Genomic DNA, 144,179 nt, shown 5'->3' on the forward strand with positions numbered 1-144,179 from the left:
GTATGTTAGCCTTACATACAATGTTGTCTAAGTCTTCGACAATTCTTTGTCAAAGTTCATGTATAGTTTTGCCTATGTACTCCAAAACGCAGTGCTATTTTTCAATCTTATTTGTTGACAAAATTAAAGAAACACAGCCAAAAATTCCCTGAAAATCAAGTTAAAAATACCCCTTTTTGATGTAGGTTCTGCTTGAGCATCAGGCCAAGCAGAAATGCCACTAGATGTTTTACTCACAATGTTGCAGACTTAGTTACTATTGTAGTGTCCTAGAGTTAGTGGGGCACCTCCATAATGTTATATGTTTGTCTTGTACCATTGTCCTGTCAATGTCTTAATTGTGGAATGCATCAGAGTTCTGTATTGCCCATCAGCAGCACTAAATGGGTTAATGTCTGGGTTATGTCTGGAAAATGTATGATGTTGTGTGTCATGTGACTATGTCTTATATATGTGTTTGCAAGTGAGTCAGGGGTAAGTAAGCAAGACAGTCAGAGGGTCAAAGAAGCTGTCTATAAGAGAGTTAGTGATTTAGTCTTGCAAGTGAGAGACGTCTTGACACACACACTTTAGTGATCGACCTGTGTGTGGAGAGAATGGTGGATTTGAGCAATTCCCTTCTGTGTGGCCTGGGACCAGTCTACACAAAATGTGCCAGTGCTACCACTAAGTACTGAATGAGAAGAAAGGGCTGCTGCTTGACAAGCGAAAGGCACCAGAAGCGTGAGTGTTGACCGGTAGAGAGTTGGAGAGAGAGAGAGTCGCCAGGACCATGATCAAACAGATAACTAAGACAGTGGATTGTCCGGAATACCCCGACTATCCTCCCTGTCACACCACCTTCTCTGGTTGTAACTGTGCCAAACTGCTGTTATAAAGAGGACTGTGTTGAAGTTACAGTAAATGGACATTACTGACCGTTCCCTGTGTGTGGACTACTTTATTCTACCGTCAAGGTTCACCACAGAGGACGGAACAGTGGCATCATGAGTGACAAGAAAGACTACAGGTAACCTACAGTTACTTTTCCCTGTGACCTCCCCAAGCAGTAACTTGGTCGGGTCCCCAGCTACCGACAGGGAAGGAGACGGTAGAGCCTCATAACAAGGCCTTTACCTACCCCGCTATCTCCTCGGCTGTGGGCCCGCTCCTTGGACGCTGCACTATATAGGAGTCACGCTTCCTAGAGGGAAACAAGCCTCAAATCTAAAGTGTTCAGTTTGATCACACATTTTACATTTCTAGCTCATCAGAAACTGAAAGTGTAATTATTTTTATTCATGGGAGACATTCTTCCTGAAAGGAAGCTGTGCAGACATTTGGAAGGCATTAAAATGATTTCATAGATAAGTCAGTCTCAAAGGCATTTAAGCTCCTCAAACCAATCAAGCAGCTTTACATCCAGATACAGGATAAGCTGGTCATGTCTGAAGGTAATGCCATACATTTTTGGGGACCTAAACAGTATAAGATACATAGATAGCTCAACAAATCTAAACACATATTAAGGATAAATGAGTGTATATAAATTCCGCGCAGCAGGTGATCAAAGAATTTAGTCAAATTTCTCAGTAGCAAATCAAAATATCTCTCACCGCTCTGATGAGGAAATTGAAGAACCAACCAATTCAAGGATTTCTCTTACTTGACAATCTTCAGAAAACACAGTGAACTCTCATCCACGTGGTTTATAGCATACACTCCAGACGATGATCTCAATCTTTCATAAGACGTAGATTTCCAACATGGCATTGAGTGATCCCGTGACTCACAGGTTGTGCTTAGACCTACCCTTGTGTATGCCAAGATGAATCATGGCTGGAAGAGATTGTTATGACAATCTGGGCTGGATGGAGAAGAAATGGGAAAGCAAATGACTTCAGTCAGAGAGGACGTCACCTGTGAGTCAACTATGCCATGTTGAAAATCTGTGTCTTGTGGAAGATTGAGATCATTAGCTTGGTGTGTATGCTAGAAACCGCGTGGACGTGATTTCACAGCGTTTACTGCAGATTGTCAAGTAGGAGGAATCCTTCAATCGATTGCTTCTTCATTTTTCTGGTGAGTGATACTATGGTTTGTTCTTGTAAATTTAAACACGTCTTGAAATGTCTTAGCAGATCACGTAATGGAATTTCTAATAGGAAAAACGGCTTACGGTCCATTTACACTGGATGGATGTCAGGCAAACGATGTCAGACACTCGTCCCCGCACATACTCGCACCCGTGCTGCTGCACAGAAGTGAGTATCGCTGGCTCACTCACAAAGCGACCAGCAAGGGGGCCAGGATGGCTGGAGGAGATTTGACTCCTCACTCTCCTCTGCCCCTCTTCATTCACTTAACACAGTGGCCATTCAGTACTGAGCGGCTGCTGTGTTAAGTGAATGGAGAGTGGTGGGGGAGAGCGGAGAGTGAAATCTCCTCCAGCCTCCCCCCTGCTGGCAATTCTGTGAGCTGATTTGAAAACAGTACATTTTGTTCTTTTGATCAATAACTTTTGCTGAGCCTCAGTTGTGTTACAGGTTAATGCTTGAACTGATGATAAGTAGGGGGTTCCCAAAAGTCTGTATGACTCACAGGGAACACTTGTAGGACAGCACTTTTTAGCCTATGTCCACCTTTATTTCACCATAGGGTATACCAACATTCTCAGCCTGTTTCTCAGTTGTAACAGGCTCTCTGGTCAGGGCCACAGTGCCAGTGGCTTCCTCCTTGCTGCTCCCAGCTGTCATCCCCATGCTCAACCTTCTCATACTTGCCAGACTTGGTCATCGGCTCAGCCTGTAGACACAAATTTGATTAGTGCACAGCTATCTTCAAACCCTATTACAAGCTACCAACCACATTTATTTATTTGTTTCTATTGGAGATGCAGTTGCACCCTGGCCCAGGTGCCTTAGGGGGCCCATAATGTCTCTCTTCTCCATATAGGGAGCCCAGTACTATGAATAAAGCATTATAGTTGGGGGCTCTGTTACAGGTTTTGCATTGGGGCCCAGAAGATTCAAGTTACGCCTCTGTGTTAAGGAGTTAAAATAAGTTGGGAGGCCCCAAGATAAACTTTTGCACACGGGCCCATGAGCCTTTAGCTATGCCCCTACCACTGGCGTAACTAGATGCAAGGGATACAGTTGCACCCGGGCCCAGGAGCCTTAGGGGGCCCATAAAGTCTCTCTTCTCCATATAGGGAACCCAGTACTATGAATAAAGCATTATAGTTGGGGGCCCTGTTACAGGTTTTGTATTGGGGCCCAGGAGCTTCAAGTTACGCCTCTGATTTGTTTACATATCAACTAGTAGACATATTAAAGCCTATGGACATCTTTGCTCTGCACTGAATTTGTTTTCATTGTTCATTTGCTTCCTAATTGCAAAAGTAAGCAACTTTCTAAATACTCGTTTTGCAGAATCTGAGCAAGTCTTCACAGATCTAGCTGTTCTCTTGCTTCAAACATAGATTCAACAGCACACTGCTTCTGGCTTTGTCGGCTCTTTGGACTGATGTGTAAAACACTGGTCATAAATATGCCCCAAACTGTGCATGAAGAGAGGGGGTACATAAGTTGTTTATGAGTGTTTGAGAAGACCTCATGTGGGAAGGGAAAATCACACATTCCTCAACATCAATGTCTGTCAGCACAATGGAGAAGAGATCTTGTATGAGCTGCAAAAAGAGATACTGGTAAAAGGATCTGCCAGTCATAATTACTCTGCCCCTAGTCCCTATAAAAGTTATACAGATCTCTCATGAATTGGAATTTACGTCCAAACTGTCAACTCGTGAGTTGAAATTTTGAGAATTCATCAGACACTTTGAAAATGTGCTAGACTTCTTTAGACCAAGAAATAAATAATGACTCTATGTGCTTTTTATAAGCCAATTTTCCTAATTTATGTGGATATGAAGGGCTTCCTCCATCTTTGTATCCCATCATTTCAGAAATATGTTGTCCCCTAGCATATATCAGCGTACGAAAAAGAGCAAAACCTGGTTATCTCAATACGTCTTCTTTAGATGTGCTGGAAGGAGAGGTAGTTACATGTGCAAACTTGTAACTAAGGCCTCATGCCCATGACCGGGTCGGATTCCGCCTGTCAAATATCACAGCGGAATCAGACCTGGTGCCCCCCAGGGACTCCTTACTCACCTGTCTGGATCCACCATGAGTGTCCTGTCTGGCGAGCCATCGTGCGTGTACAGTTTAGCGCATGACGCGCCGGCGCTGGTTGGTGACATGAATTCTCACGGGATGGATGGCTTCTATTGACTGCAATGGAAGCCATCCATGCGTTTATCCCCACGGAATAGAACATTCTGTGATTCCTCCCCCATGAGCGGAATATCACAGTTGACTTCCGCTCGTGGGCAGGGGAGAATCATTTAACACAGCATGTCTATGGACAGACATTGTTGCGGAATTCGCGGCGGGTGTCTGGCTGCGATTTCTGCAGTGATAATCCGTCCATGGGCATTGGGCCTTAGAAGGACTCTGTTGGTAAAACAGGACTATATATATAATGCAGTATATAATATTAATGCACTTATTAATTGTGACCCTGTCATTTATGCTACTGTATGTGAGCAGTGCAATTTCTTGTACATAGGCTATACCATTAGAAAGTAGAAGGTGCAGATAAATGAACATATTCCGGATGTACAAAATAAAATTAACATATAGCCTGATTCAGCTACACATTTATCACATTTTACAATGCCAATACAAATAGGTTTATTATTTTTACATAGAGTAATAGGTGCATAAACCTAAAAAGGTATAATATTGTCCTGAAGGCCAGCACATCCAACATAGGTATTCGATCTGGTTCACACTCTATATTAAGTGGTATAGGACTGGACTGTCGTCCATATTAACTACTTTGATCATTAATTTGGACAGGTATTAACTAGTAGATTTGGTTCCTGATGTTTCTCTGCCCTGAGAATGCCCTTGTCAAACAATGTATTTGATAGTGGTAAAAATCAATCTAAAAGAAGAGGCCATGCAACTAAATCGAGACACTGGAATGGTAATACAAGTTGAATGTGTTTAGCAGTGATGTGCATGCTACTTTTGGCATTTGGAAAATAAAAGTTATACTTCTTCAATAAAAATACAACCATATTAAATAATAGTACAAAAAACACAATCATAATGTAATTCACAAACCATGGTGGTAAGAAATGATGTGATGCATACTAATACAAGTCTAAGTCATGAAAACCCTTATTCGTGTCAAGTGTTCAAATATTTAGCAATGCAGTTTATGTCTAGCCTTACCATTCTGTATAATATGTAAGGTAGAGATAACAATGTTTCAATTTCTTCTGTAATAATAAAACCTTGTATTAGTTACTCTACGTTTTCTCTATGTTGACGAAGACCCTGGACTCCTGGGGAGGGTAGAGCTCTCTTCCCTATTAGTGTTTTCTGTCACAGATGGAATTTAGAAATTTGCCTTCTCACCTTTGTGACTCCACTTGAGTTTAGCATTTTAGGTCATACACCGGTAGTTTAAATTCACTTCCTCCAAGGCTCCCATTTTGTGTCACTATCCCTCCCATACCTTCCTACACTCAATCTGTTCTTCCCTCTCCATCACCCTATGCTCAATCTGTTCTTCCCTCTCCGTCACCCTCTTTTTCCTCACTCTTCACCCCGCATTATTTTACTTTTTCTTTTTTATTCTACCCCTCTCTTCTCTCTCTGACCAATGGCTCCAACAATGGCTTCTGTTCCATAAGTGTGAGAGGAATAAACTTCAGACAGAAAGCCTGTATCTGGCACTATAAATGGCATGTGATCGCCCACCACTTCATCTGGTTCCCATGCGATGGGCACCAGGGTTGCAGTGCTGGACAAAGAGCCACCAGGATAGGTGAGTATTCAATTTTTCTTCATCTTAAGCATTTTTAATTTTTTTTATGTCCCAGAAAACTCCTTTAAATACCTTGGCATACATATCCCTTCAGACCTATCCTCACTATATTCACTAAACTACCATCCCCAACTTAAGAACACTTTAACTGACTTGAAGAAATATGACAAGAAATGCTTCTCATGGTTTGGTTGTATAAATGTTCTGAAAATGGGTGTTCTACCTCATTTCCTGTACACTTTTCAGGCTCTACCTATTTATCTAGTTTCTTTAGGCGTTTGAAAGTTCCTTCAGTAAATTTGAGTGGGGAGACTATCAAAGTAGGATTAGCTTCCGTACTCTTTCCTGCCCCAAATTATGAGGTGGAACTGGCCTCCACAATTTTAAATTATATCATACTGCAGTGATTTTGCTTTATCTTTTTGACTGGTACTTCTCAGGTAAATGAAAATAGAGGTCGAAATGGGAATTGCATTTACTCTACCCTTCCCTACATTTCCTTCACTGAATGTCTCATTGGAATCACCCTAACAGGACTAGCCACTTGTTCTTCTCTTCTTGCTTCCTGGGCTCATAGGATAAAACAATCTCTAAGGACTTTCTAAACACAACAGGCCACTGACCCCCCTCTCTTTCACAATATTGCTTTCCCTCCCAATTCGGATGCTGAGGGTCTTCTCTGTTAGATGGTCTTGGATGACATTGGAATATATCAAATCTTACAGGGCCCATCCCTCTGATCATTTTCAGATCTTAGTCGAACAACATCAGATATTCTTGGACACAGTCACTCAAAGATATCCTTCTTTCATTAGTTCTTGGTAAATGGAATTTACCATTCCTTTACACAAACTGAATGGACTAAAGCTTTAACCCTGACCCACAAAATGTTTGTGGCCGGTGGCATTTAGGAAAAATACTACAAGATATTAACCAGATGTTAACAGCATCCAACTCTGCTTTATCAGCTGTATCCCTCAGTGTGCACCAAGTGAAGGTATGGTTTCAGAAAGGGGAAAATGCTGCATATGTGGTAGGGCTGCTCAAATCTTCAACCCTTCTTGAACAAGGTCTTCAACACTTGCACCAAAATTATTAGTTGCTCTGTCGAACTCAAGCCTCAAATTGACTTTCCATCTTACCTGGATTCCTTGCTGCTATTAATAAGGATATCTTTCCATCATTTCTTTCACAGTAGCTCCCTCTGTTACCTTAGATGCTGGAAGTTCCCTCAAGCCCCTTCATTTGTAAAATGGGTCCAAAAGGTGAATACCCTGATGCAGTGGTATAACTATAAGGCATGAAGTTGCTCCCGGGCCCAGTACCCTTGGGAGACCCATAAAGCCCATCTTCTCCATATAGTAAGCCTAGTAGTATAAATAAAGCATTATAGTTGGGGGCCCTGTTACAGATTTTGGATTGGCCCCCAGAAGCTTCAAGTTATGCCTCTGTCCTGATGAGAATGGGAGAATTGGTGGCTGAAGATTCAAGTGACCCTTGTGAACTTTTCTCAGTATAGCAGCCTTGGATTGTTTCAAGATTCCCTAGACTTCCAGCCCCTGCTTACCTAAGGGGTCTCTTCTAGAGATGAGCGAACGTACTCGGTAAGGCCGATTTCGCAATCGAGCACCGCGATTTTCGAGTACTTCACTACTCGTGTGAAAAGTACTCGGGTGCGCTGTGGGTGAGCGGGGGGTTGCAGAGGGGAGTGGGGGGAGAGGGAAAGAGAGAGGGCTCCCCCCTGTTCCCCGCTGCTACCCCCCGCTCCACCACGCCACGCCCCGCCCCACAGCGCACCCGAGTACTTTTCACCCGAGTAGTGAAGTACTCGAAAATCGCGGTGCTCGATTGTGAAATCGGCCTTACCGAGTACGTTCGCTCATCTCTAGTCTCTTCCCATTGCTCTCCTTCCAGACTTTTTTTTCTCTGCCAGTCTTTTCTTTCCCTCCCCTTCCTTACTCCTTTACTTTCCCCTTTCCCTTCCTCTTTTATTACTACTATTTGTATGCCTCTCATCATCTTTGTAATCTGTTTGATATTTCACTACTTACACATACCCACACCTGGGTTCATAGGACCAATATTATTTGAATATTGTACTTTTCTTGTAACTGTTTACAGTTTTTCAATTGGGCATTAAAATATTTCCCCTTTTCTTACTAATGTTAAGTTTTATAGTTTTAAAAATTTAATAAAAAATTGCTTAAACATAAAAATTCACGTAGTAGCAACAAAAAAAAACTTTGTCCAGCTGCAGATGTGCTTTAGATGTGGTGCAACCAGAAATGTTGCATCTAACCTACATATTTCAGGTCCTTTCATTTGCACTTTGTTTCTGGAATTAAATGGTGAATACCAGGAGCTTCTGACTGCATATGCACAGGAGAGGTGGACTTTTGTTGAATGGGATAAGGGCTTATTCAGAAAGGTGTCATTCATATTTATGCCCTGTTGGTGTTTCTAATAAACTTTAATAGAGAGATCAAACTGACTCATTATAGGCAATGAGGCTATTCAAACCTGTGATGGTTCATTTGAAAAAAAAATTACAGCATGGACTATTCTGATCTGCTATCTCGGAAGAGAAGAGCCCAATCAATGTTAAGAGATCCATGAAATTCAGACAGTACATAGATAGTGTCCATGTGGTGCCCAATGTTTTTGCATTCGATTTTGTGGAGCCAACATGGAATTGCCTGTTTGAAGAAGCCTTTACTGGTTTGATTATAAAGACTGAGGTTTAGAGGTGGGCCAAGAGGGTTTATTTAGGGCTGTGCAGGGGTGGGACCCAAGTGTAAAAAAGTTACCAACCCTTTCTATAAATCTTTGTGTATAAATTGTATTACTTTGTATTTAAAGTTATTCGAGAATGTATTGTCTTAACTCTGCTTTCCTTTCCCTAGATGTCACAGCTGGTGACTGGGAGAACTTTGCCCTCAAGAATGCCATCCATTGCTCATCTAAGACATGCTCACTGTTGGCGTAGAGAATGACATCCTTGTGGCATTTCTCTTTGTAATTTGATGTGATTTAATGATAATAATATTAGATGAATATTAGTAGGAGTGAAGTTCTCTCTTAGCAAAATAAAGCTGCAGCCAAATCCCTATTTGCCCACAAAACAGTCTGTGTCAATCTTCATTTACATAATTGTTACAAGACCGTAACTGAATTTAGTGCCCTGCAGTTATGTTCATTTTCTTTCTACAGCTGTATCGAGCGGATCTGTAGTGTGGAATGGAAGGCTGTGCTCTCTGATCAAACAGCTACTGCCCTCCTGCTGCTCTGTTCCCCCTGACAGCAGGAGTCCCACACCTAGGATGAAGCAGCGAGAGGCTGCAGCATCATCCCCCTCTTCCCATTGTCATTACTCTTCTGCTACTGCATTACATTTTCCGAACTGAAGGGGTTCCTAAACATTTACAGAGAACCTGCAGGCAGATGGCACTTTACCATGTTTTATAAAGTTTCAGAACCAGTTTCCTATATTCAAATGTAGAACTGATGTACGTAAAGAAAAATGAATGAAAAAAGTTTGGCACCATGTTAGCTAGTGGAGCAAAGTGTGATTGTTCTCAGTAAGAGAAACCAAGTCATCTTGTAGATATGATACCTTTTAATGGCTAACAAAAATACATGATGTTACAGCAAGCTTTTGAACTAAGGAAGGACCATGAAAGGTTCAAAAGCTCGCTATAACATCATGTATTTTTGTTAGCCATTAAAAGGTATTATATCTACAAGATTCCGTGGTTTCTCTAACTGGGAATAGAGATAAGCAAGCATAGTCGCTAAGGCAAACTACTCGAGCGAGTAGTGCCTTATTCGAGTACCCGCCCGCTCGTCTCTAAAGATTCGGCTGCTGGCAGGGGTCGGGTAGCGGCGGGGAGAGTGGGGAGGAACGAAGGGGTGATCTCGCTCTCCCCCCGCTCCCCCCTGCTCACCGCCGCAACTCACCACTCACCCGCGCCGGCAGCCGAATCTTTAGAGACAAGCGGGCAGGTACTCAAATAAGGCACTACTCGCTCGAGTAGTTTGCCTTAGCGACTATGCTCGCTCATCTCTAACTGGGAGCAATCACATAAAGAAAAATTGTAATAATGGACCAGTGTGCCATATTTGTCACAAAATATTGACATCTAAAGGTGCTTTCACATCTACATCGGGAGTTCCAGTTTCCTGCTTTGTTTGGGAGCAGGAAAGGAGAATCCCCATGCCAAACGGCTCCATCTTATGGTGGAACTGAACAGCACTGAATGGACCCCATTGACTGTAATGTGGTCTGTTCGGTTTCTGTTTTGTGTCCGAACAGCGACAAAACCTCCAAACGGAAGTTCAAGCGCAGATGTGAAACCACCCTAAAAGCTGATTTAGACACAACGATTCTCGCTTAAAAATCGCTCAAAGCCATCTTTTGAGCAAGAATCACACTACATTTGGAAGATCCAATATCCTATACTTATTTTTTTCATCAAAAGTGTGAACAGATATGGTCGAAATGGTTGGATGCATTTGGCTTGGCACAACTGAACTTGCACATTAGGTAAACTGACTGTACAGAGGAAATGATATGTAGGGTATATCCTAGTCACAAGAGAGAGCAAAGTAGTGACCTAATCACAGGGCATGTATCTAAATGTATCTGGCTGACTGTTTATAATGTTTGCTATTGTAGTTCTACATTACATTGTGATATAAAGTTGTTGTACCCGTATGGGGGATGGGTAAAGTACAGTATTCACTGAAGTGTGGATTGAGCTAATTGAAAGCGCAACTGACTATTCTCAAAGGGACACATTTAAAGAGATAATTTGAAAGGATGGAAAATGTAATGGACTAATTTTTCTGCTGTTTACTCAGGATGCTGGACGATCGATATATTGGACACACGAGAGAGTCTCAAGGGAGGAGGGGGGTTACAAGACTTTTGTTTTTCTTATTTCTGTTTGTGTTAAATGAGAAAAGTGATGAAAATCTGAATTAAAAAAATATTTAATAAAGAAAAGAAAAGTGTGAACAGATCTGACTTGTACATTAACTTATTTTACGAGGCGTTTGATAAATCTCCATGCAGTGTTTGAGAGGTACAATTTTTGAGACAAACCCAGAAATGGATCCAGTAGGAAGGGAGCATATCAGTCTTTCCTTTATATTTCCCACTACTTTTGAATCATCTCCTGTCCATGGCTCAGAATAACTGCCTGTGTGATTCCAGGCCTAGTGAACCCATGGAAATGATTCTAAAATGTTTGTAGGATGTTTTCTATACATTGGAAGCACAGAAGCAAACCCTTTGACTGTTAAACAATCATTTTTAGTAGTCGTAGAAACTTGAAAAGACGGCGGAAGTGGTATCAATTTTGTAGGATACAGAATTTAGGGGCTCTGCCGGGAACTTTAACCCTTTCCAATCCACTGTCTGACCTCTGAAGACATTATGATTTAAGGCTGTACAGCTCCGATGTTGGAAGACATCCGCCTGGGTTCTCTTACTGTATATTGCCAGCCTCTCTGCTGTTTGAGCCTATCCAACGTGTCACCTCATGCAGTACTGGCTTTAGCAAGCATACAGCGCTGTTGTATAATGGCAGAAAAAGAGTAAGCCCCCTAGGAAAACCAGGATACAAAGTGGATTGGAAAAATTAGATTGGAAAGGGTTAAAAATACCTAACAAATTCAACAAATTTAGAATTCTGGATATCCAACTGACCTGGAAGATCCAATAACACCAATTGCCACTAGCTGCCCACCTTCCGACTCAGAGACCTGCAAGCTGTTCCAGGACTAGCCCATCCTCCATCTCTGCAAAGACTCTGCCCTGTCAGACCTAAGAGGCAACAGAGCCACCATTATCGTTAGTCCCAACCCCCCCCCCCCCTTTTGCGACTGCCATGACAATGCAACACCTTCCCCTCTTTCTTTCTCTTATATGTCCCCCCCATATGCCTCCTCCCCCCTTTTCTCTTGCTAAGGGCAGGTTGGCCTTCCCGATTCTTCCTCCTGATTCTTCCACTGTTTTCTTCTCCAACTGACTTCTTTGTTCTGCTCCTCCTCTTCCTTTTCCTCTGCTTTCTTTGGTCCGTCCTCTCTTCCCTTGTTCACCCCTTTCTAGTCTCTCCCAGTTCACCCTGTCAGGGACAGCCTCCGCCTACGGCCCTGCTGTCCTCAGCTCTGGCCTTTCTTAAGCTAGAGCTACATAATAAGTTTGTTCACAGAATTCCAATGCAGTTTTGGCAGCCTGTTCATGTCACTTGCTTGCACATCTTGTTTCCCCATTTTTTTAGTGGTAAAGTATTGATAGATGGCACGTCTCCTATTGAAATGAATGATGTATGACTGTCAGCTGTATCTTTAGTGCAATGAGAAGTTGCAGAAGCATGAAGATGTACAAACTGTGTTTTTCACTGTTTCTCTATGTAAGCTCCAGTTGCACATCAGTAGCACAGTTATACTGTTGTGTAACAGTCATTCAACTAGTCAGAGTAGCCTTAGAAGTAAAGAGAACCTGTCACCAGGTTCATGCCGCTCGAACTATAGGCAGAATCAGCTTGGAGCAGATACATAAAGTATAACCATGTATGTTTTTTTCAGAAAAAAACATACTTTGAAAATCCACTAAGTCTTGAAGTCAGAGGGCAAAACCAAGCTGGCCTCTTCCCAAGCAGATGACCAAATCAATAGACAAGGCAACATCAGTGCTCAGGAGAATGTTCAGTAGGCCAAAATAAAAGAAATATAGAACACCAAGTCATCTACCACCTTTCCCAAGACCACTTACCAATATTCAAACAATGAGCCTCGAAGCTAGCAACCATACATAGAAGACTTTAAACTGCCCATTTATTGGTAGTCACACTGTCGGGGGGAGTTAATAACCTCCTTTCTCAAGCACATGTTTCAGGAAGAAACATGTATAGACAGTCACATATTTGTACCCACCTGCATTGATGACCGCGTGTAATACATGCTGCCAATTGGTGCACGTTCAAGTGATGGTAGGCTGGAAGGAACATGCAGTCCAAAGGCTGGAAGTAATCTGCTATTCACTGATGAACCGGAAAGGGCAATATGGTTTGACGACCAAATTTCACATATTACCATATTAACCCTTTGTAATCCAATTTTGGATTCAGGGTTTCCTAGGAGGCTTTTTCTTTCTGCCATTATACAATGGCGCCATCTACTGGCTAGAGCCAGTACTTTGGTATGTGACATGCTAGAGAGGCCCCTGACAACAGAGCGGCCAGTAATCTACAGTAAGAATACCTTGCCGGACGTCTTCCGATATCGGAGCTGTACAGCCTTCAGTCAGAATGTCTTTACACGTCGGACAGTGGATTGAAAAGGGTTAATGTGAAGAGCCACAAGTCAAAAGTATTACGCAGTCTAAAGGCAAAAAGTGGGATGGGTTGCATATTATTAATGTAAAGGATTGCCTAGACTCACAGGTCTCAGCTTTGTGTACAGGGAGGGACCTGTCCATTTAGGCGGGCGATCTGGGCCGAGAGAGGTCAGCCTGTCTCTGTTCCGTTTCTCCAAGCCATGTTTCCAGCAAATTTTCACATGTTTTTTCAGTTTAAGCACGGCAGTGTTTTGGAATAAAACATATCTGGCTACATCTGGTTTGGGTGCGTGAACTGGGTGACGGGTTCTCTTTAAGCTGATGAAAGACATAATCAATATTTTTAACAACAGAATTTTAAAATAATGAATGGTCACTGTTTGGTCTATGGTTGCTATAATTGTGTCTGACCTCTGCGAAACTGTTCCATTGCTTAGAACACTTATGGTTCATATCCTCTCTCAGTTTCTCACAATGAAGGTATTTACTAACACAATGTTTCCAACACTACAAACAATCTGATGGGAAAAAATGAGACATTTCTATCTGTTCCTTTATAGTTTCAATGACTAAAAATGAATGCTGGTTACATCAAGGTTAAATCATGAGAAATCCAATGTTCGTGGTCGGCTTAATAATGATGAAGTAACTGAGGAAATTAGGAGATAGATTGATGTAGCTAATGTTGGGAATAACAGCTTTTACACCCGATTCTCTTCTATACCCACGTAGCTATTGGAAGTAATTTGCTCATGCATGAAACCTTTAACCGATGAAGCATATTTTAAAGTATGACATTACTCAAATCACTGTGTCCAGCTTAACAGCTTTAGGGGATCTCCAGTCAGGATCTATTATTTATCTCTCTCCCGTTCTACTAGAAGAGTGGACTCATATTTTCTGCATGGGGAATCATTGCCAGTGTATGATGACATATGTAGTTAGAATGATTACATTTCCCAGTATCCATTTCTATGGGAGCCTCCTGTGGTCTTGTGTATACTTTTATCTGCATCATGTAGATTAATTATTGGGTAACTATATAAATAAAATGCCTACCCTCTTGTATATGTGGCCCGGCTGTCCTTAGGGGAGTAAATTTGTCTGTTTTCTCTCACACCTGTTATGACATTCATAAGCTTTTTATATTGTCGCTGTCTTTTTAATGTCGTGTTTGCCTTAGGGCTGTATGCAGCTTACTTAAATCTTGCACATTATCTGATGAATTCATTAACCTTAACTGGGCTTGGGCTGCTTATGAGTTCCTGAAACATGAAATTTAGTTTTTAGATTGAGTTCAGAACCTTGATTTACCAAATTGTCTTCTGTTCTTTGGGAATTTGTACCAAATCCAATCTTATTAGTTGGTAATCCAATGTTATCTGTTTGTAGCTAACAGTTTCTGGTCTGTAACAAAATGTTCTGTCAGCTCATTTTAACACTGTGCATTCTTGTAGAATACCAAGCTCTCCTGAAACGGTGTTACTTTTTCAAAATATAGTTGGAGGGTAAATAATCCTTTAGTAACTTTGCTACTTACCGTATCTGCATTAAGCGCTATAATAATAATAATAATCACAGGCCGGCGAGTTTTAATTTTTAAGAAATCAAAAAGATAAAGACCTGCACACTATCGGAAATAATTATGACGGAGGACCAAAATATGCAAATATATGCCAGGAGTCCTAAAAATTTAATTTTTTATTTATTTGGTGCTTTGGGTGTTAGATGTATTTTGGGTTTATTTGGGGCGCCTATTCCAAAAAAAACACAGTTTGGCCGTTTCAGCTCTAGTTTTGGAGATATGGTAATAAATGGCATAACTTTCTTAGATTTTTAGGCAATATTCGAGGCCGTGTGCCTGTTATGGTTAGGAGCAGGACAGCAGGGTCTGAGCAGCCAGCACTACTTATCAGACTGGTTTATTACTACAGTGCACAGAGAGGGTCATAACCAGAGGTTGTATGCAAATCCTGACATACAGTAGGAGTCCTCAGCTAATCAGAGAAAAGTGAGGAACATGTGTAACTGTCTGTTGCTTGTTTGTGATTTTTACTATAGTCATGCATTAGTTTGTGAATATGGAGAATGGTAGGTCCTAGAGAGCTGAAATCTGGTCTAAAACCTTCAGAAGTGTAGGATTTACTTATTTGGCAAATTTGGTGCATATTGTTCCAGTCATTTGGCCATGCATAAGGAACGTACAACAGAAATTCATTTACACACACACATATATATATATATATATATATATATATATATATATATATATATATATATATATATATTATACTAGCACAATAACCCAGCTTCGTTTCGGTCTATTTGCTTTTGTGTGTTGTTAAAAACTTTGCTCGCTCTGGATATGAAGGCAACATTTTTATAACTATATAAATTGATTTCTGTTGTCTGTTTTTGATATGCAGCCAAACAATTGAACCAATCTGCAGCAAAATTTGCCACACAGATAAATCGGGAGCTACGGTAAGTTTTAGAACTGGCTTAAGCTCTTAACTGTTGGACATATTCTCAAAGAAAATCGAAATACAAATGTAAATATTATTTAAAATCTCTTCGAAACTCCACTGGTGAGATGTCAAATTTCTGTGCATAAGATCCCAGCCATTTTTCTTCATTTACCATGAATGGACTGACCCCCTCACAGTACTGGTGTTTCTCAGTAATCCCCTCACAGTAGTAGTGCCCCCTCAGTGACCGCCTCACAGTACTAGTGTCTCTCAGTAATCCCCTCACAGTAGTAGTGCCCCCTCAGTGACCGCCTCACAGTACTAGTGTCTCTCAGTAATCCCCTCACAGTAGTAGTGCCCCCTCAGTGACCGCCTCACAGTACTAGTGCACCCCAATATTCCTCTCACAGTAATAGTGCTCCTCAGTCACCCCCTCACTGTAATATGTCCATTAGTGACCCTCTGACACAAATAGTGCCCCTTACAGTAGTAGTGCTTTTTAGTGACTGCATTCCAGTACTAGTTTACCTCTAAATAATAGTCTACCAGTTCTACACATTGATAGTAATTACAGTGCAGTTACCTGCAGCTATCATAGGTGAAGTCATCCTTGAGTGGTGACATCCATGGCCCCTTAGTTAGATTGATCCTTCTGTGGCCCCTTAATTACAATTGCCTCATTTAGACACCTTTGAAGTCCAACTACTAGCCCGTACATACTCTCCCCTGTCTCCTTTAAATGTGTACTCTGGAACTACCAGTCAGCATGCAATAAACTCCCCACCATCCAAGACTTTTTCACGGTTAAATCTTTAAATCTGCTAGCTCTCACAGAAACATGGATACAGCAGTCTCACATGGCCTCCCCTGCTTAATTCCCTTACAATTGCCTGCAGCTCTTCCATACCCCAAGACCGGAAAACAGGCTTGGCGGAGGAGTAGGTGCTCTTCTCTCTCCGCAATGCATCTTTCAGGTCATCCCCCCATACCCTTACTCACTTTCTCATCATTTGAGGTACATATGCTATGACTTTTCCATCCGCTGTCCATGCAAGTAGCAGTTATCTTCCGCCCTCCACTAATCGACCTCATCCTGGCATCTCCATCTCAGTATGTGGCACCACCATAGTTCCCAAACAGCACGCCTGGTGTCTTGGGGTTATTTTCAACCCCGATCTCTCCTTTAGCCCCTATATCCAATCCGAACATGTCAGCTGCACCTCAAGAACATTGCAAGAATCCACCCCTTTCTCACCATGGACACGCTAAAAACGCTCACTGTTGCTCTCATCCATTCTCGGCTTGATTATTACAACTTGTTGCTGATCGGCCTCCCCTGCACCAGACTCTACCCTCTCCAATCCATCCTGAATGTAGTAGCCAGGCTCATCTTCCTGTCCAGCCGCTACTCAGATGCCTCTGCCCTGTGCCAGTCACTGCACAAATATAGAATCCAATTCAAACTCACTACCCTCATCCACAAAGCTCTGCACAGCACCACACCACCCTACATTGCCTCCCTCATCTCAATCCACCACCCAGCCTGGGCCTCTTGCTCAGCTAATGAAATCAGATTGTGCCCCTTCAATTTGAACCTCTCATTCCCATCTCCAAGACTTCTCCAGAGCAGCACCAGTCCTCTGGAACGTTCTACCTAAAACTATCCAGGCAATCCATGACTCATAAAACTTCAGGTGTGCTCTAAAACAGCAACTCTTCAGGTAGACATACCAGATCTCCTAAACCAAACCCTTCTTTACGTCGCCTGATAACATGCTCCCTTCCTTCGCTGACTGCAATCCCTGCCAGCCGCAATCAAGCCCCCCCCCCCTTGCAGTCATACCGATTTAGCCACCACACGGTTTATGTCTGACCATTGTCTATGTGCATACCATCCCTCACTCTCCACCTCGCCATACCGCGCACATCTCTAGCCCTTTACCTTCTGTATCACCCCATTATTTGTAGTATTGAAGCTCGCTGGAGCAGGACCCTCACCCCTACTGTTTATATCAATTGATTACTACATGTAACAGTGGTTTTTGTATCTTTGTTTCTTGTATCTATTCTCCCCTGTTTTGTAAGCGCTGCGAAATGTTGATGCTATATAAATAAAGATTATTATTATTAAAGGCCTTTGACTCCTCCTTGTTATTGTGAACACTGAGTCTCCTCTGTGTTGGAGCACAGAGAGGGTCACTACCACTTTGTTATAATGAGCCCTGTGGCCACACTTACCATGCCTCCACTTCACCCATCTCTAATCTACAGTAAAGGCAGCCATCACTCACAGGTCCTGGCAGCACACAGCATAACATCACTCCTCCCCAGCCTCAGGATCATGACTGTGAGTCTAGAGCCAGTGGGAGAAGTGGAGTTATGCTATGTGCAGTGCATTACCAGGACCTATGAGTAATTACATCAGGCTGCCAGAACCTGTAAGTGATCTCAGCATTTACTGTAGATGAAAGAATAATTAGTGGAGGAGGGACTTGGCAGTGGGGCAGTGGCATGCCCTCCCAGGGTGTCAGGACAGCTGCTTAGTTTGGGACTGTCCTGCCAAATCCAGGATGGTTGGAACCACTGATTATATATATTGTGGCAAACTGAGTGATTAGTCAAACCTAGGATTGCCATCTTTTCCTCATAAGATGGGTGGCACATGCACATGGACTCAATCCACAACAACAGCTTCTGAAGATCTGGCATAGTAATGTTCACACTGTTTAACACCTTACGCAGTGCACAAAAATAATACCTGGCCATCTGGCCTCTATCTAAACATTAATAGTGACCCTCACTACAAATATGTCTAATGCCAAAACTTCACCATTCATAACATAGACCATAACCACCTATTAGTTGGTCCCATCAGCATCTCCGCACATCCCATATCACATCAGGTTTTGGAGCCATACTGGCAGCCCAGGAGCTGAAAGCTCCTTCTGAGAGGCACGCCTTTTTAATGAGCCCTCTTAGGTGTCTCCTAGTTAACTAGCAAAGAAGCCCTTTTCCTACTAAACAGACATTCAGGCAGCCATAATCAAGCCCCACAGTGGCCACTTCCAGGGTACATATATACATAATCAAGCCATATAGCCTATATCCTATGCAAAGATGAGTAGATTGGATCGTCAATAAGAGAGAGTTCTCTGTATAGCAAGTGCAGCCAACCCCAACTGACATCTCAACCTCCAGGGTGGACGTATAGATAATAAATACAAAAAGGGGTTAAAAACTGAGTGTAAGGCACAACCTGGGGACATATATGATCCCGCAATGGTGGTATTGCTTAACTTCTCTATTACATAATCAGCATATAATCATGTTTCAAGGCCATTATGCCTCTTCCACAGTATTTGCTGGGGGCACACATGAAGAGTGAAGAGCAGACTTCTGGCGATTTGCCCAGAGAGAAGATAAGCAATACCACCATTGTATACTTATACATGTCACCAATTTGTGCCTTATACCACGTTTTTCAACCGTTGTTGGTATCTATGATGGTACTGAGCTAAGCAAACATATAGAAGAGGAATATCTGTGGGTTACCTAATTTATAAGGTGTTCAAGATAAGCATCCAGACGTAAGCATAAAACGAATTGTCCAGTTGTAACTCCACAGAATAGGCCATCAATAATCTAATAATATAACTGGTAATTTGCTGCATATAGCTATCCATGATTTCGTCTAAGTTGACTTCAGGCCCTTTTAAAATGGAACGATTATCATTCAGATGCTCACTAGATTATAATATTCTATATTACAATACATCAGCAGGGGTCTGCCAACTGGGACCTCGCCAATCAGCTGTTTGCTGAATCGGTGTGTTCGTGCAATGATCTGATTTTTGCAGGAAGCAGACAGCTCCATTCTTACTGCATTGGCCAGGCTTGAAATTGCAGGCCATGTTCCCATTCACTTCGACGCAAATTGGGCCTGCAATATCCAGCCTGACCACTGCAGTGAGAACAGAGCTGTCTGCTTCCTGCAGAAATCAGCTCAGTGCACAAGCACACTGACCGAGTGAACAGCTGATTAGGTTATAGGGGGTCCATCCTCTATTACCTTTTCTACTGTTGATAGTCTAATCTACAGTTAGTCCATCAAATGTTTAAAACTTTGACAACCCTTTTATTATAATTTCCCGTGCTTACACAGTTTTTGAAAATTGAAAATGATAGGATTTTGTTTACTTATCGTAAATCGTCTTTTTTTGTAGTCCTGGCAGCAACACATTCAACAGGGCTTTAGCCCTACGCCCTGGAAAAATTAGGGCAGGTGTTAGTAAATGGCACATTTTTCTCCCTTCGTATACCCCTTTATATACCTCTCCCATTTCCTATGGTCTTTGTTTAATTAAAAAGATCACAACTCTGGTAGAATATTAATACTTTACTTAAAGGGAGGGATTCCCTGTGCTGCTGCCAGGACTACAAGGAAAGATGATTTACAGTAAGTAAACAAAATCATATCTTCCCTTTACACCAATTGGGATATAGCAAGATAACATTAAGGAGGAAGATTAAATAAAGAAAAGGCCAAGACTCTCCTTACTAAAGGCCTGAACCTCCAGCCTGTGATGGTGGACGAATATATAAGGAGAACTCAACATACTTGTTTAATGCGAACTTGGTTCCCTTTAGCCCACGAGGCAGCCATTGATAGCATAGAGTGGGCTTTTGTCAGAGAAGGTTGTACACCCTCAGCAATGTATGATACAGTGATGGCATTCATAATCCATCTTGACAGTGTGACCTTTGAAACTGTCCTTCAAACATCCTTCCCTGAAAGGTAATAACAAGATTCTCTTTCTTTCTAAACCCATTGGTTTTTGTCTCTTCTGCAGAAGTCTAATGTAATCTTTTCCTCAACCTGAAATGTGGGATTTGGAAAAAAAGAGGGGAGCAGGATTTCCCCACTGAGGCCACTCTGAGATTGTAGCTTTTTACTGCGATTAGCGCGGCTTCCCGAGCGCCGCACTAATTGCAGTACAGCGCCGCCATTGATTTCAATGGGGCCTTAAAAACGCTGTTGAATTTCCGCAGCATGCTCTGCTGCGGAAATACGAACCTGCAGAAGGTGGTGGCACGGTTTTATATGTAAATCTTTACTGAATTAATAGATGAAGTGCAGAACATACAATATCTAGATTATATTTACAAAACCCGCTAAGGGTGCGTTCTCAGGCGGTGGCTTGGATGCAGTAAAAACTGCAATAAAAATCATATCCGCAAAACCGCATGCATTTTTTCCACTGGTCTTGCTATGCTCAAGGGATTTTACTGCAGATGAAACCAAGCCATAGCAGAAGCTCATGTGGTTTTGCAGATGTGTTTTTTTTACTATATCCAAACTGCGCCTTGCGAATGCATCCTTAGGCCTCATTCTAACAAACGTTTTTGTGTGGCTAAGTTAGCCTTGCAATAAAATGGCGACCATCAGAACCAATGGTTTCCTATGGATTTCATTCAGACAAGTGATTTTTAGCAGCGCAAAAACATTGGACTGAAAAAAATAGCACATAGGTGACTGAATTCAGCGACCAAAATTTCCAGCTGCCGAAAAATATAGGTCTTGCCCTATCTTTGGACCGAAAAATGCTGGAGCCTCCATAGACTCCTATGGGGGCTGCAAAAAAAGGGAGGTGGATGGAGTTTAGCTGCATGCAACGCTGGGAAAAGTTGGCATGTGCCTCTATATAAGGGAATTCCGATCACTAGCGCATTTTTTCGGAAAAACCTCACACCCAGCTATGTGAATTGCCGAGAAAACACTCATTAGGCTCGGAACTTGATCGCGGCAAATCTTCGTTCATGTGTTTTTTGGCAGCCATGCCTGCAATTTCATTGCACGGCTAACTTATGCGTGATATTAAAGCTCATGTGAAAGAGGCCTTATGATGTAGATTGCAGAGTCTGAAATAATCATCTGCAGTAATTGCATTTCGATGCAAATGATCTCTGGTAACCAGTATAAAAGGTATCTAGATGTATCAATTTATTTCTTAAAGCGTTAGCATATCCTGAGGCTGTGGTCAATCCTATGGTCAATAACTATGTAATGAATATTGATTATTAAGTAAACCTTGAAACATTCACAATTAACGTTTTGTCTTTTTATCATATTTAATAATTAATTAAATGAAATGTATATTTTATGAATGCTGAAATGAATCATTCAAAACAGCTTTATTAAGGGTAGTGCTGGGATGTGATTTGTGAGAACACGGGGTCGAATTGGGCTATAGCATGGCTCTTCCCTTACTGACTGTAAGGCGCTTTTGCTGAAGATTGTCTCTCTATCATGCACAGCTGTAACATATTGGGGGGTTATCTATACAGAGCATTTACAACATCTCATTACATGATTTACAATTATTCACTAATCCTATAGGGCTCACTCATATGTATGGGGGCTGTTTATTAAGGATGGATTCAGATGAGCATGAATGGCCAACAGTTCCTGATTAGTGATCAGCGAGCATACTCGCTAAGGGCAATTGCTCGAGCGAGCATTGCCCTTAGCGAGTACCTGCCCGCTCGAGAGACAAGGTTCGGGTGCCGGCGGGGGAGAGCGGAGAGGAACAGAGGGGAGAGCTCTCTCCCCCCCGCTCTCCCTGCTGACTGCCGCAACTCACCACTCCCCCGCGCCGGCACCCGAACCTTGTCTCTCGAGCAGGCAGATACTCGCTAAGGGCAATGCTCGCTCGAGCAATTGCCCTTAGCGAGTATGCTCGCCCATCTCTATTCCTGATATCATAGTTTTGCTTTGCCGACAAAACTTTTCTGGAGAATAACACTGTTCTTGCCCCAATCTCCGAGGCATCCACCTTGACTATGAATAGCTTAGACATATCCAGATGATTTAAAATAGGTGCGGAAGCAAAAGCTTCTTTCAGTGAACTAAACACTTTCTTTGCATTGAGAGACCACTTGGACGATTAGCTCGCATTTTTCTCATTGTAGTAAGGAGCTTTGCTATTTCAGAAAAACTACGAATAAACTTTCTGTAGTAATTTGTGAACCCGAGAAACCATTGATGGGCTTTTAAATTCTCAGTTGGACCCAGTCAAGAAGCGCCTTTACCTTCACCAGATCCATTCTAAAACCTTGTGGGAAAATATTGTACACCAGAGAGGAAATTTCTTGAACAGCATAAAGACATTTTTCCTATTATCACACAAGTGTTGTCTCTGGATCTGTAAAACTTGTCGCAGATGTTACTGGTGAGAGGCCAGATCTAGGGAATAGATTACAATACAATATCTAATAAACTACAACAAAGTGACTGATGTACTCCTGGAAAATATCATTAATAAATGCTTGGAAAATTGCTGGAGCATTTGTTAACCCAAACGGCATGACCAAATCTTCATAATGCCCCTCAGGGTTATTGAAACGTGTCTTCCACTCATCTCTTTCTCGTATATGGATAAAGTTGTAAGCTCCTCTTAAATCTAACTTGGAAAACCATTGTGCCCCTACTAGTTGATTAAAGGGATCAGGGTGAGTGGAATTCTTAACTGTGATCTTGTTTAATTCCCTGAAAGCCACAGAGGATGTAAACCTCCATATTTTTTTCGGCAACCACTGGAGAATTTGAGGGACAAATATGCCTCCGTGTTAAGCTTTTTACAGTATATTATTTCAACACTTATATGGAATTATATGACAATTTTCATTGAGGTACAGCAGGATAGCATCTCTCAGAAACCCTTCAAATATTTTACCTACCATAGACTGTAGTTTCCGGGTTCACTTTTTGACCCCTAAAATACATTTTATATGCGCCAATCCCGTGGAAAGTGTGATTGTTCTCAGTAAGAGAAACCAAGTAGTCTTGTAGATATGATACCTTTTAATGGCTAACAAAAATACATGATATTACAGCAAGCTTTCGGGCTTCTATCGATCCTTCATCACGCTAAATCAAACTGGTTTGGATAGGGCACATATATAATATACAAATGCAGAGAGGACATCCGTCTTGATCTAAACAAATGTTCACACACAAAAATTGGAGACTGTTTTGCACTCAAAACCTAAAACACCAGACAAACTGAGCAGAGATATAAATACTTAACCAGTCCACTGAACTCAGGAATGTAACAGTTTTATGATGTGTTTTATCTCTCCTTCAACCTGCACATAGAAGGAGATGGAAGAATACCTTTGCAGCACCACCTATTGGATGGCAACAGTCTTACAAATCAATTTATGAATTTTTATGAAGTTTATAAAAAAACAATGATTGGGAAGAGGACATCCCACCTGACCTCCTTCAGACCTTTCATATTCTCCACTTATGCAAGAATCCCAGGCCGAGGTTCATTACATTCTTGAGAGTATCAAACATGGTCATAAATTTATACTCCAAAATTCTTCTGTGACGCTGTGACTTGAAATTGCCCTTCAGAATGATAACTCCCATCTGTTTTATGCCGTTTTCCTGACCACAAAAATGTTTTGCCACAGGTTATTCCTTCTTTCCCTCTTTAATTGAGTGGCGATGAGATCTCATCCTGGCTCTCAGTTTTTGTCCTGTTTCCCCGATATAAAGCCCCCAAAAGGACATTAACTGCACAGGATTAGGTACACAATTTTGGACATGGAACATGTGAATGTCCCAGGGATCTTATAGAACTGCTGTGTGTTGGGGATCCGTATCCTGTCCGCAGTCAGTACATGTAAGCAGGTCTTGCAGATCCTTACCTTACAGGGATAAGTTCCTTTTTGTGTACTCCTGATTATAAAGTTCCTCAAATTAGGAGGTTGCCTGTAACATAGGAGGAGAGGGTCCGGGAATATGGTTTTCAGATGGTCATCCTTGTGTAGGGTATGATGGAGTTTCTTTGCAGTCTTCCTTAGTACATCTAGCTGTGAATTGTAGGTCACTACTACGAGGGGGTGCTGATAAGTCTTTGGCTTTACCCAGAAAGAAACGAGATAGGAAGATAAAACTTTACATTTATTCCACATACTCTCCACTGATGCCAACACACTTCTTACATCGGTATTCCAAGTTCTGTAAGCCTTGGAAAAAGAAGGATTTTGGTTGTGCCTCAAACCAGTCATCCATAGCAGCCATGCCATCAGAAATGGTGTGAAATTTGGTCCCCTTGAGGTGTTTCTTCAGGTTTGGAAACAGATGATAGTCGGAGGGAGCGAGATCTGGTGAATAAGGTGGGTGGTCAACCAGCTGGAAGCCTAGCTCCACCAGTTTTGCCGTGGTCGCTTGTGCAGTGTGAGCGGAGGCGTTGTCTTGCAGGAACAAGATTCCTTTGGACAGCTTGCCGCACCTTTTGGCCTTCAGAGCTGCCTTCAATTGGTCCAAAAGTTCAATGTAATACCTTGCATTGATGGTGGAACCATTTTGAAGGTAGTCCACTAGCAGCACGCCCTCCTTATCCCAGAACACAGACGCCATCACCTCAGTGGCTGATTTTTGCACCCTGAACTTCTTTGGGCGAGGAGAACCACTGTGCCTCACTCTTTTGACTGCTTCTTGATTTCAGGGTCATACAAAAAAATCTAGGTCTCATCCATAGTGACCAGTCAATCCAAGAAGTTCTTATAAGTCCGGAAACGCTGACAAATGGACCGGGAAGTTTTCACTCGCATGCTTCTCTGATCTGTTGTCAAACATTTGGGGACCCACCTTGCAGATAGCTTCTTCATGTTCAAATGTTCATGGATAATGACACAAACACGTTCACGAGAAATCCCCATGATGTCTGCTATTCCTTTAGCTGAAATTCGCCAATTCTCTAGTATGAGGTTGTGCGTAGCGTCGACGATCTCCGGAACAACAACCTCTCTCGGTCGTCCAGGACGTTCCTCATCATTGGTGCTGAAGTGGCCCGTTTTAAATTTGGGAACCCAGTTCTTAACTGTAGAATATGAAGGGCATTAATCCCCAATGTCTGCGACATATCACCATGAATATCCTTTGCAGACTTTCCTTGCAGAAACAAGAATTTTATCACTCCTCTGCTCTCATTTGCTGTGAATATCGCCTTAGACTCCGCCATTTTGTTTTCTCACCTGCCTAGATCACTGTTGCCATAAGCTACAAACACAAAATTTTGAAAACATATATTAGACACATAGGGCTTTCATGTGGGTCGATCAATCAGTTTTCGGTATAGGGATGTGGGTATTGAGTTGTTTGAAATATTTATGGTGGTGTCCAAAAAGTTGATTTCTGTATACGAGTAGCTTAATGTCAGGTTTATGGTGGGGTGAAATGCATTGAATCTCTGATGGACTTTTATTAGTTCTTGTTCGGTGTTGGTCCAGATAATTATGATGTCATCAATGTAGCGGAAGTAGGCCAATGGTTTGTTGGGGCAGTAAGCCAAAAGGTCACTCTCCAGTTTTGCCATGAAAAGGTTGGCACATTGCCCCATCCAAACCAGTTTCATTTAGCCTGATGATGGGTCGATAGAAGACCTGAAAACTTGCTGTAACATCATGTATTTTTGTTAATCATTATAAGGTATCATATCTACAAGATTACTTGGTTTCTCTTATTGAGAACAATCACACTTTGCTCTGCTGGCTAATATGGTAGCAAACACCCTTTTTTTGTTAATCCTGTGATACAGACCCCCATAACTACAGAGCCCTTAAAATAAGAAACAATGGTCTGTCTATCACATTACTTAACTCTCTTATCTTTTTAAGGCAGCTCTACACTTCTTCCTAGGTTAAGGCCCTTTTACATGCAACGATTATCTCTCAAAATTCATCGAATCAGCCGAAAATGAGCAATAATTGTTACATGTAAACATGGGCATCGTGCGGTTTTTGTTTGAACAACGGATTTTAGTTCACTTAAAATCCATCGTTCACACCTCTGAAAGACTGAGCAAATACATTCCATTTGAATGCACTTCACTTATCTTTCAATAGACTGCAGGATGTTCTCCCTGCGGCATTTTTATACTAGCCTTGAGGAAAACCATGCAGCTGTTTGCACAGCTGGGCGCGTGTTCAAACACATGCTGGGCTCTGCAAAAACGTCCGAGAGGTCCTTTTACATGCAAATGAAGATGATAAAGTGTTAATGGACATTGACACTTTTTATGCAAAAAGATTGCTAAATCTTTCAGTCATTTGAAAGATTATTATTGCGTGTAAAAGGGCCTTTACACTGGTGGCATTTAATGGAGAGTTTACTTTATCACTCTGCATTTCAGCTGACATTTAGTTTTCCTCTGTGAATACAGGCACAAAATCTATTTAATAGATTTGCTTTCTCCTCAACACCCTCTACAAGCTATCCATCATTACATTTTAAGGGGTTGGCACTTAGGATTAGTTGTACTCTCTTTGGCAATTAGTCTCTCTGTGTCCATCTTAACTACTTTTATTTGTTTTTTACATACCGTATATACCGGCGTATAAGGCGACGGGGCGTATAAGACGACCCCCCAACTGTCACCTTATACGCCGGTATTCAGTGGAGAAAAAAAAAAAAAATTTATTACTCACCTCCCCCGGCGTCCTGTCGCGCTCCGGCAGGATGTCGCTCGCTCCGGCAGGCTGTCGCTCGCTCCTCGTCCCCGCCGCAGCATAGCTTTCTGAATGTGGGGCTTGAAATCCCCGCTTCCAGAAAGCTAATACACACGCCGGCAGCCATGACATCATTGAATGGCTGTGATTGGCTAAAGCACACGTGGCTTCAGCCAATCACACTATTCAATGACATCATTGAATGGGTGTGATTGCTAACACGTGCGCCTTCAGCCAATCACAGCCATTCAATGATGTCATTGAATAGTGTGATTGGCTGAAGCCACGTGTGCTTTAGCCAATCACAGCCATTCAATGCTGTCATGGCTGCCGGCGTGTGTATTAGCTTTCTGGAAGCGGGGATTTCAAGCCCCGCATTCAGAAAGCTATGCTGCGGCGGGGACGAGGAGCGAGCGACAGCCTGCCGGAGCGAGCGACATCCTGCCGGAGCGCGACAGGACGCCGTGGGAGGTGAGTAATAAAATTTTTTTTTTTTACACTTTTTTTTTTTTGTATTACCGGCGCATAAGACGACCCCCGACTGCAGAGCAGATTTTTCGGGGTTCAAAAGTCGTCTTATACGCCGGTATATACGGTAATTACATTTTTCCTTATAGCTTTTTATTGATTCTTCACTGCCCTACTGTTTTAGTAGCCCTATTGGTTTCTCCTATTTCTCACCCTTTAATTTCTTAAAGTATGAACCGTTCAAAGTAAGTATTTAAGATACTTTAACATTTTTCTAATTTATTGTCTGTACTCTTATTTCTGAGGACATTGTCCCAGTCAATAAGGTTAAGGGCATCTCTAAGCTGATCGAACTTTGCTTTACTGAAGTTTAGTATTTTTGCGTCTCCCCAACAAAACACCCTATTGGAAGAAAAGAGAACATTTATTACAGTATGGTCACTATTTCTTAGGTGATTCCAACCTGCACCTTTGTTATATTGTCAGGTCTGTTGGCTAATAAGTTCAAAATGGCCGTCTGTCTAGTCTCCTTCGCTGACAAGTACCCAGGCACAAAACCACCTGCTAAACATATTCAGAGCCTGGTTCAGAAATGGTGCCAAACCAAGTCTGTCACAAACATGAAGAAACCGAGGTCTCCATTAGTTCAGAAGTCCAAAGTCATCTGTGACATTCAGCAGTATATTGCAAATAGCCCTCAAAAATCAGTTCGGAAACTGTTGCAGCAAGTTGGTGTATCACGAACAATGTGCTGGTAAGTGCTGAAATCTCTGAACCAGAAACCATATTAAATAACATGTGCAGGAACTGAAAGTGCTTGACAAAGCTAAAGGCCTAAATTATTGTATGGGGTTGCTGACTATGATTTCTAGATGACTTTTGAACCCATTGCTGTATTTAGTGATGGATAAAGCGTGCTTTCATTTATCAGGTCACGTGAATTCACAGAATACAAGGTGCTGGTCTACTGAAAATCGCTACCGGACTCACAAAACACCACTGCAAGACCAGAAAATTGGCTTATGGTGTCCGAAACATGAACAGTGTCTCAATTTTCTTTGAACCAATTGTGAACACTACAGTTTATCTGGACATGTTTGATCAGTTTCATGACTTACTAACACAAGACGACAATATGTACTGCTTATTACAATAAGATGGGGCAACGTGTCACACCTTTTGCGATTCATTTTCACGGATTCATTGACTTTTTATAGAAGACCAAACTGTAAGCAAGGGGTTATGGCTACCACGTTCCCCAAACTTGTGCACATACAATGTTTATCTGTGGGGAAATTTAAAGCAGAAAGTGTACGCTAATAATTCGCATACCGTGGACGAACTCAAGGAAAACATCCCAAACACTATCCCCAGCATCACCTTAAGAAGCTGCAGGCAGTATCAGTCAACATGTTGTGACCCACAGGTGCACAGAAGAGAACAGAACAGCATTTGTTGTAACATTTAAACTAATAGTTAATAAAGCGCTGGAAAAAGCAACCGACTTGATCACTCTTCCTTTTGCAGTATTGTTGGAGGTGAGAGTAAAAATTTCCAGGTGTAGATCTTCCAAGTTGGATATGGTTTGATTTCTGTTCTTTTCTTTACTATCAATGCTAGGTACTGTTGTATCTTGTCTCCACTAAGAGAATGGGTGGAGATGTGGGATTGTCCTGGGGGAGGTATAGGTTACGCCCACAGCTGCTGATTGGCCCCCTTTCTGTATCCGCTGTCATCCTTACACCATGTGAGCTCCCTGTGTAAGCTCCTTTGGCCGCAGCTGCTTCCTTTGGTGGGGCAGTGGCCACAGCTCCATAAGGTGCCAGGGGCGCTCACCTGTCCCCTGCTGTGACTGTCCCTGCCAGCCTCACAGCAATGTCGCTCGCTGTGAGTGTAATGCCAGCCCCGCTCTGTATCAGCCCCTTAGCTCAGAACTTGCTCTTAAACTCTGCCCTCCCTTCCCCAGCTGTCACAGGTGCTGGCGCCAACAGCGCTCTCACCCTGCATGCCGTCGGTCCGATCAATCCCTGGATGCAGCAGTGGTTCTCGCCCACCTCCTCAAGCTACCACCGTCCCAGTCAGACACTACTCCTGTGTAAGCCTAACCCTACGTCTAACCCTCCAGACGCGGCAAAATTCCACCCTAACCCTAACTCTCCTCCCACTATAAACTGCCACCCTAGCCAATCAGGAGTTTGGGGGCATTAACAGGGCAGATACAGGCAATCACTAAGTCTTCACCCATTCTTGTGGTGGAGACAAGATACAACAGTACCTTTCATGGTTTAGTATGTGTCGTGGCTTGTCGGTCGCAACAGCGTCAGGGCATGGTGGCCTCGACGCATGCCAAGAACTGTTACCTTGTTATGCGGGAGAAAGGTTAATGCACCATGTGCAAAGACTGCTGGGTACTGTCTCTCTTTGCTGCATGGATGCATGTTGGATTAGTCATGCCTGGGAGAAGGTTGGAGGTGGGGTTCTCTAATTACTCTGCCAGTCGTCAGGTGTAGAGTAGCTTTATATTCTCACCCCCCCTTTGCTCAGTGCTGCTTATTCAGCTCCATAGAGGAGTATGGAATTCCTCTGTGCTGGGTGTACTGCTACATCCAGATAAGTTGCTCCAGTTTACTTTTCAGTTCGTATTTCTGTTTTTATTTCTGTTTTGCTTTGCTGTTCAGTTTGTCTCTCCAGGGGTTTCTCTAGGGACAATCAGGGCCCAGTAAGAAGACTGTGGGGCCGCCTCTATCGAGGTGATTACTCCGCTTCTAGGCTGGGACCCTTCACCCCCCTGGTAGGTTAGGGCCAGGCTTCCTTCTCCCTGGAGTGCTGCTACTGTTCAGCATAGTATGGTGCGCACTATTCTACAATGCATGGTATTGTCAACTGCAGTGGTTGTGAACGCCACCCTGCGTCCATGCTGAGCGTGGTGCTTGTATGCCGCATGGACGTGACAGTATGTCTCTTAGTGTCAAAGTCTCTTATAAGATAGGTAATATTGAGATGATAATGAGGAGTTATACACATATCACATATTTTCACTATAAGCTTACCTTGTCTTGTTTTTGATATTTTCTTGCTGTTATGTATTCAAAGAGAAGAAGAGAAGAAGCATCCCACAGAGTTGTTAGAAAATTCCCCTATGTGATAATACTGTGCCATCAGACTTGTGCTGCTCTCTAGGGACGAACTGCAAGTGCAAAATATTTCCCAGAATTTAGAGACTTCCGATTTTCCCTCCATTAAAGGACACTTCAGACGCCTTCATAAGGGAGCACAGCTGTTACATAGTACAATAGCGTACAGGCAGCTTCACGGTTAAATGTTAATACCTTGTATTTGCATTAATTTCACTTCATTCTCTTCTCTAGAGTGCAGCTTGTGTTCTCGGTCTAGTTGTGCTTGAGAGGTAAGTTCATACCACCATAGGAAAGAACACGGAGTTATGGAGATAACATATCTAAGGTGTCATATTCCAAACAGAACGTGCAGCTGTCACCTTTCTAAATCCTAACACTTTTTCCTGGAATACTTTTCTATTAACCTGATGATTCCCACAGAACCACAATAATGCGTCAGTTTGTATGTGTTTTGCACATGAAGGTGCCTGCAGCGCCCCTCCATGGAGGAAAAAAATCTGGAAAATATTTTATACATAATCATTTTATCTCAAATGTTGTCAGTTCTACAAGAAGGGTTTACAGCATTTGTCCCTGGAGAGCAGCACAAGTCTGATGACCCCGTATTATCACCAGGGGGGTTTCCAACATCTCTGTGGGATGCTTCATTTTAACCCCTTTCTGCTGCAGTTCTTTTTCATTCTCACTCTTTACTCCCTACTTTCAAAAAATCATAACTTTCTTATTTTTCCAGTGATAGAGCCACATAAGGGCTTGTTTTTTGCGGAATGAGTTGTATTTTTTGATGATACCCTCTTAGGCCTCATGTCCACCTGTACGCACGGATTCCACTGCTGAATCCCGCACCCAGCTGTCATCCGACAGCCAAACACCCTTTGCCCCGGCACAGGAGACCCGTGCTGGGCTTCTAATGCAGTGCCGTTAAAAAAATGGAGTTGTAGAATAAAGCCCCTTAACAGCCGCCATTAGAAGATGTAAAGGGTGGTCATTAAGAGGTTAAACACTTTTTTGTTTATTACTTCATTCCATATTTGTTCCTTTATAAATATTCTACAATGTAAAAAGAAAAGAAAAAGCATGTAATACATAGATGTGTCCAAACTTTTAACTGGTACTGTGTAATATCTAATAAAAAAAAGGCCTACAGGCTTTTTCTTGCACCGCACTTTGACCCCTTTGCGTGACCTTTGGTGGATGATTTCGGTGTCATTAGATGTGTGACATCCTCACCACCGCCATAAAATCATACTATTTGAGTTTGATACATTGAGTGACCTGTGAGGCCGGGTCAAAGTTCCTATGCTAAGTCTAGCGGTGCTGTTGTGCTTCAGCTTCGTACTTTCTTTTCTCAAAGCACCCTATGTATGCACACAATCCCAGCTAAACAGGAGAAAGAAATAACACTATTATGGCTGAAAACTATGGTAGCATAGTTCACCAGATGGACGCCAATCCTCACTTCTAATAGCAATAGTGGGAGGAAGGGATTCAGGTAGCTGAATTAATCTAGGATGGTGACCCCAGCTCATTCAGTTGGAGAAGGGAGCTGGAATGGAGCCAGGCCATGTGAGCCAGCCCTGAACCTAAGGCCTTATTCACACGAGCGTTTTATCGCGGTGATTTTGCCGTGATAAAACGCTGGCCGAAAATCGTGGCCATCTGAAGCATGGGGTTCCAATGAATTCGTTCAGATGGGCGATTTGGCAGCGCCTAAAGTTGGTTGTCCGGAAAAAATATCACATATGGTACCAATTCTGGTGGCCGCTTTTACACGCGGCCGGAAAAGATAAGACTTGCCTTATCATTTGCTTGCGATTAGCCAATGGGAGCTGCCGGCAGGCAGAGGGTGAGGGAAGGGGGAGGGAGTTTAGCAGAGCTGAACTCTCTCCCCTCAGCTGACAGTATTCCGGGCTGCGGCATATATATACATCTGAATGGGCGAGAAAACGGGAGATGCAGTTATGACTTGGTTGCGGCTTTCTCCCGTTCATGCAATTTTCAGCCGCAATGCGGGCCAATCAAAAAATACAACTCACTAATGATGCTGAGCAGCACATTACAAACGAAGAGGAAAAGGCATCCAGCGACACAACTTTATTTCAGTGCTTGTTGCTCCCATAACTATCCTCCATCTGAATTTTTTGGCGCTAGCACGGAGTGAACTTTATACAAGAAATCTTACATAGGAGCTTACAGAATACAGATGTAGCCTATGTCCATTTTTGCATAGACTTTTTATTTATTCTTCATTTGCTCCCTAAACGGAAAATTAAACAACTTTTCTAAATGGTTTTCATTAAAAATGTTTATGATTTTGCTTCTGTAGAGTCTGTGCAACTCCTTTACATTGCTGGCTTTGCAGCTGCTTCTGACATACACCGAATGGCCACTTTTACGTGGAACAATTATCGTTCGCCCGAGTGAACAAGCAAATGATGTCACAGTTTGCTAGTTCGCTTGGGCAGTCAGTTTACACACAAAGATTATTATTATTTTTTATTTAACAGGATCGTTCGTTCAGCAGTGATGTGTTAGAGTTGGCGGGGCAGCCTACTTAGTAAGTATGTCAGCTGACTCGATTGGCGGGTCAGCCGATATGTTAGGCTCTGGTGTTCTCGTTTAAGTCCACAAAATCACGCAGTTAACTGTGCGATTTTGAGCAGACATGGGGCCTTACATGCGCAATTGCGCCCAAAAATAGAGCATGTTGCGTTTTTTTCCCCACACTCAAAATGCATGAGAACAACATGTGTGAAGTTACCCATTGAAGTCACATGCAAATACACCAGTGTGAGGCCGCCCTAATGTGTATAAAAATACAACCTGAGGGCAAAAACACATAGGTGCTAATACACTCGCCGCTATGGAGCGTATTTGCGCATGAACTGTTGTTTTGGGGGGGTTTTGACGATTCAAACTCCGCGCTAGTTCATGCAAGTTTGAAAAAAAGTAGAAAGATAGGTCCTGCCCTATTTTTTCGCATGTAGTATTACCTACGCTCGAGAATCCTGATAGGGAAAACAAAGCCATTGAAATCAATGGTTTCATTTCATCCCATTATGCGCCAGTGATTTTCACGACTACATAACGGGACTAAAATACGCCCATCTGTTTAAGCCCTAAGGGCCTCTTACACGTCCTGAGAAAAAGGCACGAATGTTTGTCTGAATGTTCATTTCCCAAATCGTTGGGCTATATAAAAGTGCGAAGAATCAGCCAACAAACAAGTAAAAGCAAGTTCGCCAACTGATCAGCTTGTATGCTCACTAGTTGGCTGCACGGGGAGATGCGCAGCCATGTATGGGGTGAAACATAGTATTGATCATTCGACCCCATACAGCAGATATTATCCTGTTCACACAAGAGAAACGGATGTTGACCTACATGCACATTGTTGGTCAGCGCCCATTAGCACGGGCAGATTATTTGCCAATGTAAAAGGATCCTGTATAATTTATACACACAATCGCTTTCAGGCATCTTTGCATCAAACAGTGATTATAAGTAAAAATTGCATAAAAATTCAAATTTGCAATTAAACTGAGTACTCAGGCAGGAGCCTTACGTGTTAAAGAGACGTCAAAGCCACAGGAATGCACCAACCAATTTTTGTATGCAAATTCAATTGGGGATTATATAGGTATATAATTTTCCGTTCCCTTATACTAACTGTGATTCTGTATAAAAAGACGCACACTACACCACCCAGAAAGCGGAAAAACACTGATTTGTTTTCTTGGAACTAGTTGAAAACAATTTATGGCGACAACAGGTAAAAATGTCTTTTCTGATATATGGAAATCTTTTCCATCTGTCAGAAATGTCTTAAACATTCCTCTCGAGTTATAATGGTTATTGTTATGACTGTAGCATACAACGAGTATGGAAAGAGAAGCGGTCAGCAAATTTTACCCTAAAAATTTGATACGGAAAGGGGGGTAGGGTAAAATGCATACATTTTATTTGGGTTTGTTTGTGCTGTGTGAGTATTTGGGCGACCCATTTGACACCATAATCCGGAGGCTAGTAAACTTCTGTGTCTTGGAGTTGCTAAATAGGCACAAAGGAGTGATTAGAATTAGATGAGCATCTTCTCAAGACTTTCCTTAAGAGAAAAGGATATTACCCTCAGTATTTGACAAAAAGCAAGTAGGCTCTCTGATTTATAAGGGGGAGGGTAATCTGAACAGAGGTCTATGTTACTCCACCCCTTGGGTTCAGCTAAGATGTACAGTGAGAATGCCTTTCCACCCAGTAGACTCTCCTAAATATGCCCATAGTCCCCCTCTGCGCTTAGATCCGTCTGAAGAGGGGGGTCCAAAGACAACAAAATGGAGACTCAGTGGTGCTAACTCAGAAAATAGATATACTGTATATTAACAGTGGAATAAGATATATATGGGATCCATTGGGTGTATGGCACTGGATAGTGCCACACTAGATTCCAAGCAAGCTATTAAACAGATACACAGGAAGGTATTGTTTAGCAGATCTTTTGATGAACCATGTTCAGAACCACAGGGGTGAGCCACCTCCTCCGGCAACAGACCATCATGTGAGAATAACGCAGATAAGAGAAAATGGAAGATGGCACTCAATTGGATGGTGATGGAATCTTAAATATCAGAGTTTTTTTAAATAGACGTCGGATACTCACCAGCAGGGAAGGAGCTATGTGTGAGTATCTGACGTCTACTGAAAATACTCCTATATTTAAAGCAACCCTCCAGGCCTGGAGAAACAAAGATGGCCACATCAACTTCTCTGACTGCCTGATGCATACTGTGCATTAGTTTGCATCATTAGGCACCTACTTTGATTAACCAGTGCTGTCCACAGGAGCAGCACTGACCAGTGTGTCAGAGAAGTAATGCAACCATGTCTGTTTCTTCAGGTTCAAAGGGTTGCTTTCAGATTCCACTACTATCCAATTGAGCACCATCTCCCATTTTCTCCCATCTGAAGAAGGAAAGGGGCACTCATTTAAACTACCTCTATCTCTGCCTAAATTGGACTCAGAGCTTTGATGTTGGTCTTGTTTTAGAACAAGACTAATATTGCAGCTCTAGTTGTGATCTATCCAGAGGTAGAGCCTGTAAAAATGTAATTGGGAGTAGAAGCTGTAGTGAGAGCAGCTCCCACTACTTCAGCCTGTTCTATATCAGACTGACTGGAACTGTGATTCCCATCTTATTTTAATGCAAAGATTTGGGGCTTTAAAACAAGTCCAAGATTAAAGCTCTAGCTATAATTAAGCCTGCCATTTATAGCAAGGATGTATCTCAGGCATCCTTGGCTACTGAAGTGCCTCCCTGAAATAACTCATGAGATAGGGGCTCCATCACGCCCCCTCCAATTGCAAACAGCCGGAGGAGAGGAGAGAGGCAGAGAGCCGGTGAGGAGGAGGTGGTCGCGTATATCGGCCAGCTGTGAAAACGGCGGCTGATATACGCTCCTGTGAATAAGCCCTATGGCCAGGTTCCCACCTGACTATAAAGAAAAAAAGTGAAGAGTTTAGTTTCAAGTGGACTTGGATAGCCACAGCATCCCCCATTAGTATTTGTGCCTCCTCTCAGTGGCCCTATAGTAATTGTGCTCCACTTCAGTTCCTCCAGTAGTAATTTTGGCCCCAGTAGTAATAGTGGCCCCCAATGGTCTCAGTAGTAATAGCAGCCTCCAAACAGACCCAGTAGTAATAGCAGCACCCCAGTGGTAACAGTACCCCCAGTATCTCTGGTGGGGAAGCAACCACACTAAAAAGTACTTAACCTTCCCTATGCAGCTCCAATCTGGGCACTGCTGATGATCACAGGCTCTGACCTCTGACACTTCCCTCTAGCGTCGGCGTTACTGCACTTCTTGTACATGCAAGCACCAGGAGGAAGCGTCGGATGTCAGAGCATGTTATACTCAGTAGCGCCGGGACTGGAGCTTTGTGGGGAAGGTAAAGTATTTCCTGGTGGGGTTTCCAGTCCTAATCATCAGTTAGAGCACTTTTGCGCTGTAACTGATCATTACAGAAGTAGTCAGATGGGTCTAGCACTACCGGACCCTCCTGACATTGGAGCAAAAGATGCACATACTTTTTAGCAAGATTTTTAGTCTGAAAAATACAATATGTCCGGCCTGTGTTTACATGCTGGAGCTGGACACAATGGATGACATTTTGATGTACTTCTTGTGCCGGTCCAGCAACCCCAACGAAAGATGCTAACTGCAACCATTTTTTGTCTGGCGCATATGGAACTGACATACTTCTAGTTGCTTTCTGTATTCTAGGAGACAAGTCAATTAAAAAGCCCAAAAATAGACTATTTTGCCTATTTCTAGAATATTAATGTGTGCAAGAATTGTCCTACTTTACTGTTGGATGTCTGTAAAATGGAGACATAATGAATGGAAAAACAAAGTTAGGGCTTAGGGCTCAGTCACACGGGCGCTGATCCGCCCGTGTTTCTGGACGATAAAACGGCCGCACTGCAGATGCGGATGAATCTCCACACCAGCCGGAAAAAAGAACACATGGCTGGCAATGGAGCCGGTCATGCGGAGATTCATCCACACGCGGTGCGGCCGTTTAATCGTCCAGAAAAACGGGCATATCGGTGCCCGTGTGACTGAGCCCTTAAACAGATGAGTGTGTTTTTGGATCATTTAGCGAGTGTGAAAATCCCGCCCAGAAAACATGACGAAGCAAAGTTATTGATTTCAATGGTTTTGTTTTCACTAGCGTGATTCTCGCTCAAAATTCTTATGTGCGAGAAAAAAGAGATTCTAAACATGTGAGAAAAGATAAGGCAGGACCTATCTTTCTGCTTTTTTTTCTTTTATGTGCACCATAACATGAAGTTTGCTTGATAAAAAAAAATACTTTTGACTGGCTAATGTGCAAATATGCTCTATAGCAGCGAGCACATTTGTGCATGCCCTTAGACTCTTTTCACGACTTCCTTGTATACCAAAAACTGCATAGGGACGGGAGACGGGAGTGGTTTCAGACAGTGGTATGTGCAACTACGTTCACCGCTATGGAGTGTAATTTTTACCTCGCCGGCCGTTCAAACTCTGCACGAGAAAGATAGGGCAAGTCCAAACTTTTTTTGCCTGTACAATTAACAGGCAGGAATTCCGATAGTGAAAATGAAACCACTGAATTCAATTGAAATCAGTGGTTTTGTTTTGTTACGTTCACGTGTTTGAGCCCTTAATGTGTGAGACGGAGACCACTTTGATGAGTCTTTTTAGTGGGGGCAGAAAAGCGCCATCCTCAAGATATATCAGATTAAGAGCCAAATTAAAGTGTAACTGTACTTTCAAAAAAACATTCCACATTGCAGGAACATTTCAGAAGTTTTGATTGGTGAGGGTCTATGCGCTAAAAGCCCCACTGATCATTAGAGTGAAGCAGCAGAAGCGTTCAGCAGAGCTCTACCTCTTTCTAGCTGAAGACGGGCTGGAGACTAGAGACAGTGCTGAGCACTTCTGCTGCTTCAGTCTAGTAGGGGTTTCAGTCCCCAGATCCCACTGATCAAAACTTTTGACATGTTCCTACAACTTGTGAAAAGTTTTTTGAGAGTACTTATACTTTACTGAAGGATACATCTGCATATAAAAAACCTATCAAAAATATAAATATGAATGGGATAAAAAGACTAACTCCATTTCTGTTTAGATTCATCAGCTACCATTTAATAATATTTTTCCTCTCACAGTCAGGAAGGATGAGGTACGGGTGAATAATACGGTATGTGTTATGGCTCTATTGTAGTACTGCTTATGCAAAATTAAGAAAATGAAAATGTGACGCAGGTTCATCTATCAAATCAGATGCTGGCGGGTGGTTTATTCTAAGAGTGGCTGCACACATAGTGGTTACTGCCGCAGTTTTATGGCAATTTGCTGTGTTAAGGCTTAAACAGATGGGTGTTATTTAGCCCTGTTCTGCAGCCGCGAAAACCATGTCTGCATAACAGAATGAAACAAAACCATGGAAATCAATAGTTTTGTTTTCACTGTTGTTAATAGTGCGCGTGAGAAAAGACAGGGCAGGACCTATCTTCACGCTTTATTTTCAAACTCGCATGCACTAGTAAGAAAGTACTTTTTTGTCCACAGATTGTCGGTGACCAGGTATGCCAAATCCACCCAAATGTCTGACAGAGAGGTCGGATAATTGGTGTTTGAAATGGGTGCATCATATCGTGAAATCTGCTGAAAGACTAGCCATAGTGCAATGTTTGTACAGAGAATGGTTGCTCAGTGACACAGGAAGACTCCAGTACTCATAGACCGGGCACAGCCGCACGTGGAAGGCCAACGCCAAATTGGGTGGATAGCAGTTGCGGATAGACGGGTGACTGCAGCACAGATCCAAGCGGTGGTTGAAGTCAGAGTCACCCTATGAACAATTGTAAACCGATTGCTTGAAGGTGGGTTTTATTCTCGGACCCCCAGTGGTGCGATCTGTTAACCCGATTAACCCTCCCAGCAACAACCAACCTGCTGTACTGCTAGACACAACTGGATACGAGAATGGAGAACAGTTGTGTTTAGTGATAAGTCCTGGTTCTATCTGGGGCAAAGTGATAATCGCCAGCATATCTGTCTGCGCTTTGGAGAAAGACCCTGCTGTGATTTCAGAGGGCCACACCGGTGCTGGAGTCGTGGTTTGGGGCAATCAGTTACGACAGCAGGACTGAGTTGGTGGTTGTTGATGGCACAATGACTGCCCGCCGGTATGTGAACAGAGCGGTACAACGTGTTGTCATACCCTTCATGATCACCATCCAAAATGGCATCTTCCAACAGGATAATGCCCATCCACATACCGCAGCCATCACAAGACGCCTCGAAGGTGTCACGTCCGTGGATTGGCCCGCGCGGTACCCAGATTTATCCCCAATAGGGACACCACAGGTAAACGCATTACGTCACACGGCCGCCCACCACAAACTGTACAACAACTGACTGCACAAGTCATGCGGGCATCGAGAGACCCCAACAACATATCCAAACACTTATTGACCCAAGACTGTATAGGTGCAGCCGCTGGGCACTTCTTACCGAAACCTGCACCCAACTGGACGTAACTTTGATTCATTCCAATGACGCTATCCTTTATTCTGGGTATGACTCGGTCCATATCTACCCGCTCTCACTAATTCCTTCTACATGGAACACTTTTCCATACTTTTCTATTCCTTGTGCTTCGGATGGAGCTAAACAAAATTGCATGAGCTTTTCCCACTAATTTCAAGCATAATTCCATTTTCTTAAACCCCTTCTGCTAAGAATACTTCTAAGAATCCCATTACTTTTCGGAGTAGTTACAATGCCAACTGATCAGTAGAATCGGTGATGTGTCCAGCCTATTGAAGATAATGTGCCGGCGCTGTGTATTGTTCTCAGCTCCATACTCCATATCTAATACGGGAGAGGATCTGCAGCGACAAAGTAGAAGACACTTGTCTGTCCTATTATCCTCCTTTGCCCTCCACTCTCCTCAGCCTTGCTCCTCTACATCATGTTACTGGCATGCAATGCTAACATCATCTTTCATTCATTGGACCTTGCATTCCCCTCAATGCCCAACAGCCTATACATACATATATATATATTGGACATTTCATATATCTGTAGCTCCTGTATATTGGGAAAATTTGTGTATGTACCCCAGGGGCACAGAGTCACATTGCATCCAAAACCAGCCATGTCAGATGCCTATTCACTAAGCTCTGTAATCCATCAGTGGAATGCTGTGTGTGCAACAATGTATCCAATATCTATCTATGTATCTATCTATGTATCTATCATCTCATCCTCTCCATGTACACGTCCTGCTGCTGCTGTCTGCTTATCACACTCCTTGTCCCCTCTGCTTTGTGGCTGTCACTTTGTCTGTGTCTCTCTCTGTTCTTTGTGTCCTCTTGTATTAGAGGAAAGGAGAAAGAGGAAGAAAGAGGAGGAGAGATAGAAAGAGAGAGACTTAGAAGGAGGAGGGGGAGTGCAGGGGATTTTATTTCAGGGGGGGTGGGGGGGTATGTCAACTCGTATTCTCAGCATCACTCGCTCTAAAACCAGGGCAGCATCTGCAGGAACCTGTGTGCCCGTCTCTATCTCTGCCCTCGCACTGTCTGTGCCTCCTTATCACATGGTCTCTGCGGCGGCAGCAGCAGCCTCTCGTAGATGTGGAGCTGTCTCTGCAGCAGTCTTCCCGGGCGCTCTCCCAGCTGGAGTGGTCTCTGTGAGGGTCTCTGCAGAGGTCTCGGTCTGTGGCGCGGTCTGTGCCTCACACGTCTGGAGTTACACGGTGCGTGCAAACTTCTGCGAGGGTCATGTGTGTGCATGTATGTGCGGGGGGCATGGCACAGGTGTGTGGGGGGAGTCATGCATGTAGTGTCCTGCAGGGTCCCTCACACTGTGCAGCAGCAGGCAGTGCAGGAGGAGGTGACTGCCATGGGAGGTGCTATCGAAACTTCGATGGACTAGTGTGGGGGGCATACTAGTGGCTATGGAGGGGTTTTCACAGGATGATTGAGAATTACTTATGGTTATTGGTATTGCCAAAATTGTCAAATGGGATTTTTTTGAAAAAAATCATTTTAAGAGCATTTGTCCCCAAAATGAATTAATCTATAAAAACGAACAAGGTGGCAGTAAGGGGTATATATACAAAACTGCCCATTCTGAGGGTTCAATATACTTCCTAAGTCTAGGGGGCGGGATGATAACTCCACAAGAGCGTTCTGATTGGTTCAGGCAAGAGCGCTACTTCCGCCGCTCACCCAAGTGCCATTTTTGTTGGGCATCCTGTAGCAGCGCCTTTAAAGTCCTCATGTCAAAAATGACAGAAACCCATCATTTTTGAAATTTTAATCGCTCGTTAATGAAAATCATATAATTATCCATGCAATCTGATAAGTGGAGAGAAGCTGCAGTGAACGTGCAGGTTGTTTTCACTACGTGATCGGTTGTACGATTAATTGCAGATTGCGTCGTTATGCTACTTGTATATGATTGCAAATTATTTAGCGCTAATCTAAGTATGTCAGAGAGTGGTAAAGGGGGAGGAGCTCTAAGTGGCGGGCATCGGTGACAATATATAGCGTGACGCATTGATGGTGAGAGGTTCCATCGGTAATGAACGCAGGCGTACGTTTAATTATGGAGCAATTACAGAATTTATGTGGAGCAATAGGAGAGTTAAAGGGTGGATGGTGGAGCCGTATAATAAGTAATGGAAGAGTCACAGCAAAACGGTGCGAACCAATATAATGCATTGTAAAAAGAGAGATAAAAGGAGGTGCTGTGAGGAGAGAGGTAATTGAACAATGGGATCATATGCAGCAAATGGCTTAATGGCTCATTAAGGGGAGCACTTAGAAGAGTTATGGGGACCATAAATGGGGGTCCGTGAGGAGTTTTCGGGAGCAGTCAGACAGGTAAGGGGATTGGCTGCGGGATGATCAATGCCTCAATTAGACGATCACATAGCACATTCTGTACACACTTCTTGGCAGACAATCCACCTGACATGTATATTTAAGAGTTTAATTCGTCTGTTGCACAGATGCAGACGCAGAAAAAATCGTATTTTATATGTGGAAGTTAATACCCAGCATTCACCATCCTAGAATAATCCACTAAACCCTACAGGGAAAAGAGACATGAATTTTACAAGCAGTTGGAATAGAGATAGCGGGAGGGTGGCATTAAAAAAACAGTGGTGGGGGGAAGCAAGACTCCGACAGAAGGACAATGAAATATCTGAGTGTAGAGGAGAAGGATGACTGGATATTTCTAACGTGATATCCACATCCTAGTATGTGACTACATAAAAGTCCATATGATGAGCGCAGTGATGGCTACTGTGACTTGTTTAAATTCTGGTCACCTGCTCGAGTCCCAAATGAGGGACTGCAGGAGATGTGTTGCCATCACTGAGACGTGTCACCAGATGGTCATGTGTGTCCCTCAGAGCCACAGAACTTCTGCAGTGGCACAAATTGTGTCCAGGCAAGCTGCTGCCTTCCCGATCCCTAATATCCCCCCCTCATCATCAGCTCCACATTTAGGGCTTTGTTTTTTCTCTCCCTCTCGCCCATTTGTTTTGTGTTTTGTTCTTCTTTACTGGTATCTTTATCTATCCCTCTTTCTCCCCCCCCTCCTTTTCCTCTCTCAGTCTCTCCCTATGATTTCTTATCCTCTTCTTATTGCAGTAAAGCGTAAAGTGTTGAACATGACGGGCATACAAAGAGACAGAGGAAGAGAGGAGAAGTGAGGGGAGAAGGGGAAGGAGAAGTGGAGAGGAGAGACAGATGGTACAATTTGTACGCAGCAAAATCCAAACAGGGGAAATAAGTTCTACATAAGGGGGAGCGCAGTGGGGAGAAGATACAGAGGAACAGTGGGAATCATAGGAGGCAGGGAAATAGTGAGAGATAAAACCAAAAACAAAACCTCCTATGGTCTTTTGGAAAAAGCAGAGGTAGAAAAGAATAGTCTGAACCTCCTCACTTGAAATATCAGGCCTGCAGGGAGACAGGAGGTGGAAGAGTCGATGGTGAGAGGAAGAAGCAGGAGATGAGCGCAGAAACAATAGCGGCGGTGCAGCACTCAATGAATTTAGTCACAGGAGTCCTCTTTGTTTGTTTGTACATAACTACAAGTCTTATACTTTCCCTACTTACATTTCCTTCTCTGTCCTGTTGTTCAAATGAAAGGAATTGTCTTTTTTTCCTTTTTTCACTTCTATGACTTGCAAGTTAAAAAAGTCCTAAAGGTAGAGAAGTTGGAAGAGTAGAATGAGAGGAACTAAATTGTGCTCCTATTCACAGGGAATGGGAATGTCAAAAAACTTCAGGCAGTTTCTGATATTCCCATTCACTTATGAAGAGTGAGACCATTTTTCCAACAGAGAATTGGTACCTGAAGTCTCTTGGTGATGTTTGTGTTGCCAGAAGTTGGACCTTAACTTATCATATTCTAATGACCCATCAAATTGATGGATCACAAAAATATTCAAAAAGTTACCATACAGCCACTTTAAGTTCAGCCAAGTGAAAACCATTAAAGCTTTGTCCAAAACTAACAAATTGGTTCAGTTACATAATAATACATCCACCAAGCCAATAATTTTGCATAGCAAGGCATGCAGGACTTTAGGAAGTGAGATGACAATACAGGATACTGTAACAGTGGCCTTATTAGATGTTATCCTAGAAGCAGCTATAAATAAGAAACGGATAAATGTGATTTGTTAACAACTTGACATAAAAAAGGCCATTACAGTGTAAGTATGGGCATCAGCAACATGCCAGCGCAAGATGCCCACTTTACAGCTCACTGAACCTTAATTCCAAGACTGATTTGCAGAGAGTTCTGATAGACAGGGCTCCCCATCATGTCTCACCCGTATGTCAAACTCATCTGGACAATACACCTGTGTGATAAAGAAGTGTGTAAAGAAATGTATTACTGTCTACAGTATATGGTCAGCATTTCTAGCAGGGTCTGAAAGAACCCACAGCTATTGCCGTCATTGATCATCAGTTTATGGGTTAAATATAACAGTGTATCGACATTATATAAATAAGGAAATGTGTAAAATATCAGAGTAAACCCATTTATAGCATTTAAAGGTTGACTTTACATTGTAATCCACTTTATTTTTCTTTCCCTCTTCTTTGTTTTTGCCAGTTTCAAACTTCATGGTTTAAGTAACAACTCAAACTAAAAAGACTCTACTACATGGAAGACTCTGACATACAGCATACAAGTCGCAGTCTGTTGTGACCTTTGTCTCTTGGCCCCATTGTGTTATTGCGGGGTCTCCATCCTCCCAATGCCTGCCCTCCAATTGTGCCCTCTACTTTCCTTACTACTTTTGGGCTGTTCCTCCACTGTTCCTGTCATGGAGGAATATTCTCCAGGGCTAAGTGGAGATAGTGGATCTCCATCTTCACCTCCGCAGGGCCCTGGTCCTCCTCTCCGTTCCAAGCGCAGCTGGGTCTGGAACCAGTTCTTTGTGATAGAAGAATATGCAGGACCAGAACCTGTCCTGATCGGAAGGGTGAGTAGGTGTATTTCGTAAGACTATATGCTCCACTATGTTGCACAAATTGATATGTAACGGAAAACATTTTATGTTTGGGTAATAGCTGGTGCTGTAAATTTACAGACTCTGAAGTATCTCATAAAGGAGAAATAATGCTTCATCTGTCACAGACCATGCTTTCAGGGATGTAATTCATCAATTTTGTTTTGCCTTCCTCTGGATCAAACAGCCGGGCCTTAGGAATGTTGAATTTAATGGACATGTGCCTTTTTTTTAACCTCTGTATCTAGCTTTGGGACACAACAATAGCCACATTGTAGATAGGGATTACAACTGGGAAACACTGCTGATCACACAGTCTCATGCTGACATCTCATCCACGGGAGAACTTGTTAATCCACATATTTCATAGATAAGATTCTCATCCTCCTGTTAAAGGGGTTCTCCAGGTTGTATATTTTAATATTCATCCCTCTAATTCACTAAAGCATCTGTCCAGTTAGGAAATCAAAAATTACATGTACATCAGTACCTATTGAGGGTATCTGCTAGGTATTTCACTCAGATCTTGCTTCTTAGCTCATTTCTATTAGTGTAGAGCTGTGATCTGTTACTACAGTTTATTTACAGTGTCTACAGGGAGTCAGGGGTAATCTGTGACACCCCCAGTTTCATTACCAGTTCAAGGAGCCACACCCCATGCCTCATTATTGGTTCAAGAAGCCACACCCCATGCCTCATTATTGGTTCAAGAAGTCACACCCCATGTCTCAACATTGGTTCAGAGAAACACACCATGTATCCCATCATTGGTTAAGGGAAACACACTCCTTGTCTCATCGTTAGTTCAGGCTGCTGATCAGTCCCTCTTCTGCCTTCACTGATTAGCTCCTCTACATACTTGGCTGCTGCTTAGCTCATCTCTATTATGACAGGCTTGCTATCTGTCAATACAGTTTAGTTACAGTGTCTGCAGGGAGTTTGAGGTAGACTCAGACACACCCACTATTTAATGATTGGTTCAGGTAGACACAGCCCTGTCTCATGAATGGTCCAGGCTTTTGCTCTTCACCTCCTGCAGCTCTGCCTTATCTGATAGTCTGCTATGCATAAACAGAAGCTCACCAGAAAGTCAGGGAACCAAGAGCAGATTTATAGTACAAGGACAGAATACAAATAATCTGAAGTGCAGACGACTAAACCATCAGTGAGAAAAAGATGATTATCAGGTAACTATTGTATAGATTCTGAGGCAAATGACTCTTATTAACGGGGAGCCACTTTCACACAAGCACATTTTAGTCCGTATTTGGACCATAATGTAGGGCTAATGTAAATCTATGCATCTATTTACATTGACGTATTTTTCACGGCCATGTTTTATAAAAACAGGATGTGCTATTTTTGCCTCTATCGGGCCAAAAATACGCCGCTAATACTCTATAGAAAGTCATTAAAATATAGTTGCTTCCATATATCAGCAGCATTTCATTTGTATTTGCGTTCATTGGTAATATTTTCTATTGGGCAAATACAAAACCCTATTTGCTTAGTAGAAAATAAAACCAATGGCAGCAAACATGGTAGCATATACAGATCAAATACTGATGATGTACAGTTGCTATATCATCTGTATTACGGATCTTGTATTACGGACGTGTTACAATATGCTCATGTGAAACTGGCTTAAGAACAAGAGGGATTTCTTAATACTTATCTTTAAACAAAACCTCCCTCCCTGCAATGCCCACTGAGCTGAACGCTGCTACATGCGAACATTACAGCGGCGATCAGGTCCATATATAGCTTTCCTCTCTCTGCGCAAATCATAGGACACCCATAGATTGCACAGAGAAGGTGCCCGATCTGTGGCCGCGTCACAGACTGTTAGGCCTCATGCCAACTAGAAAAATACAATCCACGCAGAATCTGCTGCGGATTTCCGCAGCAGATTCCCGCAGCCGATTCCGCGCGGATTTGCTTTAAATGTTTTTTTTTTTTTCATGTGGATATCCGCACCTATTGCTAGCAATGTGGCCGATCCGCGCAGAATCCGCGGTAAAATGGAGCATGCCATGTGAAAAACGCAAATCTATTAAAATGCCATCCGCGGGAGCAAAATTCAATTAAATTGCCCGTGGATGGCTAATGATTCCCTATGGGCAAAATTGAATGTTGATTCTGCATCGGAAATCCACAGCGGAATCCGCAATTCAATTTTGCTAGTGGGCATGAGGCCTTAGGTCTCATGTCCACTTGAAAAATACAGTCCGCGCAGAATCTGCCGCAGATTTCCGCGCGGATTTGCTTTAAATGGTATTTTTTGTGCATGCAGATATCCGCACACATGTTGCCGATCCGCGCGGAATCCGCGGCAGAATGGAGCATGCCGCGTTTTTCTTCTCCTGCGCGTAAAAAACGCAATTCTTTTAAAATGCCATCCGCGGGTGCAAAAATCATGTTAATGGACCGCGGATGGCCAATGATTCCCTATGGGCAAAATCCGCTGCAGATACCATGGCGGAAATCCGCTGCGGACTCCGCAATTCCATTTAGCTAGTGGACATGAGGCCTTAGTATGTGACACGTCTGCAGAGTGTGAGAAAGGTACTTACTATTACCTTGTAGCCTCCACTAGAAGCACCCGCTATTTGACTGTTCACCATGGGCAAAAAGATCCTTATTTCTTTTGGGATATATATATATATATATATATATAAAATCACATCCCCTCCCCTTCTTTCATTATGATAAATACAGAAAAAACATTTCTGCGGAGAGCGATAATTTCGAAAATGACTAAGGGCACTCTTGACAGCCACCTGCGGTAAAGCACAGAAAGCTATCTGCAGCCACCAATGAGAAGTATTGCTATAGAAGTATGGCACAATAGGTGACTTAGTAACAGCACTGGAGTTGTATATAATAGAAGGAATTAAGTCAAATTACTGTCTAACAACATATGGTAGCGCCTGTAATTTCTTTGGGTTTACGCATGGAAATTCATCAGAAAGTGTATCTTTAACAATTTCATAATCTCCGTAAAAAATAAAGCTGCCCAAAAGCATATGATAGATAAATGGTGGTCAAAAGTTGTTTGCTGGCAAGTATCACCATTGACAGCCCCCCTCCTATTAATATGCATATTCAGCTAGGCAGAAAGTGCATATTAATTTGTATGGAGATGGGAGGGAGAATGACTGCTGGGCACGGATCTAGAGCTGCTTAAAACAAAAGAATCAGCTGAAAAGAATCAAACATGGCTGATTCGTTTCACTCTTCCTTCCTCCCACAACGGCCTCAATAGACGAAGATCACTGACAGATCCAGCTAAAAAAGACAGGATCTACATATATCATACTAATTTACATTAACAGCTTTAAGCAGTTTCTACTTTTTTTTAGTGGGAGACACCTACAATGTAATGTGTATGCAGTAGCGGATTAAGTAGAGCATAGGCCCTGAGCTGTTCCCCTAGTGCCCCCCTTTCTCTACCGCCACACCGTTCATAGTTAATAATAATCTTTATTTGTATAGCGCCAACTTATTCCACAGCGCTTTAATGTTTCCGTACTAGACAGTGTCAGTATTCACTGTGCCAGTGCCAACACGTGAAGAGGAGCCCAGGAGCTAGGAAGATAGGTGTTACCGACCGTTATCTATTAAACTACTCAATATACATAATGGCCAATTTAAAAAAATAGGAGGGGGCAGTGGATAGTGCTCCCTCTAATCATTTGTAACTAGAGTATGGGTCAGTTAGGGACTTCCACACTGTTTCCTTTAAATCAGTTGATCCAGTACTGCAGCAAATAAATACTCCTGTAAATCGCCAAATTAGCCATTACTACAGCTAGTTAACGGGTTTATTGTACTGGGGTCTAGGGCAGTTAAGGGGTTAGTGTCTACTACTCTGGTGATATAGGGCAGTGAGGAGGTTACAGACAGGATTCCTGGTGGTCTAGAGCAGAAAAGTGGTTAATGCTTGAATCCCTGGTGGTCTAGAGCATTGAAGAGGATAATGACACCATCCTTAGAGGTTTATAGCAATGAAACAGGTAATGTTTACATCACTGGTGGTATAGGTTAATGTCAAAATCTCTAGTGGCCTGTGTCAGAAAAGCGGTATTCCTGGTAATCTAGGATAGAGAAAGGGCTAATATCCAAATCCCTGGTGGTCTACAGCAATGGAGAGGTTAGTCTTTCATATCTGGGTTTCAGTGGATTTCTCACTTCTCCAGGCTCCAGTGTTGCGCTGGCTGAATTCAGCTTCCTGCTCTCAGTGCACTGATTACAGAGATCTATGAAGCGGGGTAATAGAGAAGACCCAGTCGTTGCATCAAAAAACAAGACAAAAAAATACATAATTGGTATCTCTCTAATCGTAAAAGTTCAACCTATTAAGATACTGCATTACTGATCCCACGCAGGTAACATTGTCAGAGAAAACATAATGCCAGAATTGCGCTTTTTGGTCACCTGATTTCAGGGAAAAATGGAATAAAAGGTGATCAAAATGTCATATGAAACCTAAAATGCTACCAATAGAAACCCCACAGCTTGCTCCACAAAAAAAAGCCTTCATACGGCCCAATTAAAAAGTTACGGGGGTCAGAGGAGAGTGACAGAAAGCAATTTAAATATAAAAAGTTTTTTTTTTTAAAGTACTACAGTACTACAATATAAACAAAAACCAATGATTGGTATTGCCAAAATCGTATTAACTGTGGCTGTCTACAGATTTTGTAGCCCATGGGTCGGAAGAAATAGCCAAATAGTCAGCTATCTAGTATATGGTAGACTTTATCTGAGATGGTCACATCTTGATTTACCAAACAAGTTTACCAAGTAAACTGTTAAGCCTATGTTTGTGGGAATTGTCAGTGTGGATCCAGAGGGAGTCGAATAAAAAACCTAATGGAAACGTGTGGCAGTTGATATTAGCAGTGCGCAATCCCTTCTAACCCCTTAAATGGTTATCTGATTAATTCCCTTGTCCGTCTACCCACACAACGCACAAACAAGTGACAGGAGAGGCTCTTGTGTGTGATTAGAGTGTTCTCCGCTCCGATTGTTCTAGAAAATCAGAACTTGATGTTGACTTGACAGTTATAAAGCACGGTGCTCTAAAGCCACCGCTGGATCTCATCTTGTCATCTAATGCTGCATTCGGAACAAATTGGCCATTGTGGCGTCAATATCTAAAAACTACGTCGGTCCTGAAAAATATCAATTTCATCAAAAAGCTGTGACATTCTTTCGGACTGTTTAAGGGGTGAATTCACACACGGCGGTATAACTAGAGTGTGCCAAAAATCAGGCAACCAAAAGCAACATCTATTTGTGGTAAAACACGTAGCGAGTGATTTATTAGACTGGTGTTTTATATGCAGCTGTAAGTATAGGCTGCGCTGGCATGAAGTGCGACAAATTTATTAAGTGATGCAAGAGTCTGAATACATTTAGCATATCTGAGCTTCAAATCTGAAATCTATGATAACAATAAGTGTAGAAATCAGCTATCATTTACACCGGATTCTGACAAAAATTATAGTAAATTTGGTGGATTGCAATAGGCCCCACCCCTCCTGCTAAGCCCTGCCCCCTTTTCTTGCCACTTTTCAAAAGTGGCCAGGAAAATAAAAGTCAGACATTTTGGTGCAAGAGATGGCATAAGACTTCGCTAACACTGTGATATGTGTCCGCGGAACTTCTTTTGTGGCTAAAGTCACCGTGTAGCCCTAGCCTAATGTTTGTGGATTGGAAAGAATGTGTTTCAGCACTATCCAGTGAAATACAAACTCAATTTTTCTGGAACATGTTTAAAAATATAAAGCATGCACCATGGGCAGAAAGACACTGCTTACGCATTTCGAACAAATAATTCTTAGGCATAGAATAGTGATGGTATGAGTAAGAGCAATTCTCTCGCTGGAAACGCGTAGGAGGTTTCTGTCTAGACATGGTGCATGGTGTGCAGTTTTAAACTTATTCTATAAAAATTGGACCATATTTCACTAGACAGCTCTTTCTTCCACTGCTGGGGTTGTCCTGTTGTTGACAAGGCTTCCCAACTTGGTGGACCCACCTAACACCCTGTACATGGAGACACACATGCTGTGAGAAGCTGTTTTTTGGTGAGCACTGCTTCACTTTCAATGTCTAAGGGTCTATTGAAATATTGTAGTCAACTTTTTTTGGCCCAAGATCGTTGTGCTGTGATGTATTTATTTGCACAAATGTTTTATCAGGAACTGGATATGACCATCACGAATTTGAGAGAGTATATAAACCGTCTCACCTACATAAGACAATGTTCACACCTAATGTATTCGGGGCACAGGACCCATTAGACATATGCGGCAGCCTCGATAATAGTGCACACACTTTATAGAGTCCAGCGCCAAGTATCTTCTTAAAAAGTACTATAAGTGTCAGACTGGTATGGAGGAAGGACCGCACCATATCTTTCCCAGTCTTGTTCCTGTATATATTTTTGATATCCAATAAACTTGTGTTTTTAAGAAGGTACTGGGGCGTAACTATAGAGGGTGCAGGGGATGCGGTTGCATCTGGGCTCAGGAGCCTTAGGGGGCCCATAAGGCCTCTCTTCTTCATATAGGGAGTCCAGTACTATGAATAAAGCATTATAGTTAGGGGCCCTGTTACAGGTTTTGCATTGGGGCCCAGAAGCTTCAAGTTATGCCTCAGTGCAGCATGGTTTAGGTATGCGTATGGGTACAGATAGAGGGGGGGGGGGCAGCTCACCTTTTGCATCAGGGCCCCTGAGTAGAGATGAGCGAGTATACTCGTTTCGAGTAATTACTCGATCGAGCACCGCGATTTTCGAGTACTTCCGTACTCGGGTGAAAAGATTCGGGGGACAGGGGGAGACGTGGCAGAGTGGGGGGTAGCAGCGGGGAACAGGGGGGAGCCCTCTCTCTCTCCCTCTCCCCCCCCACTCCCCGCTGCAACCCCCCACTCACCCACGGCGCCCCCCGAATCGAGTACGGAAGTACTCGAAAATCGCGGTGCTCGGGCGAAAAAGGGGCGTGGCCGAGTAGGTCCGCTCATCTCTACCCCTGAGCCTTTAGTTACGCCCCTGAGAAGGTACCTTATGCATGACACGTGAGGAGCCCCCCTACGGACCTGGTAGTTTTTTCCTGAATTTGTTCTTAGCTCGCAGCGGCCTGATTTTACATGTATGTGAGTGAGACCTTGTATTCTGAACTAGCAGATTTATGCTGGGGTCAGGGCGCCGAATTGTCAGATTTTTGCTGCAGATTCCATACCGAAAATATGTGACTATTTACAATGCGGTTCACATGGATGGGGGTTTTTGAAACCTCAACCTACGAAATAAATGAAAAATGCAGAATTCTCATTGTTTTGCTATATAAAGGGTGAAATCCACGGCACAATCAGCATGCAGATTCTACTGCAGATTCTCTGTGGATTTGTTATGAATTCACGGCAAAATTTCCAGTGCTAATTAACTACCATGTCCGATCTCAGCCTAAACTGAGGTAGTTTTTTGGACTGTTGTGTTTTTGGTTATTGAAATTATTAGAGAAAGAAAAACTGTAAAGAAATCGTATTTAGTTCATGCATCTGACCTCAGGCCAAAAACACATGGGCTTATGCACTACTACGCTCGCTGCTATGGAGCATAGTTGCGCATGGACAGGGTTTTTGGTTCTGCCCTCTCTTTCCCTCAGATAGCATGAACACTGCTTCTTGACCAGTTCTTTATTAAAAGCCGTATGTGGACACATGCTGCAGTAATACCGGAGTGAGCATATGTGGATCTGCATGAGCTTCACCTGACTCCCCTCCAGTCCGGCACTGCATTTAAAAAAAAATTGAAAAACCACTAAACTGATCAATATAAGTGACAGCTGGAATCAGCATGCCTGTCACTGGATCCTGCTGCCCGGGCAGCTTCAGACATGACAGGTTCCCTTTAATATACTCCCTCTCCTCCGGTATTGTGCATATTGTCCCGTTAGTGCTTGCTCTGGGGTTGCTCTACATTAACTATCATAAGAGTGCAGGTCACATAACAGGATATCCGTGAAAGTAGTCTGTTTATGCTGCCATGGCAACCATAGAGCAAGAAGTAATGTAAACAGTATTTGCTTTACTGCAGCAGTTACGAGAGCAGGAAAGAAAACAAACCACGTTACAAAGTGTCATTATCTACTGAGCTGAATATTTGTAAAAGTACAAGATTCTTAGAGAAAGGAGTTTAAGGGGTTTTCCAGAGAAATACTATTGATGACTATAGGTATCAATAATTGATCGGCTGGAGTACGCCGCTCGGGACCCCGGCTGATCAACTAACCGGGCGCATGCTGTCAGCACTGCAACACACAGGGGTCGGAGCTGCTGCTGTGACCCCTGTGTAGTGGCTGGCGCTTGTCAATCAATGACAGCTACACCTGCAGTTACAAGCGCCGGCCACTACACAGGGGTCAGAGCAGCAGCTCCCGCTCCTTACCACTGTGTGTTGTGACCAAACAGCTGATCAGCCGGGGTCCTTGAGCGGCATACCCCAGCCGATCAACTATTGATAACCTTTAGATATCAATAGTATTTCCCTGGAAACCCCCTTTAATGATTGATAAAAAGAGTATAGACAGGTGCGGATGGATAATGTTACATGGAAAATTATAGATATAGATAGTCCGGATCAAAGCATCACCGTGTAGTAAATCATAATCAAGTGAATATGCACATGCATATTAATTGGCGCGGCCAAAACAATTGTGCTTTCTGTTTGTAGTCAGTGGGGCAGGTTTATCAATACTGGTATGAAGATTAAGGCTCTTCACAAATCACTGCAAAGAAAAAATTATGGTAAAACCACCTGTTACCGCGTGCTGCTCTGCTGCAGTAATACCCGCACCCCACCTCCCTCCAGATGCTGATTGGCAGGTCCTTCTGTATTACCGGACATATGGACAGAGGGATCAGCATCTGGAGGGAGGAGGAAAGTGGGAGGAGTGTGCATATATGAATATGTATGAGCTTCATTGGACTCCTCTCCAGTCCGGCCCTGCAAAGTTTCACAAATAAGATTTGCAAAACCACTAAACTGATTGGTATAAGTGATGGCTGAAATGAACATGTCTGTCACTATACCGCTGCTGCCCGGGCAGTTAGCGGACAGTTCCCTGTAAGCTATATCCTATGACATACAATACCCTTCAAGTTGTACCATGCAGTTCCATTGTGACCCCACTTTTTATTCTACTTAACAGTATCCAAACCACAATTAGTAGCCAAGAATGTTATCTATCAGATGGGGCAAAGGGCCTGATTGTAAGTCTGACAGCAGCTTATCGAATCCGCAAAGACAGACAAGTAACAGAGAAGGGTCCAGCTATTTGGGATAACTGGGGCTTTATTAAAGAGATTTTTTCCTTCAGTGTAGGATCTTTGGAGAGAGAACTAATTCTCTGTACATTTCTGCCAGTTAACTTCCTGTGTCAGGAAAACTATCTTTTCTCCTTAGGGAGAGCACCAAGTAGGTGAGTGAGGAGACTTAGGCCATTCATGCTCCTCTGGGTAATATGCAAATAAGGGAGATGGAACAATAACTCTGCAGCACCACCTATTGGAAGACAGCATTCTTGCAAGTCAATGTTAGACTCTTTATACAAGCTTTGTAACAATGACAGGGAATTAAAAGCCAATCTAGAATCCATACACAGACAGCTGTTTCTGAATATTTGCTGCCCATCAGTCATTGTTACAAGGCTTGTATAAAGAGTCTAACAATGTATAAAGAGTCTAACATTGACTTGCAGTAATGCTGCTTTTCAATAGGTGGCGCTGCAGAGTTATTGTTGCACCCTCCTTTATTAATTTCCTGTCTTATGCAAAGTTGTGAATGATACCCTAGGTGCCCCAAAATGCTTTAAGTTCTTATCCAAATTGCGCATTGAGCAGTCCAAAGTGCAGTGGAGTCCCTAGTCAACATCTCGCTTGTCGAATGCTTGTTGTGGGGATACAGTGAATTCCCATTTCTACTTAATCATGCATTTGTTTTTTTAGCCAATCACAGGATTAGGAGAGCAAAGATTTAGGGTACTTCTAGACAGAACGATTATCAGTCAAAAAATCGTACAAACGAGTAAAAGTGAACGATAATTATTCAGCCTAAACATGAGCCAACGACCGAACGATAATCGTTCATTTTCCGTTCGTCGGTCAATTTATGCAGACCTAAAAATCATCATTGGCTCGTTCACTTATCGTTTGAACAGCATTCGTTCAGTTGTTCTCATTCACACAAGTGTTTTTACGTGGCTATTTCGTCGCGATAAAATGGATTCCAGTGCATTCATTCACATGGGAGATTTTCGGGCACATGAAAAAAAAATTGCATTGAAAAGGGTCGCGGATTTTTCATGCTGTGTCAAAAGATAGGTCTTGACTAGAGATGAGCGAACGTACTCGGTTCGGGTGTTTTTGGACTCGAGCACCGCTTTTTCCTGACTACTCGGACGAAAAGATTCGGGGGGGGCGGGGGGCGGCGTGGTGGAGCGCGGGGTAACAGTGGGGAACAGGGAGGAGCTCTCTCTCTCTCCCCCCCCACTCCCCTCTGCAACCCCCACGCATCCCCGGCGCCCCCCGAATCTTTTCGTCCGAGTAGTCAGTTACTCGGAAAAAGCGGTGCTCGAGTCCAAAAACACCGAACCGAGTACGCTCGCTCATCTCTAGTCTTGACCTATCTTTCGATAAAAAACACTGGAAGCTCCCATAGAGTCCTATGGGAGCTGGAAAAAAGGGGAGAGGAAGGACTTTACCTGCGTCTGGTGCTCGGAAAAGAAGACAGCTGGCTCTATTTAAGCATTAGACGTCATTTCGAGGATTTCTGCCAACCGACAGAATTCCGCGATGCAGCGTATTTTTTACGCGATACGCCCGTGTGAATGGATGAGAAAACGCTAATCTAGGGACTGGATCGGGCTATTCTTTATTGTTGCAATTACATAAGAATGTATGGCCCGTGTGAATGGATGAGAAAACGCTAATCTAGGGACTGGATCGGGGCTATTCTTTATTGTTGCAATTACATAAGAATGTATGGCCCGTGTGAATGGATGAGAAAACGCTAATCTAGGGACTGGATCGGGGCTATTCTTTATTGTTGCAATTACATAAGAATGTATGGCCCGTGTGAATGAGGCCTAATACAGTGAATATGAACGTCTGAGCAATTTTGTTTGAACAAGCCAACAATGTATCTGCCTGCCTAAACAGGCTGCCCGAGGGCGAACGAAATAGCGGCGACAACACTCTCTTGTTCAAACGAGAATCGGCTTGTCCAAAAGGACCCTTATGTGCCCAATGTAAATAGGAGGTGGCAGTGATTTCAGCTTGCGAATTACTCAGGAATAACTTCCAAAAGTTAAGGAGGTAACTACTGGAATCCTAAAGTGACCCTGTCTTTTATGTTACCTCGGTAGGGGAGGAGATGTGAATGATGAGCGTCTCCACTGAGGATATTTTCAATATCATTCCCCCTGAATACTGAAGGTTAGTTACATAGCTAAGAGATAGCAGTGACAGTTCTTCTAAAGCGGGTGCTGAACATAGTTATTAGTATCAGTTGGCGGCCATGCTTGTAGACGTTTGATATACAGCTCCAATGTGAAGGTTTTTCAAGTCATCTAGCTCCTCTTAATGGGATGCATAGAAGATGCCGAAGATATTGCACATCATCAGCATTTTTATAAGACCCCCAGGTGCAAAGAACAGCTAAACTGAATCGCTAAAGTCTAATCAGCCCACAGAGATTTGTCTTTTAACATGAGAATACCTCGCAGTACAATGTACAGTACTAACTAATCTCAGAGTATATACTCCCTTCTGACTAACTTGTCTGACCTATATATGAATGACTTTTCTTTTCTCTCAATTGCTGTCAGTTGTGATTGCTACTTGCAAAAAAAAATCAATATGCAGTCTGACTGAGGTAAATAAAGATGTTTTCTTCTTGGTTTTGTGCCTCCGGGGTGTTAAGCCCCAAAGGCATTTCTTACTATGACTATAGCTGTATCCTGGGGAATCTTCATAGCCTATAGTCAGTCTGCATACAGTATGTGCATTGGATATGCCCTGACCTTTTAGAGCTGGGAAAGCACATTCAAATCTACCAGGTGGTGTTGAGCCATAATGTTTTTCAAGAGTTGACTTGTAGGATAAGTCAGTCCAAAACGTGGGGCCTTCACTGATCTGGAGAAAATATGTCCTGATTCACAGATAGGGAGTACAGAGTATCAATGTAGTACAGTATATATGTTATAGCTGATGCCTTGATACTATGTAGCAGGAGTGCCTGGCTAACGGACTGACCATTCAGAAGAATGAATCCACCAACAGGTAACTTGCTCACCTTAGGCACGTCCAGGAATCATTGCTGTATTTAAAGTTCATGCTGCCCTAGGCACTTTTACTACTTGCGTCCCCTAGTTTTGAGTTACATTAAAGGGGTTTCCAGGGAGAGCAAATCCATTTTCTCAGGATAGGTCATCAGTAGTTGATCGGCTGAGGTCTATCATTTGGGGTCCTGACCGATCAGCTGATGGTCCGCCCACTGACAGCACCGCAGATGCACAGGAGTCGGAGCGGAAGCAGTGGAAGTCTCTGTGAAGTGCCTGGCACTTGTAACTGCAAGGGTAGCGCTCATTGAAATCAGAGAAATGAGCAAGGGTCCCCAGCCGATCAAATATTGATGACCTTTCTTGAGGATAGGTCATCAATAGTATTCTCCCTGGAAGAACCCTGGATAACTGTTAGCCAAGTGCTTGTTAGGCTGATAGCTATCCCCCCTACTTCCCTATACACATGCACACTTGGCTGACACCGCATGCATTTTTATATAGAAGAGGGAAAAAAGCTACTGCCAGACAACTTCCGGCATAGACTTATCGCCTGCGGGAACAAGGCATCCTTTATTCCAATGACATTAGCTACCGTGGGAGAGTCTGTTGACCCCATATACATTATACATACACAGCCGGAAGCAATTAACCTACACTTTGATCAAATCCATAACTTTTTCCCAACATTTGTTTGGTGATGAGGGCATGGTGTTTGCAGTATGAGTTGTATTTTTCATGATCACTATTTTGGGGTACATATACCAGAGTAGTATTTGCCACTAAGCACTGGAGGGCCAATGCCTAAGGTGTACAGCTGCTGCGGGGCGTCCCCAGGAGCAAAAAAGTTTTTTCTTTTTCAATTCCTTCAACCTAGCCGCCCCAAAGCCCTCCTTCTCACTGAATTGGGAAGAGGGGGAATTGCAGGCAGCACAGGGCTGTTTGCCAGATGAAAGTTGGAAGTTAGGGCCAGTCCTGGGGGAATGTAGGGGCTGAAGCCTGGAAGCAAATTTTTACATGGGGGAAGGGGTCCGCGACTACATGGCTGCCGGATCTCCTAGTCCACTTGTGCATTGGTCTCCAGCTGCCACAGCTCTAATAGCTGACCTGTTTTCCTGTTGGTAATGAAGTCTTAGGGCGCCCACCCACTGGCGTTTTTTTTACCTGCGTTTGCGTTTTGCGTTTTGCGTTTTTCCTGCACAGGCATAGAGATAACATGTGTTCCTGTCCACTGGCGTTTTTTTTTTGGTCCGTTGCGATTTTTAACATAGGAACTGTCAGTTGCATATGTGTCCTTATTTTTCTCTTAATGCACCCATGAATGTCAATGGAAATTAACGGAAAAGCCGCGAAAACGCCGCTAAAAACGCGCCGAAAACGCTGCGTTTTTCACGCACGTAAATTGCAAACGCCAGTGGGTGGGCGTGGGCGCCCACCCACTGGCGATTTTTTTCCCTGCGAAATTCGCAGCATTTTTTTCTCTGCAGGGGTCTATGGGACTTGTAATGTTAAAATCGCGATCGCGCAAAATCGCAATTTACCGCGAAATCGCGATTTTGCGCGATCGCGATTTTAACATTAGAAGTCCCATATACCCCTGCAGAGAAAAAAATGCTGCGAATTTCGCAGGGAAAAAAATCGCCAGCGGGTGGGCGCCCTTAGGTCTCATTTACACAGATATATGCGTATACAGCCCGTAAAATAAGCCGTGATTTTACTGTGTGTATTAGTGCATATTTGGTCCTTCTTGCGGTTTTTGTGCACATATTCACTGTTTTTCACGCACACAAAGAAAAACCAAGAAAGACCAACTGATTTTTCTTGCTTTCTTGCATGAATATGCTGTGAATACGCGTGTACCATACGGATTTACTGTGTCTTTTTAATGCTCCCATAAACTTGTATGGGTGATTTAGGTCTGTAGACGGAATGGGACATGCAGCTATTTGTTTCATGCATGTAAAATAAGTGTGTGAACAATGCTGTTTGAAGACCCCAATGCAATTCAATGGGTTTTATGCTGTCTGTATTACACACGTAAAACATTTGAGCGTAATACAGACCGAAAATACACTTCTGCGAATAAGCCCTTACTATACATCAACATGGGGCATATTGTTTTTAGTAGAATATCTTCTGCGGCTTTTGCAGTGATCCCACACCCTAGCTGTAAAAAAAAATTGCAGCAGAATCAGTATGACACCGGGACCTTGCACAAGGGCAGCGCTGCCCGGCAGAAAATGACACACCAAAATCCACATGGCTAACATGGGAATTGATGCTGAATTGAAAATGGCTTAATTCTGCCAGCAAAGCTGCATCAAAATCCACATTATGACATGTGGATCTTGGTGCAGATTTCCATGATGGCAAATTTTGTTGCTTCCTGCGCTACGATTTTTTTTACAATGATGATGAATTTTCTTTTGATTTTTTTCTGACAGAAGTAAACATAATCTTGGTTCTGCTACTGTGGCTATGTAGCAAGCTTGGCTGAGTTATCAAATCTTTGTAATAAGCTTGACTCTGGTACTGTATCTATGTCAAAAGCTTGGTTTTGTTATTGTATCTATTCAATAAGATTAGTTCTGGTACCATGTCTATTTAGTAAGCTGGGTACTGCTTCTGTGTAGCAATCTTGGTTCTGTTATTATAGTTATATAATAAGCTTGGTTTTGTTAACCTAATGTGGTAACCTGGGGGGTTACTTGGTCATAGAGATCGCCATCTTCTACTTTAAGATGGTTAGCACCACTCACATAGAGACTCAGGACCACCGGATTAACATCAAATATCTGGCTTTATTGCACACACAGCAAAGCATTACAGCATCAGCATACTGGAACATAACACAAACATGAGGGTTTCCAACCCTCAGTGTCTTTGTCATGCTACCCAGCAAGGGCGTCTAGGGGGCGTCCTCCCCTGTCAGACTCATGACGGACACAGTCTGGTTGGTGCCCCACCTTAGGCTTTGCAGTTCCTGAAGCTGCCTCCACAGTCACTTCTCCTGGCTTTCAGCAGGGAACTCAATGTGTTTGGAGATTTTAACTTCTGGAGACACACCCATACAGCTGTCCCTGCTGATTAGCACACATTGTGCCTGATTTTATGCCCTCTACAGACCATCCTGTGTACTACCTTGCCACAATAACTATGTAGTAAGTTTTGTTCTGCTACTGTATCAATTTTAAGCTAGCCATATTTATGTAGTAATCTCGAAGTGTGCATGTGTATGGGGGAACTAGGAGCAATAGCTCTTATCATAACGAGTGTTTTGCCAACAGCTATCTAAATTGTATGGGCAGCAGCTGTAACATGACTTAAAGGGGTTGGACTAGAATTAGAAGTTATCTCCTATCCACCAATCTTGATAACAGGGATCCTGTGGACCCTGTCATCCTTACTGTAGGCTTACTGCGCCCCCTGCAGTGCAGAGGAAACTGAATGGAGTGCTGGTACTTTAAGCATACGGATGCTCCATTCATTTACATTGGGACTGCTGGAGATAGCCAAGCTGCAAGTGCTTGGGTATTTCCATCACCCTATTGAAATGAATGGAGAGGCCATACATGCTCAGCCTGCACGCCCTTTATTCTGACATCACTGCAAGGGGTAAGGTGACCGCGTGATAACAGGCAGAGGGAACACAGGACCCCTATTCTTCAAATTGCTAGGTGTGAACCCCACTGATCAGCAAGCTATCCCCTGGCTTGTGGATTAGGGATAACTTGTGATTCTGGTACAAGCCCTTTTACAATAAGCATTATAAATGCCTAGGGCAGCACAAACTCTGGGGCCTCTTTCATAGATGCAAGCGGCCGAAAATCGCATGAATGAGAGAAAGCCTCAACCAAGTTGCCACTAAATCTCACGTTTTATCGCCCATTCACACGGCTGAGTGTGGTGCATATACGCCGCAGCCTGGAATTCCATTGGCCGGGGGAGAGAGTTTAGCGATACTAAACTCTCTCCCCCTCTGCAGAACTAAATTTATATACATTAAGAAAAAATGTTTTGGCATCACCATATTCACAGAACCACAACTTTATTATGTTTGTGTCCATGGATCTGGCTGGGGGTTTATTTTTGCGCAGGACAAACTGTTGTTTTTATTGGTACCGTTTTTTTCTGCGTTCGCCATGCAGGACAAATCAAGCCCTAATCTTATGGTACGAGTTGTGATAGTTGTTTTTTAAATATAATAAAGTGACGGGGAAAATGCAGAATTATTATTTTTTCATATTTATGAACATTTTATTAAGCTTTTCTAACCTTTCTTTCAGTCAGATTAGGGGACTTGACCGTTCTACTGCGTTCAGTTGTGCCACAAAATATCAGTTCAAAATGGAGCAAAATTTGCTCAGTGAATGGAGGCAAAGAGCACTGGGGATCTCTTCCAGCTGTCCGCCTCCATTCACAGTAAACAGGTAGTCAGTCGTAGATGAACAACTGCCTGTTTACATGGGTTGGTTGTCATGTGATTTTTACAGCTGCCTAAACTGAACAATGAATGATAAGTGAACAAATTATCGTTCGCCGTTCAGTCGATGGCAGTATTTACACTAACAATCCAGTAATGATCTGAGCGATACTAATAATATTATTTAGGGCTTAGGCTGCCTGTCCACGGGCATTTTTGCATTGCGTTCCTAGTGGCGATAATCCGGCTGCGGGGAACGCAATGAATGCTTTCCATAGCGTTGCTATGGAAAGTGTAGCCCCCCTGTCCACGAGCAAAGAATCATAGCGATTCTTCGCTCGCGGGCGGCAAATCGCACCATGCTGCAAATTGCCGCAAATCTCCGCGGTGAGCCTATCTGTCAGATAGGCTCACCATGGAGAACCCTCAGCTGGCTCCTGCTCCCCGGCGGTAGCTCACAACGCCCATGGACAGGCAGCCTTACTCACACAGCCATGTGCTGTCCACAAAGATACATAAGTACATCGTACAACACACGGACACTATTTGTCATGGAACCCCACACATTGCATGTCATATCCTTGCCCTTGAAAATGAAGGAGAAAAGGACAAACTATGTTTTGTTTTATTCACAGACCGGACGTGCTGTTTTTCATGCAGACCGTCAAATAGCCTAATTGGCTATTATGGGTCTATGCGCTGTCTGAATCCACTCCATTGTAGACTTGCACAACGCATGGACCAAATATATGACTATGAGTCTGCCATGATTATGTCACGGTAAAAAATCCAATGAAAGATGAATCATTTCTGATTTATTTCCACCTTCAGTCTGACCCGTTATCTGTACAATCCCATTTAAAAACAAACGTAAATCATTTAGGGCTAATGCCCACGGACGGATTTCTGCTGTGTTCCCCACGACGGAATAATGCAGCTATTAGGTTCTATTGAACCTAATAGCTGTTCTGCCTGTCCGTGCTCACATGCGTGATTCTGCTGCGGATTTCCGCTGCGGGAAAAAAATCGTGGCATGTTCTATTTCACCACGTTTTTCCGCAGTGGAGGTCTCGATTAATAGAGTATTAATGAAGACCACAGAAAAACGCACGTTTTTCCACGATCCCCAGCGGGGAATTTTTGTTTACCACTGCGGTACTCCCGCTCTGTCCGTGGGTAGAATAATTGAAATAACAAAACTAAGATAATGTGGTTGCATAAGTGTTCACACCCTCTTATACTTGGGGATGCGGTTGTGTTCAGAATTAGCCAATCACAGTTAAACTCATGATGAATAGTAGTCCGCACGCTGCTGCCATTATTTACAGGGATTCTGATTTCCCCCATATAAAGTTGAGCTCTTTTAGGAGGATTTTCCTGACATTTTCTTGGGTGCATTTTTCAGCAAAAGCCGTAAAGAGCTTATAACTAGAGATGAGCGAGCGCGCTTGGTTAAGGCAGATACTCGAGCGAGCATTGCTCTTCTCAAATAACTGCATACTCATCCGAGCAAATGCGGAGGGGTGGTGGGCGGCGGAAGGAAGAGTGAGAGAGAGCTCTCCCCCCCCCCCCCACCTCCCACTCCACCCCGCCACTCCCCCGGATTTGCTTTGACGAGTATGCAGTTACTCAAGGAGAGCGATGCTCGCACGAGTATCAGCCTTAACCAAGCGTGCTCGCTCATCTCTGGTTATAACACATCAAAGGGATCCGATTGTTGAAAGGTCTAAGTCAGGAGAAGGGGAGCAAACATTTCTAAGGCATTAAATATAACATGGAACACAGTCAAGAAGTGGGTTAAATCTGGGACAACAGTGACATTACCAAGAACTGGACGTCTCTTAAAAGAAGAAAACTGGTGCAGGAGGCGGCCAAGAGGCCTACAGCAACTTTAAAGGAGCTGCAGGAATTTCTGGCAGGCACTGGTTGTGTAGTGCATGGGACAACCATCTCCCGTATTCATCATATATCGGGGCTATGGAGAAGGGGGGCAAGACGGAAGCCTTTTCTAACAAAGAAAAACATCCAAGCCCGGCTATGTTTTACCAAAACCTACATCAAGTCTGCCAGAAGTCTGTGGGAGAACGTGTTATTGTCTCATGAGACCAAGGGGGAACTTTTTGGCCATAATTCCAGAAGGTATGTTTGGTAAGAAGTCAACACTGAGCATCACCAGAAGAACCCCATACCCGAAGTGAAGATGGTGGAGGTAGCATTATGCTTGGGGCTGTTTTTCTGCTGCTGGAAGTGGGGCTTTAGTCAAGGTGGAGGGAATTATAAACTGTTCCAAATATCAGTCCACTTTGGCACAAAAAGCTGAAGATGAAGAGGAATTTCATCTCTCATCATGACAACAACTGAAAGCATACTTCCAAATCAACAAAAGAATGGTTTTGCAAGAAGATGATAAAAGTTTTGTAAATGCTTAATCAGAGCCCAGACCTGAGTCCCATTGAAAATCTATGGGTAGACCTGAAGAGGGCGCTAGACATGAGATGCCTTCACAGTCTGACACACTTGGAGTGGTTTTGCAAGGAAGAGTGGGCAAAAATTGCAAGTCAAGATGTGCCATGCTGATAGACACCTACCCAAAAAGACTACTGTCATAAAGTCAAAGGGTACATCTGCAAAGCATTAGTTTTAGGGTGTGCATATTTATGCAGCTGTTGTGCTCTTGGGAGCTCTGGCTGGGCTTCCAGGAGCACACTGCCACAGGTGTGGGATGTTTGCGCTAGCTGGGTGTGGAGTTCTCCAGCCAGCCACTCACCGCTGGTCTGCTGCACATAAATACCAGCCCCTCTGGCTTGAGGGTGCTGATTTCCTCTAATCACTCCCAGTACCCTTGTGGTTCTTTTTAAAGTGAAGGTACTGTTATGTTCCAGCGTAGGGCTGTCCCTTTTGGGACGATTCCCCTGCTTGCAGGCAGGACTCATGAGGTAGTTGTCTTGACCCATGAGAGAACGAGGACCCTTGTCGTGAGCTTGTGGGCTTTAGTATATTGGCCAAAATACAAACCAATAACTTATACCATAGCAATTCCATCAGTTTATGTGTGCAGGTATGCTAGGTAAGTGTTTTGGTGTTTGTTAGTGTGAACAAACAGTGAATGCTTGTTCAGAGTTCAGGAAAAACCTGACACAATGCTTGCTGTCATGAATGCTCTACTAAAGCAATGGTTACTGATAGAGGAGGAGTCAGAGATACTCCACAGAGAAAGAGAGGATGCTCTCCAAATAGCCACTTAGGTGAAAATAGAAAGTGAACTGTGTAGGGACTCGAGAGCAGACATGACACAACGACTGACAAACACTGACATGTAATTATTGTACTCATTGTATTCCCCCGTGCCTCATCTCCACGGGTTTTATTGCAAACATTTATGCAGAATTCACCCCTTTATTGAGAAAAGGAGAATTCCATAGCGGAAACGGTGATAAAATTGCCATGCAACGGAACTAAATTCCACACCAAATGTCAATTTTCGCACAAGTTTTGTTTGGATTTTTTCGATAGCACTCTATGGGTGCGTGAGATCCGCAGTGCATCCACAAATACATTTAATACAATGCCCAGGTATTCCACAGCGGAAATCGGCTTGCAGAATCCGCGACTGCCGTGTGCGGGAGGCCTAATCCTGCAGGACTGCGTATATGTTATTTACACGTTGCTATCATGGGACTATACAGTAGCATTAGTGTCCACATACTATGTACATGTTCCTCTTCTGATAATAGGTAGTTTCAGTTTAGTAGCCTGTACACACTACGGTTTCACTAGCTATTTGCCTGTAAGGTCACAAGTTTCGAGACCTTCAATTTTCTTTAGAACCCTTCAGTGCATCAATGCATGCCGTTATATATGACATTTCTGGAAAAACCACATGTATGTAGTTCACAGAAGCTGCCTGTTATTGGTACAGTGTCTGTACATGCAAATACACACGGGAGACCTAAGACCTATATGTACCCCAAGCCACTAATTGGAGAATATTATTTTAGACAGCAACATGTTATGGATCAGAAGTCGGATGTATAATTGTAAAATCTCGCTATCTGTTGACTACACAAAGAAGAATTATGACTTTTTAAAAATAAAATATGTTGCCGGCTGCCCATTCTGATTCCGAAGGTAATCTCATTGCTGAGTAATGCGCCGTGGAGCATAGCGTAGCCTGGCAATGTCACTTATACTTTTCTTCAGTTCATACCAATAACATTAAGCCGCTGCCCGATTTATTATTATTATTGTCACATATGCTGAAGTCTACAGTCAGCAGAACTATGCATTTCCACTGAATTAAGTTACTTGTAGGTATAAACTAATAGATTTAGAGCACATATTACATGAGCCATTAAATATTTCAAGGGTATCCTAAAGAAGAAATTACGTTGGGAATGATTCATTTTTTTTTCTTTTCAAAGCCAATAAAAAACAATTAAAATCACTCATTCCACAAGCCGAACCTATCGCTAGTCATACAGATAGATATAAAGTATATGTTTGTTGTAACACTATCGTTTCAATGTCATGGGTCTGGTCAGTAAGTAAATGGTGCAGCCACAACTGGCGACCTACCTGGTAACTCTGCATCCCACCAAGAATTGATAATTGTTTGCACTTATATAAAGTAGCACATTTTATCACTGGCTATGTAAATATGGATTTAAAATTAAATATTTATGTAAGGTGGAGAGAGGATATGTATTAAAGGGGTTGTCCGAATAATGTTACAACACTGGTGGCAGTGGTGTGAAGGTTGTCCCTCTGTACTTACTTTCAGTCTGCTGTGTATACTTACTGCAGCGGTGACATGTTTGTATAGAGACAAGTAAGGAAGATGGAAAATATCTCTGCAGCGCCACCTATTGGAAGGCGGCATTCCTGCAAGCCAATGTTAGACTCTTCATACAAGACTTGTAACAATGATTGGGAATTGAAAGCCAAACCAGAATCCATAAACAGACAGCTGTTTCGAGGTTTTTGCCCCCTCATCAGTGTGCAGGAGGTTTCTGATTTGGCTAGTGGGAGGCCTATGATGTGGGTGGGAAGGGTATTGTTTCTCCTTAAAGAGAGCCCCTAGAAGGTGAGTGAGGAGACTTATAAGGCCATGCGTGCTACTCTGGGAAATATATGCGAATAAGGAAGATGGAACAATTCCTCTGCAGTGCCACCTATTGGAAGGCAGCATTCCTGCAAGCCAATGTTAGACTCGTTATACAAGCCTTGTAACAATGACTGGGAATTGAAAGCCAAGCCAGAATCCATACAAAGACAGCTGCTTTGGTATTTTTGCCCCTCATCGGTGTGCAGTAAGTACATGAATGCTGCAATCAATGTTCTCTTAGTAGCCATCCAAATGAAATATCACCTGTATCTGGTCCTAGACCATGTAATCTGTTTACGGGATGTCACTGGGTCAGGAGTCGGCAGTGATGTCACAAGTCACTTGATGCGCTGCCAGAATGAAGAAGAGGAGCATCGTCGGACAGGTGTGTATATAGGAAATGAGATGTGGGCAGCAGGGTATTTATCGGACTAAAAAAAATTACGTAAAACATCTTTTTGGTGCACCATGGTGCATTTAGGCAACACCCCTTTTCTTGGTAAGCCACACCCCTTTCAGCTAACTAACACCCATTTTCAGACGAGAAGAAAAAAGTTTCTAAAACACATTGGAAATGTGGTGCAAGGCATGTAAAACAGGTTATTAGTGCATTTGCAATGTTAAATCTGCCCCCTTCATATTGATAATGTTCTTTGAAGATATGATGGTGTACAGACACTTCTACTTATGCAGCATTCACATAACTTAAAATGTAGCATGTTCTATCTGATACCATATTTGGACTGTGTTTTCCTCTAAAAGCTCTATTTTCTATGCTTCTAGAGGAAACCTTGGTCCATGGAGCGGCACCCCACATGGAACTAAGTCGGCTGCTATATAGTTCTGTCTTGTATGCTGTTTTACAAGACAAAATCCACCCAGTAGTCTGATGATGCCTTCGCAGATGTGATGGCAGGACCCATTTTTACCTACAGGGTAACCTTTATAAATACTGTGGCTGCTGAGATGCTTTTAACACCTTCATACAGATTACAAAAGGGCATTCGTATGTGTTAAAAAACCCTTTGAAATGTACAATCTGACATATCACCCGTGTTTTTTATGATCACAGTACGCGAAAGAGTAAAAGTCCTTCTTGCAAGGACTTATGAGCTCATACGAAGCAAGGTTAAACCGCAGATGCAATCCTATTTAAATACAATATTTGTACTACAAGTAGACACAATGAACATATCCAACTAATATATAAATAGCGAGACATATTAGTTATGACTCACTTCTTAAGTCATGTGATGCACACCAACCAATGGCAGCCCTCCTCCAAGTCCCAGCTTGAATCTTTACTCTCCCCTGTTGATATTGATGTGGGTGCGCCTCAAAATCAACGTGAACCATGCACATTTTGACACAGACTATGGTGCAGATTTCTATGTGGATCTGCACCAAAATCCGCAGCGGAGTGAAAAGCAGAGAATCAAGCCAAGACTGCCATTGACTGGTCCCCAAAAAGTATGTGTGCCAGCTCCCTCCCCTCTCCCCCGAGCAAGATTATGTTTACCCCCTACCCCAACAAAAGTACAAGGCAAGGCATATTGGAGACACTTAACTTCTTGTGTTCGCATCAAATCTAGAGCAAAGCCACGTAAAAGAAGTGCGCCATTGACTTGAGTCGGATTTTTCTGCATGCGTATTTGATTCGTCACTTTTTGGCATGGATTCTATGTCAAACCTGCATGCGGTTTTGCCCGACTCAAAAGGGCTAAATCTGCATGCGGATTCATGGTAAACTTAAGTGTAATTCCACAGCTCAGCCATAGATTTCTGCCATGGAATTTAAGACCGAAGCCGCACAGAAAATATTTTTATAGAGAGCATGTTATATTTTCGCACTAAGGGCTTTCTGCTAGGGTTTATATGTATTTACATTATCATTTACATTCACAGTTAACACTTTCCAATCCACTGTCTGACGTCTTCCAACATTCTGATTGAAGCCTATACAGCTCCGATGTCAAAAGGCGTCCGGCAGGGTATTCTTACTGTATATTACTGGCCGCTCTGTTGGCGGGGGCCTCTCCGGCATGTCACGTACTGCAGTACTGGCTCTAGCCAGCAGATGGTGCCATTGTAAAATGGCAAAAAGAGAAAGCCCCCTAGGAAACCCTGAATCCAAAATTGAATTGCAAAGGGTTACAAGCTTAGAAGCTTGGCATAAAATGTTGAGTGAAACCATTTGCTGTATTCATGTTAGGCCCCATTCAGACCTCATTATGGGTCCCGTCAGGTGGTCCATTTAAAATCCTGAAAAAGGCACTGCTGGACGGGACCTAGACATAGCCTATCTTGACCATTCCTGAAAATGGCTGAAATGGAGACTGTACAGATCAGATTACATCTGTATCCCATAGAAGTCTATGGAGAATGAAGACAGAAGCAGAGAGACTCACAGAGATGCAGCAATGTGAAGGGGCCCTTGTATCTGGCTCAGGGTTTCCCCAGTGACCTGGGTCAGTGTCAGTAGCATGGAGGCTCTGGGGATAGCCAACGAGTATGCTTTGAGCAACAGACTTTAATGAAAAGTAAAAAAAACCCCACATAAACAATTAAAGTCTCATTTCGAGTCATTCACAGCTGTGTACCAGTCTTCTATTACTAAGGATTCTTGTTAGTGGTGTTGTATAGTGGCACACACTGATTCACTTCCTGTCACTTTCCTGCCCCATCTTAAAGCCAAAGTTCTATTGTACACTAAAAACTGCACAAAAACTACAAAACAGTTACAGTAACAGTACCTTACATTATGGAGCCCTCGTGTGGCGCAGAGTGTTAAGACGGCAGGATGCAGTCCTAAGCTCTCGCTCATGACCTGAAGGTTGCAAGTGCAATCCCTGCATGGTTCAGGTAGCCGGCTCAAGATCAACTCAACCTTTCATCCTTCCAAGGTTGGTAAAATTAGTACCCAGCTTGGTGGGGGGTAATAAATCAATTACCTGAAAGTGCTGCGGAATAAGTTGGCGCTATGGAAAAATTTACTTATTTATTTTATTTTACCCCCTCCTTTTTCCTTGCCAGTCCTTTCACAAGGGGCACAAAACCTTAAACCAAATATTGTGTAAGATGAAGCATAACATCAAAATATCACAACATCGCATTAACGCTTAAGTGGGTTTTCTCTCCCCCACCAACACCGTAGGGCTGCAGACATTAGCGGACCCAAAACCACCCTGTTGTACTGCAGGACAGGCATGGTTCCACTCTTGGTGCCTCTTTTGGCTTCTACATCACAGCTTTTCAGCTGGAGCTGTCCATCAGCACCCCACTGCTCAGGCTCCCAATATTGGTTAAGGTTATCCTCCAATGGCAGCTCAACTTCAGGATCGTCTGGGCAATTTACAACAGCTGCCCACAGCAGAATCTCTTATAAATCCAAACCCCTTTGTTTGTTAAAGTATAAGACTATCCCAACACTTCGACCCGGCACTAAGCTGTGGGCACCCATTCCTGAATCAGCCGCAACAGCTGGAACTCCTTCCGCTCCCTCTCCCAACTGTGTTCACGAGCCATCTGTTTAAGCAAGAGCTCCTGGTCCTCAGTTTCATTGGCCATTGATTTCATTCGGTCCATTTGCGGTTCCACCCTCCTTGCAGCGCCAAGTTGGGAAGGGTCCCTGGTATCTGATCTGGGATAGTGTCGGTAGCACAGGGGCTCCAGGAACAGCTCACTAAGGGCCCGGGAGCCAACATGTAAGCTTAACAAAAATGGAAACCAAATGGAACAGAAGCAAAAGGAAACCTTTCTGGTTTTTTGAAAACTCATTGAAGTAATTGTTGGAAAAAATAGATATATTTAATTCCACTTTAATTCTGTTTCTCTGCTCCAAAAACAGAACAGAGAAATGGAAATCCCTAACGGGGATGTAACTGTGGTATGAACAAGCCCTAAAAGAATGCGAAGATCTGAATTCCTGCATTGCTTCTCAGGCAACGAGCTTATGAATGACTCCCTCATGATTAATTACACAGTAAAACTCTCGGCCCATGTGATTTCATTGACCTCAGTAGAAAATAAAGAAAAAATAGCTTTTTTTTTTGTCGCCTGGATCCTGATATTTGCCTAGCCTTTATATGTAAAGGAAAATGTTCATGTGTGCTCTAAGAAGGACTGTTGCGAGATACATTGAATAATTTCCTTCTCCTCTAACGTTTCTGTACGCCAGCATGTAATTAAGAACAACTCTGTAAGCCGTTGCTTATACTTTAATAATTGTTCTCCATAGACACTTAAGGAAAGTGGGAAAGACAAAAGTGCATTTATTATACGGTTTTGTGTCAAATGAAGCCATTACTTTGTGCGTGACAGGTAGCTTTCATTACCTGGAAATGATGTACAATCTTTTATGCCATCACTCTTTTAAGAATTTGCATTTGTAAAAACTCCCAAATAAAGCACAAGGGACGAGCATTTGCCGTTCCAGCGGCAGTCACCAATTGAAAAACAACTCACTTAAGCATCTTTTCATCAAAGGTTATTATTCCTTTCACCTGGGACAGATAAAGTGTCTTAAATAGCTCAGTGTTGGATGAATGAGCTGAGCAGAGAAGCATGACTTTGGGAGAGATGAGACGCGCTGGAGAATAGTCCCTTAATCTCCTCTTTGGTAAATAAATTATATAGAATGGGTAAACTATAGGTACATATATCTATATTTGTATTAAGAAGGCATTTGCAGGTATTTGTTTCCTTTTGTGAGTAGAGCGATGCTGTGTGCTCAATGAGGGGCGGCTGCAAAATTCCACTCTGTCTAAACATAAAATATGTAGCCTGTGGCCATTCATTACTACAGAGATGCGAGAACGTCATTACCTTTACTAGTGGGTTGACATGGCTAATAGATTATGGGACTGCATCATAAGCAATTCCTTATTCTACTGTATTGGCTAGATACAACTATAGTACATAAACCCGCAGTGATTGACTTCTCTGCAGCTTCCCACTCCAGGTAAAATGGATAACTAGGCTACTTGATAGACTTTGTGCTACATGACGTGCTACTTCACTAGTTTACATAGTTAGGGCGGCTTATCACTTTGGACAAGTTCTGAAGATTATATAGTTATAAAATAAATCTTATTTACAAGTTGCAGTTGGCTCGCCGATCCCTCCAGGGTTTCTCTGGATTTTGGTGCATTCATGTTACCTTTTACCTTCATGGGTCTTCCTTGGTGTGCTGTGGAGAAGCATCCACACGGCATCATGCTGCGACCAGCGCACTTTATGCCTGGGTGTTGTTCTTGAAGTATTTAAGCAGAGACGTATATACAGAGGCTCTTGACAACCCTGTCAACTTCGAGTCATAGCATAGTCACGTGCATGAGCCCTTATGCCTCAGTTTTGGTCTCATCCAATAATAGAACCTCTTTTCCAAAAGTGTGCATGTGCTACTCATATTATTATTCTCTGTGTAAAGGGCCTTTTAGACGGGACAGCTGTCGGGCAAAGGATGCCTGACATTCGTTTCTGCTGCACAAGAGCTAGTATCGCTGGCTTACAGCAGGGCGGCAGGAGATTTCTCTCCTCCCGCTCCCCCGCCCCTCTCCATTGACATAACACAGCGGCCGTTCACTACTGAACGGCCGCTATATACACTGAATGATGTGCGATCAGCTCATTGTCCATCTTTTATGCTGCTTAAACGATGAACAGATCGCTGATCGTTCCGTGTAAATAGCAGCCGTTCAGTAGTGAATGGCCGCTGTGTTATGTCAATGGAGAGGGGAGCGAGAGGAGAGAAATCTCCTGCAGCCCTGCTGTAAGCCAGCGATACTACTTCCTGTGTAGGTGCATGAGAATTATATGTGCGGGGACAAGTGTTGGGCATCGTTTGCTTGATAGTCGTCCCGTTTAAAGGGCCCTTAACTCCTTCCCGCTGCAACCCTCTTTCATTTTTTCTCCACTTCACTGAAATCGTTGACTTAGTCACATGAAGACTTTTTTTTTTTTGCAGGATTAATTGTATTTTTCAATTATACCATTTACCGTACAATATAATGTATTGGAAAACATTTTAAATATTGCAAGTGAGGTGAAATGATAAAAAATGAAATCTCAACACTTACAGCATTCATGTATGGTAAAATGACCTGTTATCTGTATTCTGTGGGTCAATACAACTATGGCAATATCCAATTTATATAGTTTTTTATTTTGTATTACTTAAAAAAATAGCTTTCTGTCGCCATCTTTTCACCCCCATAATTTTTCGTTTTTCCACTGATGGGACGATTTGAGGGTTTATTTTTTGTGGGGTGAGCTGTACTTTCTATTGGTAGCATTTTGGGGTACATACGACTTTTTGATCACTTTTTATTCAGTTTTTTTCCTGGAGACAGGGTATTAAAAAATTTAGTTCTGGCCTTCCGTATTTCTTTACCTGGTGGTGTTCACAGTGCGGAAAGATAATGGGATATTTTAAATTGAGCCTGTCACCTGGTTCATGCTGGCGAACCACAAGCAGCATGAATCTGGGACAGGTATGCGCTGTGCCCCCATGTAAGTGTTGTTCTGAGACGCTGCAGTGATTCAGAATAAGCACACTTTAAAATGGGAAGGGCGAGGGAGATCGCAGCAATTCTTCATGTGATTTTACGGCGCGTACGGCGAACGGAAAAACACATACGGTCGTATGAAAGAGCTCTTCGGGTACTTTGAAATTCTGCAGAATCCTGTGTTATATATAACGCCGTGCGAAAAAAATCAGCTCAAAAATCAGCGTTTCTAAAGTGCAAATTTTGATGTGAAATTAAGAATGGCAGAAATCTGCTGGCGATTCCTCATCAAAATCTGCCTTCACACCTGTAGATTTTCCCAGTGGAATGTTCCGCAGCATATCGCAGAATATTCCATTAACTGCATATTCGCTGAGGGCTTTTCACAATTGAAAACTCACAGCAAATACGCCAAAGATACTTAGTGGCCAAATCCGCGTCTGAATGGTTCAGATTTTGCCGCAGCTTTGTTGCAGATCTGCTGCGGGTTTTAACTCTTCTATTTCAAGGCTTTATATCCACAGCCTTAATAGACAAGCGGCAGAATTAGAATTCGCAGCATCTTTCAAGAAAGCTTTGGGTTCGTTACAGAAATTTTCTGCTCCATGTGAAGATTTTTGAAATCCTCCCCACGTGTCTTGTACTGCAAATGCTGCAAACTTTTCTGCAGTGTTTATGCTATGTGTGAAGGCAGCCTTAAACTTGCATGTTCATATAATTACAAGCATTAGGGCTCATTCACATGACCGTGATTTTGGCACGTATTACGGCCGCGTGATGCGCAGTAAATGGAGTCAATGAAACTAAATAGACTTTCATTGATCCATTCACATGAGCAGGTAGACACTGAGTGTAGGTACGCGCAAAAAAAAAAGATTGCAGCATGCTCTCTTTCTGCACGTAGCACAAAGCGTGAGCCCTATACCTTTGTATGAGCAGCGTATGCAACACTGCATACATTGCATATGCCCGGCGATTCATACGCAACCCCGCTATGAAACAGTGGGGAATTTTAAGAAAAAAAGACAGTCACATTGCACATGACCGTGTGCGTCAGATACGTGGTCTCTGCCGGCTCACACAGACCGGTAAAATATTGCGGGACTCCCGCATTTTACGGATACGGTCATGTGAATGAGCTTGGAACAAGATATATCAGCCTCAGCTAGCCTCTGTGATGAAGGTTTCCAGATAGCAACATATTTATACTATATCACATAGAGTTTAAACAAGCAAAAAAAAAGTGACAACAACAAAATAGATCATAAAGATACATTACAAAGATGGTAAGGCCCAGCGTCCACGGGCGGATTTGATTTATTGAATCCGTGCAGGAGATCTGCAGCTCTAGCCGCCCATAGAGAAGTATTGGGCATCTGCACTTCATTTAAGTCCCTGGGATTTGATTTTAAATGATTTGCGGATGGCACTCGCGGATAATAAATCGCAGCATGTACCATTTTACCGCTGATCTGGCTCCATTGATCTCTATGGAAGGGAGGTGGGGTTGCGGATTTTTTCCGAACATGCAAGCGGAAAAATATCCGCACTCCGCGATCTCCTTTAAGGAAAAAAAAATAAATTTCAAGATTACCCGCAGTGCATCCGCTGCGGAAATCCACATGAAATATCCGCACGTGCCGAGGACATGTTGCCTCAGGCCCCCGCACATGGCAGAGCCGGGTTCTACATGCAGAATCCTGCAACAGAATCCGGCTCTGGCAGCTGGGGCGCCCACACGTAACTGCCCTGTCGCCGCCTCTTCTGTACTGCTTACAGACCTGGGAGCTCCCCCTCGCACATGCACAGTACAGATTGTTTTCCCCATGTCCTGCCCGCAATGTTCATTGCAGACCGGCCCATGGGTCGGACACCTTCATTGACTTCAGTGGAAGCCGTCCGTGCAGAACCCACATGAAAATGGAACATGCTGCAATTTTTCCTCTGCGAGCAGAAATCGCAATTGGTTTCCGCTAAAAAGCAGCAGATCTCTATAGGAACTAATGGGTGGTATTTGCAGAGGATTTGCAATGTGGAAGCCGATCGCTGATTCCGCAGCAAATATCACCCCCGTGTGCAGGAGGTCTTAAAGATGCTAAATATCCGTACTGCGTATTTATCAAAGATACAGAGAAGTTTAGAAAAAAATCTGAAAATTTGGAAATGTTTGTTAAGAAGCGGTTAAATGGTTGTAAACGGCCAATTATTTCCTGTCTGTGGTCACAGTAATGCCGTCTGTCAGCAGTTGTTCTCTTCCTGGCCGGTATGTTTGCCTTCTCTGTTTCTAGTCATGTCCCTTTCCTTGGCTTATACATCACAAGCCGCGTGCTTACAGAGTTTTCAGCGCACCGCAACAAGGAATGGCAGCAGAATGATTTATTTGCAGCTGTTCGTTACTCGCCGTTTCCTCCGTCCGCTACAGATGTGTGATCACATTACTGCAGTAACACGAAGGTGCTTCTAGACAGAACGATTATCATTCTAACAATCGTTTGAACGAGCGAAAGTGCGCGATAATCAGTGGTCAAAACGCGAGCCAACGACTGAAAGATGAAAGAGAATCATTCACTTTCCACTCGGCTTAATGCCGGCATAAAAATCATTGGCGCATTCACTTATCGTTCAGTTTAAACACTAGCTGTTTAGTCGTTCGCATTCGCTAATCCAGCCAATGCGAAAGACTGAACGATGCCCATGTGAACGAGCCAATGATGTGTCTGCCTGTCTAAACAGGCTGCGCTAGAGCCAACGAGGATCAGCTCGTCTCAAAGCAGCCTAAAGGCTCCTTCACACGAGCGTATGCGTTTTCATGGTCATCCGCATGTGCCATAAAATCACGGGAATGAAGAGAAGACACGACCAGGTCCTGAGCTTAATTAGCGTTTTCTCATCCATTCCCACGGCTGGGTGAGATGTATTAGCGTAAAAATACGCCACAGCCCGGAAATCCCTCAGGCGGCATAAATCCTCGAATTACTTCACATCCCTAAATAGAGGCACCTGTAAGGTTTTCTCAGCGTTGGCCGCTGCTAAACTGCCTCCCGCGCCCCTTTTTTTCCAGCTTCCATAGTAGTCTATATGAGCCGGCAGGGTATATCGTTTGAAGGATAGAGCAAGACATATCTTTTCCGGCAGCGTATAATTTCGTTCACCAATTGCAGTCGTGTATGTGCTATTTTTCTCGGCGCACCAGTTTTATGCGCCGCAAAATCACCCATGCGAATGAATGCATTGGAATTCAGTGCCTCAGATGGTCGCACTTTTCATCCGCTATGAAAACGCTGCTAAATAACCGCGTAAAAACACTCGTGTGAATAGAGCCTATGGCCTCGTTTATACGAGCGCCATTTTGATGCAGAGTAGGCGTGTTACAAAATCACATCTAAAAGAACCTATGGATTCCTAAGGGTTCTTTTGACACATGTACATTTTTAATGCCGAGATGTCTCTCCATCTAAACATAGGATTTGTTTGATCCTTTGATGGCAACATGCTGGCGGCTCCTTAGACTTTATGGGAGTCTATGGGAGCCGGCTGGCAAAGGGAGGCAGAGGGAGTTTAGCAGTGGGGAGCGCTGCTAAACAATGACAGGTGCCTCTAGTGAGGCATCTCATCTCATTGCACATTGTTTTGGGATTTCAGGGCTGCGGCGTCCGTGTACTGCAAGACGCCGCAGCCAGCCAGATAAAATTGCGAAAATTGTTGCGACTTGGTCGCAGCTATTCTTCATTCACGTGATTTAACGCTCTGATAGCCACAATTTTTTAGCGCAGCTATCGGAGCGCTAAAATGACCTTCGTGTGAATGAGGCCTTATCTGATAGATTTTTGAATCCTATGTTCCTAAAAATATATGTAGTTCCAATATTTTGGCTAGGAATATAGTTTGGGAATTTGCGAAGAATTTCAAGTGCACAGAAAAGCCCGCATGTAACATACAAGCACCATATTCACATTTAGGCCTGTGTCACATGAACAGATTCGCGCGCGCGATATACAGTGAATTGATTTAAATGGGTTCATTCACATACGCATATATGTTGCGTGCGTATTTCGTTTACACGGAAAAATGGGCAGAATGCTCTATTTTCCTGCGCCTTTGCATATGATTATAGCATATATTTGCCGATTTCAATGAACAGGAGAATGAGAGTCAGGTTTTTTGCGAGCACAATTTGCAAATTACAGTAAAACACAGACTGGCGCACAATAATATACAACGCCCATTGCGCAAATGCGCACTGTCATTTTGGCTTTGTTGCCGCAGCACAGTTGGAGTAACAGCCATCGTGACCGGGTGGATTTCATATTCCTTTTTCTTCATGAAGGAGCCATTTAACAATATAGATTGTGAAGGTAAGTCAAACTGGGCCTCCATGCATCCGGGCTATAAACCACTCTGCCAGAACAGCCGCACGCACGAGAGTTATGATATACTGAAAGCTGGATTTTTCCTTTAACTCTTTGGGACTGCTTTGTTTGAAGCTACGAAGCAGCATATATGGCCGCAGATATGGAAATATACAGAATGTCCTGAAATCTGTGCAGATTTTTTCCGCTAATTGTAAAAGGCAGTTTAAGAACCCCATCCAGACGGGCGATTGCGATTTTGCTGCGAGAAAATCACATGTATAGGCCGAATGCACACGGCCGGGTCGGATTCCGCACAGAATCATACCCTGTGCCGGTCGATGACTCCATCGCGAACTTGTCCGGATTGGTCTTCTGTGTGCTGCGGATGTGCTGGCCAGTGCATATGCTCAGTGCAGAGAATGTCGTGCCATCACGCCGGTGATGACTCAGATCTGCGGCGATTTCGAAATTGACCTTTCGTAATTATTTCGGGTCGGACGGCTTCCATTGACTGCAATAGAAGCAATCCGTGCGAGTCCTGCACGAAAATAGAGCATGCTGCGATTCTTTCTCAGCGAGTGATTTCCGCTCGTGTGCGTGGAAGAATCATTTTACATTGCATGCTATGGACGGACATTGCCGCAGAATCCGCGACCAGATGCCTGCCGCGGATTCCGCAGCCGAAAGCTGTTCGTGTGCAGTGGGCCTTATTCACTGCGATTTGTGAGCATCAGCTCTGACATCGCATCGCTGCCGTCCGCAATAAAATTGCAGGATTTTGTATCGCAAAAGTCACTGGGACTGTGGAATGTTAAAATCGCATCACATGGCAACGCGCGTTTGTAGCGTTGCGATGCAATAAAAAGAAGCCTCCATGAGAATACATGGGAGATTTTAAAAATTGCACATTGCAGAAACACAATTCCAGCACGATTACGGCCACCTGAGACTTCCCATTTTTTTCTTTAACCCTTTCTAATCCACTGTCTGACGTCTGAAGACATTCTGATTGAAGGCTGTACAGCTCAAATGTCGGAAGACGTCCGGCAGGGTATTCCTACTGTATATATTACTGACCCCTCTGTTGTCAAGGGCCTCTCCCGCATGTCCCATACCACAGTACTGGTTCTAGCCAGCAGATGGTGCCATTGTATAATGGCAGAAAGAGAAAAAACCCCTTAGGAAACCCTGAATCCAAAATTGGATTGCAAAGGGTTAATATTTTTACTTTTCCGGTATGTTCACACAGGTCGGAAAGGCTGAGGATTTTCCACAACTGACCTAGCTGTAGAGAATCAGCAGCATGTACGGTACAAGTATTGTGGACGGGATTTAGGAAACCCCTTCCACACGCTGCAGAGAGCATCCACAGTGTAAACTGATCTGTGCTGCAGATTTTAAAATCTGTAGCATTTCAATTTATGTTAAGGATTTTCACCCCGGATTAGACGCGAGTAAATAAAGGGATGAAATCTGCACAGTCCACTCGCTTAGGCTGGTTTCACACGGCCAACAATTTCGCATGAGATTTGTCCATTGCGAGACGCAGAGATCTCGCACAAATGTGAACCCCATTCTTTTGAATGGGGTCATACACAGCAGTGCCTCTTTGGCCGCATGGCACCGCTATGCGGCAGAAAAATTGCGGCATGTCCTATTTTTGGGCATGCCCTCGCATCGCCCATTGCTTTCAATGAGGCAGGTAAAGCATCGCACCATGTGCTAGGTGCGTGAGAGTGCGATGTCTCCCATTGAATACATTTTTGATACAAAAATGCCTTGCACCCCTGGGGAAATCAAGCGTTGGCGAGCATGATATTGGGCCGACTTTCACGGCTGGATATCACACTCGTCGATGTGAAATTAGCCTTGGGCTATGTTCACATGGGGGGGGGGGGGGGGGATTTCTGTCCAGAGTCTCCGCGCAGAAAATCCGCAACAGCGACAATGTGGATGAGAATTTTGAAAATCTCATTCACACGCTGCAGGAAAAATCCGCTGCAGAAATGGACTTGCAGTGCAGAATTGAAAGGGGTATTCCAGTTTATTTTAACTAATGACCTGTCCCCAGGATCCCCTGACCATTGATGACGACGTCTGGTCTACTGCAGAGGGCAAAGCGCCAGGCGATCCTTTGATAGCCAGAGACCCTGGGCGGCGGATTCTTGTCCATCAACTACTCATGACCTAACCAGGACATAGATCACCAGTTGAAATAGACCGGAATACCCCTTTACATCTGCAGCAGTGGATTTGGGGTATAGATTCCACCTCTTCAAATGAGGGGGGGTGAATTTGGCTCTGCGGAATGTCCACTGCAGACACTCAGCAGCAAACTCCACCCCATGTGAACATTGCCTTAGAGTTCTTTTACATGTAACAGATTTGGTTCAGATGTTCCACTGCAAAAATATCTGCGGTGCTTATTTAGACAGGGATATTAATGCCGAATGTGATGTGGAAAATCCAGACCTAATCCACTAGGTGTGAACACAGCCTAATGGTGTATGCGGAGTGTATATGGACTGTGGTGACACCGAGTGACGCTCTAGGTGGCAAGTTAAAGAGTTCTGGTATACAGATTGGAATTCAGGAGATTATTTCTGTCCTATGACTGTAGAATGAAATGGAGGTAATTATACTGTATTTGTCTCCTACTTAAATTTGCATTAGCCTGTCTTTATGCCACGATTAGTCAGTGAAACACCGTGTTCTTAATAGTGAAATAAAGAGGACTGCAAGTTTACTTCTGGTCTCTGGAGGCTTCGCACGCTGTGTTATTACAGGGAAGTGGTTAGCATTTATTTACAAGCAGCTCCGCACTGATAAGACTTACCTCATTGTCTTACTATTCCTCATATTCAGAAAAGACTAATTCATCAAAGTTAAATTGCTTGTGGAAACAATGGGACCAAAAGGAATACCATCATTATTGTGAAAACTTAGATGTGGCTGCAGTTAATCTGTTACTGTGAACACGTAAATATGGCCGTCTATGGTTGTTATTCTTTTCAAAGCGCCATTCATTTCAGGGCGCGAAACATATGAAAAGGGCTTCAGTATATGAGATAATAAACAAATACAGTCTTTGAGTTGCTCATAAGAATTTAATGCTCATTTGTATAGTATGGCTGGGATATAATAGGTGGCTAGTAAACAGTCAGTTCTTGAAGTTGATGTATTTAATAATGCTAGCTCTGATACAGTGTTTCCATGAAAATAAGACACTGTCTTATATTAATTTTTGTGCTAGGGCTTATTTTTGGGAAATGTATTATTTTACTTACCTAGCAGGCTTGGTCCAGGTCCTTCCCACTACTCTCCAAAGCTCGAGCGCAGTCCCTGCAGTTCTTGGCCGACCACACAGGTTCACTAACTGGTTACGGGATTTATAAATCCCACCTCCAGGATGTGATGGCTGTGATTTGTTCTTCCAGCGCTGCATTGATTGGCTGAAGAACCAATCACAGCCATCGTGTCGTGGAGGCAGGATATATAAATTGGCGGTGGCCAAGGACTGTGGGAACCGCATCAGGACTCTGGAGAGTAGCAAGAAAGACCTGGACCGAGCCTGCTAACTAATATATTCCTACATTTTTTTATATAATGTAGCTAAGGCTTATTTTTGGGGTAGGGCTTATATTTCAAGCCTCTCCGAAAATCCTGAAAAATCGGGCTAGGGCTTATTTCGGGATGAGTCTTATTTTCAGGGGAAACATGGTAGAAAAGTGTCAGAACACACAGTACATCACAGCTTGCTGTTTGTGGAGTTGCGCTGAAGGTGCCTACAGTATGCACATTAGCATCAGAACTGGACCATGGAGCAATGGAAGGTAAACAGAAGTTATCAATCACATTTTCTATCCTCTCGTGTGATCAGCTGGGTGCGTGTCTGTTGCTTAACTAGAGAAGAGATGGTGCCAGGATGCACTACGGGATAAAACCAAGCCAGCAAAAGCCAGTGTGGTGCTTCGGGCAATGTTCTTCTGGGAAGCCTTGGTTCATGGCATAAATGTGGTTGTTACTTTCACATGTAGGACCTCCCTAAACATTTTTGCAACCAAGCACATCTCTTCCTGGCAACAGTATTCCCTAATGGTGATTGCTGTGTTCAGCAGGATAATGCGCCCTGCCACACTCCTACCCATAAAGGCCACCATGTACATTACATGACTTCTTCAGAGGTCATGCAGAGTCTATGCTCAACAGATCAGAGCTTTTTGGATGACATAAAGGAGACCTCATGACAGTAGGATGCCGGTCTCCACATGTCATGCTCACCAAAATTGCTCCATTACAACCTTTTGAAGAAAGGTCTTGTGGAGTTAGTTGGGTGATTGCTCTTGACCAACCGGTGCACGCTATGCACTTTCTTTATGGGGGTGTGGATGTTATTCAGAGCCATGACTTTGAGCAGTAACTACACCCTGACAGATTCTTAGTTCTACCATTACTTTGCTAAGGTAGGTGTTTGATTTGACAGCGGCTAAAAATAAAGGCACTGTGCATATTGTTCACCGAATGGTATGTGGCGGTTAGACATGTAATTCACTGTGTTATTTTAAGGTGAACCAAGATTAGACTTTAGAAATTCACTCCATTCCCGGCACACCAGGCTGTGGGCACCACATTATAGCAACAGCTGACTGTGCTGAATACTGAGCTGGATTTAGAAGAAAACATAATTACTGCAAGTGAAGAGCAGGCTGGACCCAGGTTCCTGAAAGATTTGCCGTTGTAGCAAACCTTCTGGCTTTACAATAGTATTATAACACTAAAGGTCTCAGACATATATCAGTTTTCCTACAATATTACTCTCTTGATTAACTCAAAATTTGCAATGAAATATACTTTCCTATGGCAGACTGCCGTAGGAATATGGAATATTAACCAAAACAGGCTAGAATAAACACTCTGCTTTTGACCCGAGGTATTTTAAATAATGGGTATTAGAGCATTAAAGTGGCTATCGAGTTGTAAACTATTGATTGCCTATCTGCAGCATAGGTTATCAATAGCTAGTTGGTGGCATTTCGCTATTTGCCAGGCCTGTGTGCTCATGCAATGAGCTGATTTCTGCAGGAAGCAAACAGCTAAGTTCCCACTGCAGTGGCTAGGCTTGGTATTGCAGGCATTGAAGTGAATAGGAACTTTGCTTGTAATACTATGTATGGCCACTGCAGTGAGAATAGAGCTGTCTGCTTCTTGGAGAAATCAGCTCAGTGCACAAGCACATTGGTGAAACAAACACCCGATCATCCAGGGTCCCTGGAGGCGGACCCCTGAAGATGTACTATTGAGGACCTATCTTGAGGATAGGCCATTCTCTAGTTTACAACTGGACAACCCCTTTAAGTAGAAATAGCAGTAAGTGGATGACAACTTTTGTAGCAATTTATTTTAGCTCCTGAGATGAATAAACATATTTAAATTTTCAGTAACAATTAGCACAATTTGGGCTGAGTTCACATTGGCACTGGAACCTCCAGTCAGAGGTTCCATTGCAGATCCGGCACAAAATAATGGATGATATAGTGCTGGGCAGCTGGCCGAAAACGAAATTATAGTTAATGGGGTCCATTTGACCCTGTTTGGTTCCATCATAAGATGGATCTGTTCATCCAGAGGATTCCCCTTCCCTGCACCCCGAACGGAGCAGAAAATAGACCCCCCTCCCCCACCCACCGAAGATTTGAAAATAGCCGTAATGTTGGGTATTTTGGTGTTGTATTCTAAGCACCACACTGTTTCAATACATGAATACAATAGGCAGTCTATGCGGTTAGAACAATGCTGTTGATTACTGTGTGGAAGCATATAATCCTAATCATATTCAACCACAAGAGTACTGATCATCCAGATCATGTCATCATGAGGTTCACACTGCTTCTAGAATGTCCATAAGGCTATTTTTACAGTTTGCCCTTGATATAATAGGTGTATCTGTGGGAAGCCACATCCATAGGCTTTAATTGACCCCACCTATGTCAAGCAAGTGTCCATTTAGCATTCCTTGGGTGGTTTGTGGTGGCACACCTTCTTCACAGTACTGAAAACAGTTTTAAATACAAAGGAATACCACCAAAAAAACGTATAATGCCCCATATTCTTGTTTATCCCGGAAGTCCATAGGCAGGTGTTGCATACTTCCAAAAAACACCATGTGTGAATCCACCTTTACTCTTGATGCTCAGTAGTTTGGGTCCCACAGCAATGGCCAGTCTGTCACTTCTACACTGTGAAGTTAGCCCAACACATGCAGATTTTGATGTGGATTTGCCGCAGAATTGCAATGGATGAAATCCACAGTAATTATATGGCAAATCGACATCATGTAAGACGTGGACTTTGGTGCAGATTTGTACTCAGCAAATGAAAATCCAATTGTCCATCGTGGCCCAGTAGACGCTGAAGGCAGACCTGCGGTATGTTCACACAGTGAAATTCACCGTGGAAAAATTCTAAGTGAATTCCGCCTCTAAAATTCACATTTTTCTGACATGGATTTTTGCGCAGATCCACATGTAAAATTTCCACTGTCAATGGGCAAAATCCGCATGCAGAATTTCAATGTGGAACACCTAGTCTTCGAGCGCTTACACATCATGTCACTTCTTGATGCGGAAATGCACCAAAGCTAGATTTTCCACATCACACTTCTCGCTCCGTACCCTGTTGGGTCCTGCTTTTACACGAGACGCCTATCACTGAAAATCGCTTGTTTGAGTAATTTTTTGGCGTGCGGTCACCCATGTAAAAGTACCCTAAAGCCTTCATTAACAGATTGAGCATCAGGTTAATTTGTCACTTATCTGTGGCATTATGTCTCTTGATGCCTTGTATGTTTCTTCCCAGGCTCTTAAAGGGCTGGTAGAGCATGTAAGTAGCATCATATGGGTCGTTCTAGGGCTCACTCATTTCCATGTTATAACCAGACTGGCCGTTTTAATTCCCTGCTCTAGTATTCCTGTACTTGAGTTTGACTTATTTCTTCTACCATGACTTCAACTGTGACCTACAATAAGAGTCTCCAACTCCACTTGTCTGTATGATAGTTTACCTTGCTCTACTCTGCAGAGGGAGGTAGTCGTGATGGCTGTACAGTATATCCTTTTGTAAGGTTGCTTAGGAATACCAGGGGCTTGTTAAACTGTCAATACCAAGAAACATGAATGATTCAATGAACCTCTTTACTTATTCAAATAAGGGAGAGGGAACAATACCTCTGCAGCGCCACCTATTGGAAGGCAGCATTTCTGCCATTCAATGCTGTCTTCCAACAGGTGGCGCTGCAGAGGTATTGTTCCCTCTCACTTATTTGCATTCTACCTAGAGGGGTATGAATGGCCTTATAAGTCTCCTCACTCACTCACCTTCTAGGTGGTCTCTCTAAGGAGAATAGATAGCATTCCTGACCCTCTTTACATATTGAAACACTTTAGAAATGTGTGTCAACTACAATTCTATAAAATCTAAAACAGACATTCACACACCTTTCATGCTGGGTAGTATTCTACTTCTACATAGATAAGGCTTGTATAGAGTGCCAGTCACACGGTTACATGTAGTGCACCATGCAGGCTCACAGCCTATTACTTACATCCATATTATTACAACCCCCTGTTCCAAAAAAAGTTGGGGCGCTATGTAAAATGTAAGTAAATGTGAGGAAAAAAAGAATGCAAGGGTTTGGAAATCTCATCTAACCATATTTTATTCACAATAGAACATATCAGAAGGTGGGAGGGAGACATTTTCCCATTTAAGTAAAAAAATTAACCCATTTAGACATTGATGGCAGCAACACATCTCACAAACGTTGGGCCAGGGCCGTGTCTACCATTATGTAGCCCCTGTCTACCTGTCTACTCTGTCTACCTTCGTGTAGCCCCTGTCTACCTGTCTACTCTGTCTACCTTCGTGTAGCCCCTGTCTGCCTGTCTACTCTGTCTACCTTCGTGTAGCCCCTGTCTACCTGTCTACTCTGTCTACCTTTGTGTAGCCCCTGTCTACCTGTCTGCTCTGTCTATCATTGTGTAGCCCCTGTCTACCTATCTACTCTGTCTACCATTGTGGAGCCCCTGTCTACCTGTCTACTCTGTCTACCTTCGTGTAGCCCCTGTCTACCTGTCTACTCTGTCTACCTTCGTGTAGCCCCTGTCTACTCTGTCTACCTTCGTGTAGCCCCTGTCTACCTGTCTACTCTGTCTACCTTTGTGTAGCCCCTGTCTACCTGTCTACTCTGTCTACCATTGTGTAGCCCCTGTCTACCTGTCTACTCTGTCTACCATTGTGTAGCATCCCCTCTTCTTTTTACAATAGTCTGTTAATATCTAGGAAGTCACAAGACCAATTGCTGGAGTTTTCGGAGAAGAATGTTGCCCCATCCTTGTCTGCTGTAGGATTCCAGCTGCTCATCAGTTCTGGGTTTTCTTGCCAGATTTTTTTTTAATATTGCACCAAATGTTTACTATTGGTGAAAGGTCTGGCCTGCAGGCGGCCGGTTCAGCACTCGGACTCTTCTTCTGTGAAGCCATGCTGTTGCGATGGATGCAGTATGTGGTTTAGCATTGTCTTGCTGAAATATGAAGGCCTTCCCTTAAAGAGACGGCTGGATGGGGGCAGATGTTGTTCTAAAATCTCTATATACTGATTGATAGTGCTTTCAAGATGTGTAAGCTGCCTGTGCCATATGCATTAATGCAACCCATCGGAGATGCAGGGTTTTGAACTGTGTGCTGATAACAACCCGGATGGACCATTTCCTCTTTAGTCTGCAGGACACGGTGTCTGTAGTTTCCAAAAATCATTTTACGTTTTGATTCATCTGACCACAGAACAGTTTTCCATTTTGCCTCAGTCTTTTTTAAATAAGCTTTGGCCCAGAGAAGACGCCGTCATTTCTGGATTGTGTTGATATTTGGCTTCCTCTTTGCATGATACAGCTTTAACTTGCATTTGTGGATTGTATGGTGAACTGTGTTCACACACAATGATTTCTGGAAATATTCCTGAGCTCAGTCTGAGATTTTCATTACAGAATCAGGCCTATTTTTAATGCAGTGCTGTCTTATGGCCCATAGATCTCGAGCATCCAATACTGACCATTATCCTTTCTCCAATTTCTCTGAATCTTTTGATGATATTATGTATGTAGATGGTGGAATAGTCAAAGTCTTCGCAAATTTACATTGAGGAACATTTTTCTGAAATTGTTCCACATTTTTTAGATGCAGTTTTTCATACATTGGTGAACCTCTAACCATCTTTGCTTCTGAGAGACTCTGCCTCTCTAACATGCACTTTTTTATACACAGTCATGTGACTTAATTGAAAATTGACCCTCCAACTGCTTTTCATTAGTACCACTTACTTTTCCAGCCCTTTGTTATTCCTGTCCCAACTTTTGTGAGATGTGTTACTGCCGTCAACTTCTAAAGACGTTACTTTTTTAAATAAAAGGGAAAAATGTCTCCCTTTCACCTTCTGATGTGTTCTATGTTTTATTGTGAATAGAATGTGGTTATATGAGATTTCCAAATCATTGCATTCTTTTTTTTCTTTACTTTTATTTATAGTTTTACACAGCATCCTAACTTTTTTGGAATTGAGGTTGTAGATCAGGAGGGCTGCCCTGCACCTTCTAAGGGTACAACACAAAATACTAGTACCAAAGCTTGAAACAAAGACTTATGTAGTGGTGCACACCCAATATGAAGCTATTTCTTTGCAAGCAGTAGGGAAGACTAGAGAAGTATCTCTAGCGCACAGTAACCTGGGTGAATGGATGGACTTGAATCAATATCCAGTGTGAGCAGCAGTTGATCATGGAAGTGTTTCTGGCTACTAAAATTGTAATTCGTCTTCTTTTTCCTCTAATCTGCAGCACTTCTGTTATCACAAATCACAACAAAAATATCTTATTTAATCTTTATCTTGAGAGTTAAACTGCAAACTTTATGTCACGGCTCAAGGTGTATTGGAAATATATAAATCTTTGCTCCAGAATGCTTTCAGTGAAGAAGCAGAATGTGATAGTATACGTTTTTCTAAGCGCATTATTTCCTTACCATGTTATGGTTTTGAAAGCAGTTCTTGTGCATACAATTATACTTTGGTGTGAACCTTTTGCACACATATTAACCCCTTCCTGCCGCAGGACGTAAATATATGTGCTTCTTCCCATATTTTACAATGAATGGATGGTAATATGAATAAGTAGGTACGAGGTATTGGTTTGTATTTTGGCCAAAACACGTAAGCTCACAAGCCCATGTCACAGGTCCGTGTTGTCATGTGAGTCCCTACTCTAACAGCTAAAACCAAGCGAACCCTGCCTACAAGCAGTGCAATCGTCCTGACAGGGACGGCCCCACGCTGGAACCTAGGAGCCAATTGTCTCGCCCTAGATAGTAATGAGCAGGAGCACCAGACAAGAGAAATACAACAAATGTCTGCACACCTATAGATGCAGGCAACTTCAAACATAGGACACCATTCATACAAGGCATCTGTACACCTACAGATGGACAGACAAACACGACAAGGTACTAGCATCCACCTACCAAGGGACGAAAGGGACTGAATAGGACAAGGCTCAGGGGTCCGCCCACCAGCAGAAGCGTAGGACAAACAAACATGAACTGGGCGTCCAACAACCAACGGACGGGTAGATCAGATATAGGCTGTAGTTCAGACATAAACCAAAAGAGAACATCAGATGGAATTCAGACAAGTAAAATACAGACAGAAACCAAACTGAACCGCATGCATGCAGACCATAAAGCAGACGGACAGAACAAGACACAAACAGAACAAAAAACTGCACAGCATGCATCCTAACCCCCAGGTAAGTTAGGAGATGTAAACGACTAGCATCTTCTAGTACGAGGGGCTGGTATTTATATGCAGCAGACCGGTGGTGATTGGCTGGCTGGAGAACCTATAGAACTCACAGGTTCCAGGAGCACAACATGACAATATGTTTAAAAATGTACCAAATTAATCATACAACATAAGCGCTTAAACACATGGGCGTGTTTTTGTCCCATTAGGTAGCCATGAAGACCACGGCTGCAAAACAGGACGAAACAATTGATTTCAATGGTTTCATTTTCAGTATCGGGGTTCTCACACATTAATACTATGTGCAACAAAAGATAGGACTTGCCCTATCTTCCTTGCACGTAGTTTTTTTAAATCTCGCAGGCAGTTTGAATAGTAAAAAACAAACAAAACAACTGGTTCATGCGCTAATACGTTCCGTAGCAATAAGTGTATTAGCGCATGCGCCCATCTGTTTGTGGCCCAATGTCCAAGTGCGGATTTTAATTATAAAATCTGCGCGTGGCCCCCATGTGGGAGATCCACACCGCTTGCCGCCCATGGGGAAGCCTTAGCATCCTCACAGCAAGTAAAAGCATACGGATGTAATTTTTTTTCCCCCAGCATGCGGGTCGCATGCACGGGAAGAAATCGCAGTTTGCTCCATTTTTCTGCGGGTCCCACAATGGAAGCCATCCGTGCTGCAGCACAGCCACAGCTGTCACTATGGAGGTGCCGTGGATCTGTGGGAAAGCTGGGGATTCAAAAACAAAAAAGAGAGCAGAGTGCATGCGCCAGGCACGACGCCCGACACTCTCAGATGCATCCGCCATGCTGAAGTAAGAAGATCCGGCCGGCTCCGAGGAGATCCGCGCTGGACTCGGAGAGGTAAGAAACATTCTAGTCCCCTCCATGGCTACGGGCACGCACGGATACCATTGCAGGATTCAGCAGTGGTATCCGTGCGTGCAAGTGGGCCTAAGGCCTAAGCCTTGAGCCATGGTAGTAAATTTGGCACATTTGCAGACTACCTCTTCTTACGCTGTCTAACTATTAGGCAAGGTTAATCTGCCCCCATAGTATTTTTTTTTTTAGAACTGTTGGAGTTTCAGTGTGTAAATATTTTTCTTTAAAATATTCAAATTAAACTCTTTTCTTTTTAATTCCATAGAAAAAGAAACCCTAAAATATAATTTTCTGTTTGCGTCAGCTTCAGCCTGCCATTTATTTTAATATATAACAGGGCTTAGTTATATTAGCAGGTTTTCACAGATTGTTATTGTGTATTATTTTATCAATTTTTAGTTTTAGTTTAGTAAGGTAAAAAAAAACATGAGTTTTTTTTTCTTTTCCAGCAGCCCCAATTACAAAGGAAAATGGCCATGATGATGTGACATTTGTAACAATCAGGCCTGTTCTGGGACTGGTAGGACCCATGGGCACTGTTTACTGACAGGTGTCACCGGTGGGACCGACAGAGGCGTCTCATTGAGCACTTATGAATACGTGGAACAATAAGACAGAGTATAAAAATGCCTGCCTTCTCTGCTGGGTGCAGCCACTGTTCTGCATTACCATATTTTGTCAGGAAAGCAGAATAAAGCCCCTTAATGGCTTGCTATTGTTATGGAGTTAAATGTCACATTTTGTACAAGAATTATTCTGGGCACTTTACAAATTATATTGCAAACCCTATGGAGTAAAATGTCTGAAAATACGCAGAAAAAAATATAGAAAAACGCCGTGTTATACTTATGCAAAGCTACGTTCAGCACTCTGCTGGTTGTTAATTCTAATCAGTATCGCGTTGAGAGATACGCATTTTTGTTCTTACTTGAGTGTACCGTACTGTTCTGGATGTAAAGAATACACCTACCAGAATGCAAATCAGCAAGAGTACTCTTTGTACAGACACTAGACTAAAAGAGAGATGTGTCAGAAGTCAGCGTGCTGTGTTGAATGTAACTATGGTTGAGAATGAACTGTGAGGCACGATGTAACTCAAGATCAGTACAGGTTAAGTAAATCAATGAAAATTTGCTTAGAACAGTCTTCATTTAAAGGGTTTTTCTGTCTTCCCTTTTTTCAACTGATGACCTATCCTCCGGTAGGTCATCAGTAGTTGATGAGCCCCGGGGGTTCACCGCTCAGAACCACCTGTCCATCAACTGATCATTTGGCCTGCTGTCCAGTACATCGGGCTGAATATCTTTATCAACGGACAGGGAAAGGAAGTTAGAGCACTGGCTTCACTCGCATTGAAATCAATAGGAACACCAGGCTGCTATTCCACTTCCTGCTCCTGATACGGACATCCTGGCCTGGACAGGAAGTGGAATAGCTGTGCGGCACTCCCATTGATTTCAGTGGGAGTGAAGTCAGCGCCTACACTTCCCCCCTGTCCACTGATGACGATGTCCGTCCTGCTGTACTGGACGGTAGGAAGCACAATCAGCTGATGGACAGGGGTCTCGAGAGGCGGACCTCCCTCCATCACCTACGGATACCCTATCCGGAAGAAAGCGCAACAGTTGAAAAAAAGGGCAGAAGACCCCTCTACGCTGTATTTATTCAGTTGAGGGGACATACACATAAGGCTGATATCACCGCAAGAAAATCGCAGCAATATCTCATCTGTGTTAAGTGTGATATTGTTGCACTTTCTAGCGGCAATATCGTAATTTTGCCGGGATTTTCAAGGGGGGTAGGGGGTTAAAATATAAGACCTACCCTAAGATAAGAAAATAAGCCATAGCTGCATAAAGAAAATTCTTTACTTAACAGGCACTGTCAGCTCCCTGTGCATCTTCTCTGAAGTTCCGACAGACTTGCTTGAAGTTCCCTGGCAAAGCTTCCTGATCAGGAGTTTGAAAATCCTCACCTCCAGGAAGCTCTGCCTCTGATTGGTTCTCGAGCATCGTGGCTCATCCTATCAAAGCCAGCGCTCGAGAACCAATCACAGGCAGAGCTTCCTGGATGCAGAGATTTTTCAACTCCTGACCAGGAAGCTCTGCCGGAGAACTTCAAACAAGTGGCGGGGGAGCTTCGGGAGACGTACGGTGGAGTCGACAGCACCTCTTGGGTGATTTTTTTATGCAGCTAGGGCTTATTTTAGGGATTTTACAGTAGGATTTTCTACTGTAAAAGTTGCATCACACCATATGTACACTCATTTTCGTGCAATGTGATGCAATACATAGGAAGGCTCCATAGGGAAGCATGGGCTACAAAAAAAAAAAAAAACGCAAATCGTGGCTGTATGGAGAATGCCGCAATTTTGTATTCTAGCAATGTCGCAGGCTACAAAATCGTGCAATTTTGTAGCCCCTGTGAAAGCAGCCTTAAATAACTGTTGACCAACTACACCATAAATATGCATGGTGGCTGAATTTACATGCTTATTTCATTGGGAGAGAGGAATAAACTGATGGCCAGACATCTCTGTCAACGGCTTATCTCCTGTGGGAAGGATTGGGCACGTTGACATGTTAAAGTCAAGCCTTCCTTGATTCTTCTTTCTCTCCTCTTCCTGCCAGGTTAGAGTCAGTATAACCCTGTAGTACCCATTAGGTTGTCCGCGGGTTCTGTATGGGCACCTTTATATCACTAGAGTATAGATAGACACACCTTCACATTACACCAAATAACAATGGTTAGTAGAATGTTTTTAAGCCTGGCATATTTGTGATATGACCTGTCACTACCTGACTGATGTACTACATTCACAAGGAAACAATACAAATAAATAGGCATCATTTATATGGTAATTTCATTGTGGACTAAGGAATCATTTTGAAGGATTAAGAGTTACCATGAGAAATCTACTAAGATTTAGGAATCCTACATGTAAAATGGAAATCAGTAGGTGATTTTAGGACTACAAGGTTAACAAATTGTCCGTTTTGGCTAAAGTCAAAACAAAATCGATTATTTTAAAGGGGTTTCCCAGGACTTTTATATTAAAGGGTTATTCTGGGCAGATAAAACTACTGGCTGCTATATGCACATGTTAAATCTAAGGCACTAAGGCTGGTTTCACACGGGCAATAAAAAAAATTGTCCAAGATTTGTAGGCTATGCAAGCGCCCCTACCCTCTGTCACATCATTGCAGTTCCTGAGTGAATGTAACTGCTGACATGACCCAGAGGGGACGGAGCTCAGTGTGATGGGACGTATTGTCCCATAATGGAGGGAAATACTGCTCAGTGCACAGCGCTTGTGGAAAACACGCTGAAGACAATTAGCAGCTACACAACCCAATTGGGTAGAGAGTGCTAAAAATGTCACTGAAGGACTCTGTTACAGTATGGCATCTATATTAGTAAGTGTATTACACTTATAATATGCATCCAGCAGTGTACAGTTCTGTCTGCCTGGAATACTCCTTTAACCCTTTACAATCCAACTTTGGATTCAGGGTTTCCTAGGGGGTTTTCTTTTTCTGCCATTATACAATGGCGCCGTCTGCTGGCTAGAGCCAGAACTGTGGTATGGAACATGCTGGAGAAGCCCCCGACAACAGAGCGGCCAGTAATATACAGTAAGAATACTCTGCCGGACGTCTTCTGACATCGGAGCTGTACAGCCTTCAATCAGAATGTCTTTAGACATCAGACAGTGGATTGGAAAGGGTTAATAGCTACTTTAGGACAAGCTATCAATGTCAGATCAATTGATGCTGACTTGTAGGCGGTCACTGATCAGCTGATTGTAGGGGCCGCAAGATTTCCTTACATTGTGGAGTAAGTGCAGTGCAATACAATTTATAGTGCTTGTTCTGGTACTGCAGCTCAGTCTCCTTCAAATGTTTATCACTGAGCTGCCATACCAGGTCCTGCCACTAGCAAATTTACAGACCTGTACCCGGTAAACAGTTAAGAAGATGCATCACTCCATCCCCTTCAATCAGATGATCAGTGTGGGTGCGAAGAGGGTATCCCCACCAATAAGGATAGGCCCTCAATATAGAATTCCCAGAAAACCTCTTTAAAAAGGTTGTCTGACATAAATTACTATCTTAAAAACAGGTTCCCCATGCTATAACATAACAGTCCCCTTTTTCAGCTTCACACATCATCTGCGATGCAGCCTTGTCCTCCGTTCCTGGTGCTTCCCTACAAGCTGCAGCAGCCTGTTTACAGGACGTTACAAGCAGCTGCAGCCAATCAGAGACCTCAGCACTGGAGTGCAGGGGTGGGAGAGGTGAGTATATGACTGTTTGTTATGTTATAGCATGGAAGATCTGCGCTTAAGATAATTTAAGTCAGACAACCGCCTTAAGGCTAGGATTAGAGATGAGCGAGTATACTCGCTAAAGGCAATTGCTCGAGCGAGCATTGCCTTTATCGAGTACCTGCCCGCTCGGGATGAAAGGTTCGGGTGCCGGCGCGGAGGAGCGGTGAGTAGCGGCTGACAGCAGGAGGGTGCGGGGGGCAGAGAGGGAGGGAGAGATCTCCCCTCCGTTCCGCTCCGCTCTCCCCCGCAGCTCCGTGCCCGCTGCCGGCACTCGAACCTTTCATCTCGAGCGGGCAGGTACTCGCTAAAGGCAATGCTCGCTCGAGCAATTGCCTTTAGCGAGTATACTCGCTCATCTCTAGCTAGGATCATGTCTGTGTTGTGCTGAACTAGTCTACCGATCATATAATCTACACTTATATAACAGTATGCTGTAGCACACATACGCCATTTAATACCATAAAATAGTATACAAAACTGTACATTTTTATACATTTTTGATTTTAAAAAAGTCTAGTCTGTGCTTTTCAATACTGAGCCTTGTGTAGCGCAGAGTATAAGCTCTCACCTACAACCTGAAGGTTGCAAGTTCAATCCCTGCAGGATTCAGGTAGCCAGCTTAAGGTTGACTCAGCCTTCCATTCTTCTGAGGTCAGTAAAATGAGAACCCAGCTTGGTGGGGGGTAATAAATAATAATTACCTGAAAGCGCTGCAGAATAAGTTGGTGCTATACAAATACCAAGATTTATTATTTATTCTATTTACTGTACATTTATGGCTAATTGATAAGCACATAAACTTGGCCAAATGTAGTCAGGCAGAATAACTGTTGGTCGATTATCTCAAGTCTATGGTCAGCTTTGATCGTCTGCAAATACTCCTGGTTAACAATGCAAATGGCTTATAATCACCAAGGAAGGCATATCCGTAGCACACAGTTCATGCTTGCATTCTTACCATGTCCGATTATGCATGTTATCAGTTTGCCTTTAATACAACCCACTTGACATACAATGTCTTCTTGTACACAAGCAGGTGCACAGAGCATTCACACAACTTGCAGAAGTTATCACTTATCTGGGCCGCTAACGGCATTCCACTGTTGTGGCTGTAATTACTGAATAACAGCAAGATAGGGAACAAGTGTTCAGATGGAGCCTCCAGTCCGGATAAAGCATACTAATGACAATTCTAATCTTTCTATTACCTTATACAGCTGCACACAGATGCCGATCGTGGAGAAGGGCGAGCCAAGTACCTCCTGACTGGAGAAGGTGCCGGGTCTGTGTTTGTCATTGATGACAAAACTGGCAATATCCATGTCACCAAGTCCCTCGATCGTGAAGAGAAGGAGGAATATGTGCTGCTGGCACAGGCTGTGGACAAACTTACCCTTCGACCACTTGAACCCCCTTCCCAGTTCATCATCAAGGTGCAGGACATAAATGACAACCCCCCTGTTTTCCTGCACCCTCCCTACAGGGCCTATGTGCCGGAGATGTCCAACGTAGGTGAGGGGGGAACTGAGGTGTTTGTGTTTGAACATACGTTATCCCTTAAATACACTGAGGAGCAGTGATGCTTTTTTAGTACTAGCAGAAGTGACAATGATTAATGCATAGCCATCCTATTGTGCTGACAGTTTGCAGAAGATAAATTGGAATTAATGAATGCAGAATTCAGAACCATTTGGGGAAACAAAAGTCAATGAACATAATAGCAACTACTAAGAAGGCCAAAAGTCTGTGCATATATATTTTATTGGTAATAGTTTATTATCAAGGCCAAAATTATTCCTAATATTGGCTAAAGAGACCTTCATAATGAATAATCTATTCAAGAACTAATTTTGCAAGGTTGTGCTTAAATGTTTTCAGCTATTGGGCAGCTGAGACCCTAGAAAATTACTACACTCAGTCTCCATGCTCTTGTGGAGGTCAATGTGGTCCCATTCCATATATCAGGGGAATATTAGGTAAGATAGTTGGAGGTTCAGGCAGAAGACCATGCATGTCTCCTAGAGGTGTTCTTATAACACCCTATATTCTAAAGGAGGACCAAGGATATCCTATACAGGGTACACTAGGAAAACCCCAACAGCAGGTGTCATTGCAAATTATTGTTGTCGCCTAAAAACTTTAGTACATTATTTATATATCCCCCCCAAAAAATATTTTCATTAAGAAATCAGTCTGATTCTGGAGAAAAGGAGAAAATCATTGTGATATTAAATGTTTACTATTATTTTATACACAATATAGGAAAAGGATGTTGTAAAGGCAAGTGTAGTGTTGTGATGGTCAGATCACCATACAAAGATACACATATGTAAACAAATAAGGGAGATGGAATAAATCCTCCACAGTGCCACCTATTCAAAGGCAGCATTCCTTCAAGCCAAAGTCAGACTTTTTATACAAGCCTTGTATAAAAAATCTGACTTTGGCTTGAAGGAATGCTGCCTTTCAGTAGGTGGCACTGTGGAGGATTTATTCCATCTCCCTTATTTACATATTACCCAGAGGAGCGTGCATGGCCATTTGAGTCTCCTCACTCACCGTATATAGTTCCTCTCCCTAAGGAGAAAAGATGACATGTGTAAACATACACAACTTTTCGAAATAGGCAGATCCCACTATGCCCCTAATGACAGACAGAGTAAAATCTTCTTTATGGCTGGGCAGATGACACAGGATGTAGAAAAGTGGCAACTTACACATTTGCTTTTCTCGTACACCAGGTACATGAGGCCAACTGGTTGGGCATTACTGCACTTAACGTAAAAAGGGAACCAAAATTTTACATATCAATTTTAGTTAAAATATATAGTATTAATATATAATAGGGCACAATAGATCCTTAGGATATGTTGACTATGGTACATAGAGAACAAAAAGGAGTTATAAAAAGCTATTACCAAGAATAGTTATTATAAGCATTTACTGTGTTAATAAATTTAAAAAAAATTGTAACCATCCCCTACAGGAACCTCTGTGATCCAGGTGACAGCCACCGACGCTGACGACCCAACATATGGCAACAGCGCTCGACTTGTATACACTGTGCTGGAAGGGCAACCATACTTTTCTGTGGACCCTCAAACAGGTATCTGAAAGCAGGATTGAATGTAAGATTGGCGCAGCCGCACTTTTACTCATCATAAGTTTGTTATTTTAATTATCTCCATTTTCATATAGATTTGTGTCGGATAATGAAATCAGAAGGGACTCTCCTTCATTATGATTTATTACAGTGGTAATTAGGGGGCTGTTAACAAGTACAAACGTTTACTTTTCCTTATTAATTTCTGTTTATTGTCTCTTTAAAGCGGTATTACGCAAAGCGCGGTCACGTTTTGTAATATGCTTTGCATTTTTAAACCTCTCTAATTGCTGATAGTGAGTAGGATTATGCAGAGGCTGGAAACCCTACACCTAGTATTTCACAAGGCTTGTTCACACTAGCACTAGTGATTTCCGTTCCTCTGTTCCGGTTTTGGAGCCGATAAACTGAAATCAAATGGAACAAACAGCGCAGACGTCTGCAATCCTCCGCGTGCTACAATCAAACTACAGAAGAGAGATTTGTGCAGCTGATGTAAAGAGACCCTAGACTGGATACACCTGGATTAGAGATGAGCGAACGTGCTCGTTTAGAGCAATTACTCGATCGAACATCGCTTTTTTCGAGTAACTGCCTAATCGGGCGAAAAGATTCAGGGGTGAGCGGGGGGTTGCGGTGGGGAGTGGGGAGGAAAGAGAGAGAGCTCTCCCTGTTCCCCCCTGCTACCCCACGCTCCACCCCGCCGCCCCCCCAAATCTTTTCACCCGAGTAGGCAGTTACTCGAAAAAAGCCATGTGCAATCGAGTAATTGTCCTGAATGAGCACGTTCGCTCATCTCTAACCTGGAAACATGCACGCCAGCTTTTACTCTGTCCGATTTTCAGACCGAAAAATTGGTCCAAAAATCAAACAAACGTAGCAGCATTCACTTGGTATAAAACTAAAAAACGGGAAAAATAAGTCAGGGAAAAAGATCTAAAAAAAACTAGCCCTATATGTCACAGAAATCATTTTAGTAGCTGAAGGAAAAAAAATAGGGCAGTAAAACCAACACATGGGTAAAATCCCTAAAAAGTATCTGGTGCTCTAGGTACAAAACAGCCTGGTCCTTAAGGGGTTAAGGATACGTTCTATCACCCTCAGTCTTTGAGGTTTTACAGGTAAACATTATACCTGTAAAATCATTAAGCAGTATAGATTCAAAGGCAATAAACTGGACCTGCACCTCCCCAGCCCAACCTCGGCGGTCTAAGCAGTCACATATTCTGCCTACCTCTTGTTGCTCCTGTTCCTATGTACATCTCAAAATGGTTCAATCCTGTCTTAAAATATTAATGGCCTCCTGCAGTCCGATTGTAAACCAGCAGCTCAGTAGATGTCTGGAGAATCAGTAAATCAAGTAGTGTAATCCCTCACTCATTTACTATTTGGATTAGTAATTGAGGGATTAGGCCACTGTGTTATATACTACGCACGGGCATAAGGATAAATTAGATTATCTTTGTAACATGCTTCAACAAAGAGCTTGTATAGGCATGCGAAAACTAGTGTGCCACCGCACTGAATATCTACTAACATGTTAAATTGGTCTAACTGGCAATTGATAACATTTGGGTAACCTTTGCAGGGGAAAACTGGATCTATTGGTATCAGGGCAGACAACGTTCAGCGAAGATTATGATACACTGCAGTCATAGGGCTCATTCCCACGGCCGTGATGGGCTCCGCCAGCGGAATATCGCAGCGGAGTAGGCCACGTCGCCCCCCCCCCCAAAACCCCCATACTTACCACTCCGGATCCTCCGTACGCGTCCCGTGTACAATGGAAGCCAGCCGCATGTATTCCCACGGCATTTAGAACATGCCACGGTTTATTTCAAGCTGCAGAATTCCGCGGTGGAATTCCGCAGTGTGAACATTGAGCTACAGTAATACCTTGGGTTGCAAGTGCCTCAGCTTACAACCTTTTTGACTTGAGAGCAGGTTCTCTCCCGAATTTTTGCTCTGATTTAAGAGCAAAAACTTGGGTTAAGAGCCTTGCTCTCAATGGGGCCGCCACTGCTGCCGGTGGCCCCATTGAAAGCAATGGCCTGCCGGCAACCCCTGCAGTGATTTTAGGGGAAGGGCTTTAAATATAAATAGAATATGGTGTCCTATTGCTTTCAATGGGGCAACGCCATCCCCATTGAAATCAGTGGGAGAGCTTCGCTATCCGGAACGGATTAATGGCCTTTCCATTCATTTCAATGGGGAAAATTGATTTGACTTACTTGTGTTTTGGGTTAAGAGCTCCGTCCTGGAACGAATTTAACTCTTAACCCAAGGCACTGTATTAGGGGCAGAAATCCGGCGGTGGGCATTAGCCCATAATATGTAAATTGTTTTGGTAATTTTTTCACATTCACCACTGATTTAGCAAAGATTACTCAGCGACCTCCATCTTATTGTCTTCCCAGGAGTGATTCGTACTGCAATCCCAAACATGGACCGAGAGACCCAGGATGAGTTTCTGGTTGTCATACAGGCCAAAGATATGGGAGGCCATGTTGGAGGGCTTTCGGGCTCCACTACTGTTACTGTCACATTGACAGATGTTAATGACAACCCACCTAAATTCCCACAAAGTAAGAGCAAAAATGTTATACTGTTAAAATCTTTCAGTCCTGTTATAGCTAAGGTCTCATTCACATTGCCATTATACACTTAAGGTGTTCTGCTCCAGCATAGAAAAAGAACCATAAAAGTGCCAGTGGTTCTGCATCTTTCATATAGCGGACAGCAGCAGCGCCGATGGACCCTGTTGGCTATAGTTGGGTTCATAAGGTTTCCATCATGATGTCTGGCATTTTACCAAAAACTCAGATGTGAGCAAAGCCACAAATAAAAATACCTTTTCTCTGTATATCACACAAAACATAACAAATTTTCATTGTGAATCATTTAAAAAAATGCTCCTGTGTCTAAATGTTGTTGTTAAATACTGTTGTTACATGTATAGCGCCCCCTGGTGTCCTGTTGATTCCCTCTCTGAAGTTTAATATATCCTCCAGTGCTGGTGGTCACACATGCTCAGTAGACCTCTTAGATGGTATTGAACACTAACAGTAGATTGAATCCTGCAGCTGTGAACACTGGCCAACAAGAATCGGTGCACTAGACGCAGTTTTTTCTTACCATTCAACACACTAGGTGTATGATCTGAGAGGAAATCAGAAGATCACCAGGGTGCGCTATATTAGTACCAGCAATATCTACACACAGTGGTCATATTTTTTAACGATTCCATGTTAAAACCTGTTGTGGTTTGGATGATCTAAGAAATGTAATATTTAATTGTGGGATGGCCCCTTTAAAAGTGGTTAGGAGTATAAATTGAACTATTTTTAATAGATTCTATAAATATATATATATATATATATATATATATATCTTTTATTATAAATGGTAATGTTTAAAGTATATCTCTCTCTTCCTACGTTCTTGGTAAATACAGATGTGTAATAGGTATACAAGAAACACCCTGCAGGGCACGATATTAAAAGATGTTCTGTCTGACCTTTAATTGGTTGGTGGAAATCCAGTAGAAGGAACTTAATCCGTCTTCACAGACCAATTCCTGGTTTTTGAGGCCGTGAGATTTTTGTTGACAGTTCAGGAGGAATTAACCAACAATCTCATTGTCCATAGAGATAGCTCAACTGTCCTCTGATGTCTTCCATTGGGCAAAACAGGATTCAGACCGCTTGCATTCTATCTGATCCTACTGTTTAACTAAGATGAGCATCATCAGAGGATATGGGCACCCTCTGACGATACAAATGGAATGGCCACGTTCATGTCGATCTCTTGTATTTTCATAATTGCTTGGCTGCTATATGTTTGCTGTATGAGAAGAGAAAGATGAAGATGGGGCAAGAAGGGAAACGGTGGGTGTAGCTGACAGGTGCAACATTGTTCATTCATAGTACTTTCTGAGTTTTATATTTTGCGAATTATAGAATATATCTGATAAATGCCTAAAGAGCCACTCCAGATTTTTTTTTCATTTACTATGTAAGTAGTTCCCCAGTATATATGTCAGCTAGTATTGCTTTGGTTAGTTTTTTCTTTCTATCAAAAACTCTTGGAGTCCTTCTCAGGTGGGTCATGTGATCTCATTCTGACCATCTGGGATTTACCTGGGTTTAGGTGTTCAGTTTCTAGTCAGATTCTCAGACAGCATATGTGATCATATTACATGGACCCTACCAGACATGCTCCTTAGAGGGGGACACAAACTCCTATCACAGCTCCTGTTACACAGTTTTAATGAAGGAGATGATAGTTCAGCCTCCTGACTGTATACTTATGATTTGCAACTTATATAGCTAAATATAGAATACAGATGGTAATGGCAGAGTCCTCCCTGCAGGCAGAGATGATACAGTCTCTAGTTGATCATGTGATGCTGTGCTGATGCATCATGAGATTGATAGCACAGAATACTGAGAGGGCAAGGAAAAAATCTCAGCTTCAAGACATTGCCTTATAAGTATCAAATGTCTATGAAAAAAACACAATAAGCATTCCATGTATTCTCTTACAGACTTGTATCAGTTTACTGTTCTAGAGGACACTGCTCCTGGATCTGTAATTGGCAGACTGCGAGCACATGACCCGGACATTGGCGAGAATGCAGTGATGTCCTACAGCATCGTGGATGGTGATGCCGGGGACACTTTTAGTGTGATGGCGGACTCTGCAGGACAAGATGGAATTCTCAGAGTACAAGAGGTAATATTACTAGATGCACTGTGGAAACATGAAATGCATGTAGTCACTAAAGTGGGATAAACTTGTGCAATGAGAAAACCTTACTACATTACTCAGAGAGAAGCTGCTATGAAGTCAACCCTCACCACCCCCAACCTTACTGTGGGGTTGAAATTGCTCCTTAAAATTGTATGTGTATCAAAATATTACCGTAAGGGCTGCCAGCCTTATTGGTACAAGTGGAGAGGGCTGTTTAGTCTACTCTTATGATGCGTTCACATGAAGAAGAGCAAGACATGTTCAACATTCTCGGGCATGATTCGCATCTCGCGGCGCATAAGACAATATGTACATGTGCTGTGTGATGTGCTGGAGAACACACATGTTCTGTATGTTCTACTCTCATGTGAGACTCGCCAAAATAGAACATGCAAATCACTTGGAGAGTAAATTCCCCCTTGTAGATACACCCATTGCAAATAGTGGGTTGTATTTTTGTGTGAGTTTTTTGAGTCTCTCAACTTACAAAACTCGCCCACTTTTCTCAGCCATGTGAACGCACCCTTACTCATCCAACATCCAAGAATCTTTGCATCGGATGTCACCTCACACATATCCCATTCTCACTGTTATTCTTTTCTCCTTTTTACTCTCCAAACAGAATTTCTTAATAATCAGCCATGACTTCTTTGTTTCCAGCCTCTAGATTTTGAGTCCCGCCGCTCCTTCACATTTCGTGTTGAAGTGATGAACACTGTGATTGATCCTCAGTATATTCGTCGAGGACCATTTAAGGATGTCACAACTGTGAGAGTGACTGTGGGAGACGTAAACGAGTCCCCACTTTTCTCACAAAACCCTTATTCCTTAAGCGTGTTGGAAAACCAGCCTCCAGGGACACTTGTAGGGGTAGTCCAGGCCCGTGACCCTGACCTACAGAGCAGCTCTATCAGGTAACAGGCTGACAGATTCCTAGTAATTATATACCTAATTTGATAACTGAACCTGGACTTACAACTTAAAGTCAATGTATTAGAATTAGAATTAAGTGTATAGAACAGAAATAATGTCTTTAATGTTTTCTGAAATAGTTGAGCTATTTTATTTGTCAGGCGGCTATAATGGTGCTACACACTTTCTTCCTATATTGTCTGTATAGGGAGTGAATGGGAGTTAATGGACAGAATAGTGTCCATTGACATTCCAGAGTTTTCTTCTCCCTGTATAGTTTAGCACTAACATAGGGGGTCATGCCCACGGCCGGGTCGGATTCCACCTGCGAAATATCGCAACGGAAGCAGACACTGCACCCTTCAGAGACCCTATACTCACCTAACCAGATGTGTGGTGAGAGTCTCGGCCGGCGCTCATGTGTAGCACAGCGCATGATGCGCCACGCTGGGCAGTGACTCGATTTGCCGTGATACTTCCGCTGTGCTCACAGTGAAAGTATTGCAGGACGGACGGCTTCCATTGACTGCAATGGAAGTCGTCCGTGCGTTTTTCTGCACAAATTAGAACATGCTGCGATTCTCCCCTGCGAGCGGAAAATCGCAGATGATTTTCGTTCGTGAGTAGGAGAGAATCCATTACCATGGCATGTCTATGGATGGTTATTGCTGTCGAATTTGCGGCAGGTGTCTGGCCGTGAATTCCACAGCGATAATTCGTCCATGGGCATTAGCCCTAAAGGTGTCACGTTTAATTAAATCCCCTTCTGATAAGAATAATGAGACAATTGTTGATCCTGTCCCAGTCTACACAACAAAGCTAAAATTGAGCTGCAGAGTACATGAAATCTTAGTGTTGTGCTTGTTTCCATCAGTCTCATACAGTATGAATGGAGAGGCAACATCACTGAGGCATAGCGAGGAAGAATAGGGACTCGGGACCCAGTTATATAGTGATCAGGGGGAGGATGGTCCCAGCAGAGCTGTCCCTAGCAATTATATTTGTATTTGGTGTGATAACTCTGTTAATGAGCTGTATTATTTTAGGTGATTTTAGGGATAGTGGCTTGAAGTACATTTTAATGAATAATATATCACATACTTCCAGTATTATATTTTCTAGTTTTGTAACTTCCATAACGGAATGTTCTTTTAATAACTGCTAATTTACTATTCTCTAGATTTCCTACACTGAAAAAACGCTTGCAGTCAGTTGTGTATACACATACTATCCTTCTATATTTTTAATGAAGCACTCCAGCATTGTTTTTTGCCTATATACTGCCACATAGGCTAATGTTAAGCAATAATATAGGGGCTCTTGTGTATACTTGTTCTAGCTGATTTGCCATTTATGAGTTTTCTGCCACCTTGATTCGTTCTTCCCATCTAATGTGATTTCCCCACATTTGGTGGTGACTTATCATACTTCACTTGTTTTGCTTTGAGACTAATGACAGCAAGTGATAGATCAGTGTTATAAAAGAGCTGTGCCCTAACTGCAGATGTATATGAGATGTACCATCACACTGTTCTTCCCTGCCTCCTCCTTCTGACGGGTTTTTCTATGCAAGCTCTTACAAGGAGTAGACAGGAAAAAGCAAAGTGAAGCAACTTCTTACAACACTACACTGAGACTCTTCGAACCGATGCGTTTTGTTGCATTAAGATGACAATAGCTTTTCAGTGACTTAAGATAACTTTGATAACTTTCTGTGACAAGTTAAAGGGGTTCTGTCATTAAAATAAAAATTCTATACTCACCTATTCCTCCCCAGGCAGACTCCTTACTGCATCTTCTCCTCACTGATCTTAACCAGTCCCCCATGTCAGCTCACCGCATGCCGGTCAGCTTGTTATGTGGCTTGCATTCCTCGCATTCTCCTTCCGGCAGGTCAGTGAAGGTCACATCCCTGTAACATAGCGTTCATTGGCTAGAAAGGAATGCTGATCTATTGCAGAGACAGCAGGCATGAGCTGTCTCTTCAATAACTCAGCACTCCCTGCCAGACTGTGATTTAGTGACAGGAAGAAGAATGCAGTGAATGTACGTAACATCACAGGAAGCAGAAGAATCAGCCAGCTGGAGGTGAGGTAATCCCCCTGTACTGCAGGAGACTGGAGAAGATAGGTGAGGTAAAGATCTGGTAAGTAGACTGACAGGGAAGGAATAGATTAATGACAGAACACCTTAAAATTAAACCTTGCTACAACTGCAGTACAATACTTGAGTTATAGCAGAGGCATTCATTAGAGAAGGAATATTAACTACTATTTCTGTCCAAATTAAATAATTAATAATCAGCTTTTTAGGCAATACCTCAAACATTTTAAGACTAAACCCAAATGCATGGAAGATGGATGGTGTTCATAGAAAGACGATATTAGAATGTTCATTGTTACTCTATTATGAAATCAGTTTTCATGTCTTCACCATATATCGTTTTTCAATTAGCTATTCTATTGAGCCAGTCTCCAACCCTGAAGAACTGTTCACGATAAATCCAGAAGATGGGACCCTCAGAACAAGCATCTTCTTGGACAGGGAGAACAAGAAAGAGCACAGCATCACTGTGACAGCTAGTGAGACCGGTGAGAGGGATCATCGGTGTGTCATAGCGTAGAGTAGCCAGCCACTCTCTAGGAATAGGGAGGACACATTACATCTCAGTAGACCCCTATTCTATAGTCCGGTTATGCAGTTAAATAACTTGAAAGCATTTTCGAAAAACTTCATTGCAAATGCCCTTTACGAGGATGCTGTGGCATAGGAGCACTCATTAGGGGGACTTAATCTCCTGAAAGGTTCTTCATTTGGTGCGTAATTTACTTTTTTCTTATTGGATTTTCAAAAAGCATGTTTATGATAAAAATGAGTAAAATCTCATATAGGTAGGGAGCCATCCAAACATTGATTCAGTGTACAACCAAATGATAATGCCGAGGCATGGATGTTGATGGGCATCGCAACATGCTTCTCATAATGCTCTGATGGGTTCTATTCTAGTCTTCCCTTTGGACAAGCAGCCGTCATTGGAAGGGCCAGTTCCCTATTGATTACCATATAGTATTGAGCCACAGGTACTGATTCATTCTTTAATCTAATGGGTCCGCAAAGGACCAGAAACCCTTTTGGATTAAGAAAAGCTGCAATCCGGATGATCACTGCCAGAAAGGCTACATTGTGGATCACTGCCTTTTGAAATTGGGTTGCATGAAGCGGTTTAGATTGGGGGTATATATGTGTTAGGCGGCACAAAGAAGGAAGATAATAAAGTTAACAACATAATAGCAACCTCTGTTCTCACTTATTAGGGAAAGTTCAAATGATTTTACATATCAATGCAAAGATTCACTATTTTATTTGTTTTGTGTCCTTTTTTGTATTGTGTTTTTCTGTATCATGGATTGTTTTTTTATATTTGTTTTATGTATTTGTTTTGTATATTTTCTTTTGTCTCTGTGTTGTTTTTGTTTTTTTTCTTTGGTTGTGTCTCTGTGTTGTGTTTTTGTTTCAGACAGCCCCTCTCAGATGTCACAAGTTGGAGTTGTGATCCAGGTTTTAGATATAAATGACAATCCTCCAACCCTGGCCGAGATCTATAAGCCACATGTGTGTGATAACGCACAACCGGGACAGGTGTGTTTCTGCATTGTGGGATATAAACCACTGTATTTTATAGTACTTGTGTGTTATTTGGTAATCATTTATTGTAGCACTTTTTGAAATTCAGTTTATTTTTATTAGAGAATCAAAATCGATCATTCGTAATTTAACTTTTGGTCTTTAGTGACATAGATAGGGCCACATTTACAGCCCATACTGCTCTAGACACTCAGCCTTAATACGCCCCTATTAAAGGCACATTTACACCAATTTTCATCATCTTTTAATTATTATGATAATTGTTCAGTGTTAACAAAGGAGATCAATGATAAAACTGATACCACAAAACCATGACTGGATACCACTACCACCACACCATAGCTCAACTCCATACTTTTTGTTTTCTTGTTGATATGTTAGGACTAGAAATGATCGAGTAGCAGTCTTATTGAGTAACTGTGTACTCGCCCAAGCAGGCCCCAAAATTACTCCTTACCCCCATTCCTGCTCCCCCTCTTTCCACTCTTCCCGTGAGGATGCACACAGTATGACAGGCATCTGGGATTCAGGACGGCTGAGCACCATAGAGGTCGAGATGCTTAGTCTGTGGACTACATGACATCACTGCGCCTTTCCAGCTCTGATTGATGGAGCATATTGACTGCTGCTCTACCAATCAACTAAAGCGGGCGCCTCTCAGAGTAGCGTAGAGAAGGGAGGAGATTGTAACAGTCATCCTTAAAGATGTCTTCACCTTCCCACTTCTGATTGTGTCCAGGGCGTGTGGGTAGAGTGAGTCGTGACAGCAGGCAGGTAAGCAGATCAGACCCCTCCTGCTGGCTGGAGGCCAAGGTCCAGAGGAGATTGGGGGACAAAAAAGAAATAAAAATTAAAAATATCCTAACTGCTCCTGGGGCCTCTTCCTGCCTGGACGCCCTAGGCACTGAAGCTCCAGTGAATGGCGGCAAATACAGGATTGCATACAGGTTCATATAACAATTGCCTAAGTACAACATAGCTGACTAGAAACCAATGCAAGAGACCATAAAATCAAGAGTTAAAGGGGTAGTCCCAAAATTACAACTTATCACACATCCATGCCATATTTAATAAGATATTCAATAGGGGATTTGACTCAGACTGCTATGAATCACAAGAATGGAAGTCCCTTTTCCCACATTTGAATCGTACAGCAGCCAAGCATGCACTTTGCTGGTCAATTCAAGCTTTGTAGGACTATTGGCGCTACCCAAGCACTGTACTCTGCTGTGGATAGGTGACAAATAGAGATGAGCGAGCACGCTCATTTAAGGCTGATGCTCGAGCGAGCATCGGTCTTCTCGAGTAACTGATTACTCGTCCCAGCAAATGCGGGTGGGGGCGGCAGGGAGGGAGCGGGGGGAGAGAGAGAGATCTCTCTCTCACACTTCCCGCCAACCCCCCCCCCCCCCCCTGCATTTGCTCGGATGAGTAATCGGTTAATCAAGAAGACCGATGCTCGCTCGAGCACCAGCCTTAAACGAGCGTGCTCGCTCATCTCTAGTGACAAATTGCAATTCTTGGAATACCCCTTTAAAAGTATTTATGTCTTCAAGAAGATACATTTTGAGTAAGCATTTAGAGGCTTTGTATAATGGAAGAGAGTGGAAGCAGCGGGATTTCACTTGCATGTTTAGGCCATACATTAAAATAAGCCATCTGACATAAAAATGTAAATTTTTGTGGCTATAAAGGAACATAAGGAATGGCAATGCTACAATCTAAAACAGACTGGCATTGTAAAGTATTTTCAAGCATTTAAAAGATGTGATGTAAGTAGGTGATTTAGTAGACGCTCATTGTGTTCATTATATGGCCATGCAAATCAGCATCTGCAAGATAGTCCTACTTTATTATATAGTAACTAGCGTATTATATCCTAACTATAGGGGCCAGAAATTGGAGCCAGCTCAAGTCTTGATAATACAGCCTGATATATAGTCTCCATTCTTCTTACTATCCTACTCTATAAAACCGCCCTTGTAGATTGCACTTCCCCTAACATTGTATGTTACACTCTGTTTAACTGAGTTATTGGTAAAGCAGTACTGACGGTCCGCAGGAAAGATGGAAGTATTAAAGCAATTTGGGTCTTACGAAATATTGCACGGAGCTGGGTTACTCATTGGCTCTGTTTTACGGAATAACTCACCTATTCGCTAGTAATTCCCTTACCTCCTGTTCTGCTTTGCTGTAACGCGAGGAAAAACAGGTGGGGAACCAGGTTCGTGGAAGAAATTATTTAGAGTTAGAGTTCCCCAAAGAACCACAAAGGGTCTGGAAATAAATCTAGTTTTGAACCAAAGCCTGGTTTTTAAGTTTGCAGCGCTCTGCTATATAAATCTTTATGCATTCGTAAAAAGGCTCCTGAAACAGTTACCTTACGGAAATGGATTCTAGTAATTTACTAGTTGTGTGTTTTGTCTTAATTACTTCTTAACAATTCCAAAATAATTTACTTAATTACACTGCCATTTTCGGGTAATTTATGGTAATCATGGTAAAAGCTGATTCATAAGCCATAAAATCTGTGTACTGTCAACATTCGCAAGTTATATATTCACTTCCGCATCCTGAGCAGAGCATCACTTAAGAGACCGATAATGGCCACATTTTGACATTTCTTGTAATTTACTTAAAATAAAGCTCTACCTTGAAGCCACGTTAAAGTGTAATTGCAGGCAAAAGCTAAAATATGCCGTTTTTGGCCATAGTTATAGAGCACTACCTTCCCCCGATGATTAATTTATCTCAATCTTATATAGTAGGATCATCTTTAAACAATAGCTTGTAGACGTTCTACTTTAAAAAGCTGTGTAACAACGTAAATGGATTGTTTTACTTATGTTGTACTCATCTTAAATTGGAGCCTTTATTTTACTCCAGAGCTGCATTCATAATTCTACTGATTATTATTGGAAATAGTCTGCAAGCCTGTCATATAACACTTAATCTATGTTCACATCTCTGTTCATTTTTACATTTTTCTATTTCATCATGACAGCAGGAAAGCAAAAACCCGAATTCATCCTATAATGGAAAGCGTACCGTAATCAACATACCAGAAGCAAAACTTGAAGCTCCTGGGCCCCAATGCAAAACCTGTAACAGGGCCCCCAACTATAATGCTTTATTCATAGTACTGGGCTCCCTATATGGAGAAGATAGGCCTTATGGGCCCCCTAAGGCTCCTGGGTCCGGGTGCATCCCCTATAGTTACGCCCCTGGACACAACTTTTTTTCTTGCCGGTTTTTCTTTTCTGGAATGAGAAGGCATTCAATGGGAGAACATCATTCTCCTCTGCCACAGCTGTAACACAGCAGTGGCAGAGGATAGCGGGCAACGTTCTTTTTGAGCGTACAAACACCCGTGTGACCGAGCCCTTTGGGCAGATAAACGCTGCTAGCAGCGTTTTTTTCCGCCTTGACATGGGCTTCAGTCACGCAATTTTTTGAGCACATCAGTTATGTGAAAAAAAACGCCTATGTGAGGGTGACTACCCACTACAGGTTTTTTCACAGCGAAATTCGCAGCGTTTTTTTCTGCAGGGGTCTATAGGACTTGTAATGTTAAAATCGCGATCGCACAAAATCGTGATTTCGTGGTAAATTGCGATTTTGCCGCGATGCGTTTTTAATATTAGAAAGCCCCATAGACACCTGGAAAAAAAAAAACACAGCAAATTCGGAAACGCTAGTGGGTAGTCACCCTAAGGCCTCATGTCCACGGGGAAAATCAGATCCGCTGCAGATTCTCCATGGAGAATCTGCAGCGGGTCCCTCCTGCCCCGCGGACATGAGCGCCGAAAATAGCAATTTAAAGCATTTACCTTTCCGGCGGGGGCGACGAAGCTCTGCTCTTCCTCACGGCCGGATCTTCATTTTCGGCCGGCGGATGAATTCCTGACGTCGTCGACGTGCCGCGCGCATGCGCCGGGCACATCCGCCAAACCGAAGCAAGGGAGATGCGGCCGTGAGGAAGAGAAGAGCTTCGCGGTCCGCTGCGGGTGAGTAAATGCTTTAAATTCCTATTTTAGGTCTCCCGCGGATCCGGACGGCTTCCATAGGCTTCAATAGAAGCCCGCGGGAGCCGTCCCCGCGGGAGACCCGCATGAAAATGGAGCATGGTCCAGATTTTTTCATGCTCCATTTTTTTTTAAATCACTTTCATTGACGATCCGCGGGTATTTATGTACCCGCGGGTGGTCAATGCATCCCTATGGGATGCGGATCCGCATGCAGGAAATCCGCTGCGGATCCTAAATCCTATTTTCCCCGTGGACATGAGCCCTTAATGGGAATTTTTTCCCCCAGAGTGCAGGTACAGTGATTGGTGCGAAATTTGTACCCGGACACACAAATCTGTACCTGCCGGTCTGGGGGAAGGAATATATGTTAATAATGATTGACTTTTTATCCCATCTGTTAATGTATAAATGGTTCATAGACTATGTCATAATTATATGGGATGGGGATGAGGTACAACTATCGCGATTTTAACATTACAAGTCCCATAGACCCCTGCAGGAAAAAAACGCTGCAAATTTCGCTGTGAAAAAAAACTGTAGTGGGTAGTCACCCTGACTGAGCCCTTAGAGTGTATATTGTAATGCTATTCTACCTTGTCTAGGTCTCAAAAAAACATTTTAAACATCTATGATTACAATAAAAAACTAACTTTAAATATTTGTCATTTTTACCTTTATTACACTGATAAAGTTCATTACTAGATTACTAGTCTTGATTGAATATGACCAAAATACAAAGCCCAAGGGGCCTGACTTTAGGAGATTGCAGAACTGTGAATGCAGCTCATTCTATGTATAACATAACATGCAATGTAGTTACAGTGGTAGAAACAAAAAGCAGCAAATGACAAAAGTGAAAGACTTGTAGCATGTGGTTCTGGTCATCGGTAGTAGAGACTTGTACAAGTACCCAATATCAGTTTACTTCTGTGTCTAGTCTTATCTTTTGCGTTTGGCTATAGTTTTTGTTGTTTCTATAGGTCATCCAAACAGTCAGAGTGAAGGATGCTGACATTGAAAATGGCATTTTCCATATTCAAAGCCCTAGCACTGTATCTGATGGAAACTTCACTCTTCAAGACAATAAAGGTATGATGACTTGCTGCAACCTTTGCATGAAACCCATATCTATGGAAGATGTATCAGATTAATGAGGAAATTCTCTTCTCTTCGTATCTCTTTTCTAGATGGAAGTGCATCACTTCTAGTGAAACATAGTGGATTCTGGAAGTCACAAAGAGACATATTTGTAGTGCCTATAGAGATTAAAGACAGCGGGGATCCTCCTCTTAGTAGTACTGACACGCTGACAGTCTCTCTATGTCACTGTGAGGCAGGTGGGGCTGTTTTGACCTGTCATATGACCACAGGATCCGCTACTGGACTCAGTACTCCTGCTTTGCTGGCTATATTGGCTTGTGCGTTTAGCCTTCTGGGTAAATATCCAGTTGTCCTTCCATCTTTTGTTAGTAACCACTTTCTGCTGTTGAGTCATTGCTCAAAGAAATACCCAGCTAATTCCAATGTCTCATCTTCATATCATGACCCACCTTACGGGCTCAAAACTGCCTACAAAATCAGAGACTTGTTCATTATCTTTTATTATGAACTAATTGTAAAATGCACACATTATTATATATACATGTATCCCTTCATTTCACTGGTCTTCTGAAACCGCCCAAACTGTCACTTATAGAGATCCAGATGTCTCTCTTTTTGATGATAATAATAAAACTTCTGTTCTCTCTTCATCCTCTTTTCACATTTTTACCTTTGTCTACCTTTTTACTCAAAACCACAAATCTCCTTGACACATCTTTTCACTTTTTTGTTTAAAACTTTGTACACTCCCGTCCTTTATGTTCTACCCATGATCACCTTCCACATCAGCCCTGGTATCCCTTTTCTACTTACAGCGAAGACACAAGCCATCTCCTCTGTCTCTGTGTGAGGACGAAGATATCAGAGAGAATATCATTACCTATGATGACGAAGGCGGTGGAGAACAAGACACTCAGGCTTTTGACATGTCAGCCTTGCAGCCTCCACAGACCGGCCTCAGTGGAGGCTTCTTCCACCCCCCACGAATGGATGTTCTCCCTCGAGTTCCTCACCAACCAACCCCACGCTCACCTCAAACTGCCCCTGTTGACGTTCATCGATTTCTAGCCCTTCGATTGAGAGAAGCGGAAAGAGATCCTGTGGCACCACCCTATGACTCCATTCAGGTTTATGGTTTTGAGGGTGGAGGTTCCTCAGCCGGGTCACTTAGCTCATTGACGAGCAGCTCTGGAGGTTTAGGAGAGGAAGAACTTGTGGGCGAAGACATATGGGAATGGGGCCCCCATTTCAGGACACTAGCAGAAATCTACGGAGTGAAAAAAAGAAACTCTATTGCAGAAGACTAAAAACTTCTGTTCGCCAAATGATTGTTGACTTTTTTCATGTGAGTGACCGGCAAAATGATCATTATTTTCCTCCTGTCAGTAGAGAGGCTTAAAAATATCAAAAAGCGAATTCCCTTCTTCTCCAGAAAGAACTTGTAGAAAGGGAACCATGGAGTAATGTGTTGCTAGAAGAAACCATCTCGGTTCTGGTATGAGGGTCATGCAGACATTAAACGTTCCTAGAGGTATTGTGTTTACAAATTGCATTAAATTCCAGTCTTCCCACCGCTTGCTGCGGGTGTCTCCGACACAGTCAGACATGTGCCATTTGTGGAAAGCAAACATTTTATTTTCCAAATAAAAAGCTTAAATAAGCAAAAAGTATTACGTCAGGGCGTACAATATGTGAGCGTGTATTTTCTGTGTGCGTACGTTTTACCGACACTGTGAATATGTTTGTCTTCATAGCGGCCAGATACAAGCCAGTAAGTCTCTCGTTAATTTACTTTGATATTAATTATTTCTTTTTACAACAGATGTCATTCGTTCTCTGTGACTGAATAGGTTGCTTTGTAATAAATATTGGCTCAGCACACACAAATGGCTGGCCCACTGGGTAAAATGTGCACGCTAAGTTTTGTACTCTCGGAGTTTACATTACCGAATAGCTTATGATATCGAGTTTGAAAAGTCTGTTTTAACCAAGACGGTATTCGCTGAGGCATAATTGATTTCAATCCTAAACCATTCCATGTGTGAACCAGTTGTTTGTGTTCCCTCATGCATTGTCACTTTAGTTACAGTGAAAGAAATCAAATAAAAGTGTCTGACATGAGCTCCTTCAGTAAATCCGGGCTGTCTTGGATGAATAAGTCATAAGTCTTTAGATGTGTTACATTCCGAAAGTAAGAGTATGTGCGCTGTCTTTGATAGCAAGAACAAAGAATTATTAGAGATTTCTTCAAAAGCATCTGTGGAGAATCAAAACCAAAGCTTTTTAGAAAACTATTGCATTACCAGCTTTATCCAGTGCCGGGATGGAATTAGAGCAGTTTTTATGTACAAGGAGAAGTATGTGGATATAGTCCCTGCAATCTGCTGACTACAACTTTTTCTTCTTGCTCCTCAAGATTCTCACTAACCAGGAATTTCGTAAGGGAATGGCTCATTAAAAATCAGCAGCTATAGCATGCAAATTACCCTAAAGAACAAGAAATAATTGCACAAGACTGATACGGATTTAAAATTTAACATTCATTTTTACTGCCAAGCAAACTTTCATTGTTACTATTCACTAGGGAGCTCCTATTTCTTTTCTTGAGCGGTGTTGGCTCAGCAATGCTGATAGGGCTCTATGGCTGTTACCTGTCAGCAAAGATGCTATAGTAGAATTACTTGGTATGTGGAGACCAGAGATAGTCACCTTGTGGTCCACACAAGGGCTAATGACATGGAAGGATCGTGTGTAGAGATGAGCGAGCACGCTCGTTTAAGGCTGATGCTCGAGCGAGCATCAGTGTTTTCGAGTAACTGATTACTCATCCGAGCACCATGAGGGGGTGGGGGGGGGAGAGAGAGAGAGAGATCTCTCTCACTCTCCCCACCGGCCCCCCGCATGGTGCTCAGACGAGTAATCAGTTACTCGAAAACACTGACGCTCGCTCGAGCATTAGCCTTAAACGAGCGTGCTCGCTCATCTCTAATTCGTGTGCTATCAGGAGGATGGTTGGGGTGCTCAGTACTACCGTACGTAAAGGTATCACCCTTTTTTTGTTGTTTGACATATGCAACATTTATATCTGGGTGGGAGACGATCTCACCACTAAAGGAATTCTTTTTAGAACATTTACAAAAAAAAAAGAAATATAACTGTATTAACAGTGCTTCGGCATAAATAGCAGATTTTATACACTGCTGCAATCATCTCAAAGCACTAAAGGTTCAAGATGTAATGGGATATCATTACAAATGTGAAAGTCAAAACTGAACTTTTAAAGTGCATTACCGCTTTTGACGGTACGTTGGTTACATTATTAGGAAATTTGCATTATGTTCAATTCCAAACACTCAACAATCCAAATTCACAGCATACATGCTATAGACTACTACAAGACAGTGCATGGCCTGTTGGTCTAAAAGTCATGTCCTCTGGATCACTCCTGCTCGTTGCTACTAGTTTACATGTAAGTTTACCTCTGGATATACTGCATTGTGTAAGTTAGACTTTGTACACTGTAAGACACAACTTATGGCCCTTTTACACGATTCAGAATCGTTCAAATTCCTGCGTTCCCATGGGAATTTTGTAATCGGCCCGTATAAAAGCACGCAGCGACTGAACAAGAATTGTTCTGTCGATCAGTTTCTGCAGGCCGTTCAGTATAAACAGCAGTCGTTCACTTTTGAACGGCTGTCTACTTAAGAGTGAATGGTGGCGGGTGGAGTGAGAACGCTCCCTGGCCCGCTCCATCTCCATACCAGCAGCACAGGAGCGAGCATCACTCGGACAAGCTGCCGGACAGATCGTCCCGTATAGAAGGGGCATTAGTTTAGGAATGAGAAAGAGAACATAAATTCTATATTATTGCTCATTACTGACTTCAAATTACTAAACTAGTTTTTTTAACCCTTTCCAATCCAATTTTGGATTCAGGGTTTCCTAAAAGGCTCTCTCTTTTTGCTGTAATATAACGGTGCCATCTGCTGGCTAAAGCCAGTGTGTGTGCGCCAGAGAGGCTCCAACAGCGGAGTGGCTGACAATAGATGGTAAGAATACCCTGTCGGATGTGTTCTGACATTGGAGCTGTACAAGCTTCAATCAGAATGTAGGAAGACAGTGCATTAGAAAGGGTTAATGTGGAGAATCTAAAGGCTCATTAGGCCTCAAAATGTAACTTTTTGAAAATGTCTACATCTTCCCCTGTGAACTTAGATTATTTATTTTAAAGTGCTGCTAATTGCAGGGCGCTGTCTATATAAAAACAGGGGTGTAAATACATTACATCTGGAAGGCGACAAGCACAAAAAACATGGACTACTTCATAATTGAAACTGCTGTTTCTGTGTTGCAGCCCAACAAAGAACAAGAGAAAGATAAGAATTACAGCAGGATATGCACAAGCAACTAACCATACGTTGACTTAACGCGACCCTCTCCGAACCTGGGCAAACAAAGATGGCCGCAGCAGCTTCTCTGACTACCTGATACACTAGAATTAGAGATGAGCGAACGTACTCATTAAGGGCGATTTCGCAATCGAGCATTGCTATTTTCGAGTACTTGACTACTCGGGTGAAAAGATTCGGGGGACGCTGGGGGCAACCCCCCGCTCACCCCCGGTGCCCCCCGAATCTTTTCACCCAAGTAGTCAGGTACTCGAAAATAGCAATGCTCGATTGCGAAAACACCCTTAACGAGTACGTTCGCTCATCTCTAACTAGAATGCATCATTAGCCTTGGCCAGTCGGAGCAACATGTAGAGTTGTGGATTATTCATGAATACTAATGCACAATGTGAATCAGGTAGTCAAAGAAGCGGTTCGGCTATCTTTGTTTATCTAGGCCCGAAGGACCTTTAAAGGGGTTGTCCCGCGCCGAAACGGGTTTTTTTTTTTTTCAACCCCCCCCCCGTTCGGCGCGAGACAACCCCGATGCAGGGAGGTAAAGAAAGCTCACCGGAGCGCTTACCTGAATCCCCGCGCTCCGGTGACTTCTCTACTCACCGCTGAAGATGGCCTCTTCCTCCGTGGACCGCAGCTCTTCTGTGCGGTCCATTGCCGATTCCAGCCTCCTGATTGGCTGGAATCGGCACGTGACGGGGCGGAGCTACACGGAGCTACACGGAGCCCCATAGAAGACTGCAGAAGACCCGGACTGCGCAAGCGCGGCTAATTTGGCCATCGGAGGGCGAAAATTAGTCGGCACCATGGAGACGAGGACGCCAGCAACGGAACAGGTAAGTATAAAACTTTTTATAACTTCTGCATGGCTCATAATTAATGCACAATGTACATTACAAAGTGCATTATTATGGCCATGCAGAAGTGTACAGACCCACTTGCTGCCTCGGGACAACCCCTTTAAAGGATTTGTCTGGTTTTGTAAACTCATTTGCAAAATACACTTTCAAGGCATTCTACGTTATTAGAGCAAGGAGGGGCCCCAATCTATTAGCCAGATGCAAAACAACTACGAGCAACTGTAGCTCTGGAGAATCCTGCAGATTCCAGCGGATTTCTGACGATCCCAGTAGTTGGAGATCCTATATAAGGGACCTTTTACACAGAGCGATTATCATTCAAAAAATCAATGGATTATGCAAATTTGAACGATAATTGTACAGTGTAAACATGGCCATAGATTGAGCAACGAACCATAGTTAGTTCGCTTATCACTCGTCGGTCACTTTATGCAGGCATTAAAATCATTATTATCGTTTGCAACTTGCTACATTGTTACCAGTGCAGCGAATGTGAACGATTGAGCGAACGAAATTGACATGATTTATCTGCATGTATAAACTGGCTACATGAGCGAACAGATTAACTCTTGGGACCCACAGTTATGAGCTGTGGAAGATTTAACACCAAAAACCTATACAATCCTTTAAGCAAATCCTGAGATTTGGGAAGTACTGTATACAGCTGGCTTTTCACAAACCGCACTGAAGGACCAGAAGTACCTTGTTCTGTCAGCTAAAGAAGCAGTAATTATGCAAGTACAGAACTGTATTTTTCACCCACATTACATGGCCAGCAGCGATGCAGATATCACCGTGTGCACCGTTAATGAATATAGTCTTTATTACAAGCGTGAACAAGATTGGATTACCGATTGCATCGAAATTACACCATAAATGGCGGATGTATAAATCTGAACTGGGAAAGTACACAGTCATTAGAATGGGATTTTTTTCTTGCAGAAATAATTTCCCCTCCTAGCAACCTGACGTCAGCATATTCTGCAGACAATAAAATCCAAAAAGTCTCACCACCTTATGTGGAAATCTCGAAGAGAAAGTAAATCCAGAGAATTCACCTATTTTATCACCTGCAGGAAAAGCCTCTGACCTGCTGCCAGACGTAGCCGGAGAAGCTTCTATACGCTTCTTGATATGCTTGGCTTAATATTCTGGATATGATCCCTCAAAGGCATCCACTAGGCAAAGAAACACTCTATGTAGTGTAATAACCTTTAAGTAAAGTCTAATACTGAATTCAAGGTCATACTTACACAAGCGCAACAGTCCAAGCCACTTTCACTGTCCAACAAGGGTTTCGCTGACAGACTTTTTCCGGGGTACAACGGCGCATGGACTCTATAATCTTCTAAATGCTATGTGGCTCATAATCAAAGACAATTAAAGAGGTTGTCATCTTGTTACCGGATATCCCCTTTTCAATAGTACTGCCTGCATTAAAATAACAAACTGACATATACTTAGCTCCCGCCCACCTCTGTGGCTTCTGAGACCCGCTGCGGTCCCAGTGATTGTTGTGACAGATGCTAAAAAATCACTGAAGGGTGTGCTGTATCATATAAGAAAACAAAACTCGTATTCTAATTTAAAAAACTATGTATAACTCAATCCTTCCGAAGTACTAACCTGTAGATGATATAACGGAGTGACCGCCCTGAGAAGAATGACCCCGAGCCGGAACCTAATCCTACCCTAACCCTAATTAAAAGGAGGGAGGGAAGATATGCAATAGTAAGGGTCAGGAAAAAAAGAGATCTGATACAACTAGTGGATATTTAACAAAAAATATTAATATTTCCCTTGTTCTAGAATTGGTACTTTGAACGCCAAAAATATTGTATAAAGATAGATATACAATATTATTTAATACCAGATTAATGACACCATTGTATCCAGATAACAAATTTACATCCTCCTATCCTTCATATTTCACCACTAGATTCAAGGGGCTCATCACGGTACATAAATCAATGTCTTGTGTCACGGTAAAACATGCAATCATCAACAATTGTATATAGAACCAGATATAAATATGTATACACACACACATACATACCGTGTGCTATTAACAACATAGGCAGATATGAAACAAACGCCAAACCCCAAAAGCTTTCATTTTGAATCTACAGTATAGCAATCAATTTTCATTTCTCACAGGGAGTGGATCATTGATAATCTACAATAAATACACCCCGAAAACTGGTGGCAGATAGCGATAAAATATAAAAAAAAAATATAGATGTTAGATACAGTCAGTATAATTAATATATGCTACACCATGTAATACTCTGACTATCCCAATGATTTCACTGATGAGATATATCCATTAGAACAATAATCAAGCCTTAAATATCTAGAAACCAAATAAAGATAGATGTAACAGAATAGAATCTCCAAGGTGCGACCTCACGTTGATGCAGATATAGTGTTACACTGGAGCCACATATTATTAAATCACGGTGACCAGGTATACAGCGCAGTACTACACTGCACCATGCATATCATTTGTTCCATATTGTAATGGTAAACATATCCTGGACAGGCAGGCATTATGTGATATTGTAGACAGGCATTATGTGATCCTCCTCCTGCTGCTTCCTCCTCCTCCTCCTGCTGCTCCAGCTTCCTGCTCCTCCTCCTGCTCCTGTTTCCTTCTCTTCCTGCTTCCTCCTCCTCCTGCTGCCCCTGCTTCCTCCTCCTCCTGCTGCTCCTTCGTCCTCCTTCTCCCTCTTGCTTCCTCCTCCTCCTGCTGCTCTTGCTGCATCCTCCTCCTGCTGCTCCTACTTCCTCCTCCTTGCCGCAGCCACGTACTCTCCACGCTGAGAGAGCATTTCTTCCTGGAAGCTGGGCTTGAATTCCCTGCCTGCAAGCTAATGCTTCGATTGGTTAATCCAGCTCTGCTTCAGCCAATGAAAGCCGGCGCTGGGTTAACCAATCACAACCCTTCAATGATCATCGTGAGGACCAGAACGCCGGCGGTAGGTATTAGACCCCCCACCCTCGCAAGCCTCAGCTTGCAAGCTTCTTGACTTGCGAGAGTGCCTGCTCTGGTATTGTAAGTAACAAAAGCTTCTAGATAATATAATCTATCGCTATGCATGCTGCAAAATATATCAACCTTACCTCTCATAGCAGTAGACTGTAAAGAGAATTTGTTTACCAAGGAGAAGACAATCAGATCTCGTGTAGAAGTACAGGCCCATTGGAGAAATACAAATCACATCAGCCTATTGCGGTATCAAATGATTTCTAATTTATTCTAAGGTGTATGTGGTTTATATACCATAAATGACATCACAGGAAAGTACATACCTCCAAGAATAATTAGAATACATGATAGGGTATTACTGAAATGTTTAACATAAGTTACACCTTTTTAGGTGTAACTATAATATACAGTGAAACCCTATGATTTCACTGGGAAGGAATGCAAGGGAGGTTATCTTCTGTCTTATCTCGTACTACTCTCTAGTATATAGACATGGTTTCACTTAACCCCTTCACTACTTATACTAGCAGCATGCTATATCTTCCTAGTCTACAATCTAATAGCAAAAACAATTAACGGATACGTCGATCTACAATTTTCTTAACATAGACTTACACGCCTTACATTTCTGGCATGCATAAAAACCCTTTCTCTCCCTAAAAACTCTATGCTTATAATTAATACTAATTTGTCTTTAATATTCCCTCCTCTATGATGCATAATCTTAGGTTTTCCTGGGAGGTATTTTCCTATCACAGGGTCATGTTTCAATATATGCTAATTTCTACATCTAATTTCCCTCTTATAATGCGAGTCCTGGGGAAAGTACATAATAAAGGACACAATTATACCACCTTGTTTCTGACTAGAACACATATAACTAGAGATGAGCGAGCGTACTCGGAAAAGCACTACTCGCTCGAGTAATTTGTTTTATCCGAGTATCGCTGTGCTCGTCCCTGAAGATTCGGGTGCCGGCACGGAGCGGGGAGCTGCAGGGGAGAGCGGGGAGGAACGCAGGTAAGATCTTTCTCTCCCTCTCTCCCGCCCGCTCTCCCCTGCTCCCCGCTGCGACTCACCTGTCAGCCGCAGCGGCACCCGAATCTTCAGGGACGAGCACAGCGATACTCGGATAAAGCAAATTACTCGAGCGAGTAGTGCTTATCCGAATACGCTCGCTCATCTCTACATATAACATATCCTCTCCATCCCTTTACTACCTTCCCTAACCACATCCATAAATTCACCCTGGATCAAACTATTGTCATATTGCTTTTCACATAATCTCCTCTCTACTACTTTAGGGAGAAAAAAATCCTCCGTATTTCAACAATTTCTAGAAATTCTCTTAAATTGCCCTTTTGGCAAATTATCCAGCCAAGGTTTAAAATGACAGCTAGCATAATTAATAAAACTATTACAGACAGTTAAAAAAAATTCTTGTACCCGATCGATTGTCTTCTTTAAGAGTTATTAAATCTAAGAAATCAATCCTACTCCTACTAAATGAAGTAATTCACAGAATAGACTAGAAGATATTAAATCTTTATTGATATATCATTAAAAACATATAAGTGGGTTAACGGACTGACGAACAGATGTCAAAACATCGGGGGGGGGGACTTTTTGCCCACTTGCAAACCAATTCAGTGGAGACCAAAGAGTGGCCCTATAAGAAAGTGGGGGCTTCCCAGGGTCCTCTACATCAAGATCAAAACACTGATAGTGTCATGGGAGCCCCCCTCCGCATAAGAGGTTCAGAAAATATGTATATATACATAAAGCAGCAACCGTCCAGATGAGAGGATGTTTTTTTTTTTGGTGTCGTACTTCACTTAGCACAAGAGGGGCGCAAAAGAGTGCATAGATGCAGATATAATTTGATCAAAACTATGCTTCCCCTCATAAAAAGATCAGTCAAGAGAAGAAAAGAATAATGCATTCAGCCTGCAGTTCTAACACTGAGCGGATCTAAGTGTGGACACGGCTCAGGTGAATAGACAGTTCGTTGAATATTACATATGATGTTATTGGAATGTTTTATTAGATATTTTGAACAACTCCGATGTCTGTTCAGTATTTAGAACGGTTCAACGCGTTTCCCTGTCTTATTCCAGACAGTTCATCAGGAACCAAAGTTCTAAAGTTTTTACCTATGCAAGCGCCCTGATATATCAGCAATGAACTGAAGGGTGGCTGGCACAGACGTAAGCCAGAAGGTGATTAGGAACTAGTCTGAGCCACTTATATCAATCAGGATTCTTATTTCTTTTTCGTTTTTGACAGGGTAAAGTACTGGTACCATATCAGTGTGTTTGGATGTAGATCCCCTCAATAGGGTATCCTATACTACTTCCAAACCAGCTTGTTTGATGCAAAGTGTGATTCAACTACTGAATTGCAATAGATAGGGTTCAGCATTGCAGAGAAGCAACCGACATTTAAATGACGTAAAATGCTAATTTCTATCATTATTATTTAAATAAGTAATAAAATCCTTTAGTTGTACCTCAGTTTAGTTGAGATCTCCAGCATGGACTCCCTGCATAGTCACATAGGATAAGTGGCTTGATAAAGGCCAAGTGTTGGCTGAAACGTTGCCTGATACTTGCTCTATGGATTAATAAAGGATGGATTTACTGCCTTGAACGACTATTTGCACCATTTTTATGCTGCCACACCTAATTGATTGGGATTACATGGTGCTTGACGGTTCACAACCAAACTGTGGCTGTTGCATTTTTTGACATCGAATGTGGTTCCTCCCTATTGGGAGTTTATATGCCATATTGTGAGTGCTGTGGGTTCCTGTATTCCTACAAATTTGCATTCCCCGATAGCGGCACTGATCCATTCCCCACTCACTGCCAGACGGGACACCGCATTAGTGACTGGCAGGACCTGCGAGGACGAAGGTGGAGACCTAGGCGTTTAGCCAATCAGACACACGGGGGTGTCACCTGGCTGTCAAGCAGCCTTAACCTTGTCAAAATCCGCCACTTCCGGTGGCGTCAAGGTACAATAATACCTATCCCACCTCCTCCTATTGCTGGCTGTGGACAAGGGGCAGGGAGGGACTAAGCCTAGCTCTGCCCCCATCGCTTGTCTGCAGCCAGCAATGTGAGGAGGTGGGATGAGGTGGCGCTTAGCTCCGCCCCTTCCCATCACAAAGAATGAGTGGGGAGGAGAGCAGAGAGGGAGTTTAGCAGCCACGCAGCTAAACTCCCTCCCACCTCCGACAGCTGTCATGGGCTCCCATAGAAGCCCATGCAGTGGCAGACATATTCCGGCCCAAAAGATAGTTCCAGGACTATCCTCTGGGCCTGACGTAAAAATGCCTGGTGCTATATTGGTCGGCCGGGCGCTTTTACATCACGGGAATACGGCCATGTGATCTGATGCATTGGAATCCAATGCATCAGATCACAGTGTATATTGGCCGACTGGGAAAACGGCAGGCCGATATACGCTCGTGGGAAAGAAGCCTTATTCACATGAGCGTTTTTATGTAGCTAATTTAGCTGCGATAAAAAAATCGCGTCCATCTGAAGCATTGAATTACAACGTATTCATTCATATGAGCGCCTTTTAGCAACGTAAAAACGGTAGGGAAAGGTAGTACGTCGGCCACCGAATACGGTGGCTGATTTTATACGCGGTCGGAAACAATAGGTCTTGCCCTATCTTACGGCCAATATATGCTGGCGACCTACGGGAGCCGAACAAAAAGGGAGGGGGAGGGAGTATAGCAGTGGCTAGCGTTTCGAAAACATAACATCTAGTAAAGGTTTAGAAGCCATGCCGAACATTTATGCTGTAAATGGGTTAGAAATGCAAATTTTAGCCACAACTTGATCGCGGCTTTTTGTCGATCATGCATTTTTCAGCTGCGATGCGGTAAGCGTAAAAACGCATCGCCCATGTGAATAAGGCCTTAAGGTAGTTTCAATGGGTCCATTATCTCTCATAATATTCTAATTATTTTTAGAATATTAATCACCAGTAAAGGTGCACTCAGATCGATAACCCTTATAGAAATAAAGCTTAGAAACCCTGCCAGAAACATTTTTTCTAAAATTACGATTTTCATAAAATCCACAATTTCCTTTATAATTTTGTTAAAAAATGTTTTCAAACCCATAACATCCGTACACTTTTTGTAAGGTATTGGCCCTTATCATTCATATCAAACTGATCAGCCTTATATCTCTTTACTGGAGTAACTGCAAAATCAATATTCCCCTCCTTTCCTGAATGTGCTTCCTCCTCAATATTAATATCTCTATTTCATTTATATATGTTGCAATTCTTATATTCTTGGCTCACCTTTGTATATTTTTTGTTTTTTTAAACACAATTTATTTTCAGTACTTCCTGACAATAATTAGAAAATGTCTTGTAATCATCTAAACTCCTAAAGGGTTCAAGTCTGCTTGTTACTTCTTCTGTAGTATCATTTAAGAATCTAAATTTCCTCTTTCTTATTTGTACAATAAATTGCATAGATTTAAACGAACAGTAAATTAAACATTCTCCCAATTCTTTCAGATCTCATACAATATAATAACCATTTAAAGACATCTGCCACCTTACTCCTTAATCCTTCAGGGATCATTTTTTATTTGAGATGTTTTTAATGCAGTGCCACCTGGGGGTACGTAGATCTTGCGCATCCAATATTGACCGTCAGCCTTGTCTCTCATGCACATGAATTTCTCAAGATTCTCTCAATCTTTTGATGATAGATGTACAGTAGATGGTGAGATATGCAAAGTCTTCTCAATTTTATGTTGGGCAGCATTTTTCTGAAATGATTACACAATTGTTATGTGCAGTTTTTAACAGATTAATGAGCCTCTGACTATTTTTGCTTCTGAGAGACTCTGCCTCTCTAACGCACTCTGTTTATACACAGTGATGTATATAAAATTAGCCCTCTAGCTGTTTTTCATTAATACCACTAAGGCCTCGGTCAGACGGGCGTTTTTCCGTGCGATCTGCGCATGCGCATGCGATGTGCGATTTTATAAAACCATTGCTTTGCAATGGTATCGGACACATGAGCGATTTTTATGCGCTCGTCCGATAAATTATAGAACAGAAATCGCAGATCGCACCTATCTGCGATTTGCGATTCCTGTTCTCTTCTCTATATGCGCTCAATGGGGCCGGCGGCAGCAGCGCCGACCCCATTGAGAACATATAGAAGACAAATCATTCTCCTCTGCCACAGCTGTAACAGCTGTGACAGAGAAGAACGATGTTTGCCCATTGAATTCAATGGAGCCAGCAATACAGCCGGCTCCATAGAAAGCAATGGGCTGCCGGCGATCGCGGGATGAATTGTCGGGAAGGGATTAAAAATATAAGCCCTTCCCTGAAATTCATCCAGAAATGTGTAAAAAGTAAAAAAAAAAATATACTCATCTTGTCCCAGCAGACGGAGTTCAGCCGCGGCCGGCCGGCAGTTCTCCTGAACTGCTCTGAGTCGTATTCAGCAGCCGGGGATTTAAAATCCCCACCTGCTGAATGAGCTGCCTCTGATTGGTCACAGCCCTCACCTGTCATTCAGCTGAGAGCTGCCCCTGATTGGTCCCTGCGATGAGCCAATCAGAGGCAGCACTCACTCACCCATTCATGAATTCATGAATGGGTGAGTGAGAGCTGCCTCTGATTGGTGAGGCTGTGACCAATCAGAGGCAGCTCATTCAGCATGCGGGGATTTTAAACCCCCTTCTGCTGAATACTACTCATAGCAGTTCAGGAGAACTGCCGGCCGGCCGCGGCTGAACTCCGTCTGCCGGGACAAGGTGAGTATATATTTTTTTTAACTTTTTACACATTTCTGGATGAATTTCAGGGAAGGGCTTATATTTTTAAGCCCTTCCCGAAAATTCATCGTGAGATCGCCCGCAGCCCATTGCTTTCAATGGAGCCGGCTGTATTGCCGGCTCCATTGAATTCAATGCGCTGGACAGCGCTGCACTGCTCCGGCCCGTTTCTAATGAAACGCGGCTAGGAGCAGATTTTTCGGGCGATTTTTCGGCCCCGGTCACGCGATTTGCGGATGCGCATTCGTCATGCGATCCGCAAATCGCGGGAAAAAACGCCCGCGTGACCGAGGCCTAAGGCTGCTTTTAGATGGAGCAATTTGTCGTTCATATGTGTGAATGATGTCAGAGTTCGCTCATGCAGCCTCTTCATACAGGCAGATAAATCGGTCGCTAGCTAAATCATTCAGTCGTTCACTGTACCAGTGAATGAGAATGACTTAAAGATCAGTATTTAAACAAAACAGTTTTGTGTTCTCCCTCACTTCTGTGATTTTAATTTACTTTACAGTGAGATAGTGTAGGTTCTGACGGACGCGGTGTGGCCTTGCCGTCGGCCCGTCAGCTTATGCGTCTTGGCCAAAATGCTAACTAACACCCTCATTTTATTAGTGTGTATCAATATTTCCTTTATGCAGGTTGCTATAGACTTCTGGGGGAGCCCAAGATGTCAGCCAGTGCGGCCCACTGTTGAGCCCACTGCCAAGTCAGTGTGAGTTGTAATCCTGTATTGTGGGACGCACCCATCTGTGGTATCGTTCACATTACAGATTTAGTTGCATGCAGTCGGCTCCTCTCTAATCTGGGCTGGGTTGAGTGGGTGGCTGCATATAAGTCTGCAGTGTAGAGTTTAGCTCCTCTGGTTTATAGTCTGGCTTGCTGCATATTGTTAGGGTCTACGGCCATTGTGCCGACCCTATGGCTATTGTGCTGACCCTACGGCCATTGTGCCGGCCTAATGGCGATTGTGCCTGCTCTGCACCTTATCAGGTATTGCATTTTTGGCTCTTTTCCAGTGAAATATGTTTTTGTGTTCTTCCTCACCTCTGTGATTTTAAACAATAAGTGAAGGAGCCAACAATCATTTTCATTCTTGCATGAAATGAACGATAAGTGAACGGATTATCATTGGCTGTGTTTTTTTTTTCCCTGAACGATTATCAGTCAAATTCAAACTATCCAATGATTTTTTGAACGATAATCTTTCCATGTAAACACACCTTTACTCTTCAAGCCTTTTGATAACCCTGGCCCAATTTTTTTGAGATGTGTTGCTACCATAAATTTCTAAATGAGTTTATTTTTTTAATGAAATGGGAAAATGTCTCACTTTCAACTTCTAATATGTGTCCTATGTGATATTATCAATAAAATATGGTTATGAGATTTACAAATTATTGCATTCTTTTTTTCTAAGCATTTGTTTATATTTTACACAACATCCCAACTTTTTTGGTATTGGGGTTGTACAGCCAACATGTAATATGACGGTGTTAAGAGATCCCTAGAGAGCAGGTAACATAGAAAAGGAGCCAAGTTTTCTAAGACAATGGAAACCAAAACGTATCGTTGCTCCACATGGGAATCTCAAGGCAGTCACCTCGTTTATCACCTGCAGGAAACACCACTGAACCACTGCTAATATCCCTCCCTCTTCTGTCTAAAGTTACCTCTTCTGATTACATTATAAACACTCCTCATGAGAATTACCTCTCAGCACACAAAATGTTGTAATGTAACTGAATGTCTAATCTTCCTTTGTTGAGTTACAATATAAACTCTTTTCTGCCAAAATTAAAGCAAATGTCCTATAGTAGAAGCACTGTAATATTGTGTCTTTCGTTGGCTTCTCCGAACTCGTATTAAGCATATCTAATATGGCACCCACAGTATATCGAACAGCGCAACTGTGCTAACAGTAGTGTAATAACCCTTAAGAAAAGTTTACTACTAAATTCAAGGTCATATACTGGTGCAATTTTAAAAACGCCTGTAACATAGGGTATGTTCACACAGTGGAATTTACTGCAGACTTTTTCATTTGACTTTAGCTTTCTGCTGGGAAGGTAGTCAGATGGAGCCAGGTCGGGTGAATAGGGTGGATGGGGCATGAGTTGAAAGCCTAAGGGCGCCCACCCACTGGCGTTTGCGATTTTCGTGCGTGAAAAACGCAGCGTTTTCGTCGCGTTTTTGGCGCGTTTTCCGCGGCTTTTTCGCGGCATTTTCGCGGCTTTTTGCGTTAATTTACATTGACATTCATGGGTGCATTAAGAGAAAAATAAGGACACATATGCAACTGACAGTTCCTATGTTAAAAATTGCAACGGACTGAAACAAAAAATGCCAGTGGACAGGAGTACATTCAAAACTAATTGCTCTTGAGAAAAAACGCAAAGGAAAAAAAATCGCCAGGGGTGGGCGCCCTAAGAAGGTAATTTTTGCAATACTGGCACCTGCACTGTGTGATGGGGCATTTTCATGCAACAGGATGACACCTCTGGAAAGCTTTCCTCAATGTTTTTCCTTAATATTTTGCCTCAACTTTGTCAATAATGAACAGTAATATGTTGCATTGATGGTTGAACCCTTTGGGAGGTGGTCCACGAGCAAAACTCCCTTTTTATCCCAAAAAATGGTTGCCATTTGCTTCTGCACTGACCTTTGCACATGGAACGTCTTTGGCCTGGCAGAACCACTGTGCCTCCATTCCTTAGACTGTTCCTTTGTCTCTGGACCATAACCATAGATCCATGTCTCATCACCAGTTACCAGTTTGTCCTGGAAATATGACTCATTTCTTGCAAAATGCTCCAAAACAGCTGCCGATGTCTACATGCGTCTCCTCTTCTGTCCAGTTGTCAAAGTTTCGGGATCCACTTGGCTGTAGGCTTTCTCATTCCCAAGTCATTGTGGATAATGGCACCAACTCGTTCAGTGATATCCCCAAATATGTAGTAATACATCTGGCTGATATTCGGCTGTTCTCCATAATCACGTCATGGATGGCCTTCCCATTTGAAGACAAGGCAACGGAGACCAGTCTTCCACTGTATTTCTCACTGTCTACACTGAAATGGCCAGTTTTAAAATTTACAACCCAACTTTTAACTGTTGCAAATGAATGGCCAATGTCACCCAAAGTTTGTGACATTTCATCATGCATCTGCTTTGCACTTTCCCTTGGAGAAATAGGAACTTGATTATGGTTCTATGCTCTAACACATTGAACATCTTTGGAGATACTGCTGTGAGGGTTATGAACATACTAATTTATATATGTATGTATCTTTGATATACGTTTCCGGAGGCTTTAGGCCTAAATTGTACACTCTATTCTGTGTCCTATGAAAAGCTCTGATAAATGCTTGTACATTTAGGTTAGTACTTAATTACATTAAGTAGAGGTGTAATCTTAAATGTCCATCATGTCTCCAAGATCTTGTTAATCTCGTTACAATGATCAAAGGATAATGGAATGCTTCGATCATTAACTGCTGTCTAGGGCATGTGATTAAAATGTAGATTGTGATAAAGAATCAAGGTACTAGACAGTCAGTCTACATTCCAACAAAAGAAGCCATGTTTATTGAGAAAACGCAATTATTCACCACCTTAGTACTTTGACCTCAGTATAACAGATTGAACTTTGTAACACTAGCCTTTGCACTGATACGCCTACTGATACGCCTACTGATACTCCTATTTTTTTGTATAAGAAATGACAATGTACAGAATAAACACAGATTGCTTCTAGACACAGGCCTGATCTCTGTGTTTCATTGCTTTCTCACGGCGGCCGCCATAACCACCTCTGATTTGGAGCCTCACAGCATATTGACGGAACATTGAATTCCATAACACTGCCATATTCACTTACAATGGGGAAAAAAAGATAAGTTAAAATCATAGGTAGTTGATTTTTGCATTATTGAATATAGACAAATAGACAAGTACACCCTGCAATTTACAGCTTCCCAGCTCAATTTTTTCTGGGTAAGGCTCAATACTTAACAGCGCCCCCTCGTATTACAAATACAAATCTCGTACACTACATACTTTAAAAAGGTCACATAGTAACATAGTAATATAGTGTGCAAGTCTGAAAAAAAGAAATATGTCCAATTCAGCCTGTTATCCCTCAATGTTGATCCAGAGGAAGGCAAAAAAAAACATGATGTAGGAGCCAATTTTCCTCATTTTAGAGGAAAAATTCCTTCCAAACTTCAAATCTGGCAATCAGAAGAACTCTGGGAATCAACAACCCTTCTGAAATAATCAGTGACATTTAATATTATTACACTGAAGAAAGGCATCCATGCTCCTCTTTAACACTTTTTTTTGTGAGTTCGTCATTAGCACGTCCTCAAGCAGAGAATTCCATAGTCTCACTGCTCCAAAGGCCCTTTTATGTTTAATCTCTTTTTATTAAATTTTAAATATTTCACAAACATTAGAAAATAGCAATAGAAATAAAGACAGGTCTCGCAGGACCTTCGATTCACATTGTACAGCAATTAGGCACATCTTCATATGAACAACAAATAGAACAAGTAGTTCGTCTAGCCCAAAAGTAGTCTCCCAGACCGCCTCCCTTCAGTCATCTATTCTTTAAAGGAGATGTCTCGAGGAAGCAGTGAATTTTTTTTTTGCCCAGTCCCCCTAATTAAACATACATTACTAATTACCCCTGTAAATTACTTTCCTAGCTGGTTTCTACTTACCGTTCCAGCGTTTCAGCAACTTATAAAACTTTTTCCCAAGATGGCCGCCAGCTCTTTTCGCATCGCTTGCTGTAGCCCGACGTGCGCGCTCCCGAGACGCTACCAGCTGTGTCTCCATGGCAACCAGACGCCCCGCAGCCGCCGACCGGACCCCTGGAGTGAACACGGCCGACCAGTCACCCACCGCCAGGCAGAAGGTAACCGGCGCAGCCCCCCCCCCATCACAGCGGCAGCCCCCCCGGCCCAGCGACAGCCCCCCCCGGCCCAGCGCTAGTTCCCCCATCACAGCGGCAGCCCCCCCGGCCCAGCGACAGCCCCCCCCCCGGCCCAGCGCTAGTTCACCCATCACAGCGGCAGCCCCCCCGGCCCAGCGGCAGCCCCCCCCCGACCCAGCGCTAGTTCCCCCGGCACAGCGACAGCCCCCCCCCCCCGGCCCAGCGACAGCCCCCCCCGGCCCAGCGCTAGTTCCCCCGGCGCAGCGACAGCCCCCCCCATCGCAGCGACAGCCCCCCCCCCCCCCCCCGGCGCAGCCCGGCACAGCGGCAGCCCCCCCCCGGCCCATCACTTACCAGGACAGCTGGACGGCGGGACAGCTGGGCGGCTTCTCCGGACAGCTCGGCAGCTCTGCACCTTCCTCTAACAGAGGAAGGTACAGAATGGCCGCTCCAGCGCGCTCCCGAGCAGTGACAGCTCGTCTGCGCATGCGCAGAAGAGCTGTAGCGGGGAGCACACTGAAGCGGCTCGTGCTGAAAGGAGAAGACTGGACTGCGCAAGCGCGTCTAAAAAAGCAAGCTGCCGGCGAATTTAGACGGAACCATGGAGACGAGGACGCTAGCAACGGAGCAGGTAAGTGAATAACTTCTGTATGGCTCATATTTAATGCACGATGTATATTACAAAGTGCATTAATATGGCCATACGGAAGTGTATAACCCCACTTTGTTTCGCGAGACCACCCCTTTAACTATATCAGTGCAAAACTGACTTAAAATATGGGTGTGGCGCCGTATCACAATAAAATTTTACCATTTAGAAAAGAGAAATCCCTTTCATTGGAAAGGGGAAAAAGAAAAAAAAGAAGAATATAGAAAAGTATGAAAAGATTAGAAACAGATATAACAGAATAGCAAGGCACTTCAGTAATAGCACACAAAATACACATACACAAAAACCAGGAAAAAAAGAGAAAGCAAAAAAAGGGGGGGGGGAAGGGGGCACCTTGAGCACATTCCTGTCAGTCCCTCATTCTGGCGGACCTGTATCCTCCTCAAGGCTCATGAGTAGGTCTATTGAAACAGACTGCTTAACTCTGTAGAGGACCTAAACTTAATCCAGGGCCTCTATGTTTCTTTGTAATTTTCACCTTTGTTTTTCAGGTTCTCAGGAGTGTTCCGTGCATAGCTCCTCCATATGGTTGAGATGTGACATTTCTTGTTGCCACTCCTTCATGGAGGAGACTTGTGTGGTTCGCCAGTGGTGAGATATAACTGCTCTGGCTGCTGCATTACAGAAATGGAGCAGATCTCCCTTTTGAGCGATAATTGAGCCAGGTAGAATGGAGAGGAGGGCTATCTGTGGAGTATTGTTAACTGATTTTCTGCACATCGAGTTATAGGTGGCAAACACCCTGTCCCTGAAGGGGCGCAATTCATCGCAACCCCACCAGACGTGTAGCAGAGTGCCTCTATCAGTCCCACAGCGCCAACACATGTCCGACACCAAGGGGAATATCGCGTGGAGTCGCGTGGGGTATCTGTACCATCTAGCCAACACCTTGTACCTTTTCTCCTGAGCAGCGCATGCCATGGTCAAGTTGTGTGTGAAAATTAATGACTTTTGCCAGTCACTCTGAGTGATTTCCTTCCCCAGCTCCTGCTCCCAGGCCCACTTACTTGGGCTCATGCGACTAAGCTCCTGAATCAGAAGACCATATATTTGCGACAATACGTGCTCCGGAGGGGACCGCAACTCAAACAACTCCTCAAAGGGTGTCAATTTCAAGCCCGGGGTATCGCTTCCTTCCCAAGGCGCAAGGAAGGAGCGTAACTGGAAATACTCGAGCCAAGAGATACAAATATCTCCAAATTGGCGTTTGAGTTCTTCAAGAGAGGGCATTGATTGTCCGCCTAGAACCTGCTGGACCCTGGTATTCTCCCGATTTTCCCAACTCAGAAAGTGATCTTGTGCCCTCCCTGGCAGGGAAATCTGGATGATTAAACAATGGCATCAAAGGGCTATTGTCTCTGGACAGGATCTGTTGACGGGTTTGTATTTCCCATAGTCTGAGTGTACCCCTTAGGAAGTAGTTTGAACCTACAGATTGGGCCCTATCCTCTTTTTTCACCCATGGGATTAGCCTCGAGTGAACTGTACAATCGCTTTGCTCCAATGCTATCCATTGTTTATTGTTAGTGTGATAGTCAGTCTAAAAGATGCGTGAAAACCGCCGCCGTATGATAGCTTTTAAAGTCGGGCAAACCTGCACCTCCTTTTGATTTGGCATACAACGACGTGCGCATGCCCACCCGTGGTCTCTGTCCCCCCCAAACGAATCTGATCAGTGCCAACTTCAGTTTGTTAAAAAATGTTTGGAGTACCATAACTAAGGGCCCTTTTACACATGATGATTATCGTTAGAAGTTGTTCAAAACCCTGCGTTTGAATGAAAGTCGTCCCATGTAAATGCTTGCAGAAACCTGAAGGACTAGCCGTTACAGTGAATGGATACAGGCGGGGGAAGAACACTCCCCAGCCTTCCCGCCTCCATGTCAGCAGCACTTTGAGCAATGCTTGCTCCTGTGTAACAGCACAGGAGCGAGTATCATTGTGACGCACTGTCGGGCATCGTTTGCCTGACAGTTCATACCGTCTAAATGGGCCCTTTCAGTAAAGAACCCCCTTTTATATTGGTGTAGAGACCAGCATAGAGGGCACCCCCTTGTTACTGTCGCAGTCCTGGGTATAAATAGATTATTGGAGAGATCTCTGTATTGTCCCTGATATATTTATACATAGTTATTAGGTCACATCTCAGCTGTCATTTTTTCTAAACTAAATAACCCCAAATTTGGTAGCTTCTCTGGGTATTGTAGTCTGTCCATTCCATTTATTATTTTAGTACTTACTCAAGCTCTGATATGTCCTTCTTGAGTACCGGGGCTCAAAACTGTGCACAATATTACATGTGAGGTCTGACCAGTGACTTGTAAAGAGGAAGAACAACGTTCTAGTCATGTGCCCCTAGACCTCTTTTGATGCACACTATGATCCTGGCAGCAGCTGCCTGACACCAGTTACTCCAGTTAAGTTTACAGTTAACTAAAATCCCCAAGCAAGTCCTTTTTTACATCAGTTTTACCCAGTGGTTTCCCAGTTGGCGTGTAATGGTGACATGTATTTCCTCACCCATGTGCAAATCCTTACATTTATCAGTGTTAGACATCATTGGCACTCTTCTGCGTAAGCCCCAGCTTATCCAGATCCATTTGTAACCATATACTGTCCTCTCTTGTGTTAATTACTTTACACATAGTTTTGTATAATTTGCGATCATTGATATTTTATTGCACAATCCCTCTACAATATCATTAATATAGATTAGGGCCCCTGTGGTACCCCACTAGTAACGGTGACCCAATCACAGTATGTACCATTAACCTATTAAGGACCAGGCACAGTAAATATACGGCGCCTGGTCCTGGGCTTAAAATCCCGCCGATAGTAAAATTGCTTTAAGCCTTCTGCCTCTGCAATCAATTAGCTGTGAGTGACAGCTGATAACCCAGAGGAGAAGGCAGGAGGGGTTTTTAACCCTTTCTGCCTTCTGCTTCCCCGAGTACACAGTGCTCAATGAGCACTGTGTACTCAAAAGTGAAAGTAAAAGTGTAACTTTCACTCCGGGAGCCGGAGGATCATGTGAACACCGGGGTTCCCTGTTACAGCATAGCTGGAGGGTCATACTAGACCCAGGCCAGCTCTGCCAGTGACTAATGTCACTACAGGGGATGTTTTTCCCCTGTAACTGGGGCTCCTATGGATGTCCCAGCTACAGTGGGAAAGTGTCAAAAAAAAAGGTGAATGTCCCCCAGAGGTCTTATATGATGTCATGGGGGACATAGATAGTAAAAAACATAATTACATAAATAAGTAAGACAAAATTCCAGACTAAAACAGCAATACATACATAACAAAGAGAATAACATAAAGCCGACGCCAACAAAAACTGTCGCCGTATGCGCCCTGTAAACCAAAACCATACGTATTATATGTTAAAACATCCAAAACACATACAGGAACCTGTTCCCATACTTTATTTTAGCATAAATATACTAAATTTATACAAAATCATTTTTTTAGCATTTTACCCCCAATAAAACTAAAAAAAGTAAATGAAAAAGATATTTAAAAAATCGCCCTACATGTCACGGAAAAAACACAGCAAAAAAAATTGTGATAGCTAAAGGAAACAAAATATGTCAGTAAAACCGCCACATGGGTAAAATCCCTAAGTGTCTGGTCCTTAAGGTACAAAACAGCCTGGTCCTTAAGGGGTTAATAATCACTCTCTGCTTCCTATAACTAAGCCAGTTACTTAACCACACTTTGGAAAAATCAAGATATACAAGATCCATTGACTCTCCCCGATCCAGTCTAGAACTTACCTCCTCACAGCAGCTGATCAGACGTGTTTGACAAATAAACCCATGCTGATACAGAGTTATACAGCTATTTTCACTGAGATACTCCAGGATAGTAGCATCTAGCATCTCTTAGAAAGTTCTTAAAGATTTTACCCACAATAGAAGTCAGACTTACCGGCCTGTACTTTACAGGTTTGCTTTCTTAATATCTGCACCATAATTGCTATGCGCAGGGGCGTACCTAAAGGCTCAGGGGCCCGGGTGCAAAAGTTCAGCTCGGCCCCCCCCCAGGTCCTATTTCCCCCTCGCCCCGTACCTATGCCTGAGGGTCAATGCCCACGTGCGGGAGATCCGTGCATCTTGCTGCCCATAGGGATGCATTGGCATCGCTAGGGCAGCTAAAAGCATGCAGATGGGATTCCTTCCCAGAGTGTGGGTCACACGCACAGGAAGAAATCGCAGCATGCGCCATTTTCCTGCGGATCTGCCACGCGGATGGCTCCCGCAACTTCCATTAAAGCCTATGGAAGCCGTTCGTATCCGAGGCACAGCCGCAGCTGTTTTTGTGCTGTGCCGCGGATACGCGGGAGAACAGGAGATTTTTTTAAATATTGGTGCACATGCACGCGGCACGCTGCCAGCGTGCCAAGCACATCCGCCGACCGGAAGAAAGAAGATCAGGCCTGCACAGCGGGGAGCCCCGCAGCGTCCGGAGAGGTGAGTATAATGTATTTTTCCTCTCCATGTCCATGGGCATGCACGGATTTCACTGCGGGATTCAGCAAGTGGGCATGAGGCCTAAGAGATAGATAGATAGATAGATAGATAGATAGATAGATAGATAGATAGATAGATAGATAGATAGATGATAGATAGATAGATAGATAGATAGATAGATAGATAGATATGAGATCGATAGATAGATAGATAGATAGATAGATAGATGGATATGAGACAGACAAGATAGATAGACAGACACATAGAGAGACATACAGACAGGCAAACAAGCAGATACATACCCTGGTGCCTGGACTACTTCTCTGCTGAGGAGAGCAGCTGTACACAGTGTCAGCAGGAGGAAGCAGCAGGGAGATGACATCATCCCTGCTCCACGCGATGCCTTGCTGTGCCCGTGTGCGGTGAGTCTGCTTCTGTGTCCTCTCTGCTCTTTCCCCATCACCCCTCCTCTTCCCCTGTCTTCTCTCCAAGTCCTCCCCCCTCCCTTCTCCCTTCTCCTACTCTACTCTCTGGCTTGTGCTGTCGGCCGGCCGGACCGCACTAACTTAGCAAGCAGCCGCCGACAGCGGGAAGTGAAAGTAGAGCTGCATATGCTGGAGGGGGGGCTCTGGGCCCCCTCAAGCGCAGGGGCCGGGTCGCCTATGCGACGCCGGCACCCCCTGCCGGTACGCCTATGGCTATGCGCCAATCCAGTGAAACAGACCCCTTCACTATAGAGTCCTTAAATATGAAAAAAAGCGGACTATCACATTACTTAATTCACTTAGAACTTAGAGGTGTATTCCATCGGGACCCGGAAATTCGTCTATTTGAATCTTTTTAACCCCTTAGTGACCAAGCCTGTTTGCGCCTTAATGACCAGGCCAAATTTTGCAAATCTGACATGTGTCACTTTAACATGGAAAAACACCAGAAAGGTTTTGCATATCCAAGCGATTCTGACATTGTTTTTTCGCCACATGTTGTGCTTCATTTAGGCGGAAAAAATAGACCGATAGAAATTGTGTTTATTTATTAAAAGCGCCAAAATTGGGAAAATTTTGAAAAAATCGTCATTTTTTCACATTTCCAACTGCAATATCTTAAATATGTGCAAACATAATATAGAAATTTTTGCTAAGATTTATATTTCCACCCGTTTACTTTATTTTGGGCGCACATTGGAAAAACTTTCGTTTTTTTTAAACTATTTAGGAGACGTACAAATTTAACATTACTTTTTAGCATTTTGAGGAACACTTTGTTTTCCTATACCAAGCCGAGATTGGAAAGGCTCATGAGTGTCAGAATAATAGATACCCCCCCAAATGACCTCATTTTAAAAACTACACCCCTTAATGTATTCACTGAGGGGTGTCATGAGTATTTTCACCCCACAGTTTTTTTTCAGGAATTAATTCAATTTAGAGGAGAAAAAGTAAAATTTCATATTTTTGCAAATCTGTCATTTTAAAGACATATTTTTTTCCTATAGTTTACATGAAAATCAGGATTTACACCCCAAAATGGATACCCCTATTTCTCCCGTGTTCAGAAATATACCCATTGTGGCCCTATTGTTATATCTGAGTCCACAACGGGGCCCAAAATGAAAGGAGTAGTCAGTGTCTTTCAAAACAGAAATTTTGCTTGAAGTCCTTTTAGGCCCCATAGCACACATGTAGAGTTCTTGAGCGCCCAAAACCATAGAAAACCCCCACAAATGACCCCATTTTGAAAACTAGACCCCTTAAGGAATTTATCTAGGGGTGTACTGCATATTTTGACCCCACAGTTTTTGAATGAATTCAAACCAAGCAAAAGGAAAAAATTGTGATTTTCGTTTTTTCGGCAATTCTGTCATTTTAAAAACAGCTTTTTTTGTACAGCACACATATGAAGGAAGACTTGCACCCAAAAATGGATACCCCTGTTTGTCCCGTGTTCAGAGACATACCCATTGTGGCCCTAATCTTATGTCTGGATACACAACGGAGCCCAAAATGAAAGGAGCGACCGGTGGCTTTCGGAACACAAATTTTGCTTGAAGTCCTTTTAGGCCCCATTGCCCACTTGTAGAGTTCTTGAGCGCCCAAAACCATAGAGAACCCCCACAAATGACCCCATTTTGAAAACTAGACTCCTTAACGAATTTATCTAGGGGTGTACTGCACATTTTGACCCCACAGTTTTTGAATAAATTCAAGCAAAGCAAAAGGAAAAAAAATAGGATTTTTGTTTTTTTGGCAATTCTGTCATTTTAAAAACAGCTTTTTTTGTACAGCACACATATGAAGGAAGACTTACACCCCAAAATGGATACCCCTGTTTGTGCTGTTTTCAGAAATATACCCATTGTGGCCCTAATCTTATGTCCGCATGCACAACGGGGCCCAAAATAAAAGGAGTAATCGGTGGCTTTCAGAACATAGATTTTGCTTGAAGTCCTTTTAGGCCCCATTGCCCACTTGTAGAGTTCTTGAGCGCCCAAAACCATATAGAACCCCCACAAATGACCCCATTTTGAAAACTAGACCCCTTAGCGAATTTATCTAGGGATGTACTGCATATTTTGACCCCACAGTTTTTGAATAAATTCAAGCAAAGCAAAAGGAAAAAAATAGGATTTTCATTTTTTGGGCTATTGTGTCAATTTAAAAACAGTTTTTTTTGTACAGCACACATATAAATGAAGGCTTTCACCCCAAAATGGATACCCCTGTTTGTCCCGTGTTCAGAAACATACCCATTGTGGCCCTAATAGACTTACAGGACCCATGGCTAGGCCTACAATGAAAGGAATACCCGTTGGATTTCAGGGTACCACTGAATAAATTTCAGGCCCCATTGCCCACTTATAGAGCCATTGAGCGGCCAAAACTATAAAGAACCCCCTCAAATGACCCCATTTTGAAAACTAGACCCCTTAACGAATTCATCTAGGGGTGTACTGCATATTTTGACCCCACAGTATTTGAATGAATCTAAGCAAAGCAGAAGGAAAAAGTTACGATTTTCAATTTTTTTGGCAATTTTTTCAATTTAAAAACAGTTTTTTTGTACAGTGCACATAGGAATGAAGACGTTCACCCCAAAATGGATACCCCCGTTTGTCCCGAGTTCAGAAACATACCCATTGTGGCCCTAATCTACTTACAGGACGCATGGCAAGGCCTATAAAGGACGGAACACCTGTTGGATTTTAGGGCACAACTGAATAAATTCCAGGCCCCATTGCTTATTTGTACAGAATAAAAATTGACTCCCTAAAAATCCCCCCACACACACACATACTCTGCGCCCTTTTTGGCGTTCGCAAATCTTAGATAAAAGTAAAAATGTGAACTGTGTAGTATTTCCGAAGACAGGGGTAATTACGGAGGCTGGTTGGAATGGGCCCATGGGGCAATAAAACCGGGTATCCCCCCCCCTCTCATGCTTTTTGGGGGTATTTCATGACCTCAGTGGCGGGTATGGGGTGTAAAAAGTGGCGTTCCGTGAGTCTCCGTAAGCTTGATGAGGTGCGGCGGTCTCACACAGAAGGCGCTCAACAAGGTGCTCCTGGAACTGCAGGAAAGCGAGCGTTCCCGGGGCTTCTTGTAAAATACGTATCACAGGTAGCGGTCTGAATAATGCCGGGCTCACGCGGGTGCAGGCGGAATCCGCTTGCGGAGGCCCACAGCGGATCCCATCTGTGAGCCCGGCTGTGACCCTGCGTACGGCTGCGTAATGTACTGCGCATAACTGCCTACTCACACAGGCGGTCATGCACAGTACACCTTTGTTTGTATTTCCCGCACCATCGCTTAGCGATGACACGGGTACCCGCAGCCCGTATACAATGTAGTTGCGTATGGACTGCGGGTATATCCGCGACCATGGAGCACAATGGGCTCTATGTTGCCGATATCCGCAGTAAAATAGAACCTGCTGCGTTCTCTTTTCTGCGAGTGGATTACGCAATTCTGACCCGCTAATGTGAGCGGAATTGTGTAATCCAATGCGATTGATCTGCGTATTACCGCTAATCAAACGCATGCGGAATCTGTCATTCCTATCCGGTCATGTGAGACCGGCCTAAGGTAGATCGCTACCTTTTTATCACGTGACCGGGGACCGCTCAACGAGGCCACCTGTCACTGCTCCAGGCTCTCTGTGACCGTTGGTCGCTGGGAGCAAGGAGATTTTAAGTTTCCTGGGCTCCCTGACTCCTGCGCATGTGTCCGGCTTTTTGCCGGCAATCGCATGTGCAGAATCCTGGAAGGTCCATGGAGGAAGATCGCGTCGGGATTCAAATACGCAGGCCTCCGGTAAAAAGATTCATCTCCTCTCACCGATCGCATCAGTGAGGGGAGATGAAACTTCAAATTTTTTTTTTTACTTTTACGTGATCGCCATTATTGGATAATGGCGAACACGTGACCAGGAACCGCTCACCGCGGACCCCCATTAAATCTCCATGCTCTTGGCTACGTTTTGTAGCCAGGAGCAGGGAGAATTTAAATTATCCTGGCAATCCACAGCTTTTGCGCATGCGCCCGCCATTTTGGCGACGGGCGCGTGTGCAGAAGCTGTGGTAAGGTCCGCGGATAAATCTGGGGGCCTTAGGTACGTACTTTCATCCTCCCTCACGGATATGATCCATGAGGGGAGATGAAACGTACGCTTTTTAAACTTTTAAAAACTTTTTTTTACTTTTTTTTTTTTAACTTTTTTACACTTTTTTTTCACTTTACATGATCACTGTCATCCATTGGATGACAGTGATCATGTCCCCGGTATAATCTCTCTGTTCCTAGCTACACATGGCAGCCAGAAGCAGAGGGATTTTAAATTCCCCGGGGCTCGAGCCCGTCTGTGCACGCGCCCGATGTCGATCATCGGGCGCGCATGCGCAGACGGGGATTCGGGTCCCGGGACATCGGGACACCGCTGAGGACTGGGGGTGAGTATTTTCACCTCCCCTCATGGATCCGATCCATGAGGGGAGGTGAAACTGACTTTTTAAAAACTTTTTTTTAACTTTTTCGCGATCGCCGCTAACCATTGGATAACGGCGATCGCGGTACCGGGGACCGCTCACCGCAGTCCCCGCTGACATCTCCTGCCTCCCGGCTACCTACAGGAGCCGGGAGCCAGGAGATTTTAAATCTCCCGCGCCGCCGGGCCTTCTGCGCATGCAGCTGACGTAATGCCGCCTGGCGCGCATGCGCAGAAGACCGGCTTCGGGCCCCGGAGCGGCAGGAGAGCGGGGAGCAGCGTGCCAGACCTCGGTGAGTAATTTCAGCTGCTCCGATGGATCCGATCCATCAGAGCAGCTGAATCTTTAACTTTTATGTACTTTTATTTACTTTTTTTGCGATCGGCGCTATCCATTGCATAGCGCCGATCGCAATGCCGGGGGGGGGGCTCCGAACAGCCCGGGATGACAGCTCCATGCTGTCAGCTACCTGCGGACACCGACAGCATGGAGCTGTCACGTCCACAGCCCGAGGGGCACTATTCTCTGCAGGAAGCATGTTTTTACGTCCTCAGAGAATAGAGCCCACTTCGGGAGGACGTAAAAACACTATGGGCTGGTCGTTAAGGGGTTAAGGCAGTTCTGAAGACATTGTTCCAGTCATTAAGTAGATCCTCAATAAAACTCCCTATTGAAAGAAAAATGGAAATGTATTATATTATGGTCACTACTTCCCAGGTGCCACCCGACCTGCACCCCTGTTATTCTGTCAAATCTATTGGTTAATATTAAGTCCAAAATGAGCGTCCCTCTAGTTTGGTTCTGTACAAGTTGGGAAAGGTAATTATCTTTAGGCCCCCTATCCAAGGGCGTGATTCCACCGATGGTAAAGCGCCGGCCCCCTGTCAACGAGGGGAGAATCATTGCGATTCTCAGGCTGACAGCAGAGATCCGTCTGCCGACTCCTGCTCCCGGGCGGCGAATCCCTGCAACGCCTGTGGACTGGGGGCCTTAGTAATTGATAGAAATTTGTTTCCTTTATGAGATCTGGAGGTTTCAGTTTCCCAATTTACATCCGGATAGTTAAATTCTCCCATAATAATTACCTCATTGTGATTTGCCACTTTATTCACTTGTCATATATTATATAATATATTTTCAGTGGTTTCTGTTCTATTTGGTCGCCTATAGAAAACCCCCTGTGAGGATTTTATTATTGTTTTCCTTTCATATATCTCTACCCATACAGACTCCACACATTCATCTCCCTCAGATATATGTAATGTGGGCTTTAAACAGGCCTTTAAATAAGCTAACTGCCCAGGTACAGCTTTCATTAAGGGTGCATTCACACGAACGTATATCGGCTCGGTTTTCACGCCGAGCCGATATACGTTGTCCTCGTGTGCAGGGGGGGGAGGATGGAAGAGCCAGAAGCAGGAACTGAGGCTCCCGCCCCCTCTCTGCCTCCTCTCCGCCCCTCTGCACTATTTGCAATGAGAGGAGGCAGGATGGGGGCGTGGCTAAGGTCCGAGAATTAGCCCCACCCCCGTCCCGCCTCTCCCCATTGCAAATAGTGCAGAGGGGCGGAGAGGAGGCAGAGAGGGGGCGGGAGCACAGTTTCTGGCCCTGGCTCTTCCATCCTCCCCCCTCTGCACACGAGGACAACGTATATCGGCTCGACGTGAAACCCGAGCCAATATACGTTCGTGTGAATGCACCCTAAAGCAGGTATTCCCACTATGTCATAGTCTTCCTCAGACATTATTACTTGCAGTTCGTTAACCTTATTGGTCAGACTTCTAGCTTTAGTCACCATACAGTTAAGAAAGTTTAGGTTAAGTTTTATTTTAAGTGTATCCCTATTAACTATTCTGCCAGTTCTAACAGTATTAACCCTTCCTCCCACTCCACCCCCATTTTTAGTACTTAGTCCAAGGTCACTGTCTACTGGAGTCCATGCGCTGTCATACCCTGAAAGAAGTCTGTTGGCCAGACCCTGGGTCTGGCAGTGAAAGTAGGGTGGACTGTTATAGTAATAGGCTATAGGCATTTTTAAAGTTGTACCTAAACTTAGCTCTATTTCTCATTTACCAGCCCTAACACACTCATATGACATGCTGGCTGTATATTCTCCAGACACAGTTGTACAATTTAGTAGGTACGTTAGACCTTATGTCGTTTCTTGGCTGGCGGACATGTACCCCAATACTGAGAATCAAAACAATGGCACACATCTTAAATTAAGAAGGCACATTTTACACCTAGCATTTGATAACTAGCAATACTGCAATTTGCTTTATTTACCTAAAATTATGTTTTTTTGCTGAAAAATCACTCTAAAGTGCTGGCCATTAGGGGTCCCCCTCCTAGCTTGCTGTCCGCTGTCTGCTTTCAAATGATTAAGAGGAAAGACTAGGATGGCAGAGCAGAAGAGGAGGTGGGATGAGTCATTCTGCTCATTGAACTGTATGAAAGGAGAGAAAGGGAGTGACACACACACAAACATGGTAAAGGAGTTAAGCCCCATTTAGGCTGCCTGTCCATGGTCGTGACAGAATTCGCTAGCGGGAGAGGAGAGGGGAGGACAGGTCTCCGTGATGAGCCTATCTGATAGACAGGCTCACCGCGGAGAATCGTGGCAAACCGCAGCATGCAATGATTTGAATCCCACGACCGGAGAATCGCTATCATTCTCCGCTCATGGACGTCGGGTCGCACTTTCCATAGTTAAGTCTATGGAAAGCATTCACTGCGTTACCCATGGCAGGATTATCGCTACGAGTAACGCATGTGACCTATCGCTCGTGAACAGGAGGCCTTACATGGGATGATTATCACTCAAAATTCGGTCAAACGATGTCTTTTGAGCTACAATCGCTGCGTGTATATGCTACCATCATTAGCTTTTCAGCCAAACAATGATTTTATGTTGAGTTTAAAATCCATTGTTTGGCTGGCCAGCTGATAGCAGGGGCCACACGCTGGGAGCGCTGATAAGATTGTTTTCAGCTGCAGTCCTTTGGCAGAACAAAGGGGCTGTATGCAGATAACAGACCACCTGCTGTTCTCCGCATACAGCTCAAAGAGGCTCGTTTACATGTAAATAAGGCTAATGCGCAACTAATGGGCAAACTGTCATTCTTCCTATCTTTTAAATGAATTCTGAGCGATCATCTTTGCATGTAAGTTGGGCTTTAATGATGAACTGTCTGCTGCTATTTATTCATATGTACATTACTCAGTCTTGCTGTACAGTTCAAAATGATGATGGGATACAAATCATAAATTGGCCAGAAATAGTCTTATTCCTTGTACAGACACAACAGCTTGTTCTGGAAAAGTCACCCGAAAAGTTAGGCATGGTTTAAGGGTAGCAGTTTTCCTGTGCTGCATCCCTCTCCGCACTCCCTATCTGTCTTCTCCCGCTTTCATTACTGGTGGCCAGGATATACTCTGTTGGGACTGATAAACTTGTGTGGGTGGAATGCCGAGTCGCTTCTTAAGCAGCTAGTTAGTTTTGTGTGTTTACATAAGATTGTAGGAAAGTGAAATTATCAGTCGTGGGTTTTCACATAAAAGCTATACATTTTTGTGAACACATTAATTGGTTTTCCCATGTCTTCAAAATGTATAGTTATGATAAGCAGAACATAATGTAATTATTGGTTGCTATGGTAATATTAATTGACTGTATGAATGCTAAATATTAGCCAACTTTACATTATTAGCAGAAGCAAATCATTCATTCATGCGGTGACAATAGAATTATCACAATATAGAGCGGTACAATCAGCATCACTCAT

At 43.2% G+C, this 144,179-nt stretch overlaps 1 protein-coding gene across 2 annotated transcripts; it reads left to right on the top strand.

Moving 5' to 3' along the window:
• The first annotated feature begins 40,896 nt into the window (after positions 1–40,896).
• On the top strand, positions 40,897–113,280 carry CDH24 (cadherin 24). Of its 2 annotated transcripts, none has more exons than XM_066603954.1 (12): positions 40,897–41,124; positions 44,514–44,886; positions 94,926–95,220; positions 96,695–96,814; positions 99,229–99,396; positions 101,358–101,545; positions 102,224–102,477; positions 104,930–105,066; positions 105,993–106,114; positions 111,129–111,237; positions 111,336–111,584; positions 112,039–113,280. In XM_066603954.1, the coding sequence occupies exons 2-12, from the start codon at positions 44,659–44,661 to the stop codon at positions 112,554–112,556; spliced, it is 2,388 nt and encodes a 795-aa protein (XP_066460051.1). In that variant the 5' UTR covers positions 40,897–41,124; positions 44,514–44,658; the 3' UTR covers positions 112,557–113,280. The 2 variants fall into 2 exon arrangements, with proteins under 2 accessions (XP_066460051.1, XP_066460052.1); XM_066603955.1 differs by having other exon boundaries at positions 112,065–112,199.
• The last annotated feature ends 30,899 nt before the right edge of the window (positions 113,281–144,179 follow it).

Source organism: Eleutherodactylus coqui, chromosome 5 (assembly GCF_035609145.1).
Source record: "Eleutherodactylus coqui strain aEleCoq1 chromosome 5, aEleCoq1.hap1, whole genome shotgun sequence".
Classification (NCBI taxonomy): Eukaryota; Metazoa; Chordata; class Amphibia; order Anura; family Eleutherodactylidae; genus Eleutherodactylus; species Eleutherodactylus coqui.

Coding starts and splice junctions, on each gene's coding strand:
- CDH24 (XM_066603954.1), top strand. CDS start 44,659: ATGCCTGCCCTCCAATTGTGCCCTCTACTTTCCTTACTACTTTTGGGC. Junction 102,478..104,929: donor CTACAGAGCAGCTCTATCAG/GTAACAGGCTGA, acceptor TTTTTCAATTAG/CTATTCTATTGAGCCAGTCT. Junction 111,585..112,038: donor TTGTGCGTTTAGCCTTCTGG/GTAAATATCCAG, acceptor CTTCCACATCAG/CCCTGGTATCCCTTTTCTAC.